Here is a 144,179-nt window from a genome sequence, read left to right on the forward strand (position 1 = left end):
GGCTCAATATTATGAAAATAGGGTCAATACTGAAAAAGAGAAGATAGAAAAGAAGAAGGGAGACTTGAAAACAAATGTTTTGTTGCAGTAAATAGTAAGAGGAACCAGAGGTGGGAATGCACAGTTTATAGGTCAATTTGTACCACAGGGTAATGCGCAAATGGGTCCTGTACACATGATTCAATGTGCCTATTGCAGACAAGAATGTCATTGGCGAGCACAATGCCGATCCTTCAGCAGCGATCGAATAACATGTATGGTACCATGGGTAGACGATCAAGAGACCGTCCTGGGATATGTGGTCTTAGTAGAAGTCAGTTTGCTCAGAATCAACAGTCATTTTCACAGGATAGTCAGCAGCATAGTGCTAATTAGGGAAATTTGTGATCATCCTTTGACTGTTTATTTTTCTGAGGATCTTGCATTTGATGATGTACTGTTCCATTAGGTCAGCCCGAAGCAGAGTCTGGAACCAGTACCTATTTCCGTCGATCAGAAAGGGCCCTACGTTGAGATGAAGGTGGGGAATAGGAAGCATCTATTTTTGATTGATACAGGAGCACAGAAGTGTTCCATTGATCATTCGCTGGTTCCAGATATTCCACTGTCAGGGCAGAACAACATTTCTGTAGGGTTCTCCAGTACGCCAGTGGTTAGTCCGGTCTCTAAGCCGGTACCGATTTCACTGGGGCCATTCACTGATTCATGTCCATTTCTTTTGATGATGAATTGTGGCGAGAACTTGTTGGGGTTGACTCTGTGGAAAGAATTGAATGCTGTAATTTACTGTTCTCCGGAGAGAGTGCATTTAACGATTTCACCTCAGTGAACTTCTGTTTCACAATTCTTAACTAGGCCTTTACCGACTGAATTGTATAAGGTTCCAGCATATTTATGGATGGTTGATGATAATGACATTGGTATTTTACAAATTGAGCCCGTTAAAATTGTGTTGAAATCAGGTGTTAAACTACCACGTATTCCACAGTATAAGATTTCAGTTGACGGTGAACAAGCTTTAAAGAGTATAGTTTCTGATTTTGTACATCGAGGAGTGATTGAGGAAATTGCAGGAAGTTTGTGTAGTAGTCTGATCCTACCAGTGTATAAGAAAGGGGATAATGCAATTCATTTCCGTTTCATTATTGATTTGTGCGCCATTAATAAGATTGTTGCTCCACAATTTCCGATTGTGCCTGATGTGACTACAATATTGACTATGATTCGGGCTTCAGCTACTCATTTTAGTGTTGTGGATTTAAAGAATGCTTTCTTTAGTATTCCTGTAAATGTTGACAGTAGATATGTGTTCACGTTCACCCTAGGGGGACGCTCGTTTACATTTACATGTGTGCCACAAGGGTACACTGAGAGTCCGAGCATTTACAGTAGAGCCTTGAAGGAACAGCTTGATATGCTTGAGTTGCCTTCTACCTGCACATTTTTGCAGTATGTTGACAATCTTCTTTTAGCTGCAGATTCAAAAGTTGCTTGCAAGGAGGGCACCGTGTTGCTGCTTATCCATCTAGCAGAACATGCACATAAGGATTCATTAAAAAAGTTTCAATATTGTCGGCAGGAGGTTGCCTATTTAGGCTATCTCCTGTCAAAGGAGGGGAGAAGACTGACACCTGAACGGATTCAAAGCATCTCTACCATGTCTGTCCTAAATACACAGAAATAGGTCAGAGCCTTGATAGGCATGGCTTCATACTGCAGACAGTTGATCCCTAAATTTTCATTAATGATAAACCAATGTTGGCATTGACAAAGAAGGGCATTTCTTTGCCTTTACCGTGGAACATGGATTGCCAGAAAGCTTTTGATCTGCTCAAGGCTGCGTTGTGTTCAGCACCACTTTTGGGCACAACAAATTACGACAAGGCCTTTATTTTGTATGTGCATGAATGTGATGGATGCGCTTTGTCTGTGTTAACGCAGGAGCATGGGGGAGAGAATAGGCTGTGCGGTTATTTTTCCTCCACGCTTGACCCTGTTGCATACACTTTGCTGAGATGTTTGAGAGCTATTGCTGCTGCCGCTGCATCTGTAAAACAAAGTGAGGTTATGGTTCTGGGTCACTCCTTAACCGTGATGGTACTTGAATCTGTAGACGTTCTATTAAACAGAACGCAAACACAACATCTCAAATCGGCATGACTAACAAGATACGAGCTGATTCTATTTGCACCGCATATCCAAATGAAGAGATGTTTCTCATTAAATCCAGCCGAACTATTGCCTCTTCTGCAAGACATTGATTGCAGTGACAAATTGTCACATGACTGCCTCTATACCACAGAACAAGAGACTAAGGGCAGAATTTTTTCTAAGTGATGGACCATTAAAAGATCCACAAGGGGAGCTGTTTTGCGATGGCTCCTGCTTCAAACTTCCGGATGGTACATCCACTGCTGTTTACGCAATCACTACATTAAGCACTATTGTGGAAACCAAAAGAATTCCGCATAACTCTGTGCAGGCTGCAGAGATTATTGCATTGACTTGAGCTTGTGAACTTTCCGAAGGGCTTAGCTTGAATATATTTATGGACAGTCAGCATGCCTTTGGGGTTGTTCACTACTTCGCTTGATTATGGGCAGAGATAGGGTTCTTGACCTCGCATGGAACTAAGATACAACATGGTACCGTGATAGTTTGGCTACTTTCAGCACTTGCGCTTCCTACTCAGGTAGCAATAATGAAGTGCACAGCATCACATAAAGTAACATATGATGTGGGGAAAGGAAACGCTTTTGCTGACAGAATAGCCAAACAGACTGCCACCGATTTGCATTCCAAAACGTATACAACAAAAGAGGTCACTAACACTTGTGTGATAGATGTAGGAATTAGTTGCATAAAAGAAATTCAGGCTGATGCCACTCCAGATGAACTTAAACAGTGGGCTGAGGCTTCAGCAAGTTTAGACAATGAAGGTTGTTGGGTAGATAATGGAAAACAAAAACGGATGCTGCCCAAGGCTTATGTCACTTCTATGGTTGCGATGCCTCATGGTCCAACTCACATATGTGCCAACAAGATTTGTAAATTGTTAGAACCTGTATGGGTCAATTTAAATATCTCAAAAACTGCTGAGTGTTTTATCCAAAATTGCATGGTATGCTTACAGCATAATTGTTGGGAAAGGTACATAGACACCGAAGGGTAGTTTTGGTCCCCCCTCTATGCCTATTGAGGTGATACACTTTGACCTTATTGAAATGGAGCGTTGTCAGAATTATAAATATGTTCTAGTATTTATTTGTACTTTCAGTAAATGGGTCGAAGCTTTTCCTTTAAAAGATGCCACAGCAATGATGATGACGAAAACCATGCTGAAGGAATATTTTCCTAGGTTAGGTTTGCCGAGAGTCATTTGGTCGGATAATGGTCCACATTTTATCGCTGCTGTTATCCTGCAAGTATGTGCAGGATTACAGATAGATAAACGGTTCCATTTGGCAAGACACGCTCAGAGTACCGGACTTGTAGAATGCCACAACGGTATATTAAAGAATCAGATCGCCAAAGTCTGTGGAAATATCAATTTGAAATGGCAGAATTTGAAGTTCAGCTTTGGATCTTTCTTCATTGTTAAGCAATCTTGCTTCTGCTTCATCACTTCATTCAGGAAGCGACAAAACTCTTTTCGCAGATCACACCATACCTGGAGTCTTGAGGTACGATCTGCATCCGAGGTGCCGGACTTACATCACAGAATCGGCTGTGCCCACAGGGAAGGGTTGTTGAGTCAGACCCTTGTCACTCTTTCTCTGAAAGAAAAATAAGAGGCAGGGACCGGCAAAGTTACCTTTAAGCAAGATAGGCCACGTTGTCAGGAGCCACCAACGGATGAACTAAAAGACCCTAACGCAGAGGCTTCTAAACAGACTCTGAGAAACAATGTCCCTTCCTAAATCCACTTGTGCAGAGCAAGCTATTGGTCTTGTGGCTGATAAAGAATCTTTGCATCCAAGATCATGGTCCTTGAGGACCCACTGTTTTTTAATCATAGCACTGGTCTGTTTCACAGTTATATTTACGCTTTGGCTTCTGGTACATGGAAAGGGTGCATCCACTTGAGACTTTGTTACCGACTGAAATAATCCCCACTGTGTCTCTACCTTTTGTGCATCTACACACTCTTCCTTCTCGAGACTCCCAACATAGACACAGTTATCATGAAAACAATCTCTTAATGATGAATGCGACCCATGCGATTCTGAACAGAACAAATTGCTGGGTGTGTTCACATTTGCCACAAGATGGGGAGAAGGGACTGGGCTGGTATATTCATCCTCTTCCTATAACTACTGCCTCACTCAGGGCATTATTCTTTGGTCATTGGAATGATAGTATTTCTGGGAACTTTGATGGGACTAATCTGAATGAATTCGAAAAGTGAGTCTTAACACCGCTGGGATGTTCTCTCTTTGCAAATAGAAGCCAACTCAATGTTGCTTCTATTAGGCCTTCCGATAGACTCTTTAGACCTTTTCAGCCATTGATTTCCTTCAAGATGGCTCCAGTAGGCAACAGGGATGCCATGCCCCCTTCCTATACTATTAATCATAGCCCCACCTGTGTTTCTTGATATATACAAAGGGAAGGTTCTCAGCCAATGGGCACATTTGAGGGTTGTGCCAACATTGCAAATCTAACAAGTGAGGACACACCTTTGTATGTAGGAGACCTTGTTAAATTTGTTTGTCGCAATGAGGCTTATCTTTGGTTACCTAGAGATTGGCAGGGTGCTTGTTACTTGGGTATCCTGTTACCAGGGCTATAGGTGGCTACCACCACTGTAGTTTCTAGAGCTTGTCCAAGGCGGGATGAGAATGGTGATACACCTTCACAAGTCATGGGTTATGTAGCAAAATCCATTGTGCCATTTTGGGGACAGATAATGAATTCCGAGGATATCAGAAGACTAGCAAGGGTACTGGAAAAGACCATCAATAGGACCACTGATATTCTGTACAACATGACACTGTAGCAAAAGGCAATTAGATTAGTGGCCCTCCAAAATAGGATGGTGTTAGACGTCATCCTAGCTGAGCGTGGTGGGGTATGCAAATTGATGGGATCTGCGTGCTGTGTTTTTGTACATGACTCCGCCCCTACCATATTCGAGGAAATACAAAATCTACATACCTTGAGTACTGAAGTGCATGTCCCAGAGGGAAAATGGAATCTTAGTGTTGGGTGCTGGGACTTATTACGATCATGGGTTTGGAACCTCTTTGCCGCCCTAATGATAGTTCTTGGTGTTTTACTGTTTTGTTGTTGTTGTGTAAAATGTCTCTCTACCCTATGTTCGATGTTAGGAGGATGTTGTGCACACACGATAGGTACACTAGGACCAAAGGTACATGTGCCCAAGGAAACTGCTAATGCTTTGCTTTAGTAATGAAGGATATTACTATCAAGGAACTCATGGCGATCGATATTTCTGAAGAAATGTGATTTAGGATGTATGGACATTGAGGCGTGGATTTTTGAATAAAGTGAATATTTGAGCAATTAGGCCAAAAGGAGGGTTTGTTAAACTGTATTCTTATAATACCACCTTGTTATGAATATTGGCCTAAGCCCATTCGCATTGCACAGAAAACCGTGTTTGAAATGCTCTGATTTCTAATCAACTTCGCTGCCATTTTAAGAACTATCTGCCATTTTGATTTTAACTCTTGCTTTGTATCCTAAAAGGGTGGACTGTGTTTTCAACTACAGCCGAGTCGAATGACCTTTGAGTTACGTCAACATTTAGGCTGACCGAGAGCAGACTGTTGGTCTGTGCAAAGAAACCTTGTGACTCGTATGAACTGCAATCCAAGTGTTGTCTGCACTCACAAGCCTTCTCTTCATATAAACAACGAGACAATATATAGCAAACTTAAACCGTGTGCTTTGGTTGTAATATAATGTGTTCTTTCCAGAAACTAAGCCAGAGACCCAACATTGCCATTGTATCTTCATGGACAAGCAAACTTGTTAAATATGTTGAACAATATTGTCATATTTGTCATAAGAACTGAGCATGAACCCTAGCATGTAAATTATTAGTTTGGAGAGAGGCTGGACAATGATTGGAAAAATGTATAAAAGAACCTGCCTTAAGATGTGCAGTACTCTCAGCCCTCACTGTGTCTGCTGGTACACACTGCAAGGTGTTGGGAGCCAGATAGCTATCTGTTTTGCTTTGAATCTGTACAGAAATAAAGATACTTGTATCCTTCGACCCTTGATTGGCGTATTTCATTTTGTGGTACTAAGCCTCGATATTTTTTTGGTCTTTCATAGCTTTTATCAATTGTGGAATTTTTTTGGTGTCAGGCTCAACCTGTTGGTGTTTACCGTATGTGGCCAAATTTGTTTCGATTGTTTCTTAGTTTGCCTTTGTTGTTCATGCTCTTTGTAAGTTAGAATCATACAGCAATGATCACTCTTTGTTGATGGAAAGATCCTCAGTGATGTTATTAACTTAAAGGTTGCTAGAACAAATAACTAATCTAATGTTGCTGATGCATTAAAAGAGGACCAGGTTTTGGCTCTTTGAAGGTATCCATGGACATTTCCATTTACTAAATTCATTTTTCGAATTTGCATTTTGTTCATCCATTTTTCTCCTTGTGAATCTTTTTGACATTTTAAGAAGACCGGTCATCAGTAACTTGTTTTTCACGACATTATATGTTTAAATCTCCACAGACGAAAAGTAGGGGATTTTGGTATTCTGTTCTTATTTCATCAATTTGAGTCATGACCTACTCTAAAAATGTTTCCACATCTTTTGCTTTAGTGTTCCAGTAGTGATTAAATATTATGCACACCATTTTATCCCTCTTTCCTTGTTGCTCTTCTGGCATTATCATTATTTGGATCAATGGTGATGAAGAAAAAACACGTACCACTGATCCACCATAGTTATTTTTTATTATATTCAATAGGCCCGCTGAAGGTCTTCCTTTCTCGCCTTTGTATGCCTTGCATAGAAAGCACATAAATCCATTCAGGAACTGTGTTTCTTGGAGCCAACATTCCTGTAAACAAATAAAGTTTGATTTTGGTAGGTCCTCGTTTATGGTTTCAAATAAATGCTTAAGACCACGCGTGATCCACAAGGCTATTTGAAAACTATTTGTTGAATTTTGGCATTTGGTCTATTCTTTTGGTTTTCTTGCTAGACTCTCTGATAGCCAATCCCAGGAATTATCTTTTCATCACTACTGCAATTTCCATTGTTGCTGATGTTCCTGGGATTTCCACACCGGTTCCTCTAATCCTCATTCTTAGGGCATTCGGGCCCCGTAGAAGAGTTGGTGAGAACCTTATTGGTTTGGTGTTTATGTCATCCTATAATTGATCCTGGGAATTGTTTGACTTAGCTTCCTTCTCTTTTGCATTAAGGTGCTGAGCACTTGTTGTAGTGCATCTCCTTTAGAGAGGAGATCTCTAGTGAGGAGAAAGTACATTATGATGTCACTTGGAATGCTGATGCTGGTTTCTTGTTTGGTTCTAAATGAGACAGTTGGAGGAAAGAGCTGAAGGGAAGGGAGGCCATGAGATGTGGGGTTTTCTTTTCTGATTTATTAACTTAAATAAATCTACTTATCTAACTTACCTGTGTCCGCCTCATCTTCACAACAATGGCGACGAGGATGGGATCTGAGGCCATGGAATGCAGGTGAAGAGAAGACCCCGGCTGTGATAGGCCGCTCCTGTGGGCCCGGTTTTGAGTGAGACGTACGGCCTGTGAAGTGGACTTATCTCCTGCTGCCAGTCGTGCCCTTCAAGCCCTTCCTGCGTGCGCCGGCAGGGCGCGTGAAGGCCAACTTCATTTACCCGAGTGCGGCCTCTGAAGGAGAACGCAGCACAAACAACAGTTGCTGAGAGGAACCCCCTCGCTGTTCGTGGTTGCTCGCTGGGGCCTGCGTGATCAGCTTATCCGATCTGCTGCTGGGATCAGAGCTGCGCTGATCGGCTCGCAGCGCGAACGTTCCAGTTGGGCAGGCGCTGTCAATTAGAAGAGGCTGCCGGCGTCTGAAGAACTCCTGGGAGGGCCGCTCCGCTTCACCGTAGCGTTGAGCGGCCACTGTGCGCAGGCCTGTGTGTCGGCTGCTCCGCTCCTCCGAGCGTTGAGCGGCCACTGGGCGCAGGCCTGTGTGTACGCACCTCCCCAACACACATCTCCAATGAAGTAAGTGCCCGAACGTATTAGTGGCTCCGTCGCAGCGTTCACTGTGTTGCCGAGCACTGACAGCTGAGGGAAGGCGTGGGAAGCGGACTCTGAATCAGAGTACCGTATTTCCCCTAACACAGGGACATGTGAGCAGAGCATTACCGTGAACCATATAATAGAAGGGCGTGGCCATTTTATGAGGAGCTGGGTTACTTCATATGTCATTTGGTGTATCAGTGCAACAGGGAGGTCTGAAGTATTTAAAAAAAAAAAAAACATGCCATCAGGCAGGTAGGCTTCAACCATAAGCAAGATACTGTGCAGTATGGTTTTGCAGTGTCAGTCCTAAATGTATGGACAAGCGACCTTACAGAGAAATATTAAAGAAAATTGAAGCGTGGCAATTCAACTGTGCAAAAGCAGTTCCTAGCGCAGGGAGAACATAAAAGCCACATACTAAGTGACATTCTGCAGACAGATTAAATGGCAGCTTTGCCAGGAATATCGCGACCCCCCATTTTTATGCCTGCTCCAGGCACGGTGAGAATTATGTGGCCCCAATGGCGCAAGGGTTTTCTGCACTACATGAAAGCAGCCGGCGGGACAGCCTATTCTAGCGAGAGGAAGTTGGCTCTGTTGTTACATTTTTTGGGTTTCGAGGGTCAAAGAATTTTTGAAACTCTACCACAACTTGTGAGTGACGGGAGCGGGGATGAATTAAATGAGTTCGAATCCGCATTAGTGAAGCTGGACAAACATTTTAACCCAAAAAGAAGCACAATTTTGGAAAGGTACAATTTCCGGATGCGCACACAAGCTGAAAGTGAATCTGTTGAGGATTATGTGACTGCTTTGCGACATTTGTCTCTTACATGCAAAATTCAAGGAAGTTTCGACGAACATATTCGTGATCAATTCATGACACATTGTCGATCCAACAAAATACGAGAGGAGTTGTGGCTAAAGGATGAGCCAAGTTTAGATGAGGTATTGGACTTGGCGAAACGTGTGGAGCATTCCCTGGCATGTGTGGCCAGACTTTCCAAAACTGAAGGAGGGGAGCCCAAAGAAAGTAAATCGGAGGTGTTATCCGTAGCCGAGGGAAAGAACAAAAGGAAAGGAAGAAACAGACAGTCAGGGAAGAACAATATGGAAGAGAGGAAGGGTCAAGATTATATGCAGAAATGGGAAAAGAAAGAGGAAAGGAAGGACGAAAGGTTGTGTTATCGGTGTGCTAGCGCAACGCACTTTGCATCATCTGTGGTGTGCCCAGGGCGGAAAAGTACATGTTCAAAATGCAAAAGGAGAGGACATTTAGCATCGTGCTGCAAGAACTACCAATTTGGGCAAACAGTCCAACGGAGAGTATTGTATGTAAATGAGGAGGAAGATGGAAGGTCATCAGAAGACGAAGTTGTGGTGCCATTACAAAATGTTATTGTGAATACAGTTAATGTTGTTACAAATGGTGGGGATCTTGAGGATTGTGAGAGACCTTACGCTGTGTTAATGGTGAATGGGCATAAGGTGTCAATGATGGCTGACTCAGGGTCGAAAATAACCTTAATATCCAGAGTTGCCTTTGAGTGCGAGATGAAAGGGGTAGTATCTGAGTTATCAGAGCCCGACATAAATCCAGGAGGGTACAATCAAGATCGCATTGATTTACTGGGTTATGTATGGAGTAAATTTGAATTCAAGGGTCGCAGTTGTGATGGCAAAGTGTATGTCACCAAGAAGGGACAATCTTTATTAGGATGGAGAGAACAAAAGAATTTGGGGATCAGACTCGATCCCAATCACCCAGAGCAAGTGCTGCAAATATCTGAAGTGTCTGCTAGTCATGGTAGGTACATGTCGGAGTTTAGGAAAGTGTTTAATGAGAAGTTGGGAAAGGTAAAGGGGTTTCAGCACCAGATAACATTGAAGAAGAATAGTATGCCTATAGTGGCAAAACTCAGGCCGGTGCCTCTAGCCTTGAGGGAGAAAGTGCAAAAGGAATTACAGAAGCTGTTAGAGTCAGGAGTGATTAAGAGAGCTGGGGGGGTTGAATGGGTATCCCCAGTGGTGATTGTGAAGAAGAGTTCAGGTGACATAAGGTTATGTGTTGACATGCGGGAGTTAAATAAGTGTGTGTTGGTGGACAGACATCCACTGCCCAACATGGGTGAAATGTTGACCATGGTGGGGGGGGGAGATTTTTCTCTAAGTTAGATATGACATCAGCTTATCATCAGGTCGAATTAGTGGAGGCATGTAGGAAGGTTACGGCTTTTGTAACGCATGAAGGTGTTTTTCAATTTAGGAGAATGCCATTTGGGCTGGCGTCCGCTTCATCAGTATTTCAGAAGATCATGGATCGCTTGTTGAGGGGACTGAGGGGAGTGTTCTGTTTTCAGGATGATGTGTTGGTGAGCGGTGTAATAATGGAAGAACATGATAGAAATCTACGTAAGGTTTTGAGGATATTTGAGGAGAGAGGCATTACTTTGAGAGGTGAGAAATGTGTGTTTGCAGTGACGAAAGTGGACTATCTAGGACATGAGGTATCGGGGGATGGTGTTAAGCCCAAGGAAGATATGATTAATACTATTAAGAGTGTTGAGAAACCTAAGAGCAAGAATGAGCTGCGCTCTTTTTTAGGAATGACGGAATTTTATCACAAATTTGTGGTAAATTATGCGGACAAAGTACAGGAGATGAGAAAGATTCTCAAGAAGGGTGCTGATTTTGTGTGGAATAACCAGTGTGACAGGGAATTTAACAGGATAAAGGAAGAAATAAATATGGCTGGTCCATTAGGGTGTTTTGACACGAGGAAGTTAACCATGATCACAGTTGATGCTAGTGAGAGTGGACTGGAAGCTGTGTTATCTCAAAAGCAAGAAGATGGTTCTGAAGAGGTAATCGCCCATGCCTCGAGGGGTCTCAAGGGAGCGGAAGTAAGATATTCGGTACTGGAGAAGGAGGCTTTGGCATGTTTTTGGGCTGTAGAACGGTTCAGAAATTTTGTGTGGGGTGTAGAGTTTGTGTTGCGAACGGATCACAAACCTTTAAAAGCTATTTTTGAGAATAAGGGTCTTGACAAAGTATCCCGGAGAGTGGCAGGGTGGGTTACCAGGATGCAGACACATTGTTTTAGAATGGAGATCATTCCCGGGAAGGAAAATGTTTTAGCTGACAGTTTATCAAGGATAAGGGTGGCAGCAACCGAGAGTATGGGAAGTGAGGAAATGGAATTGGTGTTTGTCAACACTGATGGCATTGTATCCAAGCAGGAGTGGTTGGATGAAATGGAGAGAGATAGCATCATAAGGAGGGTGATCACATATGTTGAAACCACGGTATGGCCAAATAAGGTGGAATTGGCGGAAGGAGTGAAGCCGTTTTGGGAAGTGAAAGATGAATTGTCTGTAAATGATAACATTTTGTTCAGATGGGGTAGAGCGGTGGTACCGATAGGTTTAAGGAAGGAAGTGGTAGATTTAGCACATAGCGGTCATATTGGAGTTACCAAGACCAAAGGAGTGTTAAGAGAAGATTATTGGTGGCCGGGTTTTGACAAGGAGGTGGAAGATCGTTTAGCAAATTGTCAGTTTTGTGTGGAGAGTGGAAAGGGAATAGCGGCCAGAAAGCAACCTTTAGTGGATGTGGGTCTCCCATCCAGGGTATGGTGTGATATAGCCATGGATATACTAGGTCCCGTGGAACTGGGTTATGCCCGGGGAAAGTATATCGTTTTGGTAGTGGATTTGTTTTCCAGATGGGTGGATTTTAAGGTCGTGAGGGAGATCACGAGTGAAAGTATGATAAAGGTTCTGCAGGAAATATGTGCAAGTGAAGGTTTGCCTGAGACCGTGTTGACCGACAATGGTCCCCAGTTTATTGGAGAAAAATGTTCTAACTATTTGAGGAAGTGTGGGGTTGGTCACAAAAGAACTTCATTGTACCATCCCGAGTCAAATGGTGTAGTTGAGAGAATGAATAGGTGTGTAATGGAGAGTGTACGTATGGGAGAGGAGTGTGGTTTAGACAAGCTAGCTCTAATACAAAGTAGAATGTGGGCTCTGAGGATGGCGCCGCATTCTACAACCGGTCTATGCCCGTTTGAGCTAATGAGGGGAAGGAAGCCATATTCCATGGCTTGTCCGCCATGGCTGGGAAGATGTAGGGAGACTGATCTTGTTGTGGAAGAAGAGAGAAGATCGTTAGTGGAAAAAAATCAAATTGGGTCAAGCGTGAAAACTTGAGGAGAGGAAAGAAGGAATTGCGTGTGGAGTGTGGTGACTGGATTAGGATAAAGAAAGCAGTGATAAGGAGAAAGGGGGAATCTCTTTATTCGGATCCTGTCAGAGTGGTGGCAGTCATGAAAGGGGCTGTGCGAGTTGCTGGAGGGCAAGTGTGGAGTAAAGATAGAGTGGCATCTGTGAGGAGGGGAAATGTGTAAAAGCCATAAGTGGGGATATGCCCAGGAGGAAGAAGAAGGGAATGGCAACTGTGCCACCCATGGCGTTTGTTCTAGACAAGTTTTATAGTGTGAATTAGTTAGTGTAAAATGTTTTAGTTAAACCTATTGTATGAAATGAGAAGGTGTTAGTGTAACATGCCGAAAGGTAAAAGGCGATCAGATATATATATAAAAAAAAAAATAATAATAATAATAATAATGAAGGGAGATGTGTTGTAGTGCATCTCCTTTAGAGAGGAGATCTCTAGTGAGGAGAAAGTATATAATGATTTAACTTGGAATGCTGATGCTGGTTTCTTGTTTGGTTCTAAATGAGACAGTTGGAGGAAAGAGCTGAAGGGAATGGAGGCCATGAGATGTGGGGTCTTCTTTTTTGATTTATTAACTTAAATAAATCTACTTATCTAACTTACCTGTGTCCGCCTCATCTTCACAACAACTCATGTTCATGTTCAATTTAAGGAGATGGCTCAGATTTAAGGTCAAAACCCAGAATTCTGAGCTCGTCTGTTGCCGAGCACATTAGATTCAAAATGGCTTTATTTGCCAAATGAATACAAATGCAGTCTGTTTCTGTTTCTTTGGGAAACGCTATTATTTTAATTGTCCCTCAGTTCCACCACTCGCAATTGAGGGACATTATAGGGTAGCCTCATAAGATTCACCCGGTTCAGGATCAAACCATCATTAGCTTTTAGTAATGTCTCTAACACAATTTTATGAAGGCTTTTCGTGTGCCTTCCATGAGATGCCTAATAGTGTTTGGTCCAAACGATTTATGTCTCTGGATGGATAGTCTCTCTTCGAAGGATGCTTTTCTTGTTTTGAGCGATCCTGTTTGGTCTTGTCTATCATTTCTTTGAGCAAGTTCTGTTGCTTATGTTCAAGTTTGTTTTTTACTTCGAGCTGATCTCTTTTTTCTTCTAATGTTCGAAAATGCACAGCATTTGTGACTACCACTTCTCGCTCTTCTGACTTTTCTAATTCTCTATGGTGGTCTTTGTTTTCCCATATGTTTTCAACTTCCAAAAGGCTGTCATTTTCGTAGACTGATAGAAACAATAAGGCTGCTTGATGGCCATCAATTGGATCAGAATTTTCAAGGTCTTCTGAATCCTGCACATTTATGAATTGTCAATCCTTTTCTGAGTGAGTACTTTCTTGTTCCATTATTATTTTTTTTTCATCTGAGCCTTTTTGATCAGTTCCTTTACTGTTATCTTTAAAGGATTTGATATTGCAAATTAATTTACGTGCGCTCCCAGTTGTTATTGGTTTTGTCTTGGTTTGATTTTTTTGTTTCTTGAGGTGAGTCTCAGCATTATCTTTCCTGTTCTTGCTTCTTTTCTAGCGTGATCGTTAGGATTTTCCATTTCAAATATGCCATAGACTTCCTTGTTTTGTGTCGTAGCTTGCACTGTTTCCATGTGCTCTGAGACTGGATTGATTGTGTTTGTAGGCGTTCATACACAGGGCACAGGAGGATCAGTCAAGCTCACACTCCCTCTGTCTTTGTTTACTGCTTTCTGTGTCTGTTCTTTTCATTTTGTAGACATTTGTCTGTCTGTGATTCATCGCTTTCCCTTGTTTGTTTTTTTGATGTTTGCTCAGACTGATACACTTGGTTTTGCTCCATAGCCGTACTTCTGGACACTGTGGTGGCAATTTTCTGATGGCACTCGTTTTTTAATTAATTTACAGTGTCCTTGAAGCAATACAGAAACACATTCTTTTCTTCCCTTGCATATACCATGAGGTCAATTCAAGTTTTCAATATTATATTTTCAGAGTCTTTCTCTCTGGCTCTTCTTTCCGTTGTGGCCTGTATGTATGCTTTGACGTAAATTAGTTTAGATTGCATTAGTGCCAGCAACGTCTTTTGATCTTTATAGTTTTCGTGAAGGGCCTCATATAATTTCAGGAAAGGTGCCAACGTGATTGTTAACATCGAGCCCACCGCCACTTGAATGTTTGCACATAAGTTAGGATGAACAGGCGACTTTTGCTTCTTAGTTGTTTTGTGATTGTTATTCAAACCATTTGCACTTTGAGAATTTATTTTGATGAAATCTTCTTCATTTTCACTGTCTGTATCTGATGATGAGGAGTTTCTTTCTTCATTGTTTTGCTTTTTGTTTTCTCCTCTTGTGGTAACATTTGCTGCCAGATCTCTTTTTGTTTGCTGTTGCCTGTTCTTTTCTTCTGATGAAGGTTGATAGATCGCTTCTTTGCCTTGCAGTGGCTTTGTTTTTTTTAGTTTTCCAGAACCAAGAATAGGGCAGACCTGTTGGTTTCTACCTCTGTGAAGGAACGTGTGTCCTTTCTGCCTTGCGGCATTGAAGTTTTTGACGGTTTTGCTACACCAATCGGGGAGCAGCTTTCGACACGTTGTTCATCATTGTTTGCACCTGGATTCATGTTTACCCTTTGGTTATCTTTTATGGATAAGGCTTTTTGGCAAAGCCATGCCTGCTCCTGCTCTATATTGTTGTGCTGTTTTTTGTCCATGGTCTTCTTCGAAAGCTTGTAACTCTAGGCTGTTCCGTGTACAAGCGTTAGTATTTGTTTTCTCCATCTGATCACAAATGCACAAAGCCGTGAGCAAATCCTTGTCAGAGACTTCATGCCAGGTTTGTTGATTTACATCAGGCTTTGAACTGGCATCTTCATATACTGTTTTTTTTTATGTGAGTCTTGTGTTATTGGTTCTTTGGGATTGAAATGCCAACTTATAGATTTTCCTTCAATTAGTGATTTACACGCTGCCTCGTTTTTTGGCCATGGAATTACTTTTGAGTCACAATCACGTCTTCATTGAAGAGCCCTGTGCCTCCACCTTTTTCACCTTGGTGTTTGTCTTAATATTTTTCATGAGACGCAAATTAGAGCTTGCCAGGCCCTGTTCTCCTATTTGTTCATGATGGTTATCCTGGTGATTATCCGACATGCTTGTAAGAAGTTTTGTACTTTTCGCTAGGTGTAATTCTTTAAGAGCCGTTGGAGTACGAGACGCCTCCAGTTCTAGTTGAATTTCTGAGAGGTCACTGATAGCATCAACAAAGAGTGATGAATCTACACAGAGTTGATAGCTGCGTCTAGATTCGAAATCCTTTTGTTTAGTTGTATTAACAAATAGCGCTTCTTCAGCCGGTAAACAAAATACTTCGGCCTCTTGTTCTGGAATGTCGGCATTATTTGTTTGGTCCAGTTCTGTTTGCTCTTGCGATTCAGTCTTATGCCCCCACCTCCTCCATGAATGATGCACCTGATCACTGCCTGCAGGTGTCGCAACCGTGCGCAGTGTATCATGTACATGAGCATCGGTGAGCTCCTCTGCCAGCGTTAGGCGCTGTTGGAAAGACGGATGGCCCGCAGTGAATTTCAACCCACCATTACTGACCCCCTGTTGAGCTGGTAAGTGGGATCAGTGGGGTAGGTGCTTGGAGGGGGGACAAAGTCAGATTCAACGTACCTTGCTCGCAGCGCTCGCACGCAGGAATGTCACTTGCCTCCTGCCTGGTCGTTGCATTACATGGCGCTTCTGTGGTACTTCTTTCACTTGCCGTATTCACTTTAAGGTGGTTAAGAGGCTCTTCCATATCAGTGTAAATCGGCAAGCTCATGACCCGTGGTTCACTATTAAGTACCATAGATTTCTCCCATTCACCGTCGGGGCATCCTTTCACCGTTGGGGCATCCTTTTTCGTTTCCAATCTGATTTCCATGTTGTTTCGTGCGACTCCGCGTGCGAGGGGCTTGTTCCATATTAGCTCTCGGCGCCCTCTCTCCGAACACTCTGCAAACAATCTGCGGACGCTACATGTCGTAAAGGAGTATTTGTGCTCGCAGAGACCGCCTTCAGTACTAGAAAGAGAAGAGCCACTGGAATAGCACAGGTTCACAGTCCAACAGGGTCAGTCACACTCTGCAAACACTAAAACATTCTCTGTAGCAGAATAAACTCTCTCCCTGAAGGTGAGACTCTGAATCATAATAAACTCTCCCCCTTGATGGGGGAGATTCTGTATCAGAATAAACTCTCCCCCTAAAAGAAGGAGACACTGTATCAGAATAAACTCACCCCACTGAATGGGGAGACGCTGTATCAGACTCAACGGTATCCCTTGAATCGGAGACTATGTTGCAGAATAAGTTTTCCCCTTGATCGGGGAAGCTCTATATCAGAATAATCTCTCCCCTTTGAAGGGTAGACACTGTAGCAGAAAAAAAACTCCCCCATTGATGGGGGATACTCTGTAGCAGAATAAACTCTCCCCCTTGATAGAGGAGACACTAGCAGAATACATTCTCCCCCTTGTAGGGGAGATTCTATAGCTGAATAAACTCTCCCCTTTTAAGGGGAGACTTATCAGAATATACTCGCTCCTGTAAGGAAGGCATGGTATCGAAGCAAGACAGACACTTGAGACCACAGTTCAAGGGTGTATATTGAACTTTTGGCACGGGTGTGATAAACGCCTATCTAAACCTAAATCTAAAATGGGAGCAAGCTACGACCATCAAATAATATTTAACTCAGTCCTAGTGGAGTCTTCTCAACATACAAAGGGCCTATACTAAAAAACCTATTGCCAATCCTTATAACTAATTTACAAAAAAAGTTAGATAATTTTAATGAAAAATAAAGAAGTGCTCCCAAAGAATAGGTCAGGATGTAGCCCTGATCTTTCCTGAGTAGATTCCTACCTCTATCATTCCCACTCAGACCTACTTCTCTTTTGAATGCCTTGTCTGTAAGCTTTCTCTCTCGCCTACCCATTCTCTTACTGTGGTTACCATCTACCGGCCTCACCTCATTTCTCTCTGAGTGGGCAGACCTCTCCTCCTCCCTCCTGACCTCTACCACTCAACTCCTCCTCCTCAGTGACCTAAATATAGATTTAGACTCTCCTTGCTCCTCCTCTGTTCTCTTCTGTGACCTCTGAGACTCCCTCTCCCTGTCCATCCTCCCCTCTGGCCCGACTCACTCTGCAGGGCACACACTCGATGTCTTGATCTCCTCTGACCTCCCCCTCTCCATCCCTCTGACCACTCCTCTCTCCTGGAGCGATCACTCCCTCCTCTCATCTCATCTCTCCCTCTCTTCCCCCCAAGCCAAGCCTACCCCAACACTGCCACCTACCTTCTTGGGCATCCAGCCCATGAAGCGTGTTTCAGTTGAGGCTTTTGCCGCCACTTTCTCGCCCCCCCCCCTTCCACCTTTGGCTGTCTCTCATCCTGATACAGCCCTGTCTCTGCTCTACTCTTCAATTTCTGATCCGCTTCATGTTCTTGCCCCTGTCATGAGGATCCGTTTGAAGTCCAAAGCCAAGTGCAATTCCTGGTATGACTCTGACCTAGCTACACTTAAATGTAAGTGTAGGGCAGCTGAGAGGAAATGGAGGACTTCCTGTTCATCCTCTGACAAACTGGCCTGTCGCCTGCTACAAAGGCAATACCGACTCTCTGTCCTCACCAAGAAGAGAGTCCACATTCAAGTTCGTGTTTCTGCGGCATCTAACAACTCAGCTGAACTTTTTAAAATCTGCAAGGAGCTGGCCAACCCTGCTGCAGTCTCCACCCCTCCTGTTGCCTCCCTGGCTCTTTACAATGCCCTTGCCTCTCACTTCATTTCAAAAACCCAGGACATCCTGTCCACCCTCTGCACCCACACTCCTCCTCTTCCCTCTCCATCTGTGATTGCTGACCCTCCTTTAGCCACCCTCCCACCATCCTTCTCGCCCTTTCCTCTTTTCACCCCTGACGAGGTTGCTAGACAAGTCCGATCTATGAAAGCCTCTTCAAAACAGGTTCATCCCTGGTCCTCTAAAACCATCAAGGACCACATTGACACCCTCGCTCCGGCCCTTGCTGATTTTTCCAACCACTCCTTTGCCTCTGGATCCTTCCCCTCCCCTCTGAAGCACTCCTTTGTGCATCCTCTTCTCAAGAAACCCACAGCTAATCCTTCTTGTCCAGCTAACTACCGCCTAATTTCCATGACTCCCTTTCTTGGCAAACTCCTGGAAAAGTTGGCCATCTCTCAGCTTAACCTTCATTCCAATTCTGTTGGCTGTCTCCATGACCACCAGTCTGGCTTCAGAGCTGTCAGAAGCATGGAAACTGCTCTCCTAAACATCCGTGAAGATCTGCTCACCAACCTTGACTCTAACATTCCCTCTGTCCTCATCCTCCTCGATCTCTCTTCTGCCTTCGACACGGTCAACCAAACCATCCTGCTCAACCGTCTCTGTGAAAACCTGGCTATCACTGATCAGGCTCTGACCTGGTTGACCTCTTTCCTCTCAGATCGACCCTCCCAGGGCCAACTTCGGTCCTTCCTTTCATCTATCTTCCTCTCTACCTGTGGTGTTCCCCAGGGGTCTAACCTCTCACCCTGGCTTTTCAACCAATACCTGGCAACTCTCCCCCACTGCATTGCCATTTTCTGCTCGAATTTCCAGTGCTACGCTGACGACACTCAACTCATTTTCAGGCTGCCCTCTGCCACCTCCTCTACCTCTCTCATCTCTGATTGCCTAACTGCCATTAAAGATTGGTGTGCCGCCAATGATCTTTGTTTTAATGCCAGCAAGACAGAGATCCTCCTCATCGGCACACCTTCACCATCCTTTCCCCTCACTCTCTGGCCGGCCTTCATTGGCCCTCCTCCTACCCCCACCTGCGAGGCTTAGAACCTTGGGGTCATCTTTGACTCCACACTTTCCTTCTCCGCCCACATCTCTGAGGTCTCTAAAAAGTCAAATTTCCGACTGCACCTCCTCAGAGGTACTCTGCCTTTCCTCTCCTTCCCCCAGAAGCTCATGGTATCTCAAGCTCTGGTTCTCGTTTGCTTGGACTATTGTAACAGCCTCTTTCTAAATCTACCTGCCTCTACTCTCCGCCCTCTGCAACTAATCCAGAACAGGACTGCAAGACTTGTCCTTGGCCTCAAGCCCTGGGATCGTATCTCTCCAGCTCTGAAATCTCTTTACTGGCTCCCAGTGGATGCAAGGATTAAATTCAAAACCCTCTGCATTGTCCACAAGGCTTTCTAGGGCCTGGGTCCGAAATACCTTCAGCTATCCCTCCGCAAATACCTCCCCTCTCGAGCTCTTCGCTCCTCTACCTCCAACTCACTCAGGGTCAGTCGTTTTTCTAAGGCTGGGGCCTCCCTTTGGAACAGCCTCCCTGCCACTCTAAAACTTGAGGAGAACCATCTCCGGTTCCGGATGCACCTCAAGACCTTCCTCTTTTCTTCTGCCTTCGTTCCCGCTCCCCCCTCCTGATCTGTTCTCTCTTGGCACCGTGCACCTGGCCACCCTCTCTCTTTTGGGCCCAGGTACCTGCTCATCCTGTCACCCTCCCACACTGCCTCCGGGCCACCCCTTGCACTGGGGTCTGTATCTGTACCCATACAGCCCCCCTTTTTCTTCCTGCACTTATCGGACCTACCCTGTCTGCTGCCTTAAACCTAGCACTTGCAAATTGCTGGCTGCACTACCACTGTTTGTTGCCTTTATTATTTATGTATTGTTATTTATCTGTTTCTCCTCTACTTTGCACTTCCCACCTCTCCCCCCTTCCATGCACTTTTCCCCTCTCCTCTCTTCCATGCACTTGCGTGTTCTCAATGTCACAGGGCCTAGTCCGATCGCTGTTTTGTTCTCCCCTGTTCCCCACCCTTGCCTTGTTGCGCACTGAAACACGTGTACGAGCGCGATAGAAATAAAATATCAATCAATCAATCAATCAATCAATGTTGAGGCCATGGGCCTACCTTCCACACGTTTTCAGCATGGGACAAGACGGTTTACTCGAGCATAGCACACATTGTGGCTTTTTTGGCACGAGGATACAGTTCCAGTACCAGCATCAGGGACTTCTGTGCCCAAGTCTCTTTACTTATCAGAATCTTGATTTAGAGGGCCTTATGTATCAAAATAAAACACAAAGTTATTTTCCTCTCACAAGTATTAAATTTGGATGATTCACTCTTCACCCTGGATTCCCCTCTTCTGGGCTCAGATCCCCCTTTTTAACGGTAGTTCTCAGGTGACTCACGGTTCACACCGGATCCCCCTCTGTCGGGCTCAGATCCCTTTTTACAATTAGTTCTCAAGGGACTCACGGTTCACCCCTGATCCCCCTCTGTCGGTCTCGGATCCCTTTTTGCAATTAGTGTCCCTCAGCCAGACTTGGATCAATCTCAACTTCAGTTTTGCTCTTGAATACTTTCAAATATGCACAGGACTTGGCTTGACCAAATGCAGGACCACTTCAACTTCACAATTTACAATGACACTTTCATCAGAAAGTAGGGCCCCCTTGCCCTAGCTTTCTCATGGCATCCCTCTGTCGGGTTCACACTTTCCTTTTTGCAATCCCAGTTCCCAATTTGACTTTCTCCATTGGATACCTAACAGAAACTTTAGAATGAGCACCTATGTGGTGCCCGACCGCTCTGTATGGTATCTATTCTGTTTCAAAAGTTCACTAATTCCTTGAAAATTCAATTATATTTGTGTCACTCATCACATACGTCTTATGCTTTCCACCTTGCAGCTTTCTTCGTACAATATTGTCGCTTGCAACCTTTGGTGTAATAAAGACTGGTCTGCTATCTGTCTCCACGACTCACAGGCTGTGCTGACTTTACTGGAGCGGCTTTGTTGGAAGAGCCAAGGAAAGTAGCAGAGTGGCAATCTTTCCTCCCGGCCTCAGCTATGGATGCAGAAGATCCCTGTGTACCTTCAACGCACAATGCGCCTTTCTTCAGCATTAGTTCCCAGTTGTATGTTTCTTATATTCGAGGGCTCTTGAAAGTAACGGTTTCCTTTCATTGAAAAGGCCAAGGGCAATTACCTCCTTGCAACGCTTTCTGATCTCGCCGTATTTCTCCTTGTGTTAAACTGCCATTTCGGAAATGCTGCTTCCTCTGGTGTTTTGCCTCGCTCAGAGTGTGCCTCTGTGATGCACCTTTCATCCATGTGGGGAAGTGTTATGGAAGTCAGGTGTGTGTAATTATCAGTAATTTCCTGACTCTGACTGACCCTTGTGTTGAAAATGTCAGGTAGACGGCTCAGGTGTGAGTCTGTTTTCTTTCATGTTGGACTGTCCATGAAAAGTGTTTGTGATGGGAAGGGGTTTGGGGGGTTGAATTCTTAGGTATCCTACTTGGTAGGATGGTGAAAAGGTGTTAGTAGGAAGGGGATCCTCCCGCACTAATCCACCCCCAGGAACTGTATCCAAAAGCGATGACTGTGTCCTGGCCACCTGGATGACAGATCCCTGGGGACTAGTGGGTGAGACACCTTTAGGTTTCTCAAATACCCTTCGACAATGCGAGGTGGATATGCCAGAATTTTGTCCAGGTTCTTCGTTGTTAAGACCTGTAAGAGAACAGAGATGAGATATGTCCAGGAACTCTCGCATATTCCATTGATTTTCTTTCGCCGATGTGGGGAGAGGTGGAGGTGGAGTGGCTTTATTGATCTCTATAAAGTAACCTATGAACTTGTCACCAAGGGTTGACTCTGGTTTCATAAGTTCTTTATATCTTGAAGGAGTTTTGTGGGGTTCAAATTTTCCCCAGTTAGAGAGTCTTGGAGTAGTAGGTTGGCTGCCAGCAATTCTGGGGTTACCTACAAGCGAGTAGAAAACATAGGGAAATTCTTACCCAGAATAACTTTCTCTGGGAGTCCCAGAATGATAGCTGAACAGGACTCTCCCCAGATTTTAATGTGTATGGGTATTTTGGGGTATACTTCATTGTCCCCATGTGCACCGGTAACTCTAACTAGGGCAGCGTTCTCGCTGTCTTTTGTTGTGACCAAATCAGCCCGTATAGCAGTTTGTTTGCTACCTGAGTCAATTAATGCCTTTAATTGCTTCCCATTCACTGAAGCCTATTTATATGTGAAGTCTGCAGAAGACTCTTACAAAGTAACAATTGAGCACAGTCCACCCCGCCCATCTACACTATATCGTAGGGTATCAACCTACAACCAACTGTAGACTCTTGTCTCCCGTTTGCTTGATCAAAACTTAATCGATTTGTTTAAAAAAAATGTATTCATAATTCATGATAGAACAACATATACATGAAAAGCAATCCATATAATTCACAATCCATATCCAAATAATATCTCTTAAAAGAAAGCTAGTGGTGCGGTTAGTAAAAGTGTGATTGAATACACTATGTTGTTCTAATAATAGTGTGATCAAATACACTATAACAGTCAGTCAACACAATTAGTGTTTACAGCTCAGAGATAAACTTTATTCTTTTCAGTTTGGATTTTCATCAGCCCCTCTGGGGTCCCCTTCAGGACACTTAGCCCAGCACGATGTGGTGTATTTTTCAGCTCCTCTAACATTGAAGAGTTTTCCCAAAGCTACATATAAAGAAAGTAAAATATCATGAGTGTTTAATGAAACATAAAACTTTAAAAATGTGTACAAAAGAAAATGATCAAGCAAGGTATCATTAAATGTTCGCTATGTGTTGTAGAAACCTACCCACCTTGAATGCTTCTTTAGTGTCTTGGCCAGTTCAGTGTTACACTTTTCATCATTCATTGTTGTTTCTTTGTTATTCTTTTTCAGTCCTATAAGGAAAGGAGAAACGTCCCTATTATTTTATGCCTACTTATAGTGCTAATGTTACCTTTCGACTTGGCTCTAACAATCATATAAGTATGTTCAACATCTTTACTTGTTGGCAGCATAGTCTTGAGTCAACGTGATGTCTCTGCTGTTCGAAAGAAATTCAGAGAGATTGAATTTTCAAATATCACATGAATGAACGCGACTCCTCTGTGAAAGAGCAAAAAGACCAAATCGCTCAATTAAAGTGAAATTTCATCACCGGATATTCCTAGTCAATGTATAATACAGAACAAATTGACTAAGTTGTTTTTGTTACCAGGCTCTATTTTGTGTGGCAAGTTGTTTTGGCAACACTTCATTTTTAAAAATGTTGGGATTAAAGTAGCATGTTATCCGCCATGTTTGTGCAGGGACGGGGGTGGTTAATAAGGCAACATGTAGTTACATGGTGTTTGTTTCCTTAACACTGGTCTTGCCTTAATGTTAAATATACAGGAAAAACCCCTTCCATGTAGCCTTTTCATATGGTAAAACTCATGCACTTAAACAACAGCTTCATTTCCTAGTCTTTGCTGACGCCATCTGAAGGTTTGTTACTTATTGCCCGGTACTTCAAGTGACCACTAGAGAGGCAATTGCTTTATTTACCACCCTGGTCCCTGCACAAACATGGCAGATAACATGCTACTTTATTCCCAAAATTTCAAGAAATTAAGTGTTGCAACAACAACTTGCCACACAAAATAGAGCGTGGTAACAAGTCAATTTGTTCTGTGTTATACATTGAATAGGAATATCCGGTGAGGAAATTTTGCTTTCATTGAGCGATTTGGTCTTTTTGCTCTTTCACAGAGGAGTTGTGTTGATTCATGTGATAATTGAGAATTCCATCTGTCGTAATTGTTATTTGAATAGCAGAGACACCATGTTGACTGAAGACTATGCTGCCAACAGGTAAACATCTTAAAAATACTTATATAATTGTTAGAGCCAAGTTGCAGGGCAACATTAGCACTATAAGTAGATATAAAATAATAGGGATTGGTTTCCCCTTTCCATATAGGGCTGAAGAAGAATACCAAAGATGCAATACAACACTGTGTTAGGGAGAATTCTCAGAAATGTGCTAATTCCCCTCACATTAGAGACCCCCACCAACTTTGCTGGATTTTGATTACTTGATTTCTTTTACCTGGAGAGAGTGTGACCCTTTTTTCCCACTCTATCATGTATTTTGATGTGTCTTTTACTCTTGTGTTCTTTTGATTATGGAGTTTTAGACAACCCCATAGGCATCATCTTGTCATGTGTGTCACACAGCACTATTAGTGCAGTGGCACAGGGATGCCTTTCAGGCTTTCCCAAGGTTTAAAAACCTTATCTGGGATAAGCTATTGTTTTCCAGAGTAAGTAAAGTGAAATTGACTTTACTAGTCTTTTCAAATTCCTAGACCCAGCACACCCTATCTTACAATAGAGTGCTGGAAGGGTTACCTAGTATCCCCTGTGTCTAGATACTCATGTAGCAGTGAAATGCTACCCTTTCCTATCTAAATGTCTGGTGGCAGTGGTTTCACAACGAACTACCATGGTTTTTCCCGACCGCGAACACTGATAGCGTTAAATCGCGGGAGACATGTTTTTCAAGATGGCGTCTGAGCCCCCTTTGTTTAAACAGGTCCCGGTCTTCTTTTCTCACCATTTCTATGTGTAAAGGTCCTCCTAGAGTGTTGCTCTGCGTGCCAAAACAGGTTTGGTCCCTTTGTTCCATCGCCTTTGCGGGCTTCAGGACTGAAGAACACCTCTGGTGCCCGAGTGTCTGGGGTGGGCAGGAAGTGAGGGAGCTGCCCAAAACTCCCAGTGCTTGGTCTCCTAGGAGACCCAAATGCACTCTGGCGTGATTGGCTGGCTGACTGTCTGGCAAGGACAGCCACCCTGTTGGGTGAGTGGCAGCTAGGCTGGAATGAATGGGAGGAAACTGGGTAAAAGGCGAGTCCCTTGGCTTGGAAGTCAGAGTCGACCACTGGAACGAAAGAACCAAAGACGAGCTTGAAGAGGACGGCTGCTGCAACTCCTGGATTGTTGGTTTGCCCGGTGAAGCCCTACTGCAGGTCCAAATCACCAAGTTCACCTCGACAGAGAAGCCCTGCAAGGATGACTTCTCCCTTTGGGTTGGTGGGACCAACCAACTCGTAAGCCACGTGGATACCATTCTCGGAGCTGATGGTATTTTCCTCAGAGTGCTGCAGGAAACCAAATAGTCAGGGAGAGGGACACCAGTTTGTGTGCTTGTCTACAGCTACCGGAATTGAAGATTTGCCAAGTGCCAGCTTTGACCAGTTCTAGTGCAGTGCAGGAGTCCCCCGACATCCTCCCTCTTGTCCCCAAGACTGAGGCTCAGGAACAGCGAGATCTGCAGGAACTGCCAGGAACAGAAGTCTTCAGCTGCATCTTTTTCTTCTTTATAAGTTACTGTGAAAACCCGACCGAGAGAATTTACCTCTCACTGTGAAAGTGCTTGAAACTTTGGCAACTTGCAGGCCTAGTCAGCTTGTGACCCAACATATGAATCTTTCTTTTATAAACTACTTCTGAGAACTTTGGCAAATACTTTTCCGTTTAAATACCAGAACTGCTTTATCCTATACAATACTTTAGCCCATTGACTTTGGCCTAACCTATTGCATTGAATAAGCTCCTCTGGTGAACTCAATCTATTTGCTCTCTCTTAGAGTAACTGTATCTTCTTTTTATTAACTTATGCCTTTTTGCTCCTACTTCAAAGTACTCTGAATGCCATTTTGCTCCTCCTTCAAAGTAGTTTAAATGCCTCGGAAACGTACAGTGTAAAGTACTGAAGTATATTTTTGTGTGATATAGATTGTCTCCTTCTAGTGAATGTTTTATAACTGACTGTTGAATAAATGAATATGTGTTTAACCAAGAAACCTTGAGTATAAGAGTTTATTTGAATACTTGTGATTGTAGACCTCTGTGTAACACCCTTACAGCTCACATTCCCTCTTAAGATAAGCCTGCCTGCTCAGCTCCGCTACCAAAAACTGTGTAGTACAGACTTATACCAAAGGTTGGTTTTGCTTACACATGTAGTCATAGTTGTGTGTAGTGGTCCCAAAGGGTACTGCATACAAATTCTGCCTAACACACCAAATAATGAAAAATATAAAACTGAGCTGGCCAATACACTAAAGAAGCAATTCAAGGTGGTTAGGCTTCTACAACAAATAGGGAACATATAATGATACCTCACTTGATCATTATAATTTTTATACATTGGCCTTTTTTACACATTTTTAGAGTTTTATGTTTCATTAAACACTCATGATATTTCACTTTCTTTATATGTAGATTTGGAAAAACTCTTCAATGTTCGAGGAGCTGAAAAATACACTGCACCTCGTTGGGCTAAGTGTCCTGAAGAATGCCCAGAGGGGCTGATGAAAATCCAAACTGAAAAGAATAAAGTTTACCTCTGAGCTGGAAACACTAATTGTGTAAACTGACTGATATAGTGTATTTGATCACACTATTATTAGAACAACGCACACTATTATTAGAACAACGTAGTGTTGTCAATCACACTGTTCCAAACCGCACAAATATTTGCCTTTTAAGAGATATTATTTAGATATGGATTGTGAATTTATAGTGATTGTTTTTTATTTATGTGTTTTTCTATCATGAATTATGAATACATTTTGTTTTAAACAAATCGATTAAGTTTTGATCAAGCGAATGGGAGACAAGGGTCTTCAGTTGGTTGTAAATTAATACCCTACCATATAGTGTGTAAGGGCAGGGTAGCCTGTGCTCATTTGTTACTTTTGTAAGAGTTTATTGGTTACTCACGAGCAAGAGCCCCCTATAAAAAGGAGGAACATACCCTATCATTTTCTGAAACATCAGCACAAGACTGACATACAAATATGCTAAAGGTCTCTCAATCCTCTTTGTTTTTTCCCCACCCTTCCCCCTTTAAATAGCCTATTTCCATAGTTTGTCCCTTAAATTCTTTGGGCAATGTCTAGCTAAATGGCCATTTCTCTACAGAAAAAGCATATACAAGGCTGTGGTCTGCTTCCTTTACTTTCATCCCTTCGGCTATCGTCTTTAGCCTTGGCTAGGGTAGGTTGACTTAACTGGAAGATGGCTTTTTTGCTAAAAAAGGGGCAAGAAATTGGTGACATGTTAAGGGTGATCATCTCTATTAACTCTTCTAGGGATTTGTTATTGATACAAAGGGCTACTGTGTTTTTGACAACATGTTCACCCATCACATGGGAGACAGCCTCCCAAGGCCAGGGACAACACCTCCGAACATCCTGGAGCTCTGGCTGGGCCTCATTAAAGAATTTTGCTCTTGGAAGGGATGGGGACCCTGCCGGGACTCCCAGGGATTGCCTTTGGACCTGGGGATGGTCAAGACTTGTTCTTTTCCACCCCGGTAGGTGCACCAACACATGTGAGGTACCATTTTCATCGGGACACCTGTGGGAATGTGGGAAGGTAGGACATTTGTTGTCAGAGGTTTCCTGGTGGAAAATGTCTGAACATTTTGTTTTTTCCCTACATTTAGGACTTTGCCAGGCCTTGTGGGTATTAAATTCTAAGGCGAGTCGCGCAAGTCAGACATCTGTGTTTTCCCATGGGTATCTTCTTTTCAGAAATGCATGGGATTCCCTGTTTTCTTTGGTGGCTGCGACACCCTAGGCCCAAATCTGTAGGTGGTCCACAACACCAAAATTCTAAAAATGTCCTTTCCCCAAACCCTTTAGGGTATCAGTGGTTTAGCCTTTTGCTTTTGCACCCAGGTAGGTGCACCCACACATGTGAGGTACTGTCTTCGTCGAGACACCTGTGGAAATGTGGAAAGGTAGGACATTTGTTGTTTTCTCTTGTTTTTGCTAACATTTTCATATGTTTGCTACTGCACTTTGTTACACAACCCTTCCATTTCCCAAATGTAACCTACATTTAGACGCTGCTTTAAGCACTGTATACTTTTGTAACCTGCACAAGTCACCTATCCTTCAAAAGGTCTGCCTGTGTTCTTTCAAAAAATGTAAGCTTGCCATTGTTCAGCACATTTGTTTTCCTTATTTTACATGCTAAGTACGTTTGTTTAGGTCGTCAGCATAAAAATCCTGTGTCCATGGCTCAGTTTTTGGCTTTTGGTATTGATCGTTTTGTGAAACATTATAAAAAATGTGTGATTTTCTAACTTAAGAGTTGGGGGAATGTAGCGGTGCATTATTTTTCTAAATATTCACATAAGCCATTACCTTACACGTCCAAACTTACCTTTTTTCTGTCATTGCTCCAATTTTTTCCAAAACTATGGGAATTTTACCTACATATGGCCCGATTCATGGAATATTCTGAGGGGAAAATCAGGGACTAGCCTGCGAAATTGGGTGCAAATGCCCGTTCGTTGATTCATTGAAAGCAGTGCGCTGGGCTTACCCGGGACTTGCGAGGAATCTGCGCCGGTCTGCCACGTCACTGCGATTCGAAGAACGCCTTGTGCAAGACTCCAACAATAGGGCGGGCCGGGCTGCACAATCACCTAAAAAGGGGGCAAAACACGTGAAATGAGGATGAACAAGCGAAAATGTTGGCGTTACGAGGGACGTTCCACCTTCAAACAATCGCACCGCCTATACGCATGCAAATTCAATGTATTCATGGAATTGAACAGGGAACGTCGGGTCGTAAAAAAAAACACGTGCAAATACCAGAACACCTACGCCACGCAGGCGTAAATGTCAACGCGCCCCTTGACAAATGCATATAAAGCATGCAAATGCAACAAATGCACGGCCACAGCCACGATGAATGCATCATTTATTGCAGCAATCATCCATGTACACCGCAGGAGGAGGAGGATGGCCACGGCCTGGATTTTCCACCTACGCGCCAGCATTTTTGGGATGCCTGATGACGAGGTCTATGGCAGGTATAGGTCCCCCACCCATATCATCCTAGACCTGGTCAGGGAGTGGGAAGATGACCTCACATCACCCATGATGTTCTCCCTAGCACAAAGCCCCTTGCAAAAGGTGATCATTGCTCTGCTTTTTCTGGCCACTGAGTCAATCCAGCGGACCATTGCCATATTAGGTTGCATCTCCCTCGCCACGGAGTCTCGCTGCCTACACCAGGTGTTACCAATTATAACTGTATGACATTCTGTCCGCTGGCATATTTATATGCCCAGAACACAGGCAGAAAGGGAAGCAGTGGTCCCGGATTTATATGGGGTGGCGCACTTTCCAAAAGTGGTAGGTGCTATTGATTGCACCCATGTTGCTCTACGTCCACCTAGACCAACAGAGCACATCTACCGCAACCCAAAACAGGGGACTCCATCAATGTTCTGGTTGTTTGTGATGCCAAGGGCATTATACTGAAGTGTATGCCAACTATCATGGTAGCACACAAGATAATTACATCTGATGTCTCCGCTACACCGGGCTCTGGAAGTTGGGAAGCATGGCAACACATGGGTCATTGGTGAGTACGAATAGCCATGCACATGCATGCATGTTGCACACAGACCAATAGACACTGTAAACAAATGGCAATGACAACCATTCTCACATCTACATGGGAAAGTGCCTACCCTGTGAGCACATACATGATGAGGCCCATACGCAGTCCCCAACACGTCTGCCGAGGTAAGGTACAACACTGCCCATATTGTGACTCGGGGCATTGTGGAGCGAACATTCGGAATGCTCAACTCACGTTTCCGCTTCCTTGTCCACTCTGGTGGAGTGTTGCTATATATAACACCAGTAGTCTACAGGACAATTGTGGCAGCATGTGTCCTGCACAATGTTGATGCATGGTGTGGCATCCTGGTGGACATGGTGATGGCACACCATCCACACCCACAGGCACACTGCTTGTGTATGGCTGTGCAAAGAGCATGTGGAGAGGCTGCATGTACCCAGCTGCAATTTTTTTTTCACCTAAAATCCTTCCTCTGTGGTGTGCACATGATCCAGCCAAATCCCAGGTGCCATTCGATGATGACAATCGGCCAATCCACTGCGCCCACAAAACCACCCTGAGGAAGTGCCCTTGGAAGTGAAAATGTGTGTGCTTCCATTAGAATTAAAAATACTTTATATTTCGCATTTCCAAAAGAAACACATTGAAGAGGGAGTACACCACTTCCACCATGGCAACCATTGAATGAAATCACCCCTTAGGCACAAAAAACATCCCATCTGACTAACTAAAATAACTGTCAAATATGTAAGCACAGATACATCCTGAAACTCATCAAGCATCATGTTGCATCATGTCTGAGCTGCAAGCCATATATGGCCTCCAAAAGTAACATGTCCACAAAGTTTAAGACGCACAATGGCTAATTGCCGCACACATGTCCGAGAATGAGCATGATGTGCACAAACATGTTCCTATTGTGGGGTGTGGAAAAGCAGTGCAATAAGGACCACATGTGGCAGATTCTGGCACATGACCACAATAAACCCCATCCCAAATAAACCACTCAACTAGAGGTAAATAACAACTGTGACAACAAAGGTGACACACGAGAATGGCCACATCCAGACATGCAGCAATTAATATAGCCATTTCCTAAGGATCAAGATCAATGCACATCTTATCTGTCCCCTGGGCATGCATGACAGTCAAAATTCACCCCATGGAATAGCCATCATTCCCTGATGAAAGGATCTGCAGACAATGAAAAACATACAAACTTAGTGCAGCCAATACATCCATGCACCCAAAAAGCACAGACCCACGTGTCCCAGTCAGTGACATGCAACACATTAAAACAACAACTCACAAAACAACAATCAACATGTGTCCCTGCACACAGGCAGCAACACTTGCACACTGCATGCAATTCTAACACACAAAATACACACACTGACAAACCACAACCCCCACACTGCCTGACCCCCTGAATGACATGCAGCAAATGTGGATGTCACCTATTACCATTTCCAAGCCGATGGCACATACACAACACATGCCTCAGTCAAGATGCTGCCTGAAAAAGAGAAGATATCAGAAATGCAGATAATTTACCACCCAAAAAAGCAGCGACCCCCCCCCGGAAGACAAGTGATGACAAGGCATGCCATCACCAACGTAGTAGTGGGACAGTGCAGTAAACACAGTCATGGGAGCACATAATGCAAAGCACAAGAAGGCCAGCACACAAATACTCACCTCTTGCACTCCATGCTGGACCATGTTGGATGCAGCATTTCACAGAGGCCGATGTAAGACTGGAAGGCTGGCCACTGAGGAAACTGCCATGGAAGATACAAGCAGACATGACAAAGCAATGTGAAACTGCCAGCAAGGATAAATGCACACAAAAAGTATGATGCAAGGGAAAAGTACAAGGACAATGCAGACTTCATTGTGACTGCATACAATTGGTTCAATCAATTGTGCATTATATTGAATGCATCAGCACCATGCACCCAGCTCCAGTCAACTTGAAGCTGCAAAGACAATGGTGTAGCATGCAAGGGACATGCATGTGAAAACACCAACACTGCACAACGTAGTGTGCGGGTACACAACATAGCATCCCAAACATGTACATCAATGCTTACATGTTTGTGAATAGTAACTGGGGCTGCACAACATTAATGTGCAGCCCTGAGCAAGACAGGCCAAATGTGCCCTAGAACATCACCCCCAAACATTGCATGGGATGTGAAGTGTCACTTAGTACACATGTGCAAAGTGCAATGAAACACACACCAGCAAAGCCATCAACATCTTTCACAGTCCACAAACAGCTGTTTCTGCCATCCACTCCCAACCACCCAAGATGGGCCCACATAGCTGGAACTCCCAACATTTGAAATCTGCAACCCGTGGGCCCATTATGCCATAGATACCACACCATGCCCACACCTATGACCAGAACCACACCATGTGACACATTCCTCCATGAAGTAGAACCAGTGGGCCACTAGACAAGTCAATCCAAAGTGATCACACACAGTGCAAGACTGCCAGCCAAACACCACGCAAGTGTTTGCAAATGCCTTTCACTTACCTGCACAGGGTACACACCTGCCTTGCATACGATACATCCCACTGGGAGTCACATCCCCTAAATGCAAAGACATGCATAGTAACAACAGAAAGAAACTGCACATCCATGACAACATATGAATGGAGGATGGACAAATGCGGAGACCACCCACTGGAGAAGGGCCACAGGGAGCATGAGGGTGACAGCACATAGATTGTGATCTGCCCATGAGTGCAGCATTGCACAACAGAGAGAGAGAGTGCAAATGAGAGGGAAGGTCAAGTGAAAAACACATCAAGGCGTACACTGTCTGGATTAGAGATGGCCAAGGACACGCACTACACCACAGTAGTTGCAGGCATAGCTAAATTGACTGAGGTAGGAAGACAGTGACATGAGTACCACTTGAAATACCATCCTGGCATGGTAGCATGCCAAGCACATATAAGGAAACTTCCACATGCAGCAAACACTTGGAACAATGACGCATGCTGAACATGCAACACAGTGCTCATGCTTACCTGCTGACTGAGCTGGCATGATGTGAATCCCTCAGCACCTTCACCGGAAACTGTGCCTCCAAATGCGTGACAGGAGGGCCAGTGCCTGGCAGAGGGCATGGGGAGCATGGACGTCAAAGGGTGCAAGGTGTCTCCCCTGGGACAGCACTCACCACCTCATTATGGATTACTGAAACAACATGGAACAAGACATTACAACCGGCATAGTTATGTACCATTCACACAGCACACGTGTCAGGATACACTGAAACCATATTTACCTGCACATGCCATCCTGATCACCACCATGCAAACATGCAAGTTGACCTCACTCTGCATGCCTGCATGTCCACCACTGCATACGTCAGGGCAACTGCACAATTCAAATAAAAAATAAAAAACAAATATAAAAGAAACGTGGAAAAGGCCAACTGAAAAATAAAAAGCCAACATCTGGGCCTGGGGTCTACAAAAGTTGCAAAAATAAAAAAAATAAAAGAAATGTCCATCATGGACAACAGGGCTAGGGGGTCCACCCAGGAAGCAGAAGGGGTAGGGTGCATGTCAATAAAAAAAAATAAAAAAATCATACAAAACAAAATCCCGTCCATGGGCTCCCGGACCTCACGGCTTAAGTGGACCAGGTGCCATGTCTGTGCTGGCACCCTCATCCTGTGTTGAATATGCTGGTAAGTGGTGCTGGAGGCTGACCATGCGATGCCACAGCCTGGTCCTCAGTGGCAGTCGCCAATGTGTGACACTGATAAGTGCACCAGCATACTGAGGGCTGTGAGGTCACTATGCACAGCCTCACGGGTTGGCCAAAGCCTCAATGCTAACACCTCCTCTTGGAACAGTCTTCTGGTGGCTGCATGTTCCTCATGGATTGCAGCCCTGTGGGCCAAAATCTCATGCCTCATGGCATCCCTGTGTGCATGACCCTCTGCAAGCAGGGATGCCTGTAGACACTGCATATCTGCTGGTCAGACTCTGATATTGACCTCCTTGGGCAGTCTGTGGGAGCGGCATGTGGACCGCATGACTTGCAGCTGTTGCACCACCTGTGTTGCTGGGTGGGTCATGGAAGTGGCCACCCTATCCATGCCCTCAGCCAAACTCTCAAAGGCAGCACCCTATTGGTGTGCGGAACACAACATCTGCTGCTCCCACTCTGTCTGCCCAGGCTGCACACGTCCCCCACGTGTGCATGGCCCATGCATGCCTCATGCAAGGGAGAATGGCCCTTACTCTGATGCCCTTGTCATTGGCTGCATGTCTGCAACCCTCCCTTGAACATCTGTTCCAGGACCAGAAACCAATACATAGGAGGGTGGCCTTGTAGCCGTAACTACCACAGACAGGAGGTGGGGGGCACTGCTGACTGGTCTTGTGAAGGCACCTCACCATCTGCAGACTCACGGGCATCAACTGCTCTGTCACAATCAGATTAACTGGAAGGAAGAGAGATCGACACTCTCCCCGAACCACGGAAGCCGAATGAACTCGACCCTCCCACCGTGGTTGGCACAGGCGCCTGATTTAGGTAACAGGTCGCCACGTGGCAGCCAATGGGGGGAAGAGGGGTTAGGGAGAGGTTGTGGATAGGGAGGGGAAGTTTAGGAACACCGGAAAGAGGGTAAGGAAACTCCTAATGTGGATGGGACTGGGGAAACACCAGGAAAAACCCTACTCTATCTCACATAGAATGAACAGAAATATCACCTGCACTATTAACATGTACCTGATTCCTGAATAGCACACCTTAGTACATGTACTGTATCCTGCTCGGACATATCATTCTCATACAACACATAAGCAAGCAATATGACCACACATAAGGGAAAGCTTCCCAACATGATTAGACAATACACATGGCCCTTCGGGCAGCGTTAGCAACATACAACATAAATGCATTTCCTTTAGTTCCTGGCACTAGTGAAATGTAGTTGTCCATATGCAGTACTTCCTGCATTAACCCAACACAAGATTGGCAAAGTTCTTGTAACATACGAGTAACAAACACACTTTGGTTTTTCACACCGATTGAATTCAAAGAGATTAGGGCGTTACTTATCTCAGGTCTGGGGAGCCCACGGGACTTCCCAGACAAATATTGAAACAGTGGTAAATCATTCCAAGCAGTTCAGAAATATATTGCCCCCCGAGTACTTATCTTGAGTCTGGGGAGCCCCGTGGGACTTCCTAGATGAAGAACAGCAAGCGTTGTCTCTGCTGGCTACTCAGCGCCCCTCCTGCTCCTACTGCACTATGAACGCGTGCGATCAAGCGTTTCTCCCCTTCATCTCGTTTTGTCACACACGGACGCCTTCCTCCTGTTGCCGAACGCGGCCGCCTGCCTCCTGCTTCAAATCAACAATAAGCCACACCTTCCCACCGCCGTTGCCTGCCTTTAAGCTGCCTTGATTATTGATGTAGTACATCTGGCAAGGCGCGCACGGCCAAACTACAAAATAACACAAAGGATGCTGGGAACTGTAGTTTCCTTGTCCTTCCAGCACATAATGTCTCAATAGGTGTATTTTAGCACTCCACACCTGTGCCAACCCTGATTCCTGACATGCTCCACGCATTGGTGCACTCACCTCTGCCAGCATTGAGGACTGCACATCCGGTCCAGCATCAGGGTCAGCTGAGTCCAAAAATCCCTAAGAGTATGCAGCATGGCTGAGAATGGTCTGGAGCACCAGCGTGTTCTCACAGCCTGCCACGCCATGTTCTCCACTGGTGGTCTGAAGCACCAGAGACTCTTTTTCATCCTTCTCCTCTGCATCTGTTGCATTCTCACCTGCACATGGACATGTGGAGCCATATGCAATGTGTTGACTGTAAACATGTATATCACATACCTGTCATGCAACAAAATGCAGGGCAAGGAGTCAGAATAAATACAGCATCCACATACTATGGCCAACAAGCAATGTAAGCATGGCATATGCAGAATGGCCAACAAATTCCCTGCCCAGGGTCATGTTGCCGGTGGACACATTGCCAGCCAAGAGGGTTGTTAAGAAGCATGTTAGGGCCCATGTTACTGCACACCTTTCACTAATACCAGTGAAATGGGTATGGACATGTGTCTCTGTGACGTGCAATTACATTACATGGCAACAGGGAGCCACAAATATACATATATATTACTGTATCCATCACATGCCACACCAGTGTTGACTTGATACAGTGTCATGCGCCGCTTTCTCACCTGGCGTCTTTGGCCCCGCTGCCGCTTACGGACTTCCTGATTTCCGTCACGCTGACGCTACGTTCACTAAGCGGTCTAGTCTTTTTCCGCTAGGGTGACCGTAGCGTTATTTAACCACTCCTCTCCCTAGGTCCAGCGCGTTGCAACCTTCCACGGTCAGCTGCTTTTCTTCGCGGCCGCGGTCTTGCTACACGCTGTTTTCCTCTTGCTCCTCGAGCCTTTCCTCTTTCTCCTCTCTTACTCTTCACGGTCCTTCTCCAGTCCCCGCCTTCTGTTCTCTCCCTCCTCCCTTCTTTCCCTCCTTCGTGCCCGGCTTTCTGCCTTTGGTTTTGTTTACTTTCGCTTCCTGTGTTTTGCTGGAGTTTACAAATCCTGCTGGGTCCTGTTGCTGCCTTCTCCCATTGTTCATCTGCTTACACGCCCAGCTGCCATCAGGATACCTGCCGGTTCCAGGGGTTTTTTGCCTATTCTGGCTTTTTTTCCCCTCTTTGTCCCTCCCGGGAGTGGGACACAGTCGGGGCGAATTTACACGCTCTCACTGTGGCTTCCTCTTGTGGGAGACACGCTCAGCCTCGAAAAAAAGAAAAGGACTACACGGCACATCGAGCGCTCAGCCCAGTTGAGGAGGATTTCGACTCCACAGGTGAGGAGGTTGAAGAGATAAAAAAGGGTACTACAACTGTATTAGAAGTTGGTGCTGACATACAGGGACTGTAGACAAAGAGAGCATACCTTAAGTTAGGCAAACAGCACATTGTCCCAGGCGATGTGTGGCTGTAAGAGGACCTCCGAGACAAGGTCTGTGAAGTGGTGAGAGTAAGTTAATGGAGTTGTAGATAGGACCATGGTGCAGTGACCCAGAAGAGGGAGAGGGGTGTGGGAACAATGAATGTGGGCTGAGTGTGGGAGTGTACAGGGAGAAGGTGTCACAACAATTTGCCTCTGGAGTCATTGCCATTGGGGCAGCGGGGATGTGTACAGTCTGACCATATGCACACTCACTCGGGCATGCCATAAGGTGTGTTGTGTATCAGCTTGGATGGTCTATATGGCATGGCAGCACATACGTACATGTGTGAAAAGAGATTGAATACCCTGCATGGTATGAATTGTAACTAGGATTTGGGACACGTGTACATGTCTAGCAGAGCAGGGTCATCCACATGAAGGATGCTGCAATCAACTGTACACATAGGGGTATCATGTGGCAGATGTTGGGGGGTGCTTGTGGGGGATGAGTAGTGTCAAACGTACATGTTCCACTGATGTATACCACACGGTTTGTATCCATTATAGTGTCGACTGGATAGGAGTCAGTCCACCACATGACATGGTTCACAGAGGGCAGTCATTCCAATGCATCCCGATGTGCACCACAATTATACTTCTTGCTGATGCATTACTTCACATATTCAGGATGCACAATGTTGGTCAATCACTGGACGTGTCCTTCTAATTTTCCAAGCCTCCCACACCTTGCATATGCTCCAGTAGTATGAATTGGCTCCTCCCCCTCTGGTGATCCCCAGATGTCAGAGCAGAGGCAGGTTGGCACCCAGTTTGGACTTGGTGTGACAGGTGAGATCATTCCAGCACTTACCTACCTGTGCAACAGTGCGCTTCTCAAACGCTAAGGTGTTTATCTCATCTGTGACATGCTGCCAATGCACCATACTCTGAGCAGTTGTATGAGTGCTCCCCAGATGCTGGCACATGTCACAGTGGTGATTGGCTACATAGTCCATGAGGATCTGGAGTTTTTTATCATGGAATTTCTTCTTCTTCAATGTTCAGTGTCCTGTGCCGTGTCATGAGGTTGAGCCTGTTCCTGCTGTGCAGGCTTAGCCTTCTTGCCACAGGCGTCACGAGGTGTAGGTGCCACCCCTGAATGGCTGAGACCACGCTGGGATCCAGATGCTGGACCAAAAGTGGCCTGGAGCATGGCCTGTCCCCTTGAGGCTGGGCAGCTGCTTCCAAAGCACGCCCATGACCCCTTGGGGCTGGGGCAGCGGTTTCCACCGCATGCCCCTGACCTTTTGGGGCTGGTGCAGCTGCTTCCACAACACACCCCTGAACCCTTGGGCCTGGGGCAGCTGCTACCCCAGCATGCCCATGGCCAATTGGGGCTGAGGCAGCTGCTTCCACAACATGCCCTGACCGCTTGGGTTGGGGCAGCTGCTTCCACAGCACGCCCTGGACCCCGGCCCCCGTCTGCTCACTTTCCCTCTTGGGGCCTTTCCACACATGTTCCTGTTTTAACGGAAATGTGGAAGGTACACCAAGTATTTGTCCTGGGCAATATGAGTGAGGGGGCAGTCTACGTGATGGAAGACATAGTTCTGTGGTCCAGCAAGGCTCAAATGTACTCCAGGTGTGGATAGTACAGTATGCAAAATGCACAGGCACCCTGAAAAGACGAATGTGTACATGATATCAGGGTAGCTTCCAAAATAAGAAAAAAAGTGGTACGTGAAATGCAGTGGCACCCAGCAACAAAAAAAATGCATATGTCAACCCCAGAAAGCTTCCAGAAAAGTATGAGTAGTGGTACGCGATACACAGGGGCACTCAGAGTTGAAACAAAGACATACATAACTCACTGTTAACCTCACAAAAATCAAAAGTAAATGCTCATATGTGCAGAGGCAAAGCCCCCACCAAAATAAGAAGTGAATATAGACCCTTAAGTGAACAGAATGTGGGGCACCCTAAAAAACGCCTGCACTCCACTCGTCCATCTGCTCCCCTTTGCACCCATGTTCGGAGTTGCAGTTACACGTACTTATGTATTATCGAATATGGCGTGCTCAACACCTGTGTGCAGGGCGTGTCAAGTAAGTTACTCGCTGAGGGCCTTTCCTCTATTTTCACGTGTCCACACTTTTTTCTGTTTTTATGTGCAAAGTCCCTTCACTCTGTTTCCGGCTGCCTTCATTGCAAAACACGGGAGACCCAAGCTCCAGCCTCCATGCCATTTTCCCTGCCTCCTCCTGCCCTGTGCTGCCTCCAACTTTGCCATCTGCTTCTATCTGTTTAGTGTGTTTGCCTGCTGCCTACCAGCACTGCATTTTGGAGTGCCTGCTGTCCAGCCATTGCCTATGCTCCTGTCTCCGGCCCTGTGATCACCTCAGCTGATTTGTTGGACTCCTGCCGTGCCATAACACCACCACCGCTCCAGAGTCCAGCTCCAGGACCACCTTTCCCACCCACACCTGCCCCAGGGGTTGCCAGGTCTGCACCATCATCCTCTGGCCAGAGTGGCAACCCCATGGCAGCGAGGCAGAGGGCTATCAACTTCAGCGCAAGGGAAGTTGACATCCTGGTGGAGAAGGTCCTGGAGCATTATGATGCCCTCGTCATCCTTATGATGCAATGCAGCATTGAAGGACATCAGAAGATCTGGGACAGGATCACGGATGCCATCAACGTGGATGGGATGGCATTCCGCACCTTCAAGACTGTCCATAGGTGCTGGGAGGATCTGAAATCCAGGACCCACGACAAGTCCCTGCAATGCACCCAGGCTGGTGCTACCATGGCGGGGGCACCATGCACACAGGTGGAGGCTGTTGGGTAACAAAATGCGGGTCCTGGAGAGGTTCTACCAACCGCTGCATTCCCAGGTCTTTGAGTTACGCCAACATGTGGAGTCGAATGGTAAGTAGCCATATGGTGCATTGCTCCATGCTCCATGTGTGTTTTGCATGTACAAGAATGTTGGCAGTAACCCTGTTAGACTTGCAGCAAGTATGTTTCTGAGATGGATGTCTGCATGCATGCCCCAGACATTGTTCTCCAAGTGTCTATGCATACATCTTTGGATTTTAAATGTGCTCTTACTTGCATTGTCATACATGCCAACATTCTGTGACCAAAAATCTGTAGGAATCTTAAAGTTTCAAAAATAGCCAGGTGAGGAGGTAATGATAGGAATAGGGTGCATCAGCAGCCCATTGTCATTGAATGAGCCCGCCGCCGCGGGTGCATTCAATGACAATGAGGCGCCTGCCACGCCTTCTGCCATCACGCCATCTCGGGGGACGCTTGAAAGACTCACCGGAGTTGACGTGGTGGGGGGCTAATGGCGCCTTTTGTGAAAGGCACTTGCGGCGGAGGGGCGCCCTTAGCCCACCGCCGTGGGTGCCTTTGACATTAAAAGCCTGCATGCTGCGCCTTCTCCTGCTACGCCAGCTCGGGGAAGTCCTTGAAAGACTCCCCCGAGTTGGCGTGGTGGGGGGCTAATGGCGCCTTTTGCCAAAGGCACCCACGGCGGAGGGGCGCTTTTAGCCCCCCGCCGTGGGTGCCTTTGACATTAACAGCCTGCATGCCGCGCCTTCTCCCGCTACGCCAGCTCGGGGAAGTCCTTGAAAGACTCCCCCGAGTTGGCGTGGTGGGGGGCTAATGGCGCCTTTTGCAAAAGGCACCTGCGGCGGAGGGGCGCTTTTAGCCCACCGCCGTGGGTGCCTTTGACATTAACAGCCTGCATGCCACGCCTTCTCCCGCTACGCCAGCTCGGGGAAGTCCTTGAAAGACTCCCCCAAGCTGGCGTGATGGGGGACTAATGGCGCCTTTTGCCAAAGGCACCCGCGGCAGAGGGGCGCTTTAGCCCACCGCCGTAGGTGCCTTTGACATTAAAAGCCTGCATGCCGGGCATTCTCCCGGTACGCCAGCTCGGGGGAGCCCTTGAAAGACTCCCCCGAGCTGGCGTGGGCAAAAAAAAAAATGTAAAAAAAAAAAAAAAAAGTTTTTTTTTTTTTTTTTTTACAAAAAAAATCGGTATTTGGTGTCAAAAAATCGGTAGGCGGTAGGACTGCTTAAAAAGCGGTATCCTACCGCCTAAATCGGTAGGGTTGGCAAGTATGCATTGTGTGTTGCAGTGCTGGCTTGCAGACCGTGCGCATGCAATGTTACTTGTGTCTGAGACGTGCCAGTTCAGGTAGTGTTGCCCACGCATGAGGCTCATGTGTATGTGCCCAAAAACAGGAATGTGTGACTGGGCATCACTCACGCCTGAATGCAACACATGCATTTGGATGTCTGGCTTAGTCACGTTTGAGGCATTGCAGTTCCCGGGACTCTGATGTGATTGGTCATGGTGCTGCTTGGGCCCTCTGAGTTGATGTGTGTGCATGACATGTGTATGTGCTTGGAGCCATGTCATTTTCACATATGCATGTGCAATTCATGCATGTGTGTATAGTATATGCAATGGATTGGTTCTGACAGTGGCATGTAGTTTGTTGTGATTGTGTGGAGTGATGGCCAGGCAGGTGTCTGCATGGATATGGACTGCAAGGACGTGGAGTGTGCAGGTTGATGATTGTTCCCTTGGCAAGTCATGTTCCTGTGAATGTTGTTGATGCCACGCTGGCTTTGGTGCAGTACAATGAGGTTGCTGTTCTGTGTCTCCTTTTCCACAGTTGCATCTGATGAAGAGGGCAGAAGCAGTGATGTGGAGCATGGATGTAGGGATGCCTCCACCAGGCAGAGGTGCAAGCCACAGCCACCCCCCAGTGACAGCTCATCTTCGGGGAGCGATATGGCTGTGGCAGCGCCATGACATCGGGCATGGCTGCTGGGGGTAAGTCCAAGAAGGTGAGGTGGGAGTGGACTCCTCAGCAGCAGTGGGGCCAGTTTATGCCACACAGGCGTCATCCATGGCGGAAGATACCCTGGAGTCATCCATGTTGATGGAGGGGGAGATGGAGGAGGTGGCCATTGCAGCCCAGCCCATGGGGTCAGGTGGGGGTGTTGAGGTGGGCTAGCTGCCTGCAGTTATGTCGCAGGGGCATGAGGCTGTGCAGGACACTGTGGAGGTGCCTGAGCAAAATCCAGTCCATGGGGCATCAAATGCAGCAGTGTGCGCCTGCCAGGATGCCCACACACAGACCCACCCCCCTTGTCGGCTGGTGTTTCCACACAGATTGACACCCCCCTAGCCATCTGGTGTGTCCATCTGGAATGGAGTGCTGCCCCTGCTGGCTGGGTTGACGAGGCATACAGGTGTCATTCGTGATGATGAGCGGGCTCTTTGTAGTCTGCTTGCCCTTCATCACAGTTAGCTATACCGCCTTGTGTGCTGGGTTGCAGCATGCCTGTTCTGTGGTGCACTCCATGGGCTGTTCAGTGCTGCAACCACCTCCTCGTCTGCCTCCCCTGTGCACCAGTCATCCTCCAGGATGCCTTCTGGCCAACATACCAGCCCTCTTTGCACCCATCCCACCCATAATGCCCTGTCTGGTGGAGTTCTCATCCCTGCCCGAGGTGGAAGTCCCAGGCACAGCAGCCGTGGTTGTCACTGTGCCTAACCAGGCACTGACACGGTCACAGGCAATGGAGGGACAGCAGGCACCTATGAGCAGTGCAGGTGCTGTATGCCCTCAGGGATCGTCATCAGCTCGGAGGGCATACCAATGTAGCAGGCACTGGGTAATGAGGCAGTAGGTGGCAACGAGGTGAAGGCAATTGGTTGCAGGGCAGACCACCCAAAGGATGCAAGCGGGAAGTGTGAGGCAGGAGGTACATCTGGACATGAGGCACAGAATGTCTTCCGTGTTCCAGCAGTATGAAGGGCAGATCTTGGCAGAGGGGCAGCGGGCACGGAAGCAAGAGTACTGATGGCCAGGGCTGGGATTGCTCTGCGTCAGGCAAGGAGGCAGGCAGCCATCCTGGAGGCCACTTGCAGGGAAGCATGAGTGATAGAGAGACAGATGCTGGATGACCTGCAAGCAATCCAGGCACCACCAGAGGCCCTCCTGAGAGGGGGTGGAAAGGCTGAGTGAGATCGTAGAGGAGGACTAGCCCAGTGCCTTTGTACATAGTTATTTAGGTGCAGGTTTCCTTTTTTATTATTTTCTCTGGACTTTGCAGACTTTCCTTCCCGGTTTTTCATGTGTAAAAATATTTAGGCACAGGGTTTTGAATTTATTTCATATTTTCCCCTGTACTGCTTTGACCTTCATTCCCCATTTTAATTTTACATATTTATATTCAGTACATCTTTCATTTGGTAACAATCCACGCTTCATGCAGTTCATTTGTGTGTCAGCAACTTTGATAGTTCACTTTTCAGCCAGTGCATCTCTCCATTGAAAGTCATGTGTCTTGTGGCGTGCATACATGTGTGTGGTTGTTGCTGTGATGGTATTGGCTGGAAGGATGCACATGTGCCTGACATGTGGGGGGGGGGGTCTATCTTACGACTGGGTCTGCACTGTATATTTTCATTTGCATTTACCTGGGCAGCATCACTGTGTGTTTGGCATCAGTGTAGTTGGGGAGGAGGTTGGTGTGTCTACTGTGGAGGTGTTCCATGGTCACTTTAATGGCACCTTTGTTTGTCCTTGCTATGCTAAACCCATGTCATGAGAACACGCCCACCAGCACGTATAGTCACAAACTGCCTTCTCTCATGTGTTGCTCCACCTCGTACACTGGAATGCAGTAGTGAATCATTTTTGCTCTTTTGGAGTGGCAGCACAATTCTCCAGTCACTGTGACTCATTCACTCTCTGACTGCACTCCCATCACCCATGCATGGACCTGTCATGTTATTGTTCCATGACAGGTATTTTGCCACCCCTTCCAACCAGGTCACTGATACTCAGACTGTGACGCACCTGTCCATTGTTTGTGGACATTGCTAATTTCTAGTATGTTTACTTCTGCTGTGGGCACACATTCACTTAGTTTGCTTAGATGCCTTGGAAATGTGCCATGGCAGATGTGCACATGCCACTTGGCATTGCATTCACTTGTCACACGTGTATGGGGTGGGCTGATGAAGTCTGGAAGGGTGTGTCAGAAGATGCTCCAGTCCTGGATGGATCTCTGGTGCTTCCTGTTGATCTTGTTTACGGTGGACATGTTGGTGTTCCACTTCAGGGTGCTGGCAGACCCAGGAGGTTCAGGGGTGCTGCAGGCATGCAATGCACTGCTATTGTGGGAGACTGTTAGGGGCCTGCCTGGAGAGCCACAGGTGAGGGGATCCGGGGGAGTGGTGCACAGATTGGAGGGGGCTGGTGGATGGTGTTCAGACTGGAGGGGGCTGCCTGTAGGGGGTGTCAGAGGTGACGGGGGCTGGTGGGTGGTGTCCAGACTGGATGCGGCTGCCTGGGAGGGTCACAGGTGAGGAGTGCTGGTGGGTGGTGTCCAGACTTGAGGGGGCTGCCTGGGTGGTGTCACAGGTGAGGGGGGCTGGTGGGTGGTGACCAGACTGGAGAGGGCTGGTGGCTGGTATCCAGACTGGAGGGGGTCCCTGGGGGGTGTCATGGGTGAGGGGGGTTGGTGAGTGGTGTCCAGAATGGAAGGGGCTGCCTGGGGGGGTCACTGGTGAGGGGGCTACTAGGTGATGTCCAGACTGGCAGTGGCTGCCTGGGGGGTGTCACAGGTGAGGGGGGCTGGTGGGTGGTGTCTAGACTGAATGGGACTGCCTGGGGGGTGACACAGGTGAGGGGGCTGGTGGCTGGTGTCCAGACTGAAGGGGGCTGGTGGGTGGTGTTCAGACTGCAGGGGGTTGCCTGGGGGCTGTCACAGGTGAGGGGGCTGGTGGGTGGGGTGTCTAGATGGGAGGGGGCTGCCTGGGGGTGTCACAGGTGAGGGGGCTGTTAGGTGGAGGGGGCTGCCTGGGGGGTGTCACAGGTGAGGGGGCTGGTGTGTGGTGTCCAGATTGGAGGGGGCTGGTGGGTGGTGTCCAAACTGGAGGGGGCTGCATGAGGAGGTGTCACAAGTGAGGGGGCTGGTTTCCAGACTGGAGGGGGCTGCCCTGGGGATGTCAAGGGTGAGGAGGACTGGTGGGTGATGTCCAGTCTGGAGGGGGCTGGTGGGTGGTGTCAAGGCTAGGGTGGTTGATGCGCAGTAGGGGGGTATGTAGCCAGAATGGGTGGCAAGGGTGTAGAGGGTATAGGGGGACTCACCTTTTCACAGGGGTGCAGCCTGGCTTTGCAAGGGTGGGCCCCGTATTTTCACATGGGCGCAGCCTGGGCTTGAGAGGTGAGGCATGTGATTCTGCTGGGGTGCAGTCTGGCCTTACTAGGGAGGGCCTACATTTTTGCAGGGGTGCAGCCTGGGCTTGCAAATTGTGGCGTGCAATTTTGCAAGGGTGCAATCTGGCCTTGTGAGGGAGGGCTCATGTTTTCGCTGGGGTGCAGCCTGTGCTTGCGAGGTGAGGCACTTGATTTCACTGGGGTACATTTTGGCCTTGCGAGGGAAGACCAGTGTTTTCTCAGGTGTGCAGCATGGGCTTACGATGTGAGGCACACGATTTCACGTGGGTGCTGTCTGGTCTTGGGAAGGAGGGCCCTCGTTTCACATGGGCGCATCCTGAGCATGAGAGGGAGGGCCAGGGTTTTTGCAGGGGGGCAAGCAGCGATTGCGAGGTGATGCGTGTGATTTTACTGGGGTGCATTCTTGCATTGCAAGGGAGGGCCCACGTTTTCGCAGGGGTGCAGCCTGGGCTTGCAAATTGAAGTGTGCAATTTTGCTAGGGTGCAGTCTGGTCTTACGAGGGAGGCCCGTGTTTTTGCAGGGGTGCAGCCTGGGCTTGCGAGGTGAGGCATGCAATTTCACTGGGGTGCAGCCTGGGCTTGCGAAGGGAGGTGCGCAACTTTGCTAGGGTGCAGTCTGCCCTTGTGAGGTAGGGCTCGAGTTTTTGCAGGGGTGCAGCCTGGGATTGCGAGGTGAGGCACGCAATATCGCTGGAGTGCATTTTGGCCTTGCGAGGGAGGGCCTGCGTTTTCACAGGTGTGCAGTCTGGGCTTGCGAAGTAAGGTGCACAATGTTCTGGGGTGCAGTCTGGCCTCACGAGGGAGGGCCTGCATTTTCGCAGGGCTGCAGCCTGGACTTGCGAGGTGAGGCACGTGATTTCATGGGGGCGCATTCTGGCCTTACAAGGGAGGGGCTGTATTTTCGCAGTGGTGCAGCATGGGCTTACGAGGAGAGGCACATGATTTTGCTGGTGTGCAGTCTGGCCTTGCAAGGGACGGCACATGTATTCGCAGGGGTGCAGCCTGGGCTTGCAGGGTGAGGTGCGCAATTTCTCTGGGGTATAATCTGGCTTTGCAATGGAGGACCCACTTTTTCGCAGGGTTGCAGCCTGGGCTTGCAAATTGAGGCACGTGATTTTGCTAGGGTGCAGTCTGGCCTTAAGAGGGAGGGCACCGTTTTCGCAGGGATGCAGGCTGGGCTTGCGAGGTGAGGCACATGAATTTGCAGGTGTGCTGTCTGGCCTTGGTAGGGAGGACCCTCGTTTCACAGGGGTGCAGTCTGGGCTTGAGTGGGAGGGCCAGCATTTTTACAGGGGTGCAGCTGGCGCTTGCAAGGTGATGCATGCGATTTCAGTAGCATGCAGTCTGGCCTAGCGAGGGACGGCCTGCATTTTTGCAGGGGTTCAGCCTGGGCTTGCGAGGTGAGGCGTGCAATTTCACTAAGGTGCAGTCTGGCCTTGCAAGGGAGGGCCCACATTTTCGCAGGGGTGCAGTCTGGGCTTGCGAAGTGAGGCACACAATTTCACTGGGGTGCAGTCTGGCCTCACGGGGGATGGTCCGCATTTTCGCAGTATTGCAGGCTGGGCTTGCAATGTGAGGCACATGAATTTGCAGGGGTGCTGTCTGGCCTTGGTAGGGAGGACCCTCGTTTCACAGGGGTGCAGGCTAGGCTTGAGTGGGAGGGCCAGCATTTTTACAGGGGTGCAGCTGGCGCTTGCAAGGTGATGCATGCGATTTCACTAGCATGCAGTCTGGCCTAGCGAGGGACGGCCTGCATTTTTGCAGGGGTGCAGCCTGGGCTTGCGAGGTGAGGCGTGCGATTTCACTAGGGTGCAGTCTGACCTTGCAAGGGAGGGCCCACATTTTCGCAGGGGTGCAGTCTGGGCTTGCGAAGTGAGGCACACAATTTCACTGGGGTGCAGTCTGGCCTCACGGGGGAAGGCCCGCATTTTCGCAGTATTGCAGCCTGGGCTTGCGAGGTGAGGCATGCAATTTCATGGGGGTGCAGTCTGGCCTTACAAGGGAGGGCCTGTATTTTCGCAGAGGTGCAGCCTGGGCTTGTGAGGTGAGGCACATGATTTCGCTGGGCTGCAGTCTGGCCTGGCAAGGGAGGGCACATGTTTTCGCAGGGGTGCAGCCTGGGCTTGCAAATTGAGGCACGCGATTTTACTAGGGTGCAGTCTGGCCTTATGATGGAGGGCACGCGTTTTCACAGGGATGCAGCCTGTGCTTGCGAGGTGAGGCACGTGATTTCATGTGGGTGCTGTCTGGACTTGGTAGATAGGGCCCTCGTTTCACAGGGGTGCAGCCTGGGCTTCAGGGGGATGGCCAGTGTTTTCGCAGGGGTGCAGCATGCACTTGCGAGGTAATGCATACAATATCACTGGGGTGCAGTCTGGCCTAGCGAGGGAGGGCCTGCATTTTTGCAGGGGTGCAGCCTGGGCTTGCGAGGTGAGGCATGTGATTTCACTGGGGTGCAGTCTAGCCTTGCAAAGGAAGGCCCACATTTTTGCAGGGGTGCAGCCTGGCCTTGCGAAGTGAGGTGCGCAATTTTGCTAGGCTGCAGTCTGCCCTTGTGAGGGAGGGCCCGTGTTTTCACAGGGGTGCAGCCTGGGATTGCGAGGTGAGGCACGCAATTTCACTGCAGTGCATTTTGGCCTTGCAAGGGAGGGCCTGCAATTTTACTTCACTGGGCTTGTGAAGTAAGGTGCCCAATTTCGCTGGGATGCAGTCTTGCCTCATGAGGGAGGGCCTGCATTTTCGCAGGGGTGCAGCCTAGGCTTGCGAGGTGAGGCACGTGATTTTGCTGGGGTACAGTCTTGCCTTGCAAGGGAGGGCCCGTGTTTCACAGGGGTGCAACCTGGGCTTGCGAGGTGAAGTGCACGATTTCACTGAGGTGCAGTCTGGCCTTGCGAGCGAGGGCCTGCAGTTTTGCAGGGGTGCAGCATGGGCTGTGGTGCAGTCTGGCCTTGCAAGGGAGGGCCCGCGTTTCACAGGGGTGCAACCTGGGCTTGCGAGGTGAAGTGCACGATTTCATTGAGGTGCAGTCTGGCCTTGCGAGCGAGGGCCTGCAGTTTTGCAGGGGTGCAGCATGGGCTGTGGTGCAGTCTGGCCTTGCAAGGGAGGGCCCGCGTTTCACAGGGGTGCAACCTGGGCTTGCGAGGTGAAGTGCACGATTTCACTGAGGTGCAGTCTGGCCTTGCGAGCGAGGGCCTGCAGTTTTGCAGGGGTGCAGCATGGGCTGTGGTGCAGTCTGGCCTTGCAAGGGAGGGCCCGCGTTTCACAGGGGTGCAACCTGGGCTTGCGAGGTGAAGTGCACGATTTCATTGAGGTGCAGTCTGGCCTTGCGAGCGAGGGCCTGCAGTTTTGCAGGGGTGCAGCATGGGCTGTGGTGCAGTCTGGCCTTGCAAGGGAGGGCCCGCGTTTCACAGGGGTGCAACCTGGGCTTGCGAGGTGAAGTGCACGATTTCACTGAGGTGCAGTCTGGCCTTGCGAGCGAGGGCCTGCAGTTTTGCAGGGGTGCAGCATGGGCTGGGGTACAGTCTGCCCTTGCAAGGGAGGGCCCGTGTTTTCACAGGGGTGCTGTGTGGGCTCACAATGTGAGGCCTGTCATTTTGCTGGGGTGCAGTCCTGCCTTGTGAGGGAGGGCCTGCCTTTTCGCAGCATTGCAACTTGTGCTTGTGAGGTGAGGCACACATTTTAACAGGGGTGCAGCCTGACCTTGCGAGGGAGGGCACACGTTTTTACAGGGGTGCTGCTGGGGCTTGCTAGGTGAGGTGCGCGTTTTCGCAGGAGTGCAGCCTGGCCTTGTGAGGGAGGGCATGCTTTCTCACAGGGGTTCAGACTGGGCTTGAGAGGTGAGATGCACGATTTAGCTGGGGTGCAGTCTAGCATTCTGGTGGAGGGCGCTCCTCCTCACAAGGGTACTGGATGGTGGGTCAGGTGTGGACGCGGATGTTTGCGCCTGGTTTGGCCTTTAGCTTGCTTTTTGGTGTGCGTGGAGGTGTGTTGTGGGCATTCCTCACACAGCTTGTTTTTATTTCTACGATGGTTATTAATGCGCCTTTGAATCCATGAATACGTACCGCATCATATTTTTTTTGTGGCAGTGTGGCAGGGTTCGCGCAAGGTCCTTCTCAGCGCACGTCCCTTGCGCCATTTCAGTATCCGATTCCATGAATCGGACCGCCTGAGCTGCGCAAATTACCCCTTCCTAAAATTGTAATGTTCTCTACTTTTCAGTAATGTATGCCTTTCTGTCTTCCCATTCAGCTTTCCTACCCTCCTCTTCCATTCCGTCCACACATGTCCTTTTGGAAAAAAAGAGAAAAATCGCCTATCTCTAAAAAAACTGATGGTAACCTTATAAAAACATGTTTTTCTTTGTTTCCAGTCAACCTGTTCTTGAAAGCATGGAAACAGACAAATTCAGAAGAGCAAACCATTTGTTCTTAGCTCTTACAGGGAAAAAAACACAGGCTTCTTTGTGCATCATTTTATTGACATTTTCTGAAAAAACACATTTGCTCACTTTTTGGTTATTTTCTCTAACCCCCATTCATATTTTTTTGTCGGACTGCTCATTTAGTTTTTCCTATTTAAGGTAAATTGCAATTTAATCCCACAGAAAACATACTTGCTCTTTCAGTTGGAGAAGCTATTCAATGGCCAGAGACTCCCATTGATGTCCACATTTTGTATGTTTTTCATTAAGTTACAGACCGAGCATTGTCCACATTTGAAATGGCCTATCATTGGAGGTAGACGCCACAAGATATGTTCCCTCATGGTCCTCTTAGGACTAATATGTTCTGCTCTTACAGATTTTTTTCTAATGTTTTGACTTTTTTTTAAAGCAAAGTTCGGTTTGCTAAGGTCAAAGTCTGAGGTTTTTAGCACATTTTCCATACCTCTTTTCTTATTAAAATACTAAATGGGCTGTAGATGGTAATGCACACTAGTTTCTCTTGTTTTTTTCTCGGTCCTTGAACAATAGATTCATCTCTGTTGGTATTATGGGCCCTTTTGCAACACTGTTTAACCACCATTTTCGGATAACCTCTGAAGATCACGTTTGACTCCAATCTAGCTGTTAGGCAGAATTATAAGCAGTATCCTTTGGGAACACCACACACAATTAAGACTACAAGTGACAGTACAAATTCAGCTTTGGTCCAAGCCTGTGCTACACAGTAAAGTGGTGGCAATGGCTGAGAAGCCAGACTTATCTCAAGAGTAAGTGAGCAGTATCAATAGTTACACAAAGGACAGCAATTACTATGATTCAAACAAACACTGACAGTGTTTGACACCAAAGGTTTCTGAGGAAAAGAACATACATTTATTTTGCACATCAGTTCTAAAACATTTCACTAAAGTAAAACAGTTGAAAAATCACACTCTTAATACACTACACCACAACCAATAGATTCTGGACAGGTTAGGATCAAAATGAAGTGTCAGCAAAATGGCACTCCAGCAATTTAAAAGGGAGGGAAAGACAAAGTTAGGCAAGAATTGAACAACACCAACAAGTAAGTAAGCATGGCAATCTAGAAAAAGGAACTACAGTGAGAAAATCAAATTCAAGGGGGCCTGGCCCATAGTCAATCGACCAAAGTCTTTGCTGAAGATCACACAGTTCAGGTTAGTTTGCGGTTAAGTCTTTGCCAAGAGTTCAAGACGAAGTTGATCGCCAGAAAAGTTAGTTTAAAGAATGGAGAAGGACAAGCCCTCGGATTGGCAAAAGGTTTCACACACTTTCACCATGGCTGAATGGAGAGGAAGACTGTAGCTGAGGTGGACATTCCTGGCAGGTCCTGCAGGCCCATGGTTCCTGAAGCGACTGTCGGATGGACACAAAGTAGGAAGACTCGAGGGTCCTGCACTGCCCAGGGAAGAAACCAGCAGCAGAGCAAGGCAATTAATAAAAGGTGTGCTCCTTAAAATGCATACAGGGTCCGTTCCTCCTGGCTATTCCGGTTCACTGTAATTCTGTACAGCAAATTCGACCAGAGAAGGGAGACCTGGCGAGCAGTTTGGTAAACTGGTTGTTCCCGCCAGCTCAAGGGGAGAAGATTCCTTGAACATCTTCCATATCGTTGGATTATGAAGATTCGGTTCTTTCGTTCCAGTGGTGACTCTGCCTTTCCAGCCCCAGAGACCTGCTTTTTATGCAGTTTTCCCCCATTCACACAGCCTGGCTGTCAATCACACAGCACGGGGGGTGTCCCGCCGGTACAGTCACCACAACCAATCAGATCAGAGTGTGACATAGGTCTCCAAGGAGAGCCTGTGCAGAGAGTCCTAAAACCCTCCCTCACATCCTTTCCCCCAGACATACAATGCGCCTAAGTAGGGTGTAGAAGCCTGCGAAAGGACAGTGAACAAAGGAACCAAACCTGTTTTGGCGCGCAGAGAAAAATATGGGAAAGACTTTTACAAAAAGAAATGGCGAAGAAACCCAGCCGGAACCATATAAAAATGTATATGGTCTAACGGGTTTAAGTTCCAGGCTACCAAGATAGCCTAAAACAATAACAGGGCTATTTAAGATAACCGCGGTAGGAAAAATAGGGTAGTTACCACTGCCACCAGCCAAGTCTTAATGAAAAGGGAGCGAAACAATGCTCCAAGAGAAACAGACAAAAAGGGATAAGTATTAACCCTTTCCAGAACTCTACTTAAGATAGTTTGTACTGGATCTGTGAGTTTTAAAAGAGACTAATAAAGTCAATGGCAACTTTACATACTGTGGGAGACAGTAGTCAGCCATAGAAAATGGAGTCCGTTGGGAAGCCAAAAAGACAACCCTGTACACTGCACTGAAGGTGTGGTGTAACACACAGTAAAAAGATGATGCCTATGTAATAGGTGAGGCTCCACAGTCTATGAACACAAGAACATTTCAAACACACACACAGCAAAGCCCATGTAAGAGTGGGAAAAAAGGCTCATACTCTTACCAGGTGAAAAAAATAAATCCTAGAAATCCAGCAAAGCTGCTGAGGGACCCAGTAGGTAAGGGAAATTAGCCATTGTGGAGAATTCTCCCTAAAACTCGCCCCTCCCAGATTAAGGGACAGGAGGATTTAATCTACTCCTAGATGAATCTGTACATCTAGTCGGTTAAAAACATCCTAGACAGACCATCAGCATTTTGGTGGTGACATCCTGCTCTGTGCTCAATGGTGAAATCAAACCATTGCAGGCAGATTGACCATCTCAGAAGTTTTGGGTTCTCCCCTTTCATTCGCATTAACCATCTCAATGGTTGGTGGTCAGTTTGAATCACAAAAGTTGATCCATACAAGTATGGTCTAAACTTCTTCAAAAACCACACAAAGGCAAAACATTCACACTCTATGGTTTCCCACCTTGTTTCTGGTTCCTTCAGTTTCCTACTGATGAAGCAAATGGGGTGCTCCCTACCTTTCTCATCTAGTTGACTAAGGACTGCACCTATACCTGTATTGGATGCATCTGTCTGCACAATGAAGGGTTCATGACAATCAGGAGCTCTTAGGACTGGATCTTGACAAAGAGCTGTCTTCAGGTTTTCAAAGGCTTGAGTGCACTCCTCATTCTATCTAACCTTTTTAGGAAATTTTGGAGAGGAGATCACATTTAAGGGAGAAGCTATGGTCCTATAGTTCTCTATGAAATTCCTGTAGTACCCAGTGAGACCTAGGAAAGCTCTCACTTGGGTTTGAGTAGTAGGGGTGGCCCAGTTTTGTACAGCTTATACTTTGCCAGGCAATGGTCTTATTTCACCTCCTCCTACCTCATGACCAAGGTAGACCACTTTGCTAGGCAATGGGCTTATCTCACCTCCTCCTACCTCATTACCAAGGTAGACCACTTTGCTCTGACCAATTTGACATTTGCTTGCCTTTATGGTCAGATGGGCCTGCTCAAGAGCCTGCAAAACATATCCTAAGTGATCAATATGTTCTTTCCATGTAGGGCTGAACACTGCAATGTCATCCAAGTATGCCATGCAGAAGTCCTCCATCCCATTCATAACTTGATTGACCATCCTTTGGAATTTAGCAGGTGCATTCTTTAGTCCAAAAGACATAACCTTAAACTGGTAGAGGCCTGCTGGGGTCGAGTATTCAGTTTTCTCCTTGGCATGGTCAGTCAGGGCTATTTGCCAGTAGCATGATGTCAGATCAATCCTCTCTCTCTCTCACTCCCACAAAGAGACAAAGAACTTCATTGCTTTTCAAACATAGTTAGCACCTGGAATTCAAATGCTTTCAGATTGCGTCTTCCTGATCATTCGCATTTCTCTCCTCTTCCCTAGCCCCAAACTTGTGTCTGGTTCTGGTTCACAAGGTAAGGCCTTCCAAATGGATTCTCTTCTCGCTGCAGATTCCAAAACAGGCCACAAAACGATTTCTCTCCTTTGCTGAACATCTTTCACTCTCTTTCTGCACAGAATCTTGCAAGGTGTCGATTTTCAAGTCAGTATCTTCACTTCCCATGGCTTCAGTCGTCATGCTAGGAAATCAGGTAGCAACCAGATCTTCTGAGTACCTTCTCAGAGCACAGCCATTGACAAAGCTACACCCTAGAGCCTCAAATCTGAGACATTCCCCCGAAGTGCTGCTGCAAAGCGTAGGTGTCAAATGCCAATGTCTTTCATTTCTGCTTCAAACAGCAATGATGCAAAGTCATATGGTGTCATCAAGGTCTGATCAATCTGGTCTGGTCAATCTTTCCGTCTTCATGCTGCTGCCAATCATTCATGGTCTAGCCTATTCATGCAATGCAATCTTGTCTGTCATCAAGACAATCTGCAACATCTCACGGTCTGCAAATCTTGGTCTTTTCAAGGTGTCCCTCCAGAAGTCATGCAAAGAAAACAAAAGTGCAAGTGTCACTTTTTCATCAGATTCCGATGTATTCAAAGCCAAAAAACGAAACAGCATTTCTCAATTGTGCTTCAGTGCGCATAGCTAGTCCTAAACCCCCCATGTCTCTCAAAAGACATAAATGCTAGTTTTTCAATGTCCCCCATGTCAGTCAGTGTCTAATTCAGTGTCAGTGCATCTGTCTAACCATGCCTGTCTCTACATCCACATAAAGTATTACTCCTGCCTCCATCTCTGTCCTTCTCAAAACAAAACAGGACAGTCCACTTCACATAATTCAGAAAATGTAAATTCAGAAATTGCACAACTGCATTCCTCTCATTCAATTGCACTCCATGTCCTGCAAAAGTATTGCTCTCTGTGTCATTTTCATGTTTTCTAGCCACAGACTCCCCTTTCAACATGATGTATTCACAAAGATGAATAACTAAATGTTGACAAAAGAAATCGATTTCATTCAAATTGACAATGCTTCCCGCAGGTGCAATGAAATTCTGATTCAGTAAACATTCCTTCCCTTCTCTGCCTACTCCTTCTTTGAAACAACAATCTGCTAATCCCGCGCAATGTTTCTGCATAACGTAAACAACCCTCCTCTCCATGCAGTCAGTCCGAAAACTCAAAAAATTCAAAGAATGCAATATCTCAGAACATCCATCTTTAGCACGATTCACTCGATTCACTATCTCCTTCAATGCTATCAAAGTTTGTATGTCGATAGTCAAGACAAGATGTTTACTCCCTAACGTAGGCAAAGTTCTGCTGTCATTACAAATTCTGCCAAAAATGCCATTGCAAATGTCATTACTATTCAAATCAAAGATTTTCACCATCTCTTCTCTTCTCACAAACCCAGTTTGCAAATGCTTCACATAACTGCCTCCATGCACATAACTGCTTGCATGCAAAGGTGTCTCCAATGATACAGTTTCATAATGCAAATCTTCATAGGCAAACCCTCTATCTATTCCTCTAGGCATACTGCACATGTCTGTAAAAAATGCGCTCTCCATTTCCTCTTCTTAGCAAACATCTCGTTCAATTTGTTGCTCTGCTGCTGCTGCAATCTCTTCAGTTATTGCCGTACCATCAGTGGAACAAACAGTCTGGGTCACAATCTCTCTGTTATTATTCTGAGGTAATTCTTTCTCCCCACTTACAATATTCACATTTTCTCCATGCTCTACTTTGTGCTTCACCCCTGCCAGGTTTTCTCTAGGAACTCTGTTCCCACCCATCACTGCTGTTGTCAAGGTTTCCATGGGTAATTCAATGCTGCTGGGACATCTTTCCAGTTTTCAATTGCATGTCTGAGACAATATATTATTGCTCACAAGTCAATAATATATGGTGTCATTTCTGTTCCTGGTTCTTCACTATTCTCTCTTAACCCTTCCATCATTATGGTTGGTGCCAGCGAAACTTCCCAGGCATCAAGCATATGTCTAAGCCGATTTCTTATTGCTTTCAAGTCACTAAAAAATTAGCTCTTTCTGCAGTTCTATTATTTCAACCCTCGGGATTTTCTTCAAGCAAACCTCACAGTTTATGTGAGTTTAAAAAAACAAGCTTCAAGACTTCTCTAAACATGCAGATACAGTCGTCGACTTGCCAAATCTGTGCACAAATTCCAACCAACAGAAATCCAAAAAAAGGTCAGCAAATTTCCGTGGCTGACTTCAACAAAGGTCATCAAGCATCTACAAGAATAACACGATTCTCTAGCCTGACAAATGATTACACAATTATTTTCAAAACTGCCAGTCAAAACAACTGCTCTGGATCAATTCAATGCAAAAATAATCCGGATTTCTCAAACCAAAGGAGTCAGACAACCACGTCATTCAGACAGACGAAGCTGTGGACTCAGAACATGCTCTCTTTAATACAAAAGGATCCCCAAGTCAAAAACATCAAACATAAACATAAACATAGTCCCACAAACTCAATAACATGGACAAAAAATACAGCTACAAAACAAACAGAGAACACAGCTGCACACGTGAACATCATGTTCGAAACTTGCCTTCAGCCAAGTCAATCAGTGGATCAGAAGTCAGCTGCCAAAAATCTGCAGACTACTGCAGACTACACATCTGCTCTAGCCCGCATCGATATCAGCTATGGGAGAAAGAGCCCCACGTTGGGTGCCATTTTGTCAGTTCCAAACAAATGTACCTCGGGGTGTGGATCACTATACCCCCCTGCTCTTGAATCGCAGGGCAATTGTGCACTGTGTTACTCCTAACATACTATGCTATGGACACACTAACATAAGACACAAAGAAAACACATTAATCGCTTCAACAATAGAAACACTTTTCTTCATACACAGCAATGCATGATGCAAACACTATAATGCAAATCTTGAATTTGCACCTTTTATGCTCTGGGTGCAAATCTACTAGCATCTGATAGCAATTTATCCAGTCCTGCTGTATCTATCATTTCCAATACAGCCTAGTGCAAGAGTCAGCATTCAGCATTCCTCTCCAATCCACACCATACTTCGCTCTCTCTAAGACAATCCCTGTCTGATTACCCCATCTATCATGTCAGCCAATCTCTGTGTGAATGTCTGTCCTAATTCCCCATGCACGTGTCTTTTCAGATCAATACTCCCTTCTTGCCATGTCCCTCCTCTTTAGCTAACTCTGCAACCAGTTAGTCAGGGACAGGCCTCTCCTCTCAGTGGTCTGGTCTTCCTGCCAGCTCGCTCTGCCAGTCTCCCTGCCAGATCGATCTCATCAGCTCTCATCAGAATGCTTCCCCAATGCTTCCTCTCTCAGAGTCATCTCCATCTAAAACACCTCTCCTCTGCCACCGAAAAAACATCTCTCTTCAATCTCAGAGAGCAGCTCCCTCGATCTCCATCTAGAACTAGAAACTCCCGAAGCCTCACCTCTCATTATACTGTTCAATGGCGTACATACATATCCGACATGGTTACATGTCTCTCTAAGCTAAAATGCCTCTCTGTCTATCTGTCAGAATTTCTAAATCTGAGTAGTGCCTAAAAGTCTGTGATACATGTACTTGTACTTGTTCAATTACTGTGCGTTCTTGTCATTGTGACATTTGTACATCATATCTATAAAATTCTAAAATATAAAATATACCAGGGCCTTCTTCTGTCTGTGTTACAAAACACCATCCTACCATCTCACAATATTCCTCTATTGAAATCTCTCTCTCCTCCGTCTCTCTATGCAAAGCTCATCTCGCTCTCTGCTGCTGCCCCCACCTTTTCTGTCTGAGAACACCAGCCAGGCTGGCCTGCCTGTCTCTACTAAGGCAAAGGCGACCTGAACAGCCAAACTGTTTACGCATAACTCGTACACTGTAACTCATAACAACTCACAGAGAAGCAGAGCTTCTCTGTATTTCATTCAGGATGGCTTCAAAATCATAGGCCTCATGCTTTCTATTCTTGAATGTAGTGCCTAACACATTCACTCATTCCAAGCACTATCTATAATGCAGACTCAATGTACATTTGAAGTGCACACTCATGTGTGCTGTCTCTACAAAGCATACATAATACATATAACATATCTCTATTTGTGTCTACATGTCTCTACAAATGTAACATGTGTCTCTTCATGGCACTTCAAATATAACAGGCCTCATTCTATAGCAAATACAAATGCATACAAAGTGGCAGAATAATGTGGATAGTCTAACATCTCTACTAATCAGAATAAAGGATAACTAAATCCCTATATGTCATGATGACTACCCCCGGAGCACCAGGCCAGGCCCAGCACCCCCGGGAGCAGGCATCATGCCCCCGGGTAAAAGCCCAGCGGCCCCTTATAGGGGCTCTTTGGACTCTGTCCTGGCACCTTTGGCGCCAGGCTCATGTTGGACATCAGTCCTGGCGCCATAGGCGCCGGGCTCATAAAGGAAGGTGGTTTGTGCACTTACCTGATGCAGACCATGCTGCAAGATTCAGGCCTCCCTGAGACCTGAAAGGGACTATTTTTTCATTGGGACTATTTTGCCACTCGGGCGTGGCCAGGGAAGGATACTTACCTGGAACTACTTTGGTGGCTATTTAAGCCACGCCCAGACAGTAGCTCATGCTTCGCCTTGTTCTGCATCCAAGCAGCTGAACGCTCACCGTGTCTGCTCCTGCATCAGGTCTCCAGCCACGCCCGCCTCGATCCTGGAAAAACCTGTAAGGAAAGAAGAGAAGAGAAAGGTGAAAACCAAGAATTTTATCAAACTTCTTACCTGCATCCGGAACCTTCACGCCAGTGTTCCTAAGGAAAGACTTTCATTTAAAAGCACCGCGTTGCTCGATGCAGCGTAGCGCTTCACTCACCTGTCCTTGGGAGTTCTTCTGGCTCCACCGCGACTGTCTGCACCGGTCGCCACATCTCTGTATCTCTCGGGGAGAGAAGAAGAGACAAAAGGTGAGCAGAAGGAACATATGAGGAAAGCCTAATTATCCGCCATAACACTTACCGGTCTTCTGTTGGTGGATCATTCCTCATTTCGGGTCGGCGCCGCTTCGTGGGCAGGTACCGCATCCCGGCCCCTATGGGGAAAGGACAAAAGACATTACTGGAGGAATATAAAGACATTAAGAGGGATCGCCCCCATCGCTAACTCACCTGAGTTTACCATCGGCAAGTCAATCCCTCAACGCATCGCCTTCATTCTGCACCTGAAATAAAGGACAGATCACAGGTTAGGAAGGCAACAGAAAAGGAGGCTCAACACTTGAACTTTGGTAATCTTCATACCTACGGCGTTCCGCTCGGAAAAGTCAAGTGGATTTTGCCAGCGCCATTCTGAAAACCAGGGAAGTAACTGGACAAACACGCGCCCCTGCACCAGAAGCAGGATGGAGAGTTCATCCTTTCAAACCATAAGGTGAGCTTCAACCGGGGATTTCGGATGAAGTTAGAGAAGAACGAAGGGGGGAAGTGGGGAGCAAGCACACTATTCTGCAGACTGTTAATCCCCTTTCTCATCTGCAGAAGGATATTCCTACGGGCCAGACAAGCAAGATTTGAGGGTCCTTTTCAGTCAGTGTTCCGAGTTCTGCGCATCACGCTCGAAGAGGCCACAGCAACCCAGACTAGACCAGCGCCTCCATGGGAGTCAGGTGAGCGTTACACTATATGGGTAATGATTCTGTAACAATGGGTAATGATTCTCTAATGATAACAAACCAGGCTTCTCCATACAATATGGTTTCACATACGGGTCTCTTAGGCCTGGAAGACCTAGAAGACTATGTGAGAGAAACATTTTAAATAGACAACCTTTTCATTTCTAAGGCATGGCTCATCTCCAGTTCTCTGAGCTTAAGGTCTTTATTCTTTTGTTAAGTTTGAGCATTTAAATGTTTAAATTCCAATTCAAGCCTCATCTTTTCTAGACCAATGAATTCAGGACTGAGTGTAGGGCCTGTAGGGGTCCCAGTGGACAAAAGTTGAGGTGACTGAGCAGGTAAGGGAGCAGTGACGCCTATATTATGAGACACATCTACTTCCTCTAACTCATCAATAATAGACACATTATCATCCTCATTATTTTCCACATTTGCTGAGGGGTCAGGTATTTCAGACCTACTCTCCAGACATTGTTTCTCTAACAACTTTTCAATCAATTCAGATAATCCACAGTGTAACTAAGGAGGGTCTCCTGACTGTAGCTTTCCATATCAGACATGATTAATATTTCTTTTTAGTGATGTTTAGCCTTGTGTTTAGTTGATCCAAGGTAATAGCAGCACTCAAAGTGTAATCACTATACTTGATCCCACTACTGCCACCAGTGTTAGGCAGAATTATATGCAGTACCCTTTGTGAACACCACACACAATTAAGACTACAAGTGACAGTACAATTTCACCTTTGGAACAAGCCTCTACTACACAGTAAAGTGGTAGCGATGGCTGAGCAGCCAGACCTATCTCAAGAGTAAGTGAGCAGTGTCAATAGTCACACAAAGCACAGCAATTACTATGATTAAAACAAACACTGACTCAAGGGTTCTGAGTAAACAAATATACATTTATTTACACATCAGTTGTAAAACATTTCACTAAAGTAAAGCAGTTGAAAAATCACACTCTTAAAACACTACACGACACCCAAAAGATTCTGGACAAGTTAGGCTCAAAATGAAGTATGAGCAAAATAGCACTCCAGCAATTTAAAAGGGAGGAAAGGACAAAGTTAGGCAATAATTGAAAAAAACAACAAGTAAGTAGCAGGACCATCTAGAAAAAGGAACTACAGTGAGGAAATCAAATTCAAGGGGGCCTGACCCATAGTCAATGGACCAAAGTCTTTGCTCAAGATCACACAGTTCAGGGTAGTTCGCGGTTAAGTCTTTGCCAAGAGTTCAAGATGAAGTTGGTTGCCAGAAAAGTTAGCTTAAAGACTGGAGAAGGACAAGCCCTCATATTGGCAAAAGGTTTCACACAACCGGATTTGAGCAGTACCTTAAATGGAGAAGAAGGCTGTAGCTGAGGCGGACATTCCTGGAAGGTCCTGCAAGCTCACGATTCCTGTAGCGACTGTCGGACTGACACGAAGTAGTAAGACTGGAGGGTGCTGTAGTGCCAAGGTAAGAAACATGCAGCAGAGCAAAGCAACAAATAAAAAGTACGCTCCTTAAAACGCAAGCAGGGTCCGTTCCTCCGTGTTATCCGGTTCACTGTAGCTCTGTACAGCAAATTGGACCAGAGAAGGGAGACCTGGCGAGCAGTTTGGTAAAGTGGTTGTTCCCACCAGCTCAAGGGGAGAAGATTCCTTGAAGATCTTCCCTGTCGTTGGAGTATGAAGATTCGGACCTGCATCAGGGCTTCACCGGGTGGTTCAGTCATTGTAGGGGTCCTCTTCTGTCAGCTCCTCTTCGGTTCTTTCTTTCCAGGGGTGAATCTGCCTTTCCAGCCCCAGAGACCTGCTTTTTATGCAGTTTTCCCCCATTCACAGAGCCTGGCTGTGAATCACACAGCAGGGTGGCTGTCCCGCCGGGACAGTTACCACAACCAATCAGATCAGAGTGTGACATAGGTCTCCAAGGGGACCCTGTGCAGGGAGTCATAAACCCCTCCCTCACATCCTGCACCCCCAGACATAAAGGCGCCTAAGGAGGGCTTCTGTGTAGAAGACCTCGAAAGGACGGTGAACAAAGGAACCAAACCTGGTTTGGCATCCAGTGAAAAACACGAGAAAGACTTTTACAAAAAGAAATGGCAAATAAACCCAGCCAGAACATTATTCAAACGTATATGGTCTGGCGGGTTTAAGTTTGAGGCTACCAAGATAGCCGAAAACTATACCAGGGCTATTTAAGATAACCGCAGTAGGAAAAATAGGGTAGTTACCACTGCCACCATCCAAGTCTTAATGAAAAGGGAGCGAAACAATGCTCCAAGAGAAACAGACAATAAGGGATAAGTATTAACCCTTTCCAGAACCCTATTTCAGATAGTTTGTACAGGGTCTGTGAGTTTTAAAAGAGACTAATAAAGTCAATGGCAACTTTACATGTACTGTGAGACAGTAGTCAGCCCCAGAAAATGGAATCGGAGTTGGGAAGCCAAAAAGACAACCCTGTGTCACTGCACTGAAGGTGCTGTGTAACACATAGTAAAAAGATGATGCCTATGGAGTAGGTGAGGCTCCACAGTCTATGAACACAAGAACATTTGAAACACACACAGCAAAACACATGTAAGAGTGGGAAAAAAGGCTCACACTCTTACCAGGTGAAAAAGATAAATCGTAGAAATCCAGCAAAGCTGCTGAGGGACTCAGTAGGTAAGGGAAATTAGCCATTCTGGAGAATTCTCCATAACACTAGCCGCTTCCGATATGATAAGAGTTTTCTTTGAGCAGTTTCTCCTAATGCGCAGAAACTGTCCAAAGGGCAAATTCTCTTTGAGTGCCTTACGATGAAAACTATTCAAATGAAGTGCACTAATTCTAATTCTATCAGTAGTTTTCTTTATCGGAAGAACAATTCCAGAGACTAATGAGAGGAGTGTCAGACTTGGAATTGCTGCCAGACACAGCAGATACAAATGGTGATGAAAATCAATTAGAACTAATTGAAAGAAATAGAAGAAATTTGTTCGAACCGAGTTCCATGGGAAGATGATACTCGAATATGTCAGAGCTCGAATAATCCCAGAAGGTTTGCAAGTAAACAACATTCCCCAAGTTTTTATAGATAATCCCATATTTAAAGGTAACGTGAGTGGTGTAGGAAATAAATGTAGTAGAAATTGAATTATCCTGATTATCGACACGGCTGAAGAAGAACTAACGTAACAAGGTTAAGAATTAGCAGCTCTAGATAGCCATTTCACTGCAGATTCAGTGGTAAAAGATGCAAAAGACAAGCTAGGCAAACTCAATAATGAGATTATCAAACTCAGACAAATAAACCTTCATTAAAAATATGGACATTTGAAAGATCTGGCCAACTACAAGGAAGAGAGAACATATTCTTTTCTACAACCAGACTTCTACTTGAACAATAAACAACAAGGAAATGTTATTCCACCAAGTTTTGGTGGAGAGAGGCAGAGGAATAGGCATTTTGTGATGTTTTCAGAAACCATTGCTAGCACAAGTGGGAGTGACTAAGATGATAGAGATCAAGTAGCAACAGCTTCTATATCTGGACAATCAGGACCCCCACAGCGACAATTTATTTAAGGGAGAGGCAGTAGAGGCCGGAACAGAGGTGGCTAAAGACAAGAAACTTCAAGGATGCATAGAGGGCAGTAGGAGAGACAGCAGTCAGGACAACAAGCCTCATGGTGACTCCGATCTTTAATTTATCCAACCACATACTGGGCCTCAATCCCCATTCCCATTTGAGTACCATAGGACTCAAGAGTACCATAGAGTACCTCCACACCAATATACCACAAATAATAGCCTAAAAGTAATAGAAAGGTGCCATAACAAAAGGAAGACTAGAGGGGATACCGTACACAAATCGTTTATAGTAGAATGTGCCCTGACAGAAAATGTCTTCTCCTTTGAAAAGATCTTATACAAACAAATTAAAGGTACCAGCATGGGTGCAACTTTCACCCCAGATCAACCCAATTTATATGTAGCATACTTTGAGGAGACCCACATTTTAAATGAGAGAAATCCTTTCCGATCAAAACTCATCATGTGGAGGTGTTACATTGACAACATCTTCACGATATGGAGAGGAACAGTTGAGAGTCTCAATGAGTTCCATGTTTGGCTGAATGAAAGAGATTCCAATTGGACATTTTCAAAAACACAGGACAGCTATTCCCTGCCCTTCAAGGTCATTTGGGTTAGGCAATCTCAAAGAGAGCTTTACACCTCTCTGTATAAAAAACCTACTGACAGAAATAGTGTTCTCCATATTGATAATTTTTATTCTAAGGCACTCAAAGAGAATTCACCCTTTGGACAGTTTGTTTACATTAGGAGAAACTGCTCAAAGAAAATGGACTTTATATCAAAGGCGGCTAGATTGAAGTCGAACCTGATCTCCAGAGGTTATCCAGAGAAGGTGGTAACCAGTGTCGCAAAAGGGGCATAATACCAACAGAGATGCGTAAGGAAGGCATTGCATGAATAGTAGACACCGACACAATAGATGCATGTTTTGAAAACCTTTATTTTGGTGTTTTGGTTCGGTTGATAGAATTCCTAAATGGACCTAACTCTAGAATGGGAGAAGTCTCAACCGTTAAACAAATAACAAATACGTCCAAGTCATTCTAGTCAAAATAAAAAGGCCTATACTAAAAAAAAACTAACCTTGCCCTCCTTCCCAAATGGCAAATTTGTTAAGAGAATGCAAAACTAAAAATAGTGCCTTAAAAGAAATGTCAGAATCGCTTAGGTAACAACTCCCTAACCCAGAGTCAGCAGTACAGGGTCTTGAGAGTTTCTCAAAAGGATAGGTGGATTGCACAGTTCCATCAGTCTTGCACACTTTGGCTTACTGGTACAATTCAACTGTTCAGGTTTGGCCTTCAAGCTTTTAGCAGGTCAATCAGTTTCATAGGTTTTGTCCACCTTCTAATAAATACACACTTCTACACTTCACTTTTACTTTGCCACAATTTAAAACAGGCTTCCCTCAGCCGGGCTCGAACCTGCCTCTCTTATCACATTCACCTTTTTACTTTTTCACAGTTCAGCACAGACTTTCCTCTGCAGGGCTCAAGCCCGCCTTTCTCTTTATGGGGGTTCCCTTCCCCACTTTCCTTCACATTTAACTTTCATCAGCACAGACTTTCCTCTGCCAGGCTCAAGCGTGTCTTTTGCTCTGTGGTGGTTCCCTTCCCCACTTCACATTTAACTTTCACTCTACCACAGTTCAGCACAGGATTCCCTCCACCTGGCTTGAGCCTCTCTTTATCTTTGTGAGGATACCCTTCCCCACATTATGTCCTTATTACTTTTACTGTCAAAGACTTTCGAAACTGCAGGGATTTTACATATACCTCTGCATGACCACTTCAACCTCCATTTAAACAAGTCAACAATCAACAATCGTCATCATTCTGCAGCACCAGTGCTTCTTGCTACTTGTAGTTTCTTATTCTATTTACTTTGCCTTCTTGATATCTTTCAAAGTTCATATACAACACCAATACTTCTTGGTAGTTGTAGTTTCTAAGTCTCTGTACTTGGTCCTTTACATATCTTTCAAAGTTCATATACTATGCCCTCTTGGCATATTCAGAGTTCATATACTATGCTTTTCACTTATTCAACTTTCATTCGGGATCACAGTTACTTTCTTGCCTTCGGTTCACGTTTCATACACTTCAACTCAGAACATTTCACAGATATGTTTTAATGTGTGTTTCTGACTGCAGGACCACTCTTTTATTTGTATACTTTCTTCCACATTCAGCAACTGTCCTTTCCATTACATGTTTTATCAGCACACGTGCAACCTTCAACTTTTGGTTACAGTTACTTTTGCTTTTAACACAAGCCAGGGTTTTGTTGCATTCAATAACTCATTGGTCGTGTTAATTGGGCATTCACCCTGGAGGGTAGTGGGCTACTTTGAAGTGTCTTGAATGTTTCTCGTTTCTGCTCACTCGGTTTCATGCTTGGAATGCTTACTGCTTCCTGAAAGTGTGGAATTCTTGCCTGGCTCTCTCTCGTTCTTCGCAACTGCTGATCAGTCCCTTGGCCTTCCAACTTCCATAGCCTGTTTTCCATCAGCCCTGAAAGAGCTGCTCCTTCTCGTACCCAGCCTCGCTCAGAGTGCACCGGTGTGCTAACTTTTATCCTGACAGGGAGTGTTAACAAGTGGAAGGTGAGCATAGTTAGGATTACGTGCCTGACTCTGCCTGGTTTCATTAAAGGGACAAAGCACTTGCAAGTCAGTAGAGGTAATCTTCCTGACGTAATTTCTCATCTTCTTCGACTCAGTAGCATTGTCATTGTGAAGTGAGGAGGAATTATGGGACCTGTAGTTTCACATAAAATAAGCAGGGATAAGGGTTAGAAGGGTTGTGAAAAAGGGGATACCATGTCTCACCATCAGGTGCTTCTCCCCCACTCCCTGGGGACCCCCTACCCAGGTGTTGCTCCCTCGCTTGTCCAGCCCCAGGGTCAGGATACAAAAGCAATGGCATTTCCCTGGCCACCTGTCTATGGGATCCCTGGGTACTAGGTTGTGAAACACCCTCTCTTTTTTCACATACTCTTCCCCTATGTGATGTGGACAAATCTGTTTCAACTGCTGCAGCCACTTGAGGTGCTTACTGTTCTCACCTTCAGTGCAGACAAATTACAGGGAAGGCAGCCTTTGTAGTCATTGGTGGCTCAAGCTGCTCTCAGAGTCAATTTCTTTGGCTCTGAATGCTGCCAAGGAGCAACACAGCTGCAAAGGGTCATCCATGATCCAGAAGGCAGCCAACAGTAGCTGGAGGTAAGGTAACACCAGCTGTTAAGAGGTAAGGACAGCAGGAATCATCATTGATGAGTACAACTTGGTTTATTTATTAAGGTCCTGATCAGCGTCCTCCTAGCACAGCAAACCATCCAGCAACTGATTAATTTGAAACCTCTGCACACTCCAAGCCTCACGCAGAGGAAACAGGTTCAAAGTGTGCTGAGCACGGTATCATAACTATCTCCAATGATTGTCATCAAGACTTTACAAGAACATAAACATTGTAAGAAATATATACAGTGCACAAAAATGAACACAGTGTCTGCTGGGACTCCTGGAAGACACACTTGTAACAGTAATAATTATTGAAAGTCAAAATGCTTGTAGAGAAAAGTAATCAGAGCTAGTATAAGTACCATTTTCTATTCTATTCTTTGTAGTTGTTAGATAGCTGAACAGAGCAGAAAACAGTTGTGGAAGCTCGAAATGAATTAGATGAGTAGGAAGGCAGGAGAAACTCCAAACTTGTCTTGTCTCATCAGAAAAGTTTTGTTGATATTTTTTTAGCAAAGAGGTGTCTTTGAATTTTCATGGAGACATGCCAATAGATTGTGCACAGAGGAAATTCGAATGTGAATTGCACTGATGTGGTGGCAAGGGGCGTAAGCTCTAAGTTAGCGCCTGCTGATGACAGCTTGAGTGGTGTGTGCTATGATTTACTGCCACCACGGCACTTAAACTTAGTGTGATTGATCAACGGATAAGACTATCACAAAATGGCGGTTTCTTCCCCTTGATGTGTGGGGTACATTTAAGGCCTAAAGCAGAACCCCTCTACAACAAAAACTGCATTTTATCAGTTACCCAAAAATGGCTGTGCTTTGGTCTGCTGAACACATTTGTGGCAAGAGTTGAACACAGCCACCCCAAAAATAGCTGCATTTCGTTTTCATTCATGTGAATCCAGAGAAAACAAGTCAAATTCAGAATGGTTGTGCATTGCTGTTCTGTCATTTAAATATTCAAGGCTGCACATGAAAATGAACTGTACTTCAAATGGCATCGCATTGGTGCCTAATTCATGTCAAACATCGAACAGTTTTGTTCTATTAAAACACAGCCATGGCCATTTATTTCATTTTGAACACCATCAGATAAGGCCATCCTTCCCAGAACGGCATTGTTTCATCAGTAAAGTCCATGAAAAGCAAAATAATTCTGCTTCAAGGTCGCACAGCTTGGATTTACTTGTTTGAAATAAACTAACACATGCAAAGTACTTCAAAGGAAAGATGGTCTCTTGTTTTGTGTCAATTACCAAGGAACCATTTTCAAACCTATCTCTGTTTCTAGAAACTGACCAGATGTATAAAAGGCCTTTCAGAAAGTAAATGCAAAGGAAAGCTGTGTACGGAAAAAAACACATTTTGTGAAATGAACATGAAGAAAAAAATGAACACGTGTAGATCTGTTTTTGTGAAGCAGAAGATGACCTTGAGAAAGCTAAATATTAAATAATATTGTAGCTCGCACATAAACACAATTGTACATTGGGGAGAGGGGCTGCAAGATATGTATATTGTTCTTCCCCACCAAAAAGGACTTCAACAGCCTGGCTAGGGCCCAGGCATTTCAGTCAAACCAGTTGTGACTAAGGCTGTAAGGGCATGTGCCCTGTTCCCATGACACTGGCCGTGTGATAATTACAGGTTCTCCCAGACTGTCAGGCAGAACTGCTCCCAAGGACATAGGATGGTGGAAGCCCTGTGTTTGCCTCATAGGTGTGATGTCCTCTGTATTCATTCCCAGTATCCACTGTAGGACCTCAAAGGGGGAGTCATGGCAACTCTTGTGCAAGCTGACCCAGGGATGACATTTCGTCTGGGGGGTTGGAAAGACCACCCACATTTGGGGACAAATCCAGCCCATTTGATTTAAAGACCTTTTCATACTAAGATATTTTTCGCCACAATCTGAATAAGCAGTAATGTGATATCATGTCAGTTTTAATGTGATTTTTGGAGAAGCATAGTAAGACTATGTGCATCTTTTTGGCACGTGGGTAAATGAAATGGCAAAAAAAATACAATTCTGGGGGAAGGATAAATGGCACAGATATGAAACTTGGAGAAAATATGCCAAATCATATTTTGCTTTTGTATAGACATTTGCAGAATGTTTTATAGCATGTTTCTCGTGAAAACGGCAAAATTGTGCCCAAGGGTGAATTAGCGTTCGAACCAGCATATTCCTTGTGAAATATGGGATCTGCCTATCTGATTTGTAGGATGGTGACTATTGCAAATATGAGGTTTTTGTTCCAAAACTTATTTTGGTAAAATAAACTGGTGAGACAAAGCAAGTCATAAAACACACACACTTAAACTAATGACACTTCCCTGGAACCAATTCAACCACAGGGAGGAGGGGACACCCATAACCTGGCCTATCCCATGCAAGGGGTAAGTCCAGGGTGCTTCCGTCCAAATTGTAAAAATTCTATGATGTCACTCTGCCTATTTAAGGGAGAGCCAGGGAGACACAGGTATATTCAACATTCAAAATTCACCCTGCAAGATTCCAAGACTCCAGAACCAGGTCCAGAGGTTGCTGACCCAGATCCAGGCAGAACCACCTATCCAGAACCACCTATCCAGAACCACATTCATCCCAATAATTCAGGGAATAAGGAGGAATGAATCCAGTCGCCAGACCTTTTTGCCCAGCTGAGCCATCCCGCTGTCCACAGTGACCAGACTTTGCCCAGCTGTTCCCAACAAGGAGAGCCCAGTGGACCCAGTACCTAGATCTCTTGACTCCACTGCCAGTGGCCAGATCCTTGGCCCCGAAACCTAGAAACCCTAACATCATCCCATAAGGGTCATCCCTTCCCCTCAGTATCCTATCTATTCTGTACCTTTGTTTCCCATCCCAAAAAACGATTTCAGATTGTGTCTGCTAAGCCCATTTTCTGTGTGAAATAAGAAATTGCAATTCTTCCGAGTGTGATTTTGTTGCATTGTTTTCCTCCCAAAGTCGATTTTCTCACCTGTGTTCATGTTGCTTCAGTACCCTGCTCAGTAGCCTGCAAGCTTCCTTGTCTCTTTAGCACAGCCACATGAAATTCCGTCCTGTGCAATCTGAGTATGCTATTTTGCTCATTTTTAAGGTTTTCATTTTCTTGTTTGACCTATTCTGGGGTGGTGGGTTGAATTTAAAAACAGATTTTTCCCTCTTCTTGCTGACTCCTTGCCACTGCTTTCCATCTACACAGAATTCAGTTAGCAGGTGTTTGGGGGAGTGTTGCAGGGGGAGTGCATAACATAAGTGCCATCTACGAGTGTGAAAAAGTTATAATTTTGCTTCCATTTCTATTTAAAGTTTATATCGATGAAGTCAGAAAGTTCAATTAACTGTATTATAACATTTTGCATTATATTGTCACCACACTTGTGATTGCTGCCCTAAAATGTATTTTGCTCTGATTTTTTATTTGAATTCTAAAAATAAATAAATATTTCTTTGTTACACACCGGCCAGGTTTATGGTCCACTGCGACATAGGGTGTCTGTTAAGGTGGGTGTGAGGCGGGCTGGGTGCCTCTTCAAAAAGAATCCAGGGTTCAAATAATAAAAAATAAAAAGGCATTTTATCGTGCGCCACCTTCATTGTCAGGGGAAGAAGTCACTGGCTGGGGTGTGCTGTGCCTTAAAATCCGTTACAGCGGTTTTTGTATCTAAATGGCAGCATATCAAAAAAGGTTATATGTTAAAACTAAAAAAAAAATGCCCTATCCATTGGTTCATAAACATTTCTAAGAGAACTTCTTCTTTAACATTACCATGATTTGATTTTAATATAATCTATGTTTTAAGTTATTGATGAAGTTTATTATGTTACCTTAACGTAATTATTTCTAATGTTTGTAGAATGTATGTTTCTGTTGCTTTAATCTTAAATCATTTGAAAAATCTGTTTTTCAAAATTATTTCAAATTTCTTTCTGGTTAAAAAAGTGATTATTTTTGTTGCATTGGGGTATGGAGTTAGGGTTTATAGTTATAGTTGTATAATGTATATACTCGGCATGCTGTGTACAAGTGGTAAAGAAGCTGTACATTCATTCTGAGAATGTGTTACATGTCTGCATACATTTTGGATATAAGATGTGAAATAATTTTGTGCAAGTGTATTGTACACTTGACATGTCCTTGTATATTTAATATAGAAGTTATACATTAATTTTGATTGTGCATAATGTATATACGCTACATGTCTGTGTAGAGTATATACATTATGTATAAAAGGTGTACATTCAGTCTGAGAATGCGCAATGTACATACTCAACATGTCCGTGCACATTTTGTACACAAGCTGTACATTTTAAATAGAATATGTACATTCATTCTGAGTGTACGCAATGCATATATTCCACATGTCTGTGCACATTTTATATAGAAGATGTATATTAATTGTGAGTGTGCGTAATGTAAATACTCTACATGTCCATGTACATTTTGTAAAGAAACAGTATATTTATGCTGAGTATGCATAATGTGCATACTATACATGTCTGTGTGCATTTTGGATAGAAGCTGTGCATTCATTGTAAATGTACGCAATGTATATACTGTATCTGTTCTTTTGCATTGTGCATAGAAGCTTTACATTCATTCTTAATGTGCTTAAGGTACATACTCCGCTTGTAATGTACATACTCACACGTCCATGTACATTTTGAATAGAAGCTGTATATTTATTCTGTGCATGCGTAATGTGCATATTTTAAATGTCTGTGTTAATTTTGTATAGAAACAGTATATTCATTCTGAGTTCATGTAATGTACATAGTGTATACGTTTGTGTACATTCTGGATAGAAACAGTGTATTAATTCAGAGTGTAAGTAATGGTGTCATGTATCCACGTTCAGAACATTGGTCGTTATGGCAATGTTGGACACTGGGTAGACCAGTACGCAGACATCTATCCCCATGCCAAGATGGCTGCTGCCTTTTTCATCGACTGGCGTCCATTCAGTTTCATTTCGACATGTTCGCGCCAACCCGGAAGATGGTGTAAATACAGTCAGAAACAGACACTGCGTGTTTCAATGACTTGGTAAGTACTCACAGACAATCCTGTTGTATTGCCATTCTTTGTCTTGTCCAGTGGTCATACTGACTTTCATTCTCTTACATCCTTGCAGCTAATCTGTTATTGCCTAAAGCTTCTTCACTTGCTTGCTTGCTCACTCCGTTCTGTTTTCTGCAGAGTTCTTCCACCGTTCTTCATGGTCATCAAATGTTACCACACAAAGCTGTTCCTACGGTGATCCCTCCGCTCTCCCTCTCATTTTACTACAGTATCTGGTCGTGATCCTCATTCTGTGAACTACTAACAATGGGATTCCGGTCATCCAGACTTCCAAAAACAAGGTGGGATTCTCCAGCTTGTTTACTCAGAATTTTTTTTCCCCAACTTGTTTCTTTTTCTTTCATTGAGCAATTTTAGGACTACACATTTTACCTTCCCATGTTTATACCACGGTGGGATCGGGATGGGGTATGGTTTTTGCACTATCATCATAGGTACTCACTGGTGAAAGGAATAAAAAGAAAACAGAATTGTGAACAGAATTGTACATGCATGATAGCTTGCAGCACCTAACCCATTAGAACTGTCTTCTTGTTCCTATAATACATCAAATGCAACAGCTTTTGGCTGTTGTTCAAGCACTCACAACTGATGTCCACAATCTAAAGGCAGAAAACAGCACTTTAAGGCAGATGGTAACACACCATGCTATACCTGTACTACCCATTAGCGATTTACCTTGTAAATTTGATGGGAATTGCCAAAAATTACAAGAATTAATTGACGCACAAATCTATATACATTCATGGCAATGTCCTTTCCAATAGACCGAGCAAAGGTGGGCTACATGCTATCTAACATGACTGGCAATGCCCTGGCTTGGGCAACTCCTCTTGTTACCACACACAATCAGATACTAGACGGTTCTCAAGGATTTCTTGTCAGTCTTTGTGCCATGTTCAGCTGACCTGAATTAACATATTGAGCCCAGGAGAGTCTTCTAGATGTGCATCAAGGGAATCAAAACGTACTTTTGTACGTAACCAAATTCAAGCAATTAGCTTCAGAAGCAGCATGGCTTGAAGATGCACAGATAACCCTCTTTCGTAGAGGGCTTAGTGAAACTTTAAAGAATGAACTCACCAGGGTCTCCAAAAAACATTTGATTGGACAAGCCTTCATTTTGGACTGTCATACTTTGCTGCCTGAGTTGCTACTGAACCACATTCACACCACTCTTGAGAGTATAGCCTAACCTCAGCCCACGTTACCACAAATGGCGAAGGAGGTGTATCACTTAACTGTGCCTGTTTTACCTGTATCATTGTGTTGGTTTTTGGATTGCAGGTGTGAGAGGGCTAAATTGGCGTTTTAGCCTGTAATCATACTTGTACTGCTGCAGGGCAGAAGTCAATTCATGACAAGAGGAAAGAGAAGAGAAGGAAGGCATTGCAGAACGGAAAGTCTAGGAGAGTTGATGAAAGAGGAGGGAACTTCAGGCATTGTGTTATGGGGAGACCTATAGAAGTGATACAGTGAAATGGTAAGGGATACAATTATGGAGGAGGGGCAGTAGGCTTCAGGATGGTAAAGGTGAGCAAGATATGGAGTTAGTCATCACATGAGGGTTGGCGAAGGAGGGAGGTGATGTAAGTGGACAGGGAAGTTCAGTGAAAGTGAGCAACATTGACTAATTCAAGAGCGCCAATGACTGAGGAAGGTTCTGAGAGGCATAGGTCTGCACCCATGGGCCAGAACTGGAAAGCAGTCAGATAATCAGGGCAGGGAGAGTTGAATGCCTTGTGGACCTGGGCAGAAGTCTGATACAGGCAAAGCCTGAAGACCCAAGCATAGCTAAGATGCTACCAAGCAACTGCGCTCACAGTTGTCACCTAATAAAACACCACTCTGTACATAAATAAAGTGAGAATAGTCAGAGACAGAGAATGCCCTACTCTGGATGGACTCTAGTAGAACAAGCAAAGCCGCCAATGAAACTAAGCATAGCATATTTGGAAAACTTCATCAAGGATGGGAGCCACTAACAAATAAGACAGAAAACAATGCCCGGTTTGCTGAGAGCCATACTCTTGATGCTGGTGGGATGAGAGATCAATGGCCCTCCAGAGAAGCCAGGGAGCTATTACCTTGTTGTGAGCCAGAAAGAGCGAGAGAACAATCATAGAGGACAGTTTTTGCAGAGGCTGAATCCGAGAAGGAACCTTAATAAATCTGAGTGAAGAGAACGTTGCCAATGCCAAAATTGTTTTTGGAGACCTGAGGCAAGTGGCGTCACTGGGGATCAGAGCCCGAAGACTTTCTAGACTTGCAACCCACAAAGAGCCTTTGGTGAGCTTATGAGTCAGGCAAGCCAGAACCTGACTCTGGAGGGTTCTGAGTCAGCAATAGGAGAACCAATCATCAGAATCACCCTAGTCAGGGGACACATCATGATTGCTTCCTGAAAATCATCCAATGACAGATGGGCTAGAAATAGACTGCCATTTAAAAATCAAGCGGCTGCAGCTTAGGAGGACCAGACTGTGCCCCGCAACCTTCAGAATTGTGAGTGACTATGTGTACAGTTCTTGGGGAAAAGCTCTCCCTGAACACAAACAGAGATGGCTTGAGACATTTCAGACATAGGACAACAGTCCTATCAGGAGTCTGACTGGGCAATGTATCAACATTCCTCTTGAGTCTTTTTTGGTTATACCTGAACCCTCACGTAGGAGAATTATCCACATTTGCTTATCCTCACTGTTACCACCCTGTGTTTTGAGAGCCAAATATAAGGTTTTTCCTAAGCCTTACAAGAGTCTCAAGTCCTTTCTTTATCGTTTTCAAATGTTTTAATAATTGCTTGCTCTATGAAAGCCCCCCACCCAAATCACTAAACCCATAAGTAAAGCAATGCTCACTCAGTTACCTACTGACTTGCTCATCATTTCTTGGTGAAATAATGTTTTGGAGGCTATTTTTTCCTCATGAGATGGCAGTATGATAGATACTCCATTACACTTGAGTCTTTTGTGTCCTATGTTTGAAGAACTTTGGGGGAAGATGCTGGTCTACGATTTGGAGTCGTTTTGGTTCAGACAGTGCAGGGTGGCCTAATTTGTTATGCCTTCCACACTGGTTAAGCACCTGATCAGAGCCGTCGTCTCTTTTCTATACTTAATGATACTCAAGGGGGCAGGAAAATAATTGGTCAACTATGGCAGACAGAGCCTAGGAGTTGGCACTGAATTCAGTATCTTTCTATTAATAGCATTAATTAACATCATATATTCGCACATGATGAGGCTAAACGTTGGCATACTCCTATTAAAAATATTTATCCGTATAGGATTAGGCTATATGTTAACTTTACGCTTGAACCAGATTTGCTATTTGCATAAGTGCTATGGTATATGTCAATTATGCACGTTAGCTGGACCCTCCTCGGTCAGGCCTGTTGTACTGTCCCGGGCATCAACACCTAAGACTCAGCTGTGCAATGGTTTTCATGAAGTTTTACAAAATGGTAGAGGGGTAAGGAGCTGCATGTACATCACTTGCGTAAAAGCATCTTGTAATAGTTCTCTGGAGTGAATTTTACATTGCATGATTTTCTAAAGTAGAGCAAAAGTGTATCTAATTACTGTTTCTGAAAAATATCAAAGTGTGACCATGTTGATTCTTTGAACATTGTCCTTCCACTCATTTCTCTTCACTTTATAATCCATCCTTTTGGGGGGAAAATAATACAAAAAATATGATTTAAGAAATTAGCAGTGTCTAATGCAAACAACTGGGGATCATGAAAATGCAGATGGGACATTTCTGGAGAATGAAGTGCATGTGCAAGGCAGATAAATTAAAACACAAATAATGCTGCAGAGCAAGCATGTGACTTGGCTATCTGGCAGACATTTGGCAGACTGAAACCTAACTATGAAGGTCGACGGAACATAGCACATTTAAACCCCATAAACAAAGCCATGAACATATACATAGAAACAAACTTCTTACTGAAAACAGTGTGATAACAGAGCATTAAACACATCTTACCCTCTACATTTACAAATGCAGACGTATTGCTTCTCTCCTTCACCTCTACAATCATTGATGAAGGAAGTCTCATGATCTTTCGTGTTAGCTGAAGTTACAAAGGCAAATTAATTGGCTAAGGCGAGCTAATCTTGTTATATAAATTACATTTTTGGCACCTGCAAGGCCACCGTGTTCTAGTATTTCTTTTACTACTTCTAAGAATCTTAAATCTGTGTTCCTATTACGGATACGCACGGCCACCGTCATATCACTTACAAAAATAATTAAAAACAGTTAAAATGGAGGCGCTGTTGTGTGTAAAAGGAGATGTTCTTGGCTATGTACACACATATGTAAACAATAAAAGAATCATCTCGGCTCGCTCACTGAACAGGAAGTCCCAAAAGCTATCTTTGCCGGGTTTAAAATGGCAGCTTCGATTTATAAATGCACTGAAACGGAAAGGCTGGCAGCGTTATCAGTACAGTTTTATTTGGTTATAAATCGCAGGCTTAAACACTAGTTGGAAGAGATGGCGCATGTTACAGTCATTCTGACAAGGCTTCCTTTATGGCTGGATCCACACTGCCCAAAATCAGGCTCTTTTGATAGGACACGGTTAGTACAATCTAATCTCTTATATAAGCTGAATACTCATACATATGTCTTTGTGCTGTTCTTACAGGCTTATATTCAATATGTGTTATTGAACTGTCGATTGAGTTGACACCAATTATACTGCACTCTTGAAATCTAATAAATATCAACAATTATTATTTTTTTTTAAAAAAACTGTTCTCCCTTGTTCACCCGAATTCAACGTCCTCTGATTAGTTGCAATGTGATATGGTAGTTTGCACACACCATAACTTATAGTGCTTGTAAAATAGGCTCCAATGTAAACATGTTGACATAACGTTTGATCTTATGGGGCAGCATTTTTTTTTTTAAAACAGTCTATCCAAAATCCATTACAGATCACCAAGTGGGATTTGGGGTGGGTCGTCATTTCTTCACAAAATTGAAAGCTGTAGAGAAAAAAACAACCGCTCAGAGACTTTATATTGGGCACTCATGCCGTCCAAATGTCGAGGCTAGAACAATTGCATGTGCCACATTGCCTGATACAGAGCAAAAGGAGAGATATCACTCTTCTTTACAAATTACATGTGACAAAATTCCTTACGGGCGGGTCATATTCTTTGAAATACTCAGCCATAAATTCATGAACGCAATATCTTAGCAAAGAGAAGCATAATTTACTGCTTAGAGCCCCAGGTCTCCAAAATAGAGTGTAGTGGTGTGGGTACAGCTACTGCTGCAGCATTTTGCTGTTGTCATGTAATAAACCATACTTTGAAGGGGCAATAGGGGTCTTGGAAGGATGCAGTGCTGTTTAGTTATTTTTCCCTTAGTAATATGTGCAGCAGAGTGAATGCTTTTGTTTACATTTTATGATTAGGGTCATCCTCACAGAGGACGTCTGACGTCATGCAGAGGAGCCGTGTTGAGTGTGGCAGTTATCATACACCCAACTGTCATGCTTTACACTTTTCCCCACCATTAGCAGGACCCCATGTGGCACAATTACATTTATTTCTGGTCCTTGTCTGACAATGTAACAACTAGTGATGAGGTGGTCAGGAACTCCATAGCACTAAGACCAGGCGTGCAACGCCATTGAGCTAATCGGCTTCAGTAACAACCCCACCCCCCGCATCCCCTGGAAATGTGAGCTGAGGGGTGGGGCTGAAGCCAGATTATATCAATGGCATTGCACACCATACTTTTCTATTAGTCAAAGAGGGGGAAGAAGCCTTTACTAAAAAAGGCGACTTCAAAGTTTTACCAAACACAGCAAAACATTAAGAAAGCTTCCCGCACCTCTCTGCCAAACAGAAATCAATGGATACATCAGCCCCTCCCTACGGATGTGTGCGAACATTATGGAGGTGATGATGGGGGGACCTCAAGGAGGCGCCCAGATAACCTGGCAGCGTCCTCCTTCCCCCTGGGATGGTGGGAAAGGGCAAAAGCCTGTGAAATCCGGGCTGCAGCCCACGAAAAGGAAAGGGGGCAGGATGCCCGCGAGAACAGACAGCAAAGCCCGCAAAAGACCAACAAAGGGAAGGGGCGAGCTAGGAGATATAAGGGGGCTCAGACATTAAGCAGCATCATCTTTTGCTGCATGGACACTGGAGGAAGGAGTCCAGACTCATCCAACACCTATCCTTCCCAGAGGGAGAATCAGTGAATGATGATATTGCAGAGGAAAGCTGTAGGGTGAACTACACATCCTTTGAGGATGCAGTGGATCTGGTGAAGGCCATGGGGAAAGGAGCACTAATGGGGAAAGCAGACATTGAGTCCGCCTTAAGGCTATTACCAATCAACAAAGGAAGCTGTAACTTGCTTGGCTTCAAGGTCGAGGGGCAGCATTATTACGACAAATGCCTGTCCATGGGTGGCTCAATTTCCTGTGAAGACTTTGAGAAATGTATCACGTTTTTGGAATACGCACTAAAGGAGAGGACTCAGGACGGGAAAGTGAGACATTATTTGGATGGCTTTCTGTTTATCAGCAGGAAAGGGACAGATGAATGTGGAGCTTTAATGGACAAGTTCAAGGCATTGACACAGTATCTGGGGGTTCCCTAGGCAAAAGGAAAGACAGTTGGCCCACTCTTGAGGTTAACATTCTTGGGAATTGAGATTGACTCAGAGGAGGGGAAGACGAGGCTGTCAAGTGATAAAGTGGAGAACCTAAAGGATACTATCAAGGGATTGAGGGGCATGAACAAAGCAACATTGAGGGAGCTACAGTCTTTGGCAGGAACTGAATATCGCTTGTAGGCTGATCCCAGCGGGCAGGGTTTTCACCAGGAGCATTGAATTGAAGACAATGGGGCTGCAACATGAATCCCAAAACATCCGTCTGGGGGCAGAAGTAAAGCAGGATGTGAAGATGTGGAATGGTTTCCTGGCTAGGTTTAATGGGGTGCTACTCTGGAGGGAGCAATGGGCAAGTAGCGAAAGTATGAGGCTTTTTACAGATGCATCAGGCCCTTACAGGTTTGGAGCGATCGTGGGGAAGGACTGGTGTCTACACACATGGCCGTCGTCATGGCATGAAGAGGGAGTAACCCAAGACATCACACTCCTGGAGTTGTTTCTCATCATGGTGGCATTTCAGCTATGGGATACCTCACTGGCCAATGGAAGGGTGATTCTCTGGTCAGATAACCTGGCGGTGGTACAGATTATAAATCAAGGGGCATCTGGCAATTTAAGGGTTTTGAGGTTGCTCAGGGAGCTGGAAACAAGCTTGCTCACTTTTAACTCAGAAGTGAGGGTGAGACACATACCGGGTGTAAGGAATTTAGCAGATGACTCTCTCTCGGGTTTACAGTTGGGAAGGTTTCTGGAGAGCAGACCAGATGCAAACGAGAGGATGACCCCATTCAAGAGCCAATGGTGGGGCATGACTGGGGAAATGTGAGCATACTGATCAGCACGGCATTGGCACCAGACAGAGGGAGGCGATACAAGGCTTGTTGGGAGCGATTCATAACTTTCAGGGAAGGTTTCCTGGCGGAGCACCAGGGAGGATATTCAGTGTGCACATTTATTGTGTGAGGTTGGCAGCCTTAGAAAACCAGAGCCTGGGTAGCTTACCACCTGGCAGCAATAGCCCACTACAACAAACTGGGAGTGAAGCCTGACCCCACTAAGTAACACAATATCAGGATGGCTATGAAGGGTTAGCCTAAATGCACAGAGAACATAGTCAATCCCAGGCGCCCCATAGACATGTTGAAGTTCCATGGTTGATAGATATACTGCCAAAGGCATGCCGGAGCGAATAGGTGGTGGGACTGCTCACAGTGGCATTCACCTTGGCCTTCTTTAGGGCCTTCATGGTGAGCAAGCTGGTTCCAGAAAATTAGGAGGGCTGTGGTACAAGTATTTTGAGGCTGGACGATGTCATGATGGCAGGGGATTGGGCACAGATACACCTGAGAATGTCTAAGACAGACCGAAAAGGGAAGGGGAGAACAATCACACTCTACTGCATTAAGGAAAGCCCATGCAGTCCAGTAGCTGGTCTAGCTGCATACCTAAAAGTAAGGCATCCTGCAGGAGCAGGTGTGCCTCTCTTTTTGCAAAGGGACAGGACGGCCCTGAGCAGGTACCAGTTCAAGAGCATGATGGATACGGCATTAAAGGACATGGGAGTAACAGAAGGGGGTTTCCGGACCCACTCGTTCAGAATTGGGGCAGCCCCATCAGCAGTGGGGCTGGGCATGAAGCCAGAAGCAAATATGGAAATAGGGGGATGGAGGTCTAGCTGTTTTAAGAGATATATAATACTGGACAAAATGTGATGATAATATGGCACATTCTCATCTCCCCTCAACAAACAGCAGCCATAAGGAGGAAGTGGTCTGTATGGTGGTGGGTCATTCCTTCATGACAATGGCTGAGGATAAATGGACCCCAGAGAGGGAGAGGATGACGACAAGTGAGTTTCGGATCTGGTGGCATGGGGTGCCAGGGATGAGATGGGGACAGCTGGAAGGGCATGTGCAAAGGCTGTTGAGAGAACATCACAGGCTTGACGTGTCAATGATTTATCTGGGTGGAAACGACGTCACAAGCTTGGGCAGGGGGGTGCTAATAAGGGTAATGATGGACACCATTCAGAAATTGGCTTCCCGGTTAGGAGACACAGGGATCATTTGGTCGGAGGTTATACCGTGGCAAAAGTGGAGAGGAGCTGATTGTCATTCAACAGTGAAACAATCAAGAACGAAGTTGAACGGGGCAATGACCAAGTTCTGCAGGGGCAGAGGTTTCATCCAGGTCAGGCATGGTTTGATCAGCCTAAAGTCTCCAGAGTATTATGAGAAGGATGGCATGCATCTGTCAATGGCGGTCATGGATTTCTTTTTCTGGAACCTGTTCACAAAACTGCTGCAACTATGAGCCATGGATGGGAGAGCCACGGATGGGTGTGGACCCATCAGTGGCGTGGCAGTGTTTTAGCAACCAGTGACACTGTAGGTACTACAAATGAGCCATGGGAAAGTGGGGGTGTTTTTGCTCCTCTCGCGATCAGTGCTCCTCTGAGGCCTAGCGGCAAGGGCGCTGGAGGTATCTAAGAGGGCTTAGCTTCCCCCGGCAAGAACGGCACTCCTTCAGCTCAGGATCACCTGGAAGGGCAGATGGGGCGCAGACAATAGAGGTTGGGGGAGCTTTGGTCTAAAGTGGACTTGGTTGAAAAATGGGGGAAGCAATGTTGAGATGGAGCAGTCTGCTGGTCGCGCACCTGGAGAACAATTTTACAGTTTTTTCAGTGATGACAAACATGTAGTGTTTAGTAATGTTGTGAAAATAAAGCTGTTACCTTTTATGCCAACAAAGGAACAACTGTCTCCATCTGTCCTTTTTTCCAAAATAAGGGGAGGTAAAGATAGCCGATGGAAAACCAATGTTTTTGGTGTATTTACGGTCAAGTGCCCGGGTTATATTTTCTTTCACATCTCAGGAGAAGGGGCTGATGTACACACTTGCTTCTTGTTAGGCAGAGATGTGAAGAAAGCCTTTTCTGAATCTAGCAGTGCATATTAGCTCAGTGTGCATGTATGTATGCATGTGTGTAAGGAGCGTGTATGTAATGTATGTGTGAATGAGTGTGTGATGTAAGTGGGGCTGGGTGTGCATGTAAATGATCGAGTGTATGGTATAAATGGGATGTTTGAGTGAGTGAATTTGTAATTGTGTTTGTGCCTATGTGTAATGGTAGGCTGATACCATTTAATACTTGGGCCCCATGCCAGACAACTCTTGGGGTAGAAGAGAGGGAGTGGGGCCTCCAAGTTTGCCATGGCCATTTTCTAAAGTGGCCCCTCCCATGAACAGTTAGCCCCTCCCGAAATGTAGGTTTTGTTGCACCCCTGCTAAGACCTGTGCTTCACCCTGCTCATGTTAGGTGAGCACATTCAAAGTGGCGCCCACAGCTGTTGCTCAAAGAAAATGGGGGCTTGCATGCCACCCTGCTCAGTGGTGATAGTTGCTCTACACGAGTGTTCATGCAGCTCACCGCTTGCTCCATGGAAGGCGCTGCCTTCAGGATTCGGTGTACTCTCGTTCATGTGACTTGCTTCATGCCTCAGAGATCAGCCTCCTTCTTCCGGGCTTAGAAGTGCTTACCGAACATGCTGTTCAGGCAGCTTAGACTTTCCACACTGGTTGAAGAGAAGGTTCCTTTCTCTGGGAGAATTACTTAGAAAACTGAATGTAAATTTGTGCTTCATCAATCGACACCATGGATAGCGATGATTGGGAAAGGGATAAGGCAGGAACATCATCATCTGCACTTTCCCTAGCTAGCAGGGGTGATCATCTTTGGAACCACAGCACATTACAAGGGTCCGCAGTAGATGCATTTGCTGTAATATCGTGCCAGCCACCCAAGGGTGCAAGTGGAAACTATGGACTCAAAGATTGGCTACTCTCGAAACTGATGACACAGCAAAGACATGTATGCTGCCCTCGCAGGAGTGCTGTGCGCAAAACATATAGTACTCTGCAAGCAGTGTGTGATGGCTCCTATGTTGTGTCATACCATCTCTCAAAGACTATTTCGGTCCACTCGTCAAAGTTGAAGGTGAGAGGTTCTGACTGCCTCAGACATGTCAAGTTTCATGCGTGACTGAGACAGCGTGCCTTGTTTCTGTGCACCCTACAGCACGAGCACAAAATCATGATGCAATTGATCCAATGTGGTTTTTCCTTGCATCTGCACTATTAAATATTGAGAGAACCTGGCATACAGTTCCAGGGCATCCTTAAACTGGCCTGGTTTCATGAGCTGGCTGTTTCCAGAGTGACCGACATGAAAGAGGGGATGCAATTGGTACGTGTGGAAGAAGCGCAGGCCTGAAAATTCATCCAGCCCAAAGAAAATGAGGGAGAGGTAGCAGCAAGTACCACAATTTACCGATGAGAGTCTATGAATCATTTAAGGCACAATTTAACTTTCTGTGGAGGGGCCTTCCCACATATGATGCTGCTCATCAGTAAGTCAAACTTATGTAAAATGTGCAGAACCCAACCAATTTGAAAAGGTGTGCCGCACACACTGGCCTACGACATTGTGGGTGAGAAACACAGGAATAGCAGCTTTCACTGGAGAATCAGGTCTCTCACAACTTTAGAACAAAGAAAAACTCAAAGGTAATTTTAAATGTGGAGCCTGTAACGTCTGTCAATACTCTCTGGACAATAAAACAACGGTCAAACTCCCAAATGGCAAAAACCATATAATCCAAGATTTCATCAATTGCAACTCAAAATTCACAGTATATGACATAATTTGTTCCTGCAGCAAAATTTATGTTGGAAGCACCATTAGAAAATTGAAGCAAAGAATTGCAGAACATATCCCTGCAGTGAAAAATAAAGACCTGACCTCTCCACTAGCAAATCACTTTTTCAGTACACATCCAGAAGAAACCCTTGACTCCATCAGATTTTTTGGAATAGACAAAATCAAAAGACCCCCAAGAGGGGGCAACTGGGAACGCCTATTAAGGCAAAAAGAAGCAAAATGGATTTGCCTCATGGACTGCTGTCACTCAGGGCTCAACTCCGACAATGAGATGACCCATTTCTTGTAAAAAATCTACGCTCTATTATACACGTCTACCACGTTGCATGAAAATTTCAACTCCTGGATACACACCATCACTTACCAAATCTCCATTTTTGTCACATTTTTTAAATGACCTATTGCTTTCAAAAACATTTTTTCCCCTTCACCCGATCTACCACACCTTAAACACTGTGCTCTTTATGTACTTCTTACTTTCATTTAGTCTCTCTCACCCTTATAATAAAATCACATGTACCATCAACAACCACAATAGGCTCTATCACAATACGGGTTCAAATATACTTACTTAAAGTATTCCCTGTCATAATACCAATACTTTAGAATCATTCTTTGCCACATTTTGGTTTCCATAATTAATCTTATTTAAAATCACCCAACATGTAAATATAATTTGAAAGTACAAATTATTAATTGGAACGAGGGATCACACTCGGCAATATGCTCTATTAGCTGCCATTTATGTTACTTAAAAGTCTCCCATTCCAAATTGGCACTTCCCACGCACATAACGAACGTAACGTCGTTCGTTCGCGTGATCACGCTGTCACATGACATTACGCGACATAACGTTACTTCCTGTAACATCCCATTTAAAATGCTGCGGCAACCCAGGCCATTACGAATTTGACCGGCTATCATACCGCGTTCGTCCTTGCACCATTTGCACGCCATTTCAGCAACTAGCAAGGTAAGCCCGTTTTCTATTGATGGTTTGAAACCCCTTTTTTGGTCTACCTCACTCCTGAAGAAACAAACGCAATTCTAAATGCTTCGTTCGGTTCCGTTTTCTCCCTAGCTCTACAACTAAATTCATGTCAAAATTTGTCACAAGCAGCAGGTACTTGCAACAATCTTAGAGGTAAGTGTAGCCCACTATGGGCCACTTACATCACAAGGGTGTGTATCTAAAATCACTAAACCTTTACTTGGTATTAATAGCGTAAACTGGAACCCCCAGCTTTTTATCTTTGCAGCACTCAATCACGTTAAATAAGCACGACAGTATTTATTTTTTCTATACAACCAATTAACCTTTTTCCAATGCTAAACAGTGTTGGTAATAATTTATCCATCTTCCAGTCATCATCTTTAAGTATGCATATATATCTCACCAAACCTATATTGTCCTCTAACCTCACAAGCTTGAGCATGTTTAGTCACGCTTTTAACAGAAACAAACTCCTTACAAACCATTACAACACTAATCTTCCCTTTTTTCAATTCAAAACAGCACTTGAACAAAATTAATATACCCCTCCTGAAGAACCAATCAAATAATATTGGGGAAACACGTGTCGAGGAATCCAAAGAATCTCAACAAACTATATGCATCATGGACCTTACAAAAGGGACCTAGCGGGATCTAAAGAATCTCAACAAAGTGTACTATGGACCTTATTTAAGGGATTTAGAGATTTTCAACAATCAACTCTTGAACTACGGACCCTATTGCTCATAGAAATATGCATAAACCTAATTGGGCAAAGTAAAGACAACAAGAAATCACAAAACCCACCTTAAACAATGAAATAACTTAACTGTTAAGGACCTCTAAGGATTTCGCTCACAAGAATAGTTTTCTCCTTTTTTCTTTTTGAACTCCCAAAAATTTCTTTTGAAACACCTACTGTGAATTAACACTAGGGTTTCTAACAAATCAAGTTTTCAATGAAATCCATAATTGTTTGAAACTCTCTGCTCAAGCTTGGTTACTTTTTACTTGTTTAGATTATTAGAAGTCTGTAGGCGCTATAGGCAGTACCCACTTCTCCTTTCTTTTTCTTTCACTGGAGAAGTCAACTGGCATAACACATGGTGATGATGATGAAATTGAAAAGATATTCTTCATTTCAGCCATCTGACAGGAGTAAAGAGTGTCAACATTGCTGTGCAGCAACCTTTCAATCAGAACTGGTCCTAGTCTTCATAAACACACAGCTGTCCATTAGTGTCATGGTGGCCCTGAATCATGCTGTTCCCATCTTCATCTTGTATCCTGGCTTGCAACATTATGTGTTACTACTGACTTCTGCAATTGTATTTGCTCTCTCCTCTTGCTTCTCCACTCTTTTTGACTGCCTACTCTCTGTTCTCTCCTCCTTTCCCTTCTACCTTTTCCAAACTCCTCCCCTCCTCCCCTTTCTTTCTTCTATGCACTTAAACTATAAGAATTGTCGCTGGACCTAGTATGATAGCAACCTCGTCTGTCGCTCCCCCATCCACTTACTGTTCCCGCCTCCCTCCCTCCTTCCTTCCCTCCCTCCCTCCAGCACTATCTGAAATGTTGTCAGGCCTAGTATGATAGCCGCTTGTTGTGTTCCTCCCCTCCCTTTTTGCACCCCTCTCCCTCACCTTTTGTTTTTCTCCGTCTCTACCAGAAATGTCGCCAGGCCTAGTACGGTACTCGCCTATCTCTCCCTACGCTAAAGGGTTTTCCCTACCTAACAGAACTAACTGAGGTGCTTGTCAGTCATCACTGGGAGTCCAAATCAGAATCAGTCCACTGTCCGAACTAACCCATTCTAACCATACCACTGTTATAACAACAAAACCAGGAACATGCCTTGCTTCTCCTGTAAACTAGTTCATCACCAAGTTCAGCTCAGTAACATATTTTCAAATAGTTCTTGGCAACTACTTGTATTAAGTCACACAGTTATGATACTGGGGTCTTCAGGTTTTCTACCTTCTCCTTCACTTGATTACTCCTTTGTTCATTCTTATTCTCTTCTTGCCTTAATTCATTTGTATTGATCATTTTCCTTTCATAGGTTAACTTCATTCAACACATAGAACATTTAACTTGGTTTTGAGGGTTCTCAATCTATATTTCACATTCTTTGGATTCACTTTGGCATTGGCCCTTATTCTTTGTTTTAATCTGCGCCTCAGGTTTTCCCCTTTCACAGTGTTTCCTATTCTCTAATATCTCAGGGTTTTCTCCTTTACCTCTTGGAGTGTAAACCTTCTGGTAAGGATTATCATTCCATGGTAATGCTTTATCTCGACCGGCATGAGTATGAGCGTTCCATTGATGATTATTTTCCACTTCTTTAAATCTGTATACTTTATCTCAACTGGGACGAGTTGAGTGTTGCAGTAAGGACTCGCTTTCTTTGTATTCAATACCAATATCTTAACTCAACTGGGATGAGTATCAGTGTTCCAGTAATGATTCTCTTTTGCTTCATTCAATGCTAATAACTTATCTCGACAGGGACGAGTATGAGCATTCCAGTAATGATCTTCAGTCCCCCTCCCGGGTCTACCGCTTTCCACGTCGGCAATTGTCTGTGGCAACTGCTGTGCTTACTGTTGTGTGCCACAGGGTGAGGGAGCTCGCAGAAGGCATCTCAGCATTTGCTGAATCAATGCATGCCAGCATGCTCCTCACACACCTGCACATTTGGGCCGAAGCATCTGAGACATCCACCGTAGTCACCCACACAGAAGGGTCATTGACTGAGAATGCATGGTGATGCTCAATGTGGCCCATCCACAGACAGAACAGCCTGGCAAGGCAAGGTTTTTTCTTGACAGTATGTCACCAGGCACAAGGGAGGTGGGTTGGAATGAGTGTTGGGCATGGGGTAGTTGGGTGTAAATGGGTGTTGGGGTGGGGGTGTGTGGTCATATGTGTTGGGGAAGAGGGGGGTGGGTGGGAATGGGTGATTGCACAGTTCTTAATAAAACACATGTTCACTTGAAATACATACAAGGACAATGTTTTTTGTGAGAAAGTAAAAGATTGAATACGTGGCTATGAACAAAAGTGTGCAGCAGTTGAAAAGAAATGTGTCTATAAAAAATATGTCTATTCTTGCAGCACCAGATGGCCGTCCCTGCCTTACTCACACTCACTCTGTGGCAGAACCTCACCTACAGAAAGTGAGTTGTCCTCTGGGGAGGCATGTCATCAACAGGGGACAGGAGGGCAAGTCGCCTGTGGCAGATGTTGTGCAGCATGGCACAGAGGACAAAGATTTGCCCAACCTTCTCTGCCCTGTACATCAGAGCCCCTCCAGTCCAGTGAAGACACCAGAAACGTCCCTTCAGCAGGCCAAATGTCCATTCGACTACTTTATTGTTGTTCATGTTTGAGGTTCCTGTGTTCTTGCTCTGATGGATTCACATACATGGTTTGCATGTTACATGCGATCCCTGTCTGCCAGTGTTGTATTTTTATTGTGCAGTGTTGAACTGTGCTATTGGTTGTTGTGACATGCTGGAGTAAGGAGTCAGTCAAAAGGGTGGCATGTTTACACAAGCTTTATTTAAATAATAATAAAAAAGGCCTAACTTCCCCTATCTCTAAACAGTTTACTCAACCAAAATAAAGAATAACTTGTGTGCCCATCATAAGGGGAGTTGTGACACTCAATATGCCCGTCCTCTGTCCAAATTACTCTGCCCTACCATTAACAAAAGACATTAAAATAAACGGCTCCAGAAGAATGACTCCCTTCTCCTGATGCAATGGGATCAGCCCTATGGTGTATTGCCATTAGTCTCTGATAATAGTTCAAATTCTGCACTGGTAGAAAATACCAGGAGAATGACTACCTTCTCCTGGTCCCACACTTCAACAACTGTTATCTTCTCCGAGTTGACTTGGTTAGCCTCTAAGCTGCTGGTTCGTAACATTTTGCCTTAGTTTCTGGTTCAACAATTCAAGTGAAATAACCAAGAGAATGACTCCCTTCTCCTGGTCGAGTTGGTTCAACCGCTGGTAGCTGTGGATAGTTTCCTACAACAGTTTTTTTATCAACATTTGCACTTTTTTCCAGGCTTCTCCTAAGGTTTGTTTAAAAGTCAAACACTTCTGTTGTTTCCAATACACAATTAGTCCTCTTTCTTTCCCCTCTGTGAGTGTATTCTCAATCCTAAATCCCCTGGATCCTCTTCTCAGGTAGCTAGGGAAAGGCCATCACTCTTGAATCCTGACCATGGGGGTGGAGAGGTGGGGGAAGATCACCTGCGTGGAGGGTCCACGGGGATTGGGAGTGAGCCCACAGGTGAGACATGGTATCCCATTTTCCCTAATTATGGCCAACCTAACCCTCCCCCGACCTCTATGGGTGACTGCAGGACCTCTCCTCTCATTCCCCCACATTTGACATTTAAAGGTACTGGTAAGTGGAGACTGAGAGTAGCACACACTGTACCTTCATTTTACCACTCTGGTACGGGGACGAAGAATATGCCTGCAGACATTCAGGCCTGCCCCTTTAATCATGGTCAGGCAAACCTAAGTAAGAACACACCTGCAACCTGTTAACTGGTTGCAGGTGTATAAAATAAGGGTAAAAGAACAAGAAGGAGCAACAGAGAGGCTGCCTTGCAGAGACCAGCAGAGGAACCCTCATGTATGGAGGCAGCCGTGGTGTGACCAAAGCAGAAGCCAGTTTGCCGGAAGAAACACCAGGGAACTTGTGTGGCCCAAGACAAGTGGGCCTTATCGTGGCCACAGGTGTGGGAACCTCCAGTACAGAGCATGAGCAGCAAGAGCTGCTGGCGAACCCAGGAGAGAAAGGACCTGTCCGTGTCTGGAGAAAAAGCTTTCCAATTGCCGGTATGCAGAGAAGACTGCTCAGCAAGCAAGCAGTGCTTGCGTCAGAATGCCCACCGCCCTTGTGCGCTGAGAGGAAGCTGCAGGGGCCATGGGGGGAGCTGCAATCAGCCAGTGGGGGTCAGGAGAACACCTGAGCACTGGGGCACTCCGAACAGACCGGGAATAAGTAACAGTCTTTGAAAACAAATTCAACAAATGCCTATTGGATACTGAACTGAACAAAAACTTGAAACTACATATATTGAATGTATTATGAATACCGAACTGCATGAAAACTTACAGATGAGCATAATGACTGCATCATAATTAGCGAATTGAATGGAAACCTAACCTTAAGCCTAATTAATGCATTTTCAACACCAAAGTGAAAGAAAAGGTAAAATCAATACCGAACTGAATGAAACCTGAAGTTAAATATATTGAATACTGAATATGCTAAAAACTTTATGGGCAAAGAAAATCTCGAATGACAACTAAAGTGCCCATGTCAAAATAAACAATGGAAAGGGGCATACGTGTGAAAGAGTGCCACAGATGGTGGGATATGAATAAAACCCCACAAAGGTGAACTTTTCTGAGTGAATGCAATGCAGCAAGGCCACAAACTGGCAAAAGGTGTGTGACACGTGAAGGCATAATCAAGAGGTTGACAAGGAGAAGCCAAAGAAGTGCACACACATCCAAAATGCCAAAAAAGTGGAATTCAATTAAAGTGACTTGGTACACAGTGGCAGGAGCTGAAGAACCTGTCTAACCTCAGAACCCAGGTACCGTGGTTGGACAATCTGTGATTGGTGGACCATGTGGTCTGACAACTCTGCCTAGACCAGTGAGCCCTGAATGAGGAGAAATCAAAGACCCTGTAAAAAAATCCAAGAAGAAGCATTGTGAGTGAACTGATGAGGCAAATCAGAACCCAGAGACTTGAGGAACTGCATGTGTTGTCGTGAAGGTGTAGCCTGAGGACCCCTTTGCTTTTTGAACTGTGTTACTTGGAAATTGGGGAAGGAGACCCTGAGGATCATTTGGAACTGTGTTTTCTTGAATGTGAGAAAGGTGATCTTGAGACTTTTTATGGAACTTTCTTACATTTGGGGAAGGGGAGCTGAACGAAAACTGAGAGCTTTGCTGAAGCTCAGACTTTGAGTTAAGCACTCTTTATTTTGTTAGTAACATCCCTACACATTGGTTAGCTTTTGTTGCGAGGGGAAGAATATATTTTAGACAGAGAGGGACTTTTAAGTTGAACTCTTTGAATCAGACTTTCCTTCTTTTTGTTCAGGTAGGGAAATCCCACCTTAGCATTGGGAAAGTTAGGCCTTCTACCATCCTGACATGTAAGTTAACAAACATCTTTTGTTTGAACCTTAAGTCTTTTGTCTTGATGCCTTCACACCTCCTCTTGCCGGTGAAAACAAGGGGACTGTTCCCATAGTGTCTATGCTCTCTTCTAACTCTCTGACCAAAGAGATTATTCTCATGGCACTCTCTAGCCTGATTGTCTCTTTTGATGAGAGTGTTGCAGGAGAGTACTCCCAATATGTTCTTCTTTTACAGTCTCTTTGACGCAACTGAGATGAGGAAGATCACTAGTGTGGAGTTGAGGGAGATTATTCCTGAAGCGTTCTTTTCCTTCTATGCTCTTGAGGCAGTTACTGAGGTGAGGGGGATTACTCCTGGGGCTTTCTTTTGTTTCAATATTCTTGCTACAATTACTGAGACAAGGGAGATTACTCCTAATATCTTATTTCTTTCCAAAACTCTTAATGAAACTTTTGAAATGAGGGGTATTACTCCAGAGGCTTTCTTTCTTTTCAATATTCTTGCTACAATTACTGAGATGAGGGAGATAACTAAAGTGGCTTTCTTTCTTTCTAATACTCTTGCTTCAATTACTGAGACAATGGAAATTACTCCTGATATCTTGTTTCTTTCCAATACTCTTGATGACGCATGTGAGACGAGGGAGATTACTGCAGAGGCTTTCTTTCTTTTCAATACTGTTGCTGTAATTACTGGAACAAGAGAGATTACTCCTTATGCTTTCTTTCTTTTCAATACTCTTGATGCAAATCATGAGGGCGATTTCTCCCAATATCTTCTTCCCATTTGATAATTCTGACACCGGGCAAAATTGTGGGCCAAATTAAACGAGTGGAAATGTCCATCGCCAATTTTGAGTCCAATAAAATCTCTGTACGCCGAAACCAAGATCCGGGTGAAACTAAACAAACAAGGAGTACTGTCTGAGGAGATCCCAGTTAAACAAGGTGTCAAACAAGGATGCCCCTTAGCTCCAGCCTTTTTTATTGCTTTCCTGGGTGACTACCAAAATGATGAGGAAAAAATAAGAGCGTTCTCACAAAAAATCGAGAAAGCAACTATATTGCGACTCCTTTACGCGGACGATGCCATCATCATCGATCAAACACAAATTGGCCTACAACGGAAACTAACGAATCTGGCACGATATACGAATGAGAACTGGAAATTAACATAGCAAAAACAAAAGTACTGGTCCTGGACAAAACAACAAAGAAGTCGCCTAGACCGCCTAAATGGTTTCTGGACAAAACAAAAAAAGTTGTCAACGAGTTCAAATACTTAGGGGTTACCTTAGACGGGTCGGCCAGAGATAAAGCGTTGCAGGAACAGCTATGGATCAAGGTGAAACGATTAACAGCACAAACAAGTTCGGTGGATAACAAATTTGTCGTCGATCAACTTTTATAAGGCTAAGGTCGTCCCCTCAATCATCCATGGCATGGAAGCATCATTAAACATCCCAAGCTCGATATGGCAGAAGCTGGAAGGCTATGTCTGGAAATCGGTACTGGGCCTACCAAAGCCAACATCCATGCCCACGTTTAGATGAGAACTGGGCCTCGTCTCCTTGGCATCGTTGGTGGAGCAAAGCAAGATGAGACTGTTCAGAAAAATCCTGATGGCGGATACCTTGCCTATTTATAACATCATTGCAGAAGATCTCAAGAGCGGTACATGCAAGGCACTAAATAACTGGTCATCAAGACAGCAAGAGATCCTGAGGGAAACAGCATGCTCGGAAGAAGATCTGAAAACCAACCCAGAATGAGTGAAACTTAAAATGGAACTAATGGATTGGAATTGACACAGCTAGTGCCAACAAACTATTGACTCATCTCCCACCAACGTTCAACAAAGTCAAGAAACCTCAAAACTACTGCATGAAATTTCCAAAGAAAGGGATGCGAGGTACGTTCCTGAAAGCCAGACTCAATTTGCTGACGACGCACAAAATCCTGGCGATCCGCGCCCCGTCGATGGACAAAAGTTGTCGTCTGTGCAAAAATAAAGAACAAGTGGAAATACTGAACAAATTAGTGTTGCAGTGCCTTAAGACACAACAAAACAGAGACATATAGCTCCAATCTTGCTTGCAAGGGGTGGTAACACTGGACGAAGATGCAGTCTGGGACAGCCTAATTTCGGGAGAGACAACAAGATGGACACTGACAACAGTGAAGTTAACTCGCCTTCAAAATGATAAACCACCTTTGCACACCCAGAGGGCAATTCTAGTTCGGACAAAAACTCTGGCCAATATACACTACTTGAAGAGTGAGACGACTGTTTACTAAGAATCAGGAAGGTGGCAAGATGAGACACATTAAAACACGCTTGGATTCGTGGACCCTCAAGTTTTTGAAGACCCTTGTAAAAATCAAAAAAACCTTATTGATTAAAACTCAAGTATAAAAATAAATAAATAAATAATTCTGACACAAGTACTGAGATGAGGGGTACTACTCCTGTTGCCTTGTTCACATTCAGTAATTTAAAGGTAATTACTGAGACGAGGGAGATTACTCCTGATTCCTTGTTTATACTCAGTGTCTTTAACACAATGACTGAGGTGATGGAGATTACTCCTGATGTCTTCTTTAACTTCAGCATCCTTCCCCAAAACGCTTCCTGGTCTCCTGTGACTCCTGTTACCTCTTCTCGATTGGAGCCATGTCGCCAGTTTTTCCTGGGGTTTTGGGTCGATGCCTTGTGTAAGAGTGCAAAAGGAGGAGACTGACACACAGGTGGCATTGTTGTTGCTATAAACCTTTATTATGCCAGAAAATAAAGAGCAAACCTAACTTTCCCTAACTGTAAGAGGTGTTTCCCTGCCTCAACTAAAATACTTAAGTTTCAGTAAGGATATCTGTGTAAATCAATAGTCCACCTACCTTTGTCAAAAAGCCTACTCCTCTCCCTTACATGTATAACTAAATTAAAGAGGTAGTGTACCTTCTTGTCCAGAAGAATGTCCTTCTTCTGGACAGTGTATCACAGTTCAGTTGTTAGGTGGGATATTTACCTGAGGTAATGACTCCCTTCTCCAAGTCTCAACTCGTTTCCAAGGCACAAAACAATGTTCCAGGATGTAATGCCAAAAAGCAGTAAAAGTTCTGAATTCAAATTCAGAAGGTAAAGTTCCCGTTCAAATATTAACATTCCTTATTGCCCATAGTTGCATATTCACTATCAGGTTCCTGGAGAATACCTCCCTTCTTCAGGTATCTTGTTCCTGGGTTTTCCACCACCAGGAGGAGTTACTTCCTTCCCCATGTCTATGTGTTTCAGGAGAATGCCTCTCGTCTCCTGGTACTCCAGCAGCTCAGTGTCACAACACCAGGGGAACGCCTCACTTCCCCAGTCTTTTCTTAGGCTTTGTTTCACAGTTCACAAAACCAGGGAAACGCCTCTGTTTCCCTGCCCTTTTTCGGGTATTGTTTCAAAGATCACAACACCAGCAGGAATGACTCCCATCACCTGGCTATTCTCAGGCTTTGATTCACAGTTCACAACAACAGAAGGAAAGTCTCCCTTTCCCTGGCCCTTCCTATTCTTAGTTTCACAGTTTGCAACACCAGTGGGGAGGACTCCCTTCCTCTGGCCTTTCTCAGGCTTTACTTTTGGCGAACTGGTTCAATCTCCTGCCAGGTACTGCCAAAAAGAAGATAACTTTGGATGAATCTTCTTTTGCGATCGAGGGTCCTGAACCTTATTATCTCTATATTTGATATCTGGCAGACTTGGTTCACTCTCCTACCAGGTACTTCCATGAAGAAGATTACTTTTCGAGATCTTCTGTGCACAGGAATCTCAAACCCTTGTTTCTTCTGTTCTTGCACTCTCTTCACAGCCTCAACAACTCCCTCACAGACATCTACAACTGGATGACAACAAACAACCTCAGACTGAATCCAGCAAAAATTGAAATAATGCTCTCGCCTGCAGTATTTGACGGAGGGAACCCGCAACTGGACTGGCCAATCAGCATGTCAACGCAACCAGAGACTACCAAGGTAGTAAATAACCTATGTATACTAATGGACAACAGACTATCACTGGAAGCGCAACACAAAACGCTTCAACACAATCGCCCAAAAATGCTTCTTCCTCCAATGACTGCTCAGAGGATTACTCCCCTCCCTCACCTCCCCCACAGAAGCCTCACAATCCTATCACTGATACGCACAAGAATTGACCATGCAAACAGCCTCTACCTAGGAATGCCCAGAATGAGTAACCAAGAAACTCCAAAGTGTGCACAATTCAGCAGCCAGGATCCAATTAAGACTAAATAGAGGACACCACATCACTCCAGCACTAAAAAGCCTACACTGGTTACCAGTAAAACAAGTGCATCAAATTCAAAGCACTCTGCATTGACCACAAAGACTTTCACAGACAAGGAGAAGAATTCCTCCAAGACAAGATTACCCAGTATCGTCCTGGAAGGGAACTAAGAACCAGTAACAACATACAAATGGAGGCAAACCCTTATGAAAAAAGTATGTTCGGCGGAACAGTGTTCTCACGTCTAATTGCTAACACCTGGAATAACATGCCCAAAGAGATAAGAACCACAGAGGACCACTTCACATTCAGGAAACTGCTCAAAACCAGGCTGTTCAGCAGACAATGACAACTGCTAAGAGACACCAGCAACAACAACTCCACAGACAAACAACTAGAGAGGAGACAATATGGGCCAAAGAACCACAAACAAGAACCTGGCTAGATACCGTCAAGCGGTAACCAAAGAGCCTCGCCAGAGGCTCCAACAAACTGACCAACTTACTAACCCATATTCCCCTCTCTGCACCTCCAACATAACTGACACCACTATACCAGACCTTACACTAGCCAAACTACACATAAACAAAGAGAGATGCAATACTATGTTCACACCAGCATCTCTAGGTGAACACCTAGAGTTAACCACCCACATAGTCCATAAAACTATCAACAACGCAACTTCACCCAAGTTACTGGATTCCCATGACTCTGGATCCCTTAATGACACCTTCTAACCAGTGCACAAGACCAAACCCACCTTAACCCACACAAGATACTAACACCAACAAAAACACCATCACACATCTGAGGCACTAATTCTTACCCATATGGTTACAATGCACGAGGCCTCACACACAAAATACCACATGCAAAACAACAGTCACAGACACCAGATCAACCTAGTTCTGAACCTATCCTCTCACATTTCCCCAGCGCCTGGAGACTGCCCCTGGGTGTTCTTGGTGCACGCTACAAATCATCATAACATAACATAACACTGAAACACTTGTGTACGAGCGTGATAGAAATAAAATATCAATCAATCAATCAATAACATAACATAACAGTGTACCTCTCTGGACTCTGTCTGTGTTGTTTGGTGGATCAGGGGGCGTACAGATCTCTACTTTGGGTCTCTCATCACTTTTATGATTCCCGCATCTACTGCACCATCTCTGTAGCAGTTGCTCCCTCATGGGTTGTCTGTCTTTTCTTGCCAGAATGATCCAGGCATTCTTCTTACCCAAACCCCTGCTGTTCAGGTTTCCGACTGGTCTGGCCACATTGGACTGGGTAGAGATGCATGAGCCTCTTTGCTTGCGTCCTGGACAGCAGCATTCTGTTCTTTCCATGCTGGACAATCCTCTCGCTTGTGGGTCCTCATGGGAGGGATTGACAAAAAGGCAAGTCATTCCTCTTTATGTTGAATGAGTGATGATAGCTAGAATGCTCACTCAAGTTCTTAGGACAACTCTTCATCGTTCTGCACCTTCTCAGTACCTGTCAAGGTTAGATTCATTAAGTCATTCCTATTCCTCTCTATCTCAGTATCTGTATGGTATTAAGTCTGCTGCGGAGTTGCCGCAGCAGACACAGGAACCAGAAAAGTGATGAGAGACCTGAAGTAGAGGTCGGAAGACCCTGAAAACCACCGAACAATGGCAAAGAAGGGAACTCATTACCCCAGGTATTCAATATGCATTGTGATTCCTGTAGTTCTGTGTTGGTGGATTTGTTCCATGTTGGAGCAATATGCATTACTGATATGCTACTGCATTGTCCTGCAGGGCATTGTTGGTTAATGTCATGTGTGGGGCAAGAGGACAGGTCCTACAGCTACAGGGTCTTGACAGGGCATGCATTGATTAGTAGATGTAGTACCACCCACAGTTTATTATGTGTGATGGTGCTTTTACTTATACAGTATGCAAAACCAAAGGCCTCTGTGACTCTCTATGTGAGCAATGTGAAGAATCATGGGAATTCGTCACTTCTCCCCAAGTGGGAGCTACCTCTGTGAGTCTAGGGAGGTGAGCCTGCCCCAAAACACCCTCCCCAGGGGTTGAAGAAAGTGTGACATCGTTGGGATAGACTCCCTCGGCATGGCCAAGGACTCCCATTCCTGTGAGGAACCCCTAGAGAACATTCAAACTGTACTTCTTCAAACCCATCCAGTAAAGAAGTATATGAGGGAAATTCAAGTATGATGTGATATGACATGATATGTCATTTATAATGCGCCTGTACACAAGTGTTTCTAGGCGCGACAAGATAATATATATATATATATATATATTTTGGTTTTCAGCTTGAGCACAGTATCCGACTGCTGCTTGAACTTTGAGTTGCTTACATAGTTAGGAATGCCAGGCTACCACATGATTTGTTGTGTCTCATAACGAGAGAACCTTGAAGCTGAACATAAGCATGAGTAATCTGCAAACCCAGGTGCCATTCTGTCTCGTTAGGCCATTATAGCAGGCAGCTAGAAAGAAATAAACATGGCTGTATGTGCTCCCTGTGGGAGTTGTTATTAATTTCTGCTTCAGAACTGTCTGACCTTAGCACAGAGAGATAACATTGGCTGGTAAGACAAAGAATGCCACCTAATTATAGGGAACATGATATGTTTTCCTCTATCCAGATGCACCCGGTTCTCAGATAGTAAATTGTCTTGGCACTGGCAGCAAGAGTGTAGAATATTTTAGTATAATGAATTAAGCAGTAACCCGTGGAACCCTAACCTGATGATGTCTGGACAAAGGGGGCTGGGCAATGCCTTCTAACGCTGTGAAGTTTGCTATATATGTGCCTGTTATACGTGTGCTCACTCTCCCTCTCCTCAAGGTGTCCGCCTTACACATCGTGGGGCGCTGAGATCCATTTGATCAAATGCTAATATTGAAAAAATATATTTGACTTTGGATCCTCGTGACTGGCGTGTCATTAGTATATGGTCGGATGCCTTAATTCTGGTCTTTGATCCGTCAAGATGGTGCCCGAATAGGGACCCTCCCACTGATGCCCCATCGTAGAAACGAGCAAGGACGAGGTGACCGGACCGAGATCGGCATGTGCCTTAGGGGCACTCCTATGCAAAGTGAAAAGTGATTCCTCCGCAGATCTGCGCACAGCCGGGCTCTGGCCGGCAGACTGCGTCTTGCAAGCACGGCAGCGAGGGTCCCGGAATTGAGGCAGTTTGAGCCATGACACGCCAGACACAACGACTGCATCTTTCAGGACAATTGTTGAAATCAGTTGAGTCATGCCCCGATACCCGATATCCTTGATATTTGTTGTTGAGAGTTGCCTTGCAACTAGCAAGCGCCCAGGTAAAGAGAGTACGGGTTGTAACTATTCCTGGGAAATTGCCATCCTGCTTTGCTAGAATTTTGCATTGCGGAAGTCGATCTTTGGAATATGGCCAACCGGCACCACCCGAATGGTTGCCGGCACATGAAATGTATGTAAAATATGGATTAGGAGCAATCGTTTTTAATACGATTTGGCACAGACAAACTAGGCATGAACTTCAACTTCAATGGCTGAATTACAGCAGTTTTGAGCAAGCCCGCATAGCACACTTAAAAACTGTATTGTTATGCAAAAAGACTAGGCCCGCTGCATTTGACACTATCAGAGACTGGAAAAGGAAGCGACACAGCTCTTGCGAAGTAGAGAAAAGCATGCACGCAAACACAAGACTAACTCTGAGAAAGCATTACAGCATGACCAACCGAGACAAGAAGATAAAATCAGGGGTTTAGACAGGGCCTTCCAGTTAGAGATACAGAAAATCTATCCCTCTCAGGATATGCATGCGTCGGACAAATTGATAAATAAGATATTGAATGAGCAAAGGTCTGACCCAATTGATGATTGCACTGCACCGCCTCCCTATGTGCCGCTTCCGGCTGCTCCTCTGCTTGCACCCCCTCCTGTGTTGGCACCTGTGCCAATTGTTGCAATTGCTACTCCCTCTCTCCCATCTGTGCCGCCGGCATCATTTCCTCCGCCACCTAACGAGGCAGATTTGCATGTTGACTCTCGCCCGAGTGGTTCAGCTTCATTGTTGGAGGTTTATAATGATTATAGGGAAACCTGCAGTACAGTTAGCAAAGAAAGGAAGATGGAATTGCACCGGTGGGCTGAAACAAATGTTGAAGGAGGTGATTAAGGTGCCACTTTATCTGCTTTGTCTGATCATGGGGATTTCATTGACCAAAAGGTATTGCTTGAAAGAATGGCTTCATATTTGGTTGACATATGGCGTGATTTAATGGATGAAGTTGCACCGCAAGACTTGCATGACCAGGTGGTCCTTGCCCGGACTTGTAGTAACAGCGTGAAAATGCAAAATTATTTGAGTAGAATATTTGTGTTCAGGAGAGAATTTGATTGTTTACACAAATCACTTGTAGACAAGCATAAAACGGACACATCGTATGTTCAGAAGCAGTACTTCCCTCCTTCAAAACCGGTTAGTGAAGAGATGCATATTTGTGTGAGAGATGCCCTTAGGTGGATTTCAGATGCCACTATTCCCCCGAATGAAATTCATGATACATTTTGTCAATACACAGCTGTGATGCAAAGGAAAGTGTTGCAGGTGATGGTTGAGTATTTGCAGGACGATTGTATGAAGCGTAACGCATGTTACCCGGCTGTCATGATCTCTGCTTCCAAAAGGTCAGGGTTTTCCCAACTCCCTTGGAAGCAGATCCATAACCCAGGTTCCGAGTGCCAACCAGTCCCAATTGGGACCTTTTGGACCCAGTCCTGGCGCCAGTGGCACCAGGCTCATAAATATGCCCAGTCCCAGCGCTGGAAGCGCCGGGCTCATAATGCTTGGGTGGACTTACCTGCAGCAGACCATGCTGCTTACTTGCCTGCCAGTTGAGCCTCTGATCCTCTTCTGTTCGGAACTACTTTTCCTGTTGGGTGGGGCAGGAGCCACTCCCTAGATTCAGAACACTGGAACTCTTCTGGAAAGCAGGAACTCTTTTCTTACCTAGGCGTGGCTGTGGAAGGAGACATCTAAGCACTACAGGAGGCTATTTAAACCACACCCGATGGATGAATCTTGCTTTGCGTTATTCTGCATCCTCTGCAGCAGAACGCTCATCGTGTCTTCTGCATCTGATCCTGGGCCTAAGGAAAAAGGCTTACCATCCTGAATCCAGTCTTCAGCAACACCTATAAAGACAAGAAAGAACAGGTTAGCATTACGGTCTTCAGTGACAGCTCTTCACTTACCTGGTCCATCGGCTGTCACCAACGCCTCGCGCTGCATTCCGGCATCTGAAAGACAAAGGCTTACCTACTCTTCGTGCGCTCCGGAGGTCTTCACACTGCATTCCGGCATCTGAAAGACAAAAGCTTACCAACTCTTCGCACGCTCCGGAGGCCTTCGGCGCTGCATCCCGCATCTGAAAGACAAAACAAGGTGCGTTTAAAGACATTGGGGAACTTTAATACTCACGTGCCATTACTCCTTTCCACATCTAACCCAGTGGGTATTCCGGCACCCTGCAGCCGCTCCGAACTTGTACCTGCAAAATAAAAAGACAGTTAGAGCGCATCGTGAAGCAGGCAACAAGCGCTTACTTACGTGCTTCCAGGCGCTTCTATTCATCACACGGGCTCCATCTTCAACTCACTTCAGCCCGGCATCCGCCATCGCCGGAACCCTGCAAAACAAGAAACATCATTACTAAAGACTTTAAAGACATTAGAATTACTCGAAACTTACCGTTCGTGCAGTAAACGACGGACAGCAGTCCTCTGAAGTCAAGAGGCCTGCTCCCCTTATCCAGTGAAGAAACTGGTTACAGCACCCTGCCCCGAGGCAGATGGAGAGCACGGCGTTCACTTACCTAAGGTGAGAGCGTTAACCTTTGGGGTTCTACAGGAGAAGAGAAAGGGAAGAAGAGAGAGACATTCAATAACCCAGTTCCTTAATCCCATATTTTCTATCTGCAGACATCTTACCCTTCAAGTCAGACATACAGTGCACAGAGGTCCAGCCCAAAGAGCCAGCCGTGTGTTACACATCACCTTTGCAGATACGGTATACGCCCAGTCAAGACCGGCGCCTCTACGGGAATCAGGTGAGCGTTACACCGGCTGATTTAATGCTGATTTATAAAAGAGCTTTTTCATCAGAAACCCCATTGACTGCATAGTCTCTTGATCTGGCCCTAGTGTTAAATGGACATTTAGACCTTCTCATGATTGACCCGCCCACTTTGCAGTTCCCTATGAGAGAGGTTCCGCCAACATTTGTTCCCAAGGTAGAAATTCCAGCCTTTGATGGAGGTAATGCACACATGATTGAAGCACATTATATTTCCCAGTTTGTCCATGTCCCATTCTCTCGCCAAGAAGTAAACACACTTAAACAGTCAATTCGAGATATTAGAAAGAATCCTTCTGGATTCTATAAGGAAATTGAATCTGTTTTACATTCGTCAGTGTTTACACTGGGAGATATTGATTTGTTATTTCCTGTTATTTTGCCTGCTGACATATGGAAACAGATTAGGTCCATGGATGACGGGCCAGGATTAGGTGACACATGGGTTAACATGACACAAGCAGACAGTGATAGGAAGGCTTGTGAGCGACCGCTGCAGATTATCTTAACATTGTCTATGAACATTGTCACTAAATTGAAAAGGATTGTCCCAGAAAAAAGGATTGTTTGGGACAAACTCAATGCTTGCATGCAGAACAAGTCAGAAGGTGCAACAGAATATTTTAATAGGTTTGAGGAAGTGTTTTCAGATTTTAGTAGACAAGATCTGAGTACAGAACCAGGTAAAAGATTGTTTGTCGACAAGTTTGTGCGAGGTTTGTTGCCCGAAATACAGACACTGATTTTGACGTCTGAAAGTGCATGGCAAGCAAAGTCGCAATCTGAGGTCCTACATATGGCTCAGTATTATGAAAATAGAGTGAATGCAGAGAAGGATAAGGTGGAGAAAAAGAAAGGTGAATTGAAAGCAAGGATTTTGCTTCAGAAAGTGGCAAGGGGAGCTGGAGGTGGTAACGCACAGTTTAGAGGACAGTACGCAATACAGGGCCAGTGTGCATACTGTAGACAAGAATGCCATTGGCGCGCACAATGCCAAATTTTCCAGGAGAGAGCGAATGGTACCAGTTCAAGGCGATCGAGGGGACGTCCAGGCCCAGGGGGCCCTGAAAGGAATAATTATGCAAATAATCCATAATCACAGACACAACCCCAAAAAGGCCAAAGGAACCAAAAACAGAATACAGGTGGCAGGAATATATGCGATAACCTCTCCAATACATATTACACTGAAGACTTTATATCTGATGATGTACTTTTCCCATAGGACAGCCCAAAACAGGGTCTGTAAGCAGGACATTTCCCATTGACCAAAAAGGGCACTACGTACAGATGAGAATTGGAAATAGGGAGCATGTATTCTTAGTAGACACCGGTGTGCAGAACTGCTCAATCGACCATCAGTGGGTTCCAGATATACCACTGTCAGGGCAAAACAATGATTCCGTAGGGTTCTCAGGTACACCAGTAATCTGCCCGGTTTCAAAGTCAGTGGCCATTACATTGGGTCCTTTCACTGAGCAGTGTCCATTTCTACTGACCATGAATTGTGGCGAGAATTTTTTGGGGTTAAGTTTGTTGAAGAAATTGAATGCTGTGATTTATTGTTCTCCGGATGGAGTATATTTGACGATCTCACCATAACAAAATCCTGTTTCGCAGTTTGTATCCATGCCATTGCCAACTGAATTAAGTACAGTCAAAGCATGGCTATAGGCCATGAATGATAATGATGTTGGTGCCTTGCAAGTAGAGCCAGTCCACATTACCTTGAAACCAGGTATTTCCTTGCCACGTATCCCACAGTATAGAATCTCGGTTGAAGGTGAGCAGGCCTTGAAAAGCATTGTCTCTGATTTGGTGCATAGAGGAGTAATTAAAGAAATTGCAGAGAGTGTGTATAATAGTCTGATTCTTGCGGTGTACAAGAAAGGGAATAATGCAATCATGTTCCATTTTATTATTGATTTGCGTGCGATTAACAAGATTGTTTTTTTTTTTTTTTTGATTAACAAGATTGTTGTGCACTGTATTTTTATTGACATACTTAGTTGAACACGGCCATAAAGCATCACTTAAGAAATTCCAATATTGTCGCCAGGAGGTGGCCCATTTGGGTTACCTCCTGTCGAAACAGGGCAGACGCTTGACGCCAGAACGAATTCAGAGTATATCTGACATGTCTGTCCCAAATATGCAGAAAGAGGTCAGAGCTTTAATTGGCATGGACTCATATTGTAGAAAGTGGATCACAAACCTTTCTTTGATGATTAAGCCTATGTTGGCATTGACGAAGAAGGATATTCCTTCGCCCTTGCCATGGAACATGGACTGTCAGACAGCATTCGATTCGCTCAAAGCTGCATTGTGTTCAGCTCCAGTTTTGGGCACACTGAATCATGAACAATGTTTTGTCCTGTATGTACATGAAAGAGATGGATGCACTTTGGAAGTATTGACACAAGACCATGGAGGGAAGATTAGACCATGCAGTTATTTTTCCTCCACACTGGATCCTGTTGCATGCACTTTGCCGAGTTGTCTGAGAGCTGCTGTTGCTGCCGCTGCATTAGAAAAGCAAAGTGAGGGGATGATTCTGGGTCACTCTTTAACTGTCATGGTACCTCACTCAGTAGACGTTCTGCTGAATAGAACGCAGACACAACATCTCACGTCGGCTCGGGTAACAAGTTACAAGCTGATTCTCTTTGCTCCGCATATCCAAATTAAGAGATGTTGGGCTTTGAATCCAGCTGAATTGCTACCTTCTCCACAGGAGACAGACAACTGTGACATTGTATCACATGATTGCCTTTTTGTAACTGAACAAGATACTAAGGGAAGGGTTGACCTCACTGCCACACCCTTAAGGGAACCAGATGGAGAGCTATTTTGTGATGGCACCTGTTTCAAATTACCAGACGGCACATCCACTGCTGCCTATGCTATCACCACTTTGACTACTGTTGTAGAAAGTAAACAAATCCCACATAACTCGGCCCAAGCCGCAGAAATAATCACCTTAACTTGAGCCTGTGAAATATCTGAAGGTCTTAGTGTAAACATATTTACCGATAGCCAATATGCATTCGGGGTAGTTCATAACTTTGGATGTCTGTGGGCTGAGAGGGGTTTCTTGACAATCCATGGTACAGAGATTTAGCATGGCACGTTGATAGTACAGTTGTTGTCTGCACTCGCACTCCCAACCAAACTAGCATTAATGAAATGCGCCGCACATCAAAAGTTGATGGACGATGTGGGGAAAGGAAATGCTTTTGCCGACAGAATTGCTAAGCAAACTGCAAATGATGTGCACTCCAAAATGTACATTTTAGATTCAGCAAAATGGGTCACTGACACTTGCATAATGGAGGAAGGGATTGGTAGCATAAAGGAAATTCAGGCAGAAGCTACTCCAGAAGAAATCAAACAATGGTCAGAGGTCCCACGGGACTAGACAATGAGGGTTGTTGAGTTGATCATGCCAGACAAAGATGGATGTTACCTAGCGCATATGTTACTGCCATAGTCACCATGGCACATGGTCCGACACATATATGTGTGAAAAAGATCTGTGAGCTTTTAGACCCTGTCTGGTATAATGAGAACATCCCAAAGGTTGCTGAACGACTTGTCCAAAACTGTATGGTCTGTTTGCAACTTAACACTGGAAGGGAACACCAACAGCGAAGGGTAGTTTTGGTCCTCCCTCCATGCCATTTGAAGTGATACACTTTGACTTCATTGAGATGGAGTGTTGCCAGAACTACAAATATGTCCTGGTGGTAATTTGTGCTTTTAGTAAATGGGTTGAGGCCTACCCACTGAAAGATTGTACAGCTATGTCTACAGCCAAATCCATGTTGAAGGAGTACTTCCCCAGGTTTGGTTTGCCAAGAGTAATTTGGTCCGACAATGGCCTGCATTTTGTTGCAGCAGTAATACTGAAAATATGCACATGCATGCAAATTAACAAATGTTTTCACTCAGTGAGGCAAGTGCCGGACTTGTGGAACGTCACAACTGTATTCTGAAAAATAAACTTGCAAAAATATGCACCCAAAGCAAATTGAAATGGCCAGATGCCTTGCCCTTAGCCTTACTCTTGATGCGGACAACCGGTCAATCAAGAACAGGTCTCTCCCGTATGAGATCATCATGGGGAGGCCAGCAAGCGTATGGAATGTACCCAAGCCTAAGAAGTTGAGGGACATAGAATATCCTATGTTGGCCGATTACTGTTATCAGTTGACTCAAAACTTGCATTCGATTCAGCAGGTGCGAGAGGCTCTTCCTGCCAAATACGAAGGGCCGGGTCATCGTCTGTGGCCAGTGGGACTGGGTCCTCATGAAAAACTTTGATCGAAGAAACAGCCTTGAACCACGGTGAAAGGGCCCCTTCGAGGTCCTCCTGGCCATGCAGACTGCAGTATGTGTCGATGGCCGAAAGCACTGGATCCATGCCACACACGTTAAGCGGATCCCGCTTCCTCTGCCCTACGACAAGTGAGACAACAAAGACGTCGATGACTCCATCTCCCAGAATGCATCCGCACCGATCGACACGCAGAATGCCAAGTCTGAGTTGAATCTACTTCCTAAACCTGAAGGGCCTGGGGAGCTTGCACCATCATCGTTGCTGTCTTCCTTATTGTCTGCATCGTCCTCCACCAACGCTGTCTCTGCATCTGCCTCTGTGGCAAGTTATATCCACATTTGTCCTGCAATGCCCAGGGTCGGCCCCCATTTGACCCTCAGTGAGGACTTGTGTCACTAATTGGTTCTCAGTGCTGTGTTGTACCCGCAATGTGCCCCTCAGTGCCACATTCATCTTCCCCTTCCTAGGAAATCCTGCACCCATTTGCCCTCAATGTGGAGTTCTGTCACAATATGCCCTCCAGTGGCAGGTTCTGTCTCAATGTCACACTAGCCCCCCAAAATTGCCTATTTGCTCCCTCCACGCACTCCCCGGCACCAGACATCTGCTTGCATATATCAAACTCCACATTCAATTACACACATACATGTACACACAACTCCCCCCCACCACACACACACACAAACACCAACACACAATCACACATGCAAACCAAGGTAAATAAAAAAAAACACCTTGTAAGATCTTATGCACAGGATGGAGCTTGAACATGATACATTCAAGGCTTCCAACAGCTCAGTAGCCTAATAAGAAACATGTGTGATGGCAGAGGAGCCCTGGAGTCCCCAATGTGGATCAGTCTGCCTGGCCTGTTGCATGTCATGCAAATCATTCACCTGTCAGGTTTACTCATGGGAGAGTGATTTGTATGACACAGTGGTGGCCTGTGCATTATTTATGTATATGCTTTGATTAATATGATAATATTTGGGTTGCTCATTAAGTGGACATCACAATCTTGTACTCACTCATATATTGTTTCAACGACAATACCTGACAAGAAAAGGGCAGTTTTCTCAAAACTTGCATTAGTTTGAATAGAAGTGGTCCCCAGATGTAATGCAGGGGAAGTCACAACAATCTTACAAAATAACAGGCAGCTTGTCCACAGAAAACAAAATAAACCTGCCTCATGCATCTCACTAGTTCTCACACACATTTATACATTTTCCATGATCAATGTATATATTAGGTTCTGAATAATGATGATCGGTTTAGTTCCAGTTCTGCCACTTGTCGATCATTATATCAAAATCCTTGCCTTGACAAAAACATCTCCAAATTACACGCAAAGGGGGTCATTAAGACCCTGGCGCTAAGGGGTTAATGGCGCTGTAAAAGGCTGCAGCGCAATTAACCCCTTAGCACCTAATTACGAGGTCCCTTTGCGGGTCCGACCTTAACGGCTGGTCTGGACCGACCGTTAAAGTAGGGACCCGCAAAGGGACCTTGAAGGTAATTACGGTTCCGCAATTTGCGGTACCGTAATTACCGCCTTCCCCAGTCCCATTGAGCCCTATGGGGCAAAATGGGAATGGGGAACGGCCAATGGTGCAATGGGGAATTACTGCCCCGCCAACCTTGAAATGGGGTGGTAATTCCCCATTGCACCATGGCGGACTTGTTACAATACCGACAGAAACCATGGTGCTAATAGCGCCAATGGTTACCGCCAGTGTTGTAATGAGGGCCAAAGTCACATTTACAAATGAATCAAAGAATGTTACTTTCCTTTTCCCAATAATATCAGCAATTTCTAGACTCTTGCTTCCCTTGTAGATATGGTGTGGTGGGCTGCTAATGTGTGTGCAATTTAAAATATGCTTACAATGTCTTGGATTTGAATTCTGCATATTTTTATGTTATAGAAGTAATGTTTTTGTTCATTCATGTTCAGCTTTATTTTGGCAAATATCATTAAAGCAACACAACAATAGAAATACAGTAATTATTAAAATATTAGTTAATAAGATATACATTGTAAAATAGAAAAATGCCTTACAAATAAAAGCCACACAAGCAATTAATAACATTGAAAACATGTTATTCTATCAAACAATAATTAATTACTATAATGTAGAGACTGTAGTCTGCTTAACCTTGCAAAGCCATGCTTTATGTATAGAGCTAGCAACAGTTAGAAAAAGAAACGTAGATTCGGTGGATGTTTTATAAAGCTGTAATCCCTCGCTAATACTCTTAACACCGTCGATTTCCAACAAGAGATTCAAATAAAAAAGCTCTCAAGTGCTCACACAAAGGACAAACAAATTAATTATAAAAAGCACTGAAGAACATCAACACAAATCAAGCAACTACCACTAAATGCAGTAGTCGAGGTATTCTGTATACATCCAAGAGGTAAGTGGCCTATCCTGAATCTTATATATAGGGACCATGCAGAGTGTGGATATATGAGGTCTAGATAAGGCACAAAGTAAGGTTGATTTTGTATTGACCAATATGCACACATGAGCCCTGACTGTTGACAGTCTGCAGAGATGCGTGCTGAGGTCTTGTCCCTCTGTAGGGATTTGATCCAAATTGCTGTTTTACTATTAATACTAGCCAGAGTCTGCCGAACACGCCCTTAATGTGTTTACACCAGGGCAAGTGTGGACCCCCGTCTTGGTCTAACACATCAGTAGGATTTCCCGAAATTTAGATAAAGTGGGACATGTACAAATTCTAATCCAAAATAATATTTGTCTTAGCGCCAAATCTTGTGACAAATCTTTCCAGCCTCACTCTAGTTTTTGCAGTACATCTGGAGAACTCTTTGTAAGACATAAACGTTTCTTTAAAAAGAAGTTTTCTATAGTAGACAGTTTATTATTTTTGATATGGCCCCAAAGTTCTCCACCAAACAGAGACACTGATCTGGCTGTAGTATGATAAACTTGGAAAGACGGTCGCACAGCACCATGTCCATATGCACTAGCAAATTTACATATAACATTGTCAAATCTCTCTGGTGTAGGCTCAGATCTCTCTATTCGTTTGACCCATGAGCACTTACTTATAAACCTCAGACCAAGATAATGATACTCTGAAACCTGCCATAGTGGCCCCTATTGTAATTGATATCTTTGGTACTTTCTTCTGGATTTGGATGGAAGACCATGTCCTTGGTTTTGACCACATTGATTTGCAAATCATTTTAATGACAAAATAAATTAAAAGGTTTCCACTGTTTGCAGAGACCAAGTGGTGACAGAGAAATAAGTACAGCATCTTCGACAGAAAGTAAAAGCACAATTCTATCAGCTCCTAAAATTGGAGCATCTGGAGGCACCCTGTTCAGGATATCAAACAAAGAATATATTAACAAACAAAACAAGGTTGGGGCCAAAACCCATCCTTTGTGTGTTCCCTTCTGGATGAGGAAGGTATTCGTCAAATCAGCCTCTAAGGTCCAGCGTACAGAAGCTATGTTATTGATATATGGGAGTAAATAGCTCTGCCCACTGGCAAGGGACTATCTATTGTTACCAATCTCTACCACCAATTTTATGCCTACTCCACTGAGACTAGAATCCTCCTTCTATGCCTTCAAGAGCAAAGCCAAATCATGGCTCAAGACCCACACTATACCCTACCACAACTTCATTAATTCATTGACCTAGCTCATTCACTGCAACTGCCTTAGCCTGTTTGTAAATACTATAAATATATTGTACATTTTACCTGTAAGTAGCTGACAATGTACACTATATCTTATAACTGTATATGGATGATGTTATTGTAACCTAAGATATATGCACAGATGCCTTTGGGCCAGGTGTGCTATATAAATAAAGAAATACAAATACAATCTGCTGCGTGAAACACTGTCAGAAGCAGATTTGAGATTCACAAAGCAGGCATAAAGATTGATCTTTTTTAAGCTGACATATTTTTGTAATCGCAAATAGAATCTAAAACATTGGTCAACAGTAGTCTGACCTCGCTGAAAGCCAGCTTGGTGATGATCAACGGCATTTGTATCTTGAATCAAGGCTAGCAAGCGACCCAACAGCACTCTGGCATGCACTTTCCCAAAAGAGTTGAAGAGAGAGAAATAGGTCTATAATCTTTTATATCCGCCCTTCCACGCTTCTCAAATACCATTACTACCCGACGAGGGCGCAATCAGAATGAAAGAACCATTCTCATTGGCCCTCGCTGAGGCATTATCCAGCGGCAATCCCTTTTTCGGGATTCCACTGCTCATTGTCCCCAGCAGGGGGCGTGGCAGCCCCTCAGCCAATGAGGAGGCTCGAAGCGGGGCTGAGAGGCTGCCTTCGCTTCCCGCCGGGGTCTCGGGTAAGGCTTTTTTCCCCCTTCTCCTTTCCTCCCTCCTCCCTGCCCTCCCCATCCCACTTACCTTCTTGCTTCTTTGTCCCCGGTGGGGGATGATGGCAGAGTCCAGACGTGTGGAGACTCGGAGCGGGGCCCCGCTGCGCACCTCCACACGGCTGGAGGCTTCCATTGTCCCCAGGCGGGGACCCAGGTATGTTTTTTTCCCCCTCCCTCCCAACCCCCCTTACCTTCATCTCTGCCTTCTTTCGGGAACGGACACACTGGAAACACTTCTGTTCCCATCGGGCCTGCTCCCAATGGCCGCCATAGAAAGGCAAAACAGACTCCGTTTTCCCTTTCCCGGCTGCGATTTTCTTGGTTGTTTGTTTTCTGTCCCGAAAAGAAAAATGCTTTTAGTGCCCCGGACACGCAGATATTGCGGGCCGGGGTACTAATAGCTATATCTCCCTCGCAGTGGGGCTTTAGAGACTCTGGTAATGCCCCGGTACCTTTGTAACTATGGACGCCGGGGCATTACCTGAGTCAGCAATGCACCTGCCGCTCTGGGCATATTGCTTAACAATTATCTGATCCCTTTTCCATGAATCTGGGACTTATTTTTTTAAAAGATCAACTGGTTCTTTATCTGGTCCTGGGGTAGTGTCCTAAATGTATTTCTTAGAAGATATCAAGAGAGCAACAGAAATACTTTATTTCAACACAACACTGTCAGACCTACAAAGAAATGAAAGTCTTGTCTCCTCATGAAGGGAGCACAAGTGGCTAAACCATTAATCTCTGGAAGACTAACGGTAAATGTATTCCTTCTCCTTATGTCCCCAGAATCTTCTAGAATCCTTTTCATTAACTACTGCAATAAAGTTATTAGGGATCGAAATTCAGGGGTGCTGAGCTCTATTTAGCTCCTGATAAAAGTGCTCCTGGTAATCACTTTTAAAGTCCAAGGCAGTAGCTGGTTTCAGTTCCTCCTAAATTAGCCTCCTGGGACCATGCATAAATCATCCCTGTGAGACTCATCCCATGAGCTAATACAAAAGATACATCTAAATAAAACAGAGCAAATGGGCCTCCAGAACCCATTCCTTTAAAGATTCATACACCAAGAAAATATATAAATTATCGAAACAGCTTGTGCAAAAGTGCCACTTGCCTTTCTAGCATTTAAAATGTGTTTACAATGTCAAACCTTTTTCCTTCAGTTTTGCTTTTGAAAGAAAGTTAAGTCAATTTCACTCCTTTTCTTACAGGAAAGCAGTGGCAGTACTGATATTTCTTGTAAAGCCTTTCTTTTAGAAGGCCTAATAACATATTTTCATGCAAGACTTACAGGCTGTAAAATTATATCATACACGGCTAAACAAGGCAAACCAATTACTTACTGCAGGAAACCCCACTGTTTTGTTAAAGCATGAGCAGACTATAGCTCTAAGTGGAGAATACAGATATAAATAAGCAGGTGTAGGTTTTGCTTGCAAATCTCTCCACTTACACGTTGACTTTTACATTATTGTAATGTGCTGTAAGGTACAGATAATGCTGGGAACAAACTATTTACAAACTATGCCTGCAATTACAGTCAGACAGTTCCCTTAATGAGACCTTTCACTGTAACATTAAACCGAGGTTACTGATGAAGTTGTCTATCCGTTGTCATTTTGTTAAAGAACGGTGTTCTATTCAGAAAATAAACACTGCTGTAAAACACACTTTGCCAAGAATGTCATGTTTCCTTCTAATCTCTCCAAAATATGCTTTACGTCTCGCATGTCTCATACATGTGCATAGAAATCTCAAAACGGACCAGGATCTTAATTTAAGGGCAAAATATGTGCAACAGGTTGTTGGCTATAAAAAGAATTTCTCATACAAGCATGCTGTATTTGGCTCCTAAGAGAAACCACATAATACATTGGTCCACATGCCTTTTTTAAATTACAGTTTATTAATGTTATGATGTCGTTTGATATTCTTAGTGGGTTAATGCACCCGATGTAGAGGTCTTAAATCTGTAAAATATATGCATTTCAGGTTGGAACCATAACAGGTATTACAACCATTCCTCCTCCAGAGGTCTTTAAAATAGGGTTGAATAACCCTTGCGATACACTGCAGAGTAATGTAGCACCTGCAGAAAACATCTTGGCATCTAGTATATTTCACACCCGCACCATAAACCCATTTTTCATTCTTAACCATAAGCACAACCAGAGTTACTTTTAAAACCTTACCCAATTTCTTCACCTAAAAAGTGAAGGCATAGGGTGGGGTAGAAATAGGGAGAAGTAGCAGGAGAGAGAACAAGGTTGTAGCAGAGAAAGAGGCAGTAGCAGAAAGAAACGTGTCAGTGACGGGGATAGCAAAAGCAATAGAAGTATCAATAGAAACAGTGTTCTATTGACAGTCATGGGGGAGCAGCAGACATGAATAATGAGCATGTGAGGAAGCAATTGAGAGACAACCCGGGAGGCCGGCATAAGAGTAAATAAAAGGGAAATTAATATGAAGCTGCATTGCACAAGATCATTAAAAGTGCATGACAGAGCATTTTCTGGTGCTTATCACACATTGGAAATAAAAGCAAGTACAACAGGCATTCCAGAGTGAATACAAGTGGCATATTATATCTATAAAGCTTTTTGTCTTAGAATCGTTTGATCTTCTGCAGAATTTGTTTTCAACATATTTTTGTATGCATACAGAGACTTTAGCAGCTCCTAGGGTCAGATGAATAATGCCTGGTCAGAGGGAAATCCTTAACAACAGGAGCTACTTTATGCTACTGCTTCTTGAATATGATTTTGACCACTGAGTTATTCTCCATGTTTGTTGCAAAACATGTTATTTTTAACTGAATTAGATTTGTGTAATTCTGCCTGAGTTGGGTTACAGTATTCCTGTTATAAACCTGTGTTCCTTTTACATTGGTGATTAAGTTAGACCTGGCTAAGAGACAACCATTGCCATTCATATGATAATGCTTAAGGACGTGTTTTTCCACCAGTTTTTGTGATTTTGTGATCAAAGGAACAATTACATTAATAATATTATTGTAGAATTCAATCACATCTCCCTAGGGAGAATCACTCTAATGAGAGTGTTCTCCATCAGCGGAAGGATAAACATATATGAGTTAGGTGTCATTGTATCTATTTATAATGTGTCTCAATTTACTGATTGCCTGGTAAATCCCAGCAGGCTTATACCACTTCTTCTCAAGATCAATAATTCTAAGTACAGCGGCTGGTGGTCACTCTCTGTTCATGGAAAGAAAAAACAATCCCTCACATATTGCTAGTCACAAATATGAATTATGGTAATAGTCAATTTGTGAGAAATCATTACCAGAAACGTACATAGGAACAGCAGGTTTATCTCCCACCCCACAATTGTCTGACATTACATGTCCACAAACCCAGATAACGGGTAATACGTGAACCCTCTAGTGCATACTTATGCAAGCATTTCGGCAGAGGGATGATTAAACCTGCAATAATCCAAATGGCATTGTCATCTTCCATGATTTGAAGAATTCTATCGGGTCAAATTGAGTATTAAAATTACCCACTATTAATACATACAGGTCACATTTAATTTTGGATCTTTTCTCTAAATCATCTGTTTTACCAAGCAGAGACGGGCCCCACCATTTACCCAATTAACCCTATTGTAAAGATTCAGTAGTAATATATTTGGCCAAATATTCAGATTAATTACCTGCACATCTGGTGAACCTGAGTCATATTCAGTTACGCTGACAATAAGAGGTCATTTCACCCACGGTAAAATAACCCCACAAGTTCCCCACACACATTGTTTATGGCAGGAATACTATTAAATGTATAACCTTGGAAATTATGATTTGTTAAACACCATGTTTCTTGGAAACAAACCAAATCATACAGCCTAATAAGGTCACACCAGTCGTCACCCAGAAGGTTCTTCTCATGTCAGCAATGTTCCATGAGAGACTGTACAGTGCAAGTATAGTGGGAGGTTGGACCATAGTTGTGGGCAGATCTAAAAGGGCTTTTTCTAGAATCCATGGATGGTCAGTCCGCCTCATCTAATCCTGTGTTGTTCTCACCAGGGCTTTTATTATAATACCCATTTAGGGAATTAGCAACACCCCTATTAGGTATCAGATGTGTACAGTCCTTTGACAGGCTCGACCTTGCTATAGTAGGGCCGATAGGTTGTAATGTGCCAGATGAAGTTAAGTCATCTTGGTTCCTTGATGGTCTCCACACCAGGTCTGTAATCCCTCAGGTAGTACTAATAGTAAGGCCCATCATATTCTATTTGCCTTAAGGGATTGGCTCTCAATTCATTCCATGAGTCCTTGGGTGTGGGGGCGGTACGTATGGAACTCAATAGAAAGTACATATATAACCAAGTTTAACATAGAATGGCTAGTACAATAAATATCATCCCACATTATGGAACAACATCATTTAACAGTACGAGAACAGTGGGTATATTTGTTTTTAGGGCAATCATAGATTTGTGTACACCCACGCCCATCCTAGGAGCATTGCACATATATACTACATTCCTATTCTGCTTACATTAAATAATATAATCTGCTCTCCTTGATTCTGCCATCCATACATTGGTACCTTCAACCTAGTGTTTGGTGTGCCTTAATTCACCCAAAAAAGGTGTGGTTCTAGAATGAAGCCTACCCTCTCCACTTCCTACTGGATTGGAGAAAGAACCTACACATTGTCCCCCATGTAAGCCAGAGTTACTCCCTGCTTTGATGTTGTTAGGGTACCCCCAGCCTTTATTGCAGTACTATTTCCAAGAGAGGCCTGTCCCATGGGTTATCTTTAGTCATGAGTGGTGCAATAGATTATTGATTGGGGCAAGAATTTGTTGAAATATCTAGAGAAACCTCTTTCTGAGTAATCACCCTTTTCAAATCACCTGCTGTCCCTGCAATATTGACTATTGATTTTCTGAGGTTCATAATCTCCCCTATCACCCATTCCAAGTACCTAGAAAGCTATCTACATGACTGTTTGCGGTTAAAGGATTCCATTTTGGCTCTTATGAAGGATAATCTCCCTGATGCATAACTGGGGAGGATTTCTCTCTGGACAAGTAGTCTTAAAAAAGCTTATCGATGTGGATTCCTTTTTGTGGATTCTTTTTTCTTTACATCAGTATCCAAGGCGGTGACCAGATGAACTGGTCTAGCTATGTTTGGACTAATCACCAAGGATAGAGGATCATCCCCATCATCCATGTTTTCAATGTGGAATGCACAGCCAATTTTGACTCACCCAACCAGAGAAAAATTATTTCCAGATAGTATTGAGTAACTATGAATACCTATCCCTTTTTAAACTGCATGTGGGTCTCACTGTGCAGTTTCAGAATGATGGGTTGTGTGGGATTTACACACACTCTATTCTTTATAATAGAAATTACTCCTTTAAGCTCCCTTCCACAAAAAGATTTGTTTGAAATATGTATGTTCTTCATAGAACACACATGATCAAACTGATCATCATTAGGCCATGGCACAGGGCCCTTCAACCCTTCAACTATGGTCTATTGTCGACTATATCTGTGATAGCAGAAAGGGATCAACGTTATTGGACTACATTTACAAGCATCCATTCACAATGTTCTTCCATAGAATCCCAAAAGCTAAAACAATGATGTCTGGCTGAGGAAAGTGAAACAAAAAGTCCACTACCTAACTTGAGTTGAAGATAGCTGTTGATTGAAAACAGTTGGTGTCATGAGTTTTCAGTATCACTCTTTCACTTCTGACAGTTTTGACACAGATCCACAGCTTCCTGCTTAGTTTAAACAACAGTTTTGTCTTTTACTGCTGTACTTTCAATTTTGCATTTTTAGGCATCAGAGTGCAAGGAGGAGAGTGCAAAGTTTCAAAGGAGGTTGCAATTAGGTGTGCTCGTGTGCAAGCGAATAAGGAGTATAGAGCAAAGGAGGACGTGATTGAGAGAGAGTGCCATTGATGATGAGCAGAAGGAAATATGAGTGAGAAAGGCTGAGAGCGAAGGGTAAGACTTAAATTGAGAATGGGAGAGGAAGGATATGAGGGGGGTAGACAATAGGGGTGTTTGTAGAGAGATTTGGGTGGGTGGGGTAGAAAGAGCTGGGGTATGCTGGTTGGGTGGGCTTAGAGAGAGTGGGGTTGGGGTGGGTGTTGGGAAAATGGGGTAAGGTGGGTGGGTGTAGAGAGAGTGGATGTAAGGTGGGTAGTTGGGTAGGGTAGTAAGAGTGGATGTTGGGTGGGTGGGTGCACCAGAGACAGTGGAGGTAGGGTGGTGGGGGTAGAGAGGGTCAGGGTATGATGAGTGGGTGTAGAGATAGAGGGACAGGGTGGGCGAGAGAGTGGGGTATTTTAAAGGGAGTGGTTGTAGGGTTTGTTGGTGGATAGGGGTAGATGGAGTTGTAGGTGGGGGTAGATGGAGTGGAGGTAGGAAGTTTGAGTGGAGGTAGAGTAGGTGTATGGGGGTAGAGAGAGAGAGAGTGCAGGTATTGTATTATTTAAAACACTGTATTATTGTCCATGTTCTTTGGTTAACATGTTTATTTTTGACAGATTTGGGCCTCTTAAGTGCCATTTTAAACTGGTGTATTCTACATCACCTGTTTTCACATGACATTGGTAACAACCCAGTCTTTCGGTTGGAATGCACTCAAAGGCCCAATGTGTCGAGAGTTAGCCCTCAGCTGTGTAGGTGATCACTTGCATCCTGCAGCTATTCCCTTGTCACGGAAGTGAACAAGAGGCCGTAATCGTAACTAACATGATGCATTTCGATGGTTTCTCTCACTTAATTTTGAAAAAGTCTACATTGATCTTGTATTCCCCTTAGACAGAGTCATCGGCCTCACGCTTAAAAGGAGCAGTGCAGTTCGTAGTTTTCGGCACCACTTTGCATTAGGGAAATTGCCTTTGGTTCCATTTTGGTTTACAATAATTGATGGGCATCGCCTCAATGCTAATTTTGCACATGCCATTACTTACTGTTGGACGTAAAATGTTTTACTTTGGTAAAGCCACCACATAACACATACCTCCACAATGCGAACCATTGGATCAAAGCAATTGATGCAAATGCTCATCCTCAATGTGATTCAAGCAAAGCAAAGAGTACGCTAGGGAGTTGTCTCTTCTCTATTGAGCAGAGGGTTTAGGACATCAACGATACTAAGCACTACTCTTATGGCTTCCTGATAGTAAGGTATTATGTCACATCAATTTTAGAGCTGATGAGACAGATGGTCTTAGTCCCCTTACGGATGGAGTCAGGGAGCCAGAAGACCCACACTTGAACACTTGAAGCAATATTGAGGCTTGCAGTGGATGAGGTAACTCTTAGTTGACAAGAGGTTTGTGAACTTGATGATGTAAAGGAAAGAGGTGGCTCATTGAACGAATTTCAAACTGGACCATCTGCCCATTTGGCACTGACTCCTTTTGACAGAGAAAACGCATAGGCATATACATATTGGCTAAAGTACCTAATGAGTTATTTATTTATTTATTTTTCCATTTATAAGACACACTAAACCTGTGGGCATCCAAGTGCTGTTACGTAGACCACTTACACAAACATGACATGTACAAAACGATAGTAGATCAGATATAAGCTGAAAGACTATTCAGCAAACAGCCACGTTTTTAGTGATCGCCGTAAAGACCAGTATGATTGCCTAAATCACGGGGCCAGTGGGAGTAAGTTCCATTGTCTGGCTGCAATAGTCAAATAGATCAAGCCACCCACTTTTGCCCATTTGAATTTGGATTGGATGAGGCAGTGAACAAAAGGTGCTCTAGTGGGTCTGGAAGACAGTGTTTCTGTAATTTACTGAGATGGATATGAGTCATTTGGCCTCATTACAAGTAGGGCGCAAAGGGATACTGGGCACCGGTAATAACACTGGTGCCGGTAATCCCTTTGCGCCCTACTACGAGTTCCCTTTGCGGGTCCTTCCTTAAAGCATGCTTTTAGCAGGCGTTAAGGAAGGACCAGCAAAGGGACACCGGGGTCAATAACGGTACAGTAATTTACGGTACCGTTATTGCCGCCTTCCCCCTTCCCATTGAGCACTGTGGGGGCTCGAATGGGGAATGGTTCCCGAAATGGGGACTTACCTGTCCTGCAAAGGTCAGAATGACATGGTAAGTCCCCATTCCTGAAACACGGACCCGGAATGCAGTAAGGGGGTAGCCATGCCGCTAATAGCGCCATGGCTACCTCCTACCTCGTAATGAGGCCCATTGTGTAGCAATAGTCTTCACAGCCGTTTGCATCAATCTTTTCCTAGTAGAAATACATTAGACCTCTTCCATGTAAATGCAAATCTCAACTTTCTTTGTTAAATTGTAAATGATATGACAGGTTATTTATAACGTGCATAATACCCATAGGTTTCTAAGCGCGGACCCAGGGATCGAACCTGTGGTGCTCTGTGTTGACTTACTTCCAAGATGAGCACGTTGCCTCTGAGCTATCCTCCCAATAGTCCGATATGAAATCTCTGCACAGCTGGGAATTGGAAAAACCCGGGACCGGACTTACGTATTACAAAGCTGCTGATTGGAGCAAATGTTGTTAGCGAAATTCTTATTGGGTAGTACGATGGAGAAAAAGAGATTTTAGTAATTTGGCAGTTTTATGCCGTGGCATTGCCGGTTGATATGCACAGTTATTCTCAGTTCAGAACACTAATCCCTCTTTCTCCTCTGTGGCAATGGTTTCAGCATTTTTGTAGTGCAACCACCACAAACATTCTCCAAAACCAAAAACGGAACGTGTCAATGCAGTAAGAGTACATTTCCCCCTTTATCTTGTAATTGCATGTGCAACCACATGCTGAGTGCAAAGCATCACAGGTACACTGTGTATTAGAGGCTAAATCTGTCTGCATGCTTTGCTGTAACACATTTCAAATGATATTGCAGAGCAGCAGGATGTTTGTTTAAAATTCATCTTTACTAAGTGTGCATGTGCTGTTATGATCTGTTGTAAATCAAAAAAGTCCACGAAGCATTGTTCAGTTGGTGCATCACATTGAACAAACACGTTGTGAATCAGGCCCACAAGCGGAATACATTTTCTCGTGACGCTGAGTAAACCTAACACGAATTGAAAAGAGTGGCACAAAGTTTCTCATGCTAGTTTCTGCCACTGTGCAAACGTAGAACAAATCAAAAGAGCAGAACCAAAATTCTTGGTCTGCTGCATTAACCTAGCACGAATCGAAAAGAACACCATGAGGTTTCCCATACCACTGAGGAAACCTACCGTGAATCGCACAAAAAGCTCTGCAAAGTTCCTTGCACCGCTGCGCAAACCTAGCACGGTTTGAGAAAAATGTGCAATGTTTATCATGCCACAGCACGAAACTATGATGGATCTAAAATAAGCCTGCACAAAGTTTCTCGTGTGGGCGAGCAAAACTAGCACAGATCGTGGAAAACCATGCAAAGTTTCTCGTGCCACTGCATGCAACTAGTATGGATTGAAAAAAAGACCGGTATAATGTTTCTCATGCCCAGAGCCTAGCACAGATAAAAAAAAGGCCCTCACAAAGTTTCTCATGACGCTGCATGACCCTATCACGAATCAAACATCCATGCAAAGTTTCTCGTGCCACTGCGCGAATCCAGCACAGTTCTGAAACACCTGCACAAAAATGTTCTTGTGTCACTGCATGAAACTAACATGGATCGAAAAGAAAGACCTGTGCAAAGTTTCTCGTTGCGCTGCATGAAACTAACATGGGAACAAAACACCACACTCTGTGCAAAACTGCACAAATCCGCTGAAAATGTCTGTGGCAGCGGAAATGTAATGCTGATATCCCAGAACGGGCAGAAACAAATTCCAGTCGGATTCCACACTTCTTGCTTCGCGGGTGAACATTTTTGCTCACCCCTACCCATAATGTCTTGACAAAACTCACGTCAGGACAAAATGCATGTTCAAAGTAGCATTTGTATTGCGGTTCCAGCAAATTAATCTCTCATGGCTATTTAAGGGGACACAAGAACAGCAAACTGCAAGTTCATGAGCTAAATGTGGAACTTTTTACAAAGTTGTGTTTTATTTTGTGTCTGCATACAAGGCTTGCAAATACAAACTTGATATGATAAAATAATTCTCGAATTCCGTTCAAGTGCTAAAGCAAAACAAAAAGGGCATCTGATTCTAAGCACGTGATACCTGGTAAACTTGCACTTGTTTCTTGCACGGAACGTTGTAGCTTTCTTTAACACATCTCTATAAATTGTGAAATGCCGCACACGCAAACACAAACGCATGCATCTTTCATCACCCGAGCCAACATACTTTAATTTCCATTATTACAACTTGCATTTTCTGTCTAAGGATGGCTGCTGAACCTATCATTGCCCAATAGGTTCACTAAATGTGTGCACGTGAGTGTAAGATTTTTTTTCTCCAATTCTTTATTTATTTGTTTTTCAGAGGAGACAACGTTACAAAATGAATTTAGAAACTGATAGCATAACAATGTTGCACATATGTAAATTAGGGAGGACATGTAGGGATTCACCATAAATAGCTCAAGGTAAAGTCCATTCTACTCATCATTTATAAACAAACGAGCCTCCCTCTCATCCTATGTCTCCCACCCTCCTCCCAACCTCTCACACGATGGAAGCAAAAGTACCCTGGATACCAAAAAGCTATTCGAGGGTCTAGAACGGGCAGTTTGTATCTAGCGTACTCAGGGGGCAAAAACAAGGACGGGATACTACAGAACTAGGTCCAATTATCATTGATAGGGTCTGCCTGCAGATAGATATAGGCCAGCAATTCAGTCATTCTCATTCTGCGATCTATGAAATTCTAAAACGGGAGCCAATCCATAGCCATATTGGTATGGGACTCCAACAATATTACTGTTAAACTTTCCATGTCATATAATTCATGCACTTTTCTAGACCATTCTGTTCTCGTAGGCAAATGGCTGCTTTTCCAGTGGATAGTAAGGCGGGCAGGATAGCTCAGGTGCAACGCATTTTTGTCTTGAAAGCAAGACAACACAGGTCCTATACCGTTATATACGAACAATTATAGTTAAAGTGAGACACGTCATGTGCAAATTCTTGTCAATAACATTATACCAGGAGCATTCCCACCATATGTGCCAGTAAATACAGGTAATGCAGCCATTTCTCCAACAAAGGGGACTTGCATTGGGGTACGTTTTTGCAAGTCCCCTGTGGTTTTAGTGGCCATTTAAACAGTGGTCTACAGTTATGAATTTTATATTGCGCGGCTATCGAGGAGGACCACACTGCCCTGTGAATTAATTGCCATATGTCTCGATCTTCTTGTATGTTGCGGTCAATAGACCAACATTTTTGAGTGTTTGCTATGTCTAAATGGCCCCTAAGTCGAAGTGCAACAGACAATCTTGATATGAAACCTCTTGAGTTAATGCATGTGTTTAGGATTTGTTCAAACTCCTTGAGTGGGAGTTTTAGGTTGTCTACTGTAAGGGAAGCCTGGTCACAAAAGCAAGACGGACACAAAAGATATGTTTGTAAAACCTTATTGGTCTCGAAAAAAGGGGTTGGAAGAATGCCTATCTTGCCGTACCTCTAGGATGGGAGCAATCTCGGCCATGAAATAATGAATAACACAGTCATCCTAGTGAAGTCTGTCATAACAAGATGACCTATAGTAACAAAACCTAATGCCAGCCCTTACTCTAATGTAACAAAAAGTGTCTGGGAAAAATGTGTATGCAGAAGGAATAATGGGCAAAACTATAAAGAATCAATGTCACTGTGTCAGCTCTCATCCCCACGTTGGACAGCACAGGGAAAGGCAGCCCCTGTAGACAAAATGACACACTCTGGGTCAGGTTCTTCAAAATTAAAGGCAGTTCATAACGTGGATTGAAGCCCACCTGGCCTGCCATGCTAAATTCTCTATTTCCATTTTCAATATATAGCTAAAAAAATGTTCACACCGGTCTCACTCAGTCAGGCTTGGGCCGTTTTTCAAAACAGAAAGTTCATGCAAGTCTCCCTCGGGCTCGAACCGTTCAAAGTACGACGTTCACATGGATTCCCCTCTGTCGGGCTCAGACCTCATGTAGGCCCTCCTCTTCAGACCCCTTCAAAAATAAAAGTTCAAGATTGGTCCCTCTCTGCCGGGCTCAGACCTATCACAGTTGAACAGCAGTTGCCGGGACTCCCATCCCAAACTTTTTACACTTCGGTTCTCCCTCTGTCGGGCTCAGAGCGCTTTTCAGATGTCGAAGACTTTCAAATGTGCGTGGCTTCTTTACAGACCACTGCATGATCACTTCAACTCAGAATTCAGTGTTCAGCTTTTCCTCACCCCTTCTCTCTTGGTTAACTTTGTTCACTTTCACTTTTACAGTTCATTCACTTTTATTGCTACAAACAAAATACCTTTCACAGTGATTTTTGAGTGGGCTACTTCACTTCGCCGGACTACTCCCTTGCTGAGTATCGCTGTTTGCACAGCTGTCCTGGCTTTAAAGTTCATTTGCAGGTCTGATTTTCCTCGCATCTCATACACACATGTGCAGCCTTCACTATTGATATATTGCTGCAAACTTCAATCTTTGTTAGCACACCCCAGTCTCTCAGTTCACCTGCCAACTCACCCGCTGTGTGTGACTTCCTTCTTGTTTCTGCAGTTTTCAACTAGTCCATGTTAACACCACAGGCTTGGCCTCACCTCCCCAACTCTACCGTTCACCTGGGAGGTCACTGGCATCCTCGCAGCACAATTCAGTTTGCTTGTTTTCTCCAGTGGTCTCCCTCGATCTGGCTCATACCCCCTCCTTAATGTTCCCACATGGGTCTTTCTCATCTGGGTTTGGACCCCTCCAAAAGTTCACAGATGGGTCTCCCTCAGGCGGCCTCAGACTGCTCTTAAAGTTCACAAAATAAATGTCCTTGGACTTCTAGTCACAGAATCCTTCATTCTAATTTTGCTCCCACTTTACACGCTCCCTCTTTTGCCACTATGGCAGTTTTGGGAGCTGCAAGAGTTTATGCTGATTCTTGTTGAGGTCGGGGTCTCACCACATGCTCCTCAAAGGCCTGGGCTTGCCTGTTTTGCCCAGGGCAGGAGCTCTGGTGTGAGCACCACCAGGTAACCCCAGCTGCCCCTGCTTTGGCTTCCTGAAGGTGCAGTTCCCTCTTTACATGGCAGCCTCCCCTGAACACAGAGGCCAGCAATCAGGCAGTCCTTCTTCCTCCTGGCCTTCCAGGATCTCTCCAGCTCGATGGCTTCTATGCACCTTCCAGCATCCCCAGCTCGCTCAGAGTGTGCCTGTGTGCTCTACCTTTTATACAGAGGGAGAGGCTTACTAGGTCTCAGATGAGACTGATTGTCAATGGAGGCCTAGCCTTGCCTGTCCTTGTTAAGGGGACAGTTGTTGTTAAAAGTGTGTCTTCTCTGTCTGAGTGTGTTTCTTCTCAGTAATCTTCATCCTCTCAATCCCTCTCTTCTTTGTCTTAGTGTTTGTATAGAAAAGGGGAGGAGTCGAGAAGTCATAGTGTTTTCTGGTAAATATGGGAAAATTGGGTTTAACATATCCTAAATAGACTCAGGGGATGTCAGGTAGAGGTGTGTCAGAAAGGGGGGCAATACCATGTCCATCTCAAAGGCATTCCTTCCACAGTCCCCAAGGACCTCCTGTCCAGGTGATCCTCCCCCACTGGTCCAACCCCAGGGTAGGGGTCCAAAGGCAATGGTGGAGCCCTGGCCACCTGAACAAAAGATCCTCTGGGTCTATCTGTGAGATCACTGTTGTGTTTCTCACACTGCCCAGAGTTGGTCCATCAGAGGGCCCTTTAATAGTAGATATTCTAAATATGGTATGGGATCTATTATCAGGGCCTCTTCTAATTCAGTCTTTTGTTAGACCCATCTCATAGCAAGATTGGAAACATACGGGTTCTGTCATTCTTTCTCTAATAGTGGGTGCCCAAATACAGCTGAGAGGTGAAGGCCAGGAGGTAACACCCTTCAGATCATTGCCACTTCTCCACAGATGCCATTAAACATTTACTACGGAATGGGTTTGTATTTAGTACAGGGTAGGGATTTGTAAGGGACCCATAAACATTACCCTGAGGTAACTGGTACAAATATGCTATTTTGCAAGATCAGCCATTGCTTCTCTTGATTCGTCCACCAATACGCAAAACTGGGCTGCCCTGTAATATTCGTAAAAGTCTGGGAATCCTGAGCTCCCTCTATCCTTAGGTAGGATCAATGTGGTGTAGGCAACTCGTGGCCTTTGTTCCGCCCAGAGAAAGGCAAGCAGTAATTTCTTTAACTCATAATTAAACATGGGCGACAACACTATTGGAAAGGCCTGAATCAGGAAGAGAAGTCTTGGTAAAACATTAATTTTTATTGACACAACACATGCTGCCCAGGAGAGCATAAGCTTAGACCAGTTGTGCAGGTCTTTCTTAAGTTTTTCCAATAGTGGTGGGAAGTTTACCCTGTTAAGTTCGTCAAATTGCCTGGTAATAATACACATAAATATTTGATCCCTTCTGGTCAGGTTTGGACACCGTGGCTCACTTTGCATTTGTGTGTCTGTGGGAAGCTTTCTGTTAGGGGCATGGCCACCGTTTTATTCAGGTTAGTCTTAAAACCAGAGAGATTACCATATTCCTTCATGGTAGAAAAATGAACCAGAATCGATGCTGTTGGCTGTGTAATGTAGACCAAGATGTCATCGCCGTACCAAGGCCAATTTTTACTCTTAATCATTCACAACTAGACCTCAGATCTGTTCCCTGGTATGTATTGCCACAGCCAGAGGCTCCAGGACTAGTGCAAAGATTAAAGGGGATAGAGGGCAGCCTTGTTGGGTTCCTCGGCTGAGATGGAATTCTACGGCTGCGACACCATTGGCTGTGACCCTTGTCCTGGTGTTTTGGTATAGTGCCATAGCCCCTGTAAGCCATCTGGGTCTGAGGCCTACCCTTTTTTAAGATTGCGTCCATCAATGTCCATTCGACCCTGTCAAAGAACTTCTCTGCATCTATTGATAAGAGAGGGTATCCAATGACGTATAAGTCCTCATAATCAGATTGATGGTCTTGAAGATATTATCGGCCACATGTCGACCCCTGATGGAGCCTACCTGGTCACTGTGCACTGGTTTGGGGAGAATTCTAGTGAGCCTTTCTGCGACAACATTGGCATAGCCCGTGGCTTCAACATTTATCAACGATATAGGTTGATACAAGCCACATTCAAGTCTTTCCCTGCCGTCTTTTGGAAGTAATATTATTCTAGCCCAAGTTAAAGTGTCAGGGGCTTTCCCCCTGCTCAAGATATCATTGAAGAGTTTTGTTAAGAATGGTGCCAATAAAGGACTGTGTCTCTTGAAGAATGCTGGTGTAAACCCGTCTTGGCATGGTACAGACCCAGCCTTTAATTTAGAGATGGCCTGGAGAATTTCATCACTATGTACTGGGGCATCGAAGAGTGACTTCTTCTCCCTTGATAGTGTTTGGAAGGACAGTGCCACTTAATAATCCTGTATGTCTCTCTCGCTGTATTCATTTCCAGTTTTGTATAGTTGATTATAATATTTGGAGAATATCTGCGCAAGTCTGATTTAGCATGTGACCAATGTCATTCATTATTTTGTAATCCACTCCATCCACTCTCTGACCACATAATCATGCCACCAAGAGAGTGTGGGCCTTGTTGCCTTTCTCATCATATCTCCGTTTTAATTTGTTTATTGTGTTTTAGTACAAAACAATGCACACATTTTTTACATAAAAAAGAAATAAATTCTAAAACATATATAATATTTTTTACAGGGCCAGCAGTAGCCGCCCTGTAGTTATGGTTAAGTTGCTAACCTCATAGGCAGAGCAGTGGGCGGTTTAAAACTTGCCCCTCTGGACAAATGGACAAATCCTCACAAAACTTTACACAAAAAGTATATGGAGTGGTCAGATTGATCCTGTGAAGTTTGGTGAGGTTTCGTTTAGGGGCAAATTTATAGGGGACGCAATGGAAAACAAATTTTGCTCACACCTACAGACCAAACAGCTGGATGGAATTTCACCAAATTAGCGCCAGGAGCCGTGGCTTGGTCCCGAAAGCATGCTTTTGTAAATTTGGTGCTCCTCCTTCCAGTAGTGTTTATTAAAATGCCCCAAAAGTAGGTACACATAAAATTGTGATATCTGGGTTTGCTCCACTGACCCATTTCCCTGTTCACTCTGCAGACTGAGCTCTGATTAGTCCAGGGTTTGACTTTATGTCTGCAGACACCAGATGAGCCCACGAAATGGGCGGTTAAGACCATGCGGTGCATCATATTTTCTTAAATGCCTGCCATGTTGTATCCGTGGACAGGCGTTGCTGCCCGTGAACCTCGTGGAGGGGGAAAAGTCTGTTAAAACGATTTGGGGTTATTTGGTGGTGGAAAGAGGGACTGGGGACAGTGGGGCAGGGTTTATGGTCAATCCATCGAAAAAAAGCATCTTCATTACAAACCATCTAATGCAAAGCATCGTCTGCCAAAGCATCAACAGACTTTCTTTGACATGTAAAAGTGCATTTCCATCTAAACCAGTCCGTTGAAAATATAAATGGCTGGTTTCAATGGAAATGCATGTTTACATGTAAGAAATAGCATTTCAATGTTTTTTTTGTAACTTTAAAACGTTACATGGAGCTGTCCAGTGTTGAAATTTCGGCACTGGCCAGCCCCTTGTAACGTTTTTAAGTTTTTATGTATATTGGGGGGTCCCCCAACCCCAAGCCCACCCCAACCCTAAAGTTAACCCTAATGTAATCCTTAATCTAACCCTAGCCCCAACCCTAACCCCTAACCCAAACCCAAACCCCAACCCTAACCCCTAACCCTAACCCAAACCCCAACCCCAACCCAAACCCTAACCCCTAACCCCTAACCCCAACCCTAACCCCTAACCCTAACCCAAACCATAACCCTAATCTAACCCATAATCTAACCGTAGCCCCAACCCTAACCCCTAACCCAAACCCTAACCCTAATCTAACCATTCATCTAACCCTAGTCCTAACCCTAACCCCTAACCCTAACCCTAATCCAATATAAAACATTTCAATGGATCCATCGAATTATAGACAACTAAATGGTAATTCAATGGAATGGCATTTCAATGCTTATCATTGGATGGATTGGTGTTAGATGCAATAGCATTCAACGGATTGACCAGATACCGCAGGGGGAGTGGGAGAAAGATAATTTGGGGCTATTTGTATGGGTGGAAAAAAAGCGTACAGGTTGTGCAGCAGTTTGCAAACAGCACAAAAGTTCACAATAGTGCCATGAGCGGGCAGCTTGGGAAACACATTTGGGGTTAATTGTTGGCTGACAGAGGACTTGGTAAGGGTAGGGGAATGAAATAAAGATGATATGGGGAGGTTTTTGCAGGTGGAAAACAGGGTTTGTGGTCCATTTTGATGTCGCAGGCGTCATTTGAATTGGGAGAGGGAGGTCCAGGGCGACTTCTGTTATTCCAATATGTATTGTGTGTCCTTGTTATGTAAGGTTTGGTTATACTGTGGTGGTTGTGGCCAGTGGCCAGATTCTTGGTTACGAATCTGGCCACTGGCCACAACCATTATAATAAAATGTATATTGAAATTGAATATGCCCACTGGATACAATCAGTATAATAATATGTGTATTGTAATTATATATAGTTTAGGGGCAGTATACAGAATCTGTAACATGGTGACATAATACAATTGAAATGCAAGCAGTACTTATGATTGCTGTACCATTGAGGGTGTAGGTTGAGTTTGTGGTACATGGTAATGAAGGAGAAATCTTTGTTTTTTTCTCTGTGAAAAAAACACAGTATAATATGTTAGGCAGGATAGTTTAAAATGTTTCATTGCATACAATCTCACATATTCATGTACTTTTTAGACCCTCATAATCAGTACATTGTAAGTACTATGTTTGTAACAACATTACTGTGTGTTCTGCACAGTTGTTGTTTCTGTTTGAATAATCATTGGGTCATTGGAAAAATAAATCCATGCAGGATTTTCTTTTTAAACTACTACATTTATGTGAGTTACATTTGACATTATGCTTGTTTGAAGTGTGCATTACACTTAATAGAATGTTTAACGTGCACAGATAAGTGTATTTGTTGTTACAGGCAGTGTTGGAGTAAGAAGAATCGTGATGGTGTATTTGCAATGAAGTGTAATGGAGGGTATTTTTTAAAGTAGTTCGATTCCTTTTGCTTTTCAAAAGTTCTGTTGTGCTCTTTTTTAAAGTTTGTTTTAAAGTACTTAGATACCTGCTGGTGTATTGAAACTGTTTTGCATTTTAAAAGCAGCATTTCAGTAGTATAGATGTAGTTAGATACCAGTTGGTGTATTATAACTGTTGATAGTGTTAGGATAGTTTTAGAGTTTTGAAGGTTTTTTTTACCTGTTGCGTATTCTAACTATTTTGCTATTTTGCTATTCAAAGGTAGCATTGCAGTATTATGGATGCAGTTAGATACTAGCTTTGCATATTCTAACTGTTGGTAGTTTTACAGATCAGTGACTACATTTAGGTTTACAGAATATTAAGTAGGCACATGTTAGATTTGCTGGTAATCTCTGTTTTAGAGAAACGGAAGTATACTTGCATTCAAACCAACCACTTCTTTTTCTAATGTATGCAGTATAGTGACTGCAGTGGTTGTGGCACCAGTGTCGTAGATTATGCCTACGATTGTGAAGGTTTTCTTGACAAGAGATACTTGCCCGTGTGCGAAGCTGGTAATCTTGAAGTTGTTTTTGGCACCATCTGCATTGTACCGTAAAAGCATTAGTATAAGATATTGCCTATGTGAGTTTATGTGCATGGTGGAACAATTGTCTTAAAGGATAGTTCCGGGACTTTTTTTTTATTGTCCCTACGGTTCGGCCATGTGTTTTTAAGCATAAATCGGTAGATCGTAGATAACTTTCCTATGGACCTTACCCGACTTTTCGTCCATTAACGCAAGTCAGCCGCCATTTTGTGATAATCCTATCATTTCCCCCCATCGACCTGGCTCACCTGCGTTTGCGGCACTAAATCATATCCCCCGCCCCTGAAACAGACTTTATCAAAACATTCATATTCCCCGCCTCTATCCGTGACGTGACTGTGCTGCGTAGGCACACGCGCCCAGGCGTCTTCTACGCGACTCCACACAGAACCCGGAAACCAACACAGATCAGCTCACAACACAGCGCGCCACAATTCGGAATATGAAACTGTACTTTTAAATCAAACCGCAAGATTGTAAATTTGGTAAAGTACATTTATTTGACATCAAATGTTTAGAGAATATTCAGCGATTTGCATTTTTCTTTGGTCTCGATCCAAAATAGTTCGTCTTCAGGCAAGCGATGTTCGTGTGCAGTACACAGGGTGTTGGTTTACGATAAAATAAGCTCTTCGGTCGCACTGATAATCGCATGGCTGTTCCAACAACGAGGCACTAGGCCACCACAACGGTATGTATGTTGCATCTAGCCATTAGTACCGCGTAAGGGCATACTTGTACTTGGCGATCGTCCCATAAAATGGTCAGGGTGGTAACGTTGTTCACGCGGAGAAGCAACTGGCGGTTGTAAAAGCCATCCGCCGGTGTCTGGTACTCGTGACACATACAATAATGAAGGATGTACCTGTTTTAAAAACATAAAAAATGAAATTAGTCTCACCATCAGATCTTTATTAAAATTATTAATTTTATATATTAGGTCGGGAAATTATTTCATAGCTAGGACAGTGCAACTGGGTATTATACGTCATTTCCAGTAACCCACCCCCTCTCCTCTGCCTTTTTCAGAGCCGCCTGAGCGCCAGTGGACCTCTTCGTCACTGATATGATATAATATGGCATTTGCAAAGCGCCTATACACAAGTGTTTCAAGGCGTGGCGAGGCAGGGAGGGTGGGGGAACAAGGAGAAGACAGACAACGATCCTACTAGGCCAGGTGTCATTCAGATCGCGCAAGTGCAGGGGTAGGGGGAAGGTAAAAGGGGAAGGGGAGGGGGGAAGTGGAGTACAAGGTAAGTAGCATAAAATAATAAATACATAGGACCAGCTGGTGGCGAGTACAAGGTAAGTGCAGAACAAGTGCTGGGAAGGGGGGGCTGTAGGATACTGAGACAGTCCCCCAGTTCAGGGGTTGACAGGGAGGCAGTGCAGGTGGAGAGTGGAAGGGCCCAGGACCGAGGTCGCAGACAGTGGACCAGTTGTAGCAGGGGAGAGGGAGAGAGAAAGCAGAAGCAAAGAGGAAGGTTTTGAGGTGCTTCCGTAAAAGGAGATGGTTCTCCTCAAGATAGTGCGCGGTACAAAACAATATGCCACATAGAACGAACAAGTACAACTTAACCCGTCTTTAAAGCTACTGCATAGTAATTAAATTGCGGTATAAACTCATCTAAAGAGTTACTTACATTATATTTACATTTTCCATTGTGTCTGTGCGTAGGGCAGCCCCGCAATACCACTCCTTCTATGCCGACGTTATTTCTTCTAATGAACGAACATTAAATGGCTTTCATTTCTGAAATTATATTCATTATCGTTTACGTTATTGCACCACACCCCCAAAAAGAAGTCTTTCGGGATGGTCCCGGCCTGTCAAGGTCAAATAACAATAGAACCTTATACTGAGTCGTGGGCCATTCCGGCACCCGAGCAAAAAATCAAAGCAGCTGACCTTCACTTTGAACGAGCACACATTCCTAGTTAGCTACATTCAGTGTAAGGCCATCTCACAGGACTTGAAATTTACACTCCATCTTTGCATTTTGTCTGCGTGCATTTGCAGCCCCAGAGAACCATAAATACGGAGACATTCTATATTTTTTGAAAAATGATTTATATTACTGTTTGGTTTAATTTAATGCGCAAATGAACAAGGTTGGATAGACACATTGCATGTACATTGAGCAATCACTTTTATTTACACAATACATAGCTACACATATTCAATGGGCCTGCAGCATGAGGAGACTCGAGAGAACAGACAATCAAATTACAATCATTTAAACCGTGATGTGTATTTCTCAATGAGCTCTGCTTTAGGTGGACATGGAACAGAGGCAATGTTGGGTGGCAATGCAGTTGTCCCCTGCACAGGTTCGTTCACAACTCCATGTATGTGCCTATCTAGGACATCAACAATAAGTCTCTCAATAAACTCATATTGCATATCCTGAAACACTGGTTTGATCACCCATTGTTTACTTCTTTTAGTGAAGGCCTTATTGTAGCGAAGGGTCCCTAAAGTTCCGGTCGTCCTACTTTATTAACGGCCAACATTATGGTTATGTGCCAAGACCGCTAGAAGAGTCCGATTTATCATGCCCTCCATGCCAAAATGCAATCGTTTTGGCCTGTACTTTAGGCACATATTGTGGAACACCTCCAAATCTCCTGTGTGGCAGAATTCCGTGAGTCCCCTCAAATCTCTTGTTATAGTTTTATCAAATACAATCTTTTCAATGGCTTTGTGAGTGGGTGATGAAGGAATCAACCACTTCTTCTTCCGTGCCTCCTCTGCGGACAAATGGCCATGTTCAGAATTGTGGAAATGTTGGTTTGTGGTCCAGCGGTGAATGTTGCTACAGTGTAGTGTTACTGACCGCCATTTTTCCAGTAGAATTTCCAACGACCCTCCACATGTTTTTGAGCTCCACCAAAGATGGTTGCTGATTGACTTGGACCACTGTGAAATACCTTGCATATCTTTTTTTTTACCTGCAGCCGACATTTTTTTATTGATTGTTTTTGCAAGATGCCATACGTCAAATTGGTGATTTATATTTTTGTACTCTTCTCTCATTGTCTTGGCAATTGAAACGTGTCTGTCCGTGGCTATCAGGTCGATCACCATTCCCCGCGATTGTAGTTCTTGCAATGATGCTACAAAGCCAACTTTCTCCACGGCCACTGAGGATGTACTTTGTGACACCTGCACGACCACCGAACTCACAATTTTCTTACTTTCCATGTCCTGAAAGTGGTAGGTGCAGTACTTGGCTGAAAATCCTGGGCTGTCGCACTGTCCATCACCGGCTAGCCTGAACCGTTTGCCCGCGAATGTACTATCAATAGACATTTTTTCCATTCTCCAAGCTTCGCTAATGGCTGGAAATAGATAATCGATTTGGTATTTGTAGAACTGAGTTTTCGCAATGAAATGGATTCCCACAAACTGAAAGAAATACTCTAACTTTTTAAAACTTGAACCACTAAAAAGTGCGGCCGCTGCACAAAGTAGATTGCCTGCTGGCAGTTGCCCCAGCATGGGTTGTGCAGACCATGAGAAAGGATGATATTTTGTAGAGGTGGCATGTATTTTAAGGTTAGTGCCTCGAATTGCACGAGTCACATTAATCAATGGCTCCCCACATACTTCCCCACCAACCGAATGCCCACATTTCATCCTAATAATAATATCAATCAAACAACTATCGAATACAATGAATTTGGCCTCTTTCCTTATACTGTCACTCTGCATCCCAGCTGGTTCGGCCTGTAACGTTGAGGACATGTCACTCACATGAAAGGTAGAATCTCTGATATCGTCTTCCGCTATGTTCAGTGATATTGATGGTGTTTCATTGTCGTCCACTTCATTCTCTTCCATTGCAACATCTGTTCCTTCTCCGGCGATGGGTGAATAAAACAATTTCTTCAACTTTCTCGCGGTCTTAGTTTTTGCGGGTGTGGATTCTGTGAATTGATCTCCGACTGCATCCGAACTACCAGGAGGACATTCACTATCAATGGCTGGTGGTAGTATAGCTCCGTTGTCAATCACTTCATATTCTTCCCATTGGCACGATGCATCTCCAGTCTCAAGTCCCTGCCAAAAGGTTTGACAAGCAACATCTCTCGTTCGCTTCACTGTCTGTGTAGATCTAGTTCGTACACCCACTCGCAACTAGAGGACAGATTGGAAAAGGGATGTTCAGTTTAAACACAACTTACAGTATTGAACTATTAACAGTGAAAAACAACATAATATAGTGACCAGGACACTAACCTTCTTTTGCTTTCTTTTCTTTGAAACTTTCTTGCCTCGAACTTCAACATCAGGACGCTGTTGCTCCGACTCGTGTGTGCATGTCTCCACTTCCTCTTGCGCTGCAACGACTATATTTTCATGATAAGCACATCCATCACGCACTGACGCTCCATCGACTCCCTGAAACATAGAACTTTCATTAGTATGTATAATAATATTGAAAACACAAAATGTACTTGGGGACCAATACCCATGTACATCTCAATAGCAAAACACGAATGAACGCATTGTGTAGAACATTCAAACGACAATTATTCACGCATTGTTGATCTAGTTAGATGGAACTGTCAAGATCCATACCTCGGGCTCCGCATAGACTTCCATTGATGATATTATTGAAGATGACGCTTCAGCAACTCCCTGAAACACAGTAATTGCATTAGTATGGTTTTCTATTTTGTTAAAAAGAACATAAACTTTGTGCAGGCGTCAACGGCTCATCTAAATAGACCTGCACAAATGATCAGTTGTCTAAAATAAGTAATGGATATCTAAATATGATTCGATTTGCTCGATCGTTGGAAGTGTCACCACCCAGAGATCTGCATCAACTACTAGGGGTGATGTTCTTGTAGAACATTGCGCCGACCCGTAACTGCATGCTCCCCCTTCTTCTTGGACTAATGCTCCATCGACTCCCTGAAACATAGGACTTTCATTAGTAATGAACACAATATTGAAAAAAGAAGACACATAGGAGGGCGACGACAGAAGGACATATCAATGGCTAAAAACGAAAGAAACATTGTGTGTAACAATCACGCTACAAGAATGCAAGATCTGATGATCTCCATCGATGAAACTGTCCGGAAACGTACCTCGAGCATCTGAGTGACATCAACGGTTGTCGTCAATGCGTTGGACTCCTCGGCATCTCCCTGAAAGACAGTACTTGCATTATTTTGGATAACAATAATTATAACTGAAAACAAAGACTAGAGGACGAGTACTAGGGTGTACCATTAGGTAAAATAATTACACGATAAATTAAAACTATTGATTTACATGCCTAAAACAAGTCAGTGGCAGAATAGCTAAGTAAGATTACCCGATAGGCGCTTGAAGTGGCTGATGACTGCAATAACGACACGGATGGAGAATCTTCCGCCTTCATATTGAGTGGATACATAAATGGGGAAATTATTGTTAGCTAATGCTACACACTACCGCAAGGCCGAGAGCTAAATCGGTAAACTTGACTCACCAGTGGAGGGATGTGGACGAATAGAGTGGGAATAGCGGTTGAGAGCAATTTTCGCTTCGCTCGCGGTGGGTTCTTCTTTATTAGCAATGATGTGGAGTACATGTCTGAGCTAAAGTGCCTGCTGCAGATGCGGTATCGATCACCCCTCTTGTCCGCAAAGACTTCTAGGACTCTACTTTCAAGCTCAGACGGTGGATATCCGCAATATCGGACCCATTCTCTTATCTGATCTATTGTCTTAGGGAAAACATGCATTATAGTACCTTCAGATTTTTTATGGGTCTTCGAAGGGCAACCGCCAATGGAACAGGCAGGCATTGTGGAAAGTTCTGAAAAGTAAAGATCAACAATTCTCTATGAATACCAATGTGTTAAAAAATTAAATGACACATAAAAGGTTCAATGCAAGGTTCGTTTTGGTTCTTGGAACTATACACGTTATTCACATGCGGATAAGTATTTGAATAACTTTAAAAAAATAGAAAAATAATTTGACTAAACTCAGAACATGTGACTAGTTCCTTGCATGTACTGTCTTGAACGAAAAGAAAACATGGATGCAATTTGATGACTACTAGCAAATAGATATAAATTAAAAAATTGGACGCAAAATGATTATGGTACATGGCCTTACCTTGACGAACAAACAGTTAGATGCAGGGATCAGAGTAGTTTCTTGTCGTAGAACAGGGAGCAGTTCACAGGTTGCAAACTGACGAGTTTGCTTGAAGTGGTCACGGAAGTTCACAGAGACGAAGAGCAGATAACCAGCACCTTCACGGGTTGACTAGCAAAGCGCAAAGAAGTTCTCATTAGAAATATGAAGTGGGTTATAAAGAATTCGAAACAGGGGTGTGTTTGTGAATGAATGACGTGAATATGTCGTGGCATTATGCGGTTTGCAGGGGGGCGTCCAGCGTGAGGGGGGATGCTTGGCAGGAGACACGGGGTCTGGAGGTAGACATGGGAACAACAACCCATGCTCTATAGACCACTTTGAAGTGTACATGGTCTTTGGCACCTCTTGGCCTTTATGCCTCCCTGACAGCTCCACTTGCCAGCGCAAGTACCCCGGTGCGAACTGCCTTTGATAGGGCGGGGGTGGATTGGGGCGGTGGTCGTGCAGACAAGACTCGTTTGCCGCAGGGCCTCACCAAGGAGAGGCCATCTAACTGCATGTAAGAGGCAGGCTGCAGGATCTAGTACATGGAAGGCAGGGGGGTGAGTTTATAAATACCTCACCCTCCCAGGAGAATATATGGGTGCAGTTCACCCTGGAGACCCTGGATGCCTAGGCAGTTAGTCAGCAGCAGGCTGGCCTGTGGTGGCAAGGCGGCACGGGCCAGAGGGGGTCATCTCTGTACCCGGTGCCCAAAAGGATGATTTATTATGATCAACCATATTGATTATTTACCTATAACCATGTTTTGTATCAATAAAATCCAACGGCCTTTTATTGCCAACGCTTGAACAAAGTGGTGTGGTAAGTATTTTTGGGGGAGGAGGCAAGGCCGGGAGGCTTGATGCCAACCCGCAAAATAACATATGTATGTCTGCTGCATATGGGTTCAACGGTTATGTGGATTGAAGGTGGGCGGCCAGCGTGAGGGAGGATGCTGGCCGGAGACATGTGGTGTGACAAGACAAGGCACAGGAAGACTATTCAATGGAGACACACTAGATTTATTTAAAAAATCAAAACAACCATTGTTAACATATATGTTGGGTTTTATTTTAGATCTTAATTTCAATTGAACATAAATAATAAACATTACACATTGTAAAGTTCCGGTTGCAGCACATCCAGGGAAAATCCGCAGTATTGTCCACTGTCGCTGGGGAAATGTTGTCTAATGGCAAGTACCGCACAGGCAGGTATTACTCTCCGAACGCGGTGTCCGAGCCTCCCGTGAAGCCACCAAGTGAAGCAACGATAGGCCACCAGCCTGTACCACCTGAGAAAAAGAAAGATGCAAACTGTATTAAAATGACAAAACTTTCTTATCAATGTCGATTCAGGTAAAAAATGTCATTCTGCTTTGAAAAAAATTCTATCTAGAAAATGCACAATATGGAACCAATTTACATGCGTTCGAATGATATGTAGATGTAATTTTATATGTGGGAGACGACCATGAAATAGTAGTGGCATCACTGACATCACAAGCAGAGTATACTTACTCTTTACTCGGATTACGCGGACAAACAGTGCCGCGAAGTTCGTGCATAAGCACCATCATCATCCTCAACACGGTCCGTGAGAGGCAGGCTTCCCTGAACTCTGGCAGCTCAGTGATGCATTGCGGACTTGGCTCGCCTTCCGAAATGTAGGCCAAGCACCCGGAATTTTCACGGCAGCAGCAGTTCTCCTCCTCAGTTGGCATCAGCTCGCACCGATTGCACGTGCACCAGGTGGAGACGCCGTCCATGCGACATGGTCCAGGCTCTTCATCCGTTGACTGGTCCTCCCAACTGCCGTCCGAATCCCCATCGTTTTCGCGTGATTGCCTTTCCAGTAGTTCCTCCTCAGTGTACTCGGGGTCGTACATATACGGCATTATTGTAGCCATTGTGTGGTAAAGAAAGTCAAATAATTTACAGAGATGGTACAGGTGTTCACAAGGCCTAGAAGCAGTGAAGGTAGCTGACCAGAGCACAGAAACGAGTCACAGAATACTCAAAGTAACACAGAGAGAGTAATGGAATCGAAAATCTGCTGCTGTGTGTTGTGAAACGGTGTGTTTATACTTATTGAGGAAAGAGGCGTCCTGCCATTTCCATGGCGACACTTCATTAGCTGAGGCGCAGCGATTGTTGACACGAAATGTGCTTTGGCGTTGGGAAATGGGCGGTATGCGTCTGCTGATGTCAGGCTCAGGGGCGGGGGATTTGATTTAGTGCCGCAAACGCAGGTGAGCCAGGTCGATGGGGGGAAATGATAGGATTATCACAAAATGGCGGCTGACTTCGAGTGCGTTAATGGACGAAAAGTCGGGTAAGGTCCATAGGAAAGTTTTCTACGATCTACCGATTTATGCTTAAAAACACATGGCCGAACCGTAGGAACAATAAAAAAAAAGTCCCGGAACTATCCTTTAATTGCAAAAAGTGCATAATAGGCAATGATTTGCATTTTGCAATGGCTGATGAAATGGAATGGATTCACAATTTGGTATACATATATATACACATTGTTCATTATGGGGTGTGCTCTTGTGAAACATGATTGTAGAGAGTGCATGTATGTTTCCACATGTATGAAATTTGGAAGCTTTCATTTATATGCATGTTTTTGGTTTCAAATGCTTGCAATAAGTACATTAGGAATTATTGTGGATCTTCCTGTGTGTTTATGGTGAATTAATTTTACTATTACTGTACAGTAGTCAAACTCTTGCCTTATTCCAGAGACCCTGCAAGTGTTGTTAGGGTTATTTGTGGCATTTCTATGAAGGATGGAGATTTGCAAACACAACTGGTCTGAGCCATTCAAGTAAATGTTTTGAACTATTGACAATTGGAACAGAAGATTGATTGCTACATTTGCCGAGCAATTTACACCGGTTGTGTTGGAAAATGCAAATGGAGCATAGAGTTCTGTCTCTTTGACATTTGGTGGACCGCCATTTGTTTTTTTAGAAGAATTATTTCTCTTTCTGTGTGCTGATGGATGTGCAGTTGTGTTTGCACTAGATAGTGTTGTGGTTGTACTACTTGTAATGCTTGATGGAGTAGAAGTTATTTTTTGTTTCTTTGGTTGTATTGTTTGGAGATCTCTTATAAGTTCTGTTTGAATTCATTTTCTCTTTAAAACTTTACCTTTTTGAGGAACAGGGTACATATCTAGATGGGGTGTGTAGAGTGCATGTAGTCTGTTGTACTCTGTTGTACTCTAGTATGCAAGGAATGTCAGCCTTGACTTTGTTTGAATCAAAATTGACTAGGAATAGTCCTTTGAGTGTACATAGACTTGAAAGTGCTACATAACCATACCTTCTTTAAAGACTGCGCTGCCAATGTCAATCAATCGCAGGACTAGGGTTAGACATTGTGATTCGTGAATAGTCACTGCATATGCAAGAGACATAGAGAATTGTTCTCTGCGTACATACATGTCTTTAAAAAGAAGGATTTGTGCTGTTGAGCATCCTATGCTTTTAACTTCTGAAAGTTTTTCAAAGTGGATGTTGACAAACTGAATGTTGATGTCATGTGGATACGTCTGGAAGCCAATAACTGTACCAATTGCTCCATTGAGTAAACCTTGCTCTACGTCAAGGTTACGTTTAATAATTACTCTGCAGTTTAGACACACGGTTAACATTTTCTCCAATCGAGCTTTGCTGGAAATAGATATTTCTAAGCTATTTAGATGTGCTATTGCTTGTTAACACGTAGGGAGTGTCGTGCCGTGCACTTCCAGTTTGTAGTGGAGCTAAAATGCAATGTTGATTGCATTTCTTGTTTTAACATTGTCTCATCTAATTGACTACAGCTTGCTAGGGTTGGTATTAATGAAATGCATTTTACATTTTTCTTTTTGTGCTAATTGTTCCCTGATCCCTAACATCAGGAGCAGATGTGTTTTGGCCATCTAGCTTATGGATGAGTCTACTATTTAAGATGAATTTTGCATCTTTAGAAAGAAGACCAGTTCTAATGCTTTTTACAATGATAGCATAGGTGAGGTTGGTAGACTGACGCATGTTCTGAGTTAATTCTCTGTAATGGACATGTTGCCTATGCTGCCAAGTGTGTTGCAGCACTGTTTGTGTCCTAAGGTTTTAAAAATAGGTTCACCCGTGATTCCAGGATGGCCTCCGTCTGCTGAACACTGCGGCTCCCGAGCTCCCTGAACTGCTCCGGGCCTGACGGTACCATCAGAGGCACTGAAACTGTAAGTGGCCCTCCCGGGGTGATTTACCTCATGGGATTTAATTTTATCTGGTGGATCACCCGGAAGCGCTGCAAGGAGACAAAATGAGTAGATGGTGAGAGGTAGTGCACACCTGAGCAGTGCAAACCCGAGACCTGGCATGGCTACAGCCAAGGCAGCTGCCTGGCGGCGAAGTGCAGAACTCACCGTGAGGTGCGCCGGAGGTGCCTTGGGTGGACACGGAAACTACCAAGAACACTTGGAGAATCGACTGCCCATTGGGAAAGAGACTCGGGGAAACTGCGCACCAGATGGCTTGAGGCTTTCTCCCCCTCGCATCTACACAAGCACTGACCAGACCCGCTATGCAGAGCCCACCTAACACCCTCCCTCAGACACTGTCTGACCCCGAGGACCTGCGGGGACAGAGGGAGTGTGACTTCTTTGGAAATTGCTGGGAGCATCCCGTGTGTGAAGAGGAGACACCCTCCCCCTGTGACAAAGGTAAGGCTGGCTACGCAACACTCGAGGCCCATGATACAGGGAGGCATTTGACCTGCAGGCCACCTGATGTGGAGACCCCGCTTCTGATCCGCCAGCAGCAGAAGCATCCTAGCGGATGCTGCGCCCTGCCCCGGTTGGGACACCAGGCCCTAAATCACCACGACTTGGATTCAGCACAGGGAGCCCCAAGATAAATGGCCAAACTGCCGCCCGCACATTCATGCCACATCCATCTTGCTATCCAGCTCCACCCCGGGCCCCCATGAGAAGCAGGAGTGGCTCTGGGGACTCTTCACTCTACCCACAATAACTGCCTGAAACTCCTAGAGATACACGCAGCCAGACCCTGGTACAACCCCCCGCTGAGGAGGGGACACGGAGCGCTCAGAGGGCTGGGGTGTGGCTGACCTCCGCCCGGACTCCCGCTTCTAGAACACTGACATTACTCAGGATCAGAATCAAGTAAGGAGAGAGGGACGGGGGCTCTCAGAACGTGATACTTCATCCTAGATTATGTTCCCCAAGCCGGGGCTGCCACAAACAGGCAAGCAGGCAATCCCTGCACAGACCACCATCTGGATTGCAGACTAGAGACACACAAGCTCAGGAGGAAAAGAGACCACAGGCATCACAGGACCGCACCCAGAGAGGCATACACTCCAACCCAACCCACCCAGGCTCCTAGGCCTTGATCCTGCCTGAACCCTCTGAGGCAGCCGTTGTCTCTTGCGTTCCTAGCGCACCGACACCTGAAGCAGAGAGCTACCCGCAGATACCTCCATGGCGGGACCCCCTAACCCACGCTAAGCATCCACCAGATGAAAACGTGCACCCACCCAAATCACCTGGACGTCATCCTCTACCACTGGCGCCAGTTAAGAAAGAGTAGGGGAGGAAAACCTGCGCTAAACCCAGTGTTGGCAACTACTGGTAGCCGGCAGCACCGAGGACCCTGGCAACCTCCGAACACTTCACCCACAGGGTGTCAGAAGCTCTTACAGCTGCGGACTCCCAGCCCCTAACCAACAGCCTCGCAATGTCGAGGAATAAATCCAAGGACCCTCCTTCTGCTCTGAAGAGCATAAAAAAGACCTAGGATGGGTCCCTCACCAGAATCTGTTCAAAGGACCCCGACGCAAAGGGAGACCAGCACTTGGGCGAAGGGTCGGGCGACCAAGATCAAGACTCCAAACAAGAAATTCACGATATGTCAGTCACGCACTCGGCACTTAACCAATTTCTAGGAGAGATGGTGGGCAAGATTATATCAGCAAGCCAGAGACAGATGGACACCCTGAGGGAAGATCTCGCCGAAGGAATAAGGGAAAATACACCTCACATTAATAAAATAGAGGAGAGACTTGACACTAACGAGCGGGCCATACAGGAGATGACGGAGGGCGCGCGGAAAACTGAAAACCTACTGGAGACCCTGGCAGTGGCTACTCAGAATCTAGAGCTGCAAGCCAAGGATTTAGCGAACCGATCCAGGCGAATCAACATATGGGTTAAAGCTTTACTAGAGTGCATACAGAATCAAGATCGCACACAAACCCTCACAACTATTTTTACAGATCTCCTAGATGAGGTCTCTGGTCTGGATCTCCAATTTGACAGAAAACACAGAGTGGGGATGCCCCAAGCCAAATCGGGAGCCAGACCAAGAGACCTCTTTGTGATATTTCACAGCTTCACCACAAAAGTGAAGATATTGGAAAATGCTAGAAAGGCAGGTCGAATAACCTACAATGGATCTGAGTTATTCCTATATCAAGATCTGGCGCAGATGACTTTGAACAAAAGGAGGCAAATGGGACCGGTATTGACACACCTAAGGGCACAACAAATCAGATACAGATGGTTTCACCCATTTGGCTGACCTTTACCTGGCAGGGTAGGCAACACAAGATCCCGACATGCGAACAAGGGATGGACCTGATGGGAATTGAGGAGCAGACACCATCAAACATTGTGGATGCGCCTGCCTGTAGTAACACTCACAAACTATGGGACTGGACCACAGTAAGGTCTAAATGGTCAATGAAGGGGGATCTCCACCCTACACAACGCAATGCCCCGAAGAAATCCATGCTCAATAGTCAAAATGGATCACCTGACATACCCACCAGAGCCACCCTCCCGAAATAGTAGAGGGAGCTGCACAAATCGTTACAGCTGCAAAACGAGGGGGACACTTTGCCAGCTGAGCTTGCCCAGGGTGGATGTCGAAGGGGGGAGAGGTTCCCACGCAAGGAAAAATCCCACATAGTCACACTACAGGAGACCCACATTCGATCTCGAGACTCACACATAATTAGGTTTTGGGGATACACTATACTGATCCAAGCTACACAATCCTCCAAAAAAGGGGGGTAGTAATCACACTAAGAGATGGGGTCTCTGACAATTAAATCAACACAAAAGGACAACCAGGGAAGATATCTAGAAGCGCTGCTTGAGAGCAGGGTTGAGGTCTATGCAGTCACAAAAATCTATGCGCCCAACACTGGCCAGGACCTCTCTTTTCAAAAGACCCTCACCCGTCTGGGTAATTTCACCAAAGGCTGCATCGTATTAATGGGAGACTTCAATATGGCTTGGGAACCTCACAGAGATAGAAGTAAGCCTACATGGGATAACAGGGTGTACTTTCAGGTGACCTAAAGACGAAAAGGCAGGACCTAGCGCTGGTAGACGCATGGAGAGACGCACAGGAAAACTCGTCAGGATACACATTCTACTCTAACGCACACACAACCCACTCCTGAATTGACTACATATGGGAATCCAACTCACTCCTGGGCAACACCATAGACATTACATTAGGGGTCATCGTGATTTCAAATCATGCCCCCATCACCCTGACGATAGCCAGGCCACGTGGGTCACCGGGTTTGTGGAAGTGGCATTACACATCACCACTATTTAAAGATGCTCTCTTAGCCAAGGAAATAAAACAGGAACTAGAGGACTTTGCAGCACATAATAGCTGCAGGGATGCATTGCCTCAGATATGGTGGGATGCCCTCAAAGTCACAATAAGGGGTAAGATCATAGCAATTAAAGCGAAAAGTGAAAGAGAGCAGAGGCTGAAGATGAACAGCTAGGGAATAGACTCAAGGAGGCAATGGCACAGATTGCAGAGAAACATTCAAGTGCCATTGAAAGAGAGGTCCGTATAGTCAATGGCCAACTAAATCTTACTCAGACCAGGGCGGCGAAAAGAAACATATTACGCCTATGTCAAAAGTACTACGTCAAGGGGAATAGATCCGACCGTCTCCTGGCCACAATGCTGCGAAAGGAAGAGAGGGAAAAAACTATTTTGAAAATTAAAGGGCAGGGGGCCCAAACATACACCACCAATCGTGAGATAGAAAGAGAGTTCTGTCACTTCTACTCTGCTCTATATTCCTCAAGCAATCTGGACCCTATGGCGCACCAGAACTATCTGGACAGAGTGGGGCTCAGGGTCATATCGAAAGGAGAAAGGGAGCAGTTGGATGAGGAAATAACTACGGACGAGGTCAGAAAGGCAATTACCACCCTAGCAATCAGTAAATCCCCAGGGCCGGAATGGTTTGTAGCTGAGTTTTATAAGCTACACAAAGAGTTCCTAATTCCCCATCTCACAACATTATTCAACCATATAGGGTGTACCAGGGCTCTACCCAAATCAATGAAGGAGGCAAAAGTCATCCTCATGCATGAGAAGGGCAAAGACCCGGAGGTATGCAGGTCTTATGGCCCGATAGCATTAATAAACGTGGATGCCAAAATACATACTAAGATTCTGGCATCCAGGTTAGACACCATCATGCCTACAATAGTACAACCCAATCAAGCGTGCTTCATCAGAGGCCGGCCATCGGCGGACAATGTAAGGAGGATAGCTCATTTAACAGAACAGGCACAACTGCAGGGGATTCCGGCCCTCCTTCTAGTGATAGATGCCAAAAAGGTGTTCAATCGGGTGGAGTGGGGCTTCCTGTTCGCCCCAATGAGTAGATTGGGATTCAGACCCAAATATATCGACCGGTCATGGCCAATTATCAAGCTCTGACTTTCCGATTAGAAATCAATGGCTGAATTTCTGACCCGGTTACAGTGGAGCGGGGCACAAAACACGGCTGTCCACTCTCACTGCTTCTGTACGCCCTGCACCTAGAACCATTCTTGGCAGCGATAAGAGTGGGAGAGACCATAAATGGTATATCGTTTGGAGGCCAGGAGCATAAAGTGGCCGCATTTGCAGAAGATTTGCTTCTCACATTGACAAACCCTGAGACATCCCTTAATGCGGTTTGTGAGGAACTCGACCGAGTCGGCATAGTGGCTGGGTTGAAAACGTCGACCTCCACTGAGCAGCATATCAAAAGCGCTTACGCTTTCAGATGGGTGACTAAAGATATTATATATTTGTGGGTACACCTCACCAAGATCAAAGGGAAACTGTTTCGGGAAAATTACCCACCTTGGCTGGAGAAAATCAAATCAAAGCTTATAGACTGGGGGCTGCTATCCATCTCCTGGCTGGGGCGTATCAATGTCCTTAAGATGGTGATATTACCACAGCTCTTATACCACTTTGCTGCCCTGCCAATAAAAATCCTGCGTACCTACTTCAGAGCCCTTCATAAGGTCACAAACCGATTTAGCTAGAACCGCAAACACCTGAGGATGGCTGCATCTCTCATGAGAACCCCAACCTCACGGGTCGGAATGGGGAGCCGGATTTCAGGGCTTACTACATTAGAGCACAAATTAGAATCCTCAGGGATTGATTGACAGACGACAGAGACAAACCATGGCGGCCAATGGACAGGGCTCTGGTAGCGGGGCAGCTAGAGGGAATGTTATGGAAACCAAGGGTGGACAGAACCCCTCAAATGTATGCTAGTAAAATCACATCAACCATAGGAGAGGCATGGGACACTATAATTAAATGGGCCCACATCACTACTTGCTCCTCCCCCTACACTCCCCTGCTAGAGAAACCACAATTCACACGTGGTATCAGGGAGGCTGTCAGATGAAATGACACATGTATCAAGACGGCAAGGTCAAGGATTTTGAAAACTGCAAGTAAGACTTTCAGGTGGATGAGAGGCACAGGCACGGATATAAACAACTGAGACATTGGCTATCGCATCCGTAAATTAAGCAGGCCGGCTCGCGACCTCTAACCCCATTCGAGAAATACCTGGATATGCATGCAGGGGACAAGGGACTGATGGCGTCAATATACAAACACATAAAGGAGGGGGAAAACCCACCTAGCAGAATCTACATGAGCAAATGGGAGGTAGAAACGGGCACCGAAATAGGGAAGCGAGAATGGCAATTTCTGTGGGCGCCTGCCGAAACTAACCATGTCTCTCCAGTTTCGCGAGGGCTTGCTAAAGTTGATGTTCCAGTGGCACCTAACAGCAGTCAGACTAAACAAAATGTATACACAGTCCACTCTACTCTGCTGGAGTGCCTATGGGGGAGTTTGCACATGGGCCCACATATGGTGGGAATGGCCAAAACTGGACACATACTGGGGGAACATACACCAGGCGGTTGTGCAGACCCTGGGGAATGTGGGGGGGAAGAACAGGGGGCTAGATATGATATGCCTGAACGGGGCACTGGTAGACATTCCCACAAAACCACGCTGTAAAGTGTACATTATCATGATGATGTCGGCAGCAATGGTGCTGGTGCGCAAGTGGAAGTCCAGGGACCCTCCCCAGGAAAATGAGTGGATCTCCAAAATATGGTCATTGCTCGCCATGGAATGGCTTACATACTCAATACATGGAGACCACATAAAGTT

The sequence above is a fragment of the Ambystoma mexicanum genome, chromosome 4q, assembly GCF_040938575.1.
Source record: "Ambystoma mexicanum isolate Mex_15411 chromosome 4q, UKY_AmexF1_1, whole genome shotgun sequence".
Taxonomy (NCBI): domain Eukaryota; kingdom Metazoa; phylum Chordata; class Amphibia; order Caudata; family Ambystomatidae; genus Ambystoma; species Ambystoma mexicanum.